General features: G+C 47.5%; 1 protein-coding gene across 1 annotated transcript; it reads left to right on the forward strand.

Annotated features, from left to right (window-relative positions):
* The first annotated feature begins 476 nt into the window (after positions 1-476).
* THBS2 (thrombospondin 2) lies at positions 477-71,431 on the forward strand. The gene is made up of 22 exons (XM_048487057.1): positions 477-773; positions 3,205-3,279; positions 5,060-5,616; positions 9,960-10,044; positions 17,998-18,194; positions 24,467-24,607; positions 25,958-26,054; positions 26,501-26,671; positions 28,415-28,591; positions 31,714-31,887; positions 32,455-32,582; positions 32,681-32,833; positions 34,340-34,558; positions 35,877-35,984; positions 40,129-40,288; positions 45,444-45,562; positions 48,622-48,856; positions 53,024-53,251; positions 54,840-55,111; positions 60,642-60,739; positions 64,599-64,738; positions 67,896-71,431. The coding sequence occupies exons 2-22, from the start codon at positions 3,210-3,212 to the stop codon at positions 67,901-67,903; spliced, it is 3,537 nt and encodes a 1,178-aa protein (XP_048343014.1). The 5' UTR covers positions 477-773; positions 3,205-3,209; the 3' UTR covers positions 67,904-71,431.
* Positions 71,432-144,179: the final 72,748 nt, after the last annotated feature.

Raw genomic sequence — 144,179 nt, forward strand, 5'->3', positions numbered from 1 at the left:
GGTAAGGAAATTAATCTCATCCTGGGAATGTTTAAGCCCATACAGTTAACTAACAGTGCCACCCTACTCCAAGTTTATTTGGGGAAAAGTTCTTCGGTTGGCACTGTAAATTGCGTTGCAGCTAATGCTTTCACTCCTGTGGAGTTTGATCGTCTGAATCGTCCTGCCAGGAGGAATTTAACCAATCATCTGACCCAGACGCAATGCAGAATGTGCGCTAAAATAGGCATTGGGCCAGCCTTTGTTTCTCATGTTGCTTCTTTCAAGTCGCACCCCCCCCCCCCCATTTCTTGCATGACAGACTCTAGGGGGGCTCTTCTCAGCTCTAGGCAAGTAAATTCCTTGAACGGTTTAGGATTGGGATATAAACGAGGTAAGAATTACCGGAGTGCTCCTGCCTCTGCCTGACTCCTCCCCTCTCTAAACGAGGACCTGACGCAGGGCGGGGGGGGGGGGGGTCTGGTTCAGGATGTGGCTGGATTTGGGATCGCTTTCTAGGTAGACGAGAGAAAATTGCCAGCTGAAAATTATGTCATCGCGGCCGAGGAGTGGATTCGGATGCGTTTCCTCTGCTGGCTGATTGACAACCCCTTGCATGGAAAAGGAGCCTATATAAAGCAGACGAGCGCACCGCTGGAAAGCCACTTAAAGAAATCCCAGCCAGAGGCAAAGAGGGGTTTTTCCACAAACCCACCGAGGACTGCCCTTGGAAGGCGCTTGGCTTTGCACGCGTCCTCAGCGACTTGAGCTTGGATTCCCTGGGGTACGCATAGGTAAGCCGCAAGTGACCGAGTGTCACAGGGGATGTTTGAGGCCAGGTAAGGGCCGGGATCTTGAACTCGCAGAAGGCTTGGGAGGAGAAGAGCGAAGGCAGCTGCTCCGGCAGTGAGGTTTGCTCCCAAAATCAGTGAGGTTTGCTCCCAAGTCAAAAGACAAAAGTCTGTCAGGAGATTTTTTTTGGGGGGGGGATCTGACTCTGATTCGCGATCCACTCACAGCGGAGGGGTGGTGGTATTGTTGTATTTTCCAGCTGGGGCATACAGAGAATCGATGCTTTGGCTAGAAAGCAATCCGCTGGGAAGTTTTCCTGCACAAACGCAGTTGAGCCCTGGAAGAGCATGAATGAATCCTGTGCCTGTGGTATCGAAGAAGTTAGTCTTTGGGGCAGGAACTTTTTGGTTCTGGACAGCACCATGCAAATTTGAAGGAGACCACTGTCGCTTCCAGAAGTCGCTTCACTGTAAAGGCTATTGTGTAAAAGAAGTTCCCTTTTTCCAAAGTATTTTAAAGGGTTTTCTGTGAGTTCAGGTTGTGGGCCAGTATCTTTCCTAATGGCTTGCAAGGCTACTTTGCTGCTCCAAAGTACTGATCACACACATTGCGCAACCCAGCTCAAATAAAACACCTTTAGATCCTTCAGAGGGTAAGCACTAAGCATGTGCCTGAATTTTTCAATAAACTGCAGGACAAAACTGTTCCAAACCTTGTCTTGTTCCTATCTGTAGTGCACCAAAGGAACAAATAAATGCACATTTTGGTAATGGGTTGGAGCCCATTCAGAGAACCTGGAGAGGTGGAGATCCAAGATTTGCCAGATGTCTTCACCATACATTAATGCCAAAGTCCCCAATATACAAAGAGAGAGAGCCAGCATGGTATAGTGGTTAACAGCAGTGGATTCTAACCTGGAAGACTGCGTTTAATTCCCCAATTGTCCACATGAAGCCTGCTGAGTGACTTTGGGCCAGTCATTATTCTCTCAGAACTCTCTCAACCCTCAACCATCTCTGAATGTCTCTTGCCATAAAAACTCTGCAGGGGTCTGATACATCATCTGTGACTTAACTGCACACACGTGCGTGTGCACGCACACACACATACGCACAATATACAAAGACTCTGTTGGGGAGACTGCTTTTGACTGGGTTACTGATTGTACAGCAAGAGTCTGCAAACATATGGCTTGTACAGGCTGTCGTTGTGCCTTCAAAATGTCCCTCTTCCCCCCAGTCCATGCATTCACAGAATCTTGGGAAAGTCCCTTGGTGAAACTATGTAAAAGTGCTTAGTCCCTCCTATGGAAATATTTACCTTCTTCAAGCAGTCTTGATTTTGATGTTATCTTTGGATACATGTGGTTAGTAATGATGAGGGATAAAGACTCAGAGGTCCGGTCCTACAAAGGCATGTCCTGTTGAGTTCCAGAAGACTTATTTCCTACTAAGCATATGTGCAACCTCAGAAATATGTCCCACTGAGGTCAGTTGCCCTCACTCCCAGAGAAGGGTGCATATGATTGCAGGCTTAAATACTAACTTTGGTTAGTGTGTGAGATTTTAAATTTTTATCACTAAAACAGAGAGAATTTACCAAGAAATGTGTACCCTTTTGGGCTGCCTTTTCCACTCCCACATCCTCACAAGAGCATGTCAGATGTGCCATCTGTTCCTCTGTATGTTTACTTAGAAGTAAGTTTCCGTGAGTACAGTGTGGCTTACTTCCAAGTACATAAGCATAGGATTGTAGTCTTAGATCCAGACAGAGATATAGGATCACTTCATCCTGATGTAAAAATAAAGAGAAGCAGACTGCTTTTTTATAGCACTGTGTGTGTGTGTGTGTGTGTGTGTGTGTGTGTGTGTGTGTGTGACAGACAGACAGACAGACAGACAGACAGACAGACAAAGACTGAAATAGTGAGTCTGAGATTTGCCTTTGTAGCATAAAATATAAGCTAAATTACATGTGAAACCCTGCTGGAAATACCATTATCTTTCAAGAATGTGGCTCTACAGCTAGCCAAAAGTGGATTTAAGAGATGCAATAACTAGCAGTCCTATATCTGAGTGCTTAGATGTCTCATGGAAAATTTCAAAGACAATTTTACATATGCAATGAATATTCCCATGTCTGTCTGTTTGTCTGTCTGTCTGTCTGCATTTCCAAGGAATGTTCTCATGACTGCCACCAAAATCCACTTAGGATCATGCATGCACACGATCACAGATGTAGAAGTAGGGGCAAAACTAAGGAAACAATAGCTGGATCAAAAAATTGCAAAAAATGTCCTCCTTGGCATCAAAGAACAATAAAGTTGATATTTTATTGGAGATGGCTTTCACTGTAAATTTATAATGGGTTTTGTTGATCTTTGAAAACAGACAAAGAAGACTCAGTAATGCGTACATCTTGGTTTATTCATAGGCATTATGGTACACAGGAGCTGGCTGTTGTGGCTATCAATTTTGCTGACATTTTGGATGTTGTCAGAGGCTCAAGGTAGGTCGTGAACAGTACAATGCCATACACAGTTTCTCCAGCCCATGCTCACTGAAATCCATAAGATTAGATGAGAGTAACTCTACAACTATAATCTGAACCAAATAATTTTTTCATTGAAATTACAGTAACAAATTAATCCTTTAAAAAGATAGACCGAGAAAAAGTAAAACCTGTTCTATAGAAAGGATATTCTTATGGTGTATTTTTTAAAAAGAAAATTGTATCTTGTTCATCTTCAAAAAAGCCCAGAACCAGAACAACTTGGGGATGCTGAGCTCTTCAGACTCTGATCCCATCAGGACTTGCTAAGCTTCAGCAATGCCTCAGTTTTGGGTTCTCATTAACAATTCGCTGCACCCACAGATTTCCAATTAAAACTTTATTCAGTTTCACTTATTTCTTCCATATGTTGGAAGCAACTAAGTCGCTTGCTGAATATGGTGTTTTGTGCTAAATAAACTGCAATTATCTATATGTCCATCCAGAGGCAGTATCAGATATAGGAATAAAGCTTCATACATGCTGCTGTTCTTTGTTATACCGCCAATCCAACTGGATGAAGCATCCCTCCATGGCAGAGCTCATAATATTGAATGTTGAATATCCAAGGCTTGGTCTCTGGTATCTCCAGTTATAGGATACTGGGCAACAGACCTAGGGAGCACCTTTGCCTAGGAGTCTAAACTGCTGCATTGGAATAGATTGTTTGGCTAGATGAACAGTTGGTCTTAATTGAAAGGGCTTGATTTAATTTGGTAATCTGTCCATGGCACTGGATAATTAAGAAACAGTCTCATGTCAATGATGGAGTTCCTGTGTCTTCTGGCAGTCATAGGCCATTGTCTCGAGTCTGCCATCATAAAGGCTGCTGCAGTGCTGATCCTACAAGCACATTTAGGTAATCTTGTACTTTTTAGGAGGACTCCATGCTGAAGCTCTCACCAACATCAGTGTCAATCAATGCCTTAAGCCTGCACAGATTGCAGCTGAAGTAGGTGCTCTTCACAGTAAGGCTCATTCCACACATGCAGAATAATGCACTTTCAAACTGCTTTCAGTGCTCTTTGAAGCTGTGCGGAATAGCAAAATCCACTTGTAAATAGTTGTGATAGTGGTTTGAAAATGCATTATTTTGCATGTGCGGAAGGGGCCTGAAATCAGGGCTTCTCATGATGCTGGCTGGGGCAGGACAAAATGGACTAGCACTTCAGTAGCTCCCATGCTCCCAGATTTGATTCCCCACTTCTCCACATGAGCGGCAGACATTAATCTGGTGAAGTGAGTTTGTTTCCCTACTCAAACACATGAAGCCTGCTGGGTGACCTTGGGCTAGTCACAGTTCTCTCAGACTTCTCTCAGCCCCACTTATCTCACAAGGTGTCTATTGAGGGGAGAGGAAGGGAAAGATTTTGTAAGCTGGTTTGAGACTCCTTGGTTGAAAAAAGCAGGGTATAAATCCAAACTCCTCTTCTTCTCTTCTCTATTTAGCCAGTGTGTTCAGTTGATTGTGTTGAATTCAGAGTTTAGATAAGAATCCTTAGGTTGGTCTAGGAAAAACTGGACTCTCAGCCTTCCATTTGAAGAAACGGAATATTAATAATTTAGCTCTTATGGCTTTTGTGAATGTAAAATAATAGCCATTAATCACTCTCTAACTTTGAAGAATAATTATAGCTAGTAATGATGAACTCTGTGCTACTGAGAGAAAGTGATTGAGCTCATGAATGCTGAACATTTCTCTGCTAATCTTGTTGCTACATGTTGATGGCTTCTGCAGATGGTGACAGAGAGGATGAGACCACTTTTGACTTACTGCAAATCAGCAATATAAACAGGAAGACAATTGGAGCAAAAGTGTTTCGGGGGAACATTTCCAGTGGTCCAGCATACCGTTTCATCCGGTTTGATCACATACCTCCTGTTAACGCAGATAAATCGGAACAGATTATTAAACTAATCCAGCAAAATGAGGGCTTCATCCTCACAGCCACCTTGAGGCAAGATAGGAGATCCAGAGGAACCCTCTTTAGTCTGGAAGGACCTGGTATCTCTCAACGACAGTTTGAGATTATTTCTAATGGGCGAGACAATACCCTGGAACTTTCCTACTGGGTAGATGGCTTCCTCAAGGTGTATCCTTTGGAAGATGTGGACCTAGCTGATTCCCACTGGAAGAATATCACAGTACAAATAACAGGAGAAAACTACAGTCTCTATGTTGGCTGTGACCTCATTGACAGCATAAACCTGGAGGAGCCTTTTTATGAATACATAAGAACAGGGGGAAATAGAATGTATGTGATAAAGGGATCTATCAGAGAAAACCACTTCCGGGTAGGTAACCTGAAAGAAATGTATCCTAAAATGAAATTTGACTGTCAACATAATCCCAAATGTGTTTACTTGGATATATGTGGAGGCTGAGTTCAATGAGGCTTTCTTCATGGTAAGTATGCTTACAGTGCAATCCTAAAGTGGGACTTATTCCCAACAAGTATGTTTAGGATTGCAGCCATGGTGTTATAAAAGTTTTGGTCAGAACTAGATGTGATGGACATAACAGGATGTTGCCCAAAACATCAGCCCATTTACAAATACCTGCCAATATCTGCTTTCCATAATTTGTAGTTAAGGAAATACCATCATGGGATGAGGAAATATGTGGTATACAATAACAAAATGTCACACATTCCTTTAACTACACATAATTATGGGGAGAAAGCTTGATACAGGATTACAGTTTTTGGCAGCAACCATACGACTCATTTCATGTCTAGTTCTGGCTTTAATGTCAGGTTAACCACATAGCATTCCTGGATTGTTTCTCCAAGGGCCATCAGTTTTTTGGCTATTTGCCTGTCCTCCAACTAGAGGACTCCTTCTGATGTTGATATGTATGTCCCTGCTTCAAATGCTGATTGTTAAAGGATTAACCACCTTAACTCCTGAAGTGTACTTTACCGCAATTGATTAGAACATCCTTCTTGAAACTGCTGGGTGATATACAGTGTATTTGGCAGAGATTCTTTAATTGTTCCCTGGTCATTAATGGTTGTTGTATAGCTATTGCAGTGAAGTATGGGGGTGAAAAACAGAATAAGGTTGCTTTCATCAGAGGGCGGGTCAGTTCACATGGTCTACATGAGGTAGTACTCAGCAGGTATTGACTTCTTCGATAGTTGTGTTCTTAAGCAGAAAGCCTACCTTAACTGTTATAAAACATTGAACCGATATGAACAATTTCTTCCTGGAATTGCCCTCTTTGGCCTTTCTCACTTCAATTTTAGTACTTCAGTATGTTTGTCTGAGTACCAGAAGCGTCTGGGCACTATCAAGTATGAAGTTCTTATGGCTGGCTCCCAGGTTTTCCTATGTGAGGGGAGTGCATTACAGTGTAATTCTAGGCAGAGTTACACCATTCGAAGCTCACTGACTTAGAATAGTGTAACTCTGCTTAGGATTGCTGTGTTGGTGCTTCATACCTTTTCTAAACTGCTTTTCTGTTTTTGTTTAAATTAAATCAACTACTCAGAAGTGGTAGATCAAACCTTTCCTTTTTTTGATTGTGGTATTTCATTATTTTAAAAGGGACATAAGACCAAATTAAACACTCATGTTTCCTGCACAGTGAATGGTGCACATATGTGTTTTGCACTCCTGAGTAGAAAAATGAAAGTCACACACTTGTGTGACGAAGGATTGAATGCTGGAATTAGGCCATGTGAAGGCAAGTTCATTTCTCACATTTTATTTCACATTCAAGAATGCCCAGTCACAATTTAGATACAGTGAGGGGGGGAGTTGGGGGGGGGGAGACTGCAATCTGGCCCTCTTGCTCCCTCCAGCTCCCTCCAGCTGTGTCCCTGAGTTCTATGCTTACTTTCATTTGTCAATGATTCTCATTGACTTATATGGAACAAAGAGAAAATGCTCAAAGAGGCAACACTGAGGAAGATAAAATCTGTCCCCACCCAATGCACTGGGCTAGCAGTGTTTCTATTTGCACTTCTTTATTTTCGCAAGTGCAGACAAATGGCTGCTCTTCTTCGATATAGTGGACTATAATTAAGAAAATAAGGCCACGGGAACTGTCTCTGTGTACTCCAGACTCTGACTTTCTCTTCATGCATGTGAAGATGTTTTTTAAAGACTGTGTACAGAGATACACTTAGGGATCCTTGAAAATACATAAGCTGCCCGTCATTTCTTCCTGCTCATTGCGATGTTGTACTGATTTCATCTGCATAATAATGTAAATTTTATCCTTCATCTAGCCTAATTAAATAGGGTATGACTCTATTGGCATAGCTGGCCATTAGAATGATGATGCACACAACATTTTGGTGAAGGCTAGGCTTGGTTAAACAGCATGGGCCCTCTACATTTTGTTTTATTGGGTTAGGGAAGCCAAGCTTACATGATATCATTGTTCATTTAAGGGTATAAGTGGGGGAGAGAAATCATATCTGCCACTGCTGGTTCCCCATTTCTCCCTTTTCTCTTCCCTGGATCTCTGCTTTTCCACCCTTCTCTGCTCCCCAGTCACTGCCTTTTTTACCCTCTCCATTCTCCCATGTGGTACCAGGGCGGCTGTCAAACTACAGATATGAGTTGGAGCTCTCTCAGAATTAGAGCTGATTCATAGACTACAGAGCCCAGTTCCCTGAGGAAAAAAAGGCTGCTTTGGAGACTAGACTCTTGTGACATCATATCCTTGCTGAGTTCCATCCTCACCCCCCCCCTCGTCTTCCCAGACTCCTTCCCCAAGTAGACAAGTATTTCTCAACCTGGAGTTGGCAATTCTGGAAGCCAGGGTTCCTACACAACCCTACAATGCCAGTGTTTTGTGAAATCAGTTAGCATCCTATGTTTTGGGTTTTTCTTATACCCTTCTCGGAAATAAAAAAAAAAAAGGTCTGGTGAATTTTCTGCAATTTACAGTTTTCTAAATATCATTGTAGGGAGCCCCATGGTACACAATGGTAAGCTGCAGTACTGCAGTCAAAGTTCTGCTCATGACATGAGTTTGATCCTGACAAAAGTCAGTTTCAGGTAGCTGGCTCATGGCTGACTCAGCCTTTCATCCTTATGAGGTCGGTAAAAGGAGTACCCAGCTTGCTGGTGGTAAAGTGTAGATGATTGGGGAAGGCAATAGCAAACCACCCTGCAAATATTGTCTGCCTAGTAAATGTTGTGATGTGGTATCACTCTATGAGCCAGTAATGATCTCGTGTTTGAACAAAGACCTACCTTTACTCTTAAACATCATAGGCCCTCAAATAGGTCTAAGGGGCTATTTTAGTATAAGATCAAACTTAAAGGATACTCTCTTACTTTCTACGAATCACAATACTTTTTTGTGTTTTTATCTTCTAAGATTCCAAATGAAACATTTCTATCTACTTGTACCTTTTATATTTCTAAACCTTTTCATAGGTGTCCATTATCTGCTGATCTAATGAGCTGGATGGACTCCTATATGGAGCTATTAAAATCTAATTTATTTTCACTCTCAGGCTCAGCTCACTGAATTTGCCACCTCCCCCCCCCCCTTTGACATTGTTCTGTCAGTAAACTCTAGGAATTATTTGTTGCATGCAAAAGTTATTTCTGTTGACTGCCCTAAATCTATAAGCAACAAGTTTCATAGAGTGATCTCATATTCCAGGGTTGTGATACATGGAGAAAAACAATTTCTACATCTTTTCTCAATGCCATAAATGAATTTATAATTGCTTCTTTACAGTGCAGTCCTGAGCATAGATACACCATTCTAAACTCATCTACATCAATATTCATAGAAGGATTTAAGTCTGTTTAGGGTTGAACTGATAGTCATTTTTCTCCTGTAAATAAAGGTCCCAAACATTTTATAGTGCAGTACTTTCCAAGTCTATTGAAATCAATACAGATTGGTGGAATTTTGTCTGACATCTTCCTTCCTTCCTTCCTTCCTTCCTTCCTTCCTTCCTTCCTTCCTTTAGTTTAATAATTTTGGTTTGTCTTTTCCATCTCAGTACACTTGGTGATGATGGAAAGTGCCATCAAGTCACAGCAGACCTATGGCGACCTTGTAGGATTTTCAGGGCAAGAGACATTCAGAGTTCTGAGTAAACTGTGACTGTTAGTCGATGCTCAGTTATTCATCTGAGAACAGCAACAGCTAATTTATGTTATAGGTTTGTAAGTCTCAAGCAAAGTTACACCATTCTATGTCCATTGACTTAAATAGATTTATAAAGGTATAATACTATTTAGGACTGCAATTTTACAGTAGCTATCTCCCCATAGGGAACCTCTGGGAGCTGTAATTCTGTGAGTGGGTCTAGGGATGTGTGTGAGAATTCTCACCATCTGTGTCAAATTACAATCCTATATTGACTACTGGTATAAAACTAATATGAATGTGAACTGTAGATGAACCCTGCCACTGCAGTAGAATTTAGAACTCTTGGTTATATGCCAAAAAGAAAGAAGTTGTTTGAATATTATTTTGCATGCTGAAAACCCCCCACTTTCTTTATTCATAAACCTGTTAGGTAAGTAATATTTATTACAGACATAATTATCGCTGCATTACTGCATTAACTTCAGTCAAAGTGGAAAAAATAGAACTCCCAACATCTGTTAATAGCCTGCCCTTAAATTGTACAACATTTTTATTATCTAATTTTCAGGGTCTCCTACAAAATATTCATCTAGTTGTTGAAACTTCAATAGAGGATATTTTATACAACAAAGGATGTCGGAGGGGGCAGTCAGGTAAGGAAAATTTTGTACTACTGTTAATCCTTGTGGTTTCTTCCACAGCGGTTAGAAAGTTTGATGAATTCAAAGAATAAGAAAAAATGTGATTAGCTTGTAAAGCATGTTGATCATTGTGAATGGTTAGAACAGGGATTTTAGCTTAGCTGGTAGTTTACAGAATTGGGAATAATCCACTTGAAACTTCTCCAGTTGGCCCTTTTGAGATGAATACAGCATGTGCGATAAACAGCTAGGCCACTCTTCTCCCACTTCAGTGGAATTTAAATGGGGGAAAACCCACTATGGTAGAAGTTATTTTTGCCAAATAATTTTTGCCCAAATACCAGGGAGTTGTTGTGTTGCTGGCGATGTGATGACATCATTTTCAGTGCCCGCTGAAAATGATGTTGTGGGCCTCCTTTTGCTGCCAGAAAGTTCCCACCAGCCAGATGATCAACACTGGGGATACAGACACTGAAGCAGGGAATTTTCCTGCTCCTGGTGGAGGCCTGGAAAGCCTATGGTGGATGGATATTGATCAGACAATGTCTGCATTCAAACATAGCAACAATGAGATTAAATGGATTTTATAGTGCGTGGATGTATTGATAAACATGTGCAATCCCTCAAAATGAGCTGGAATAAGAATAAAAACCCTTGAGAAAAATATTTAAAATAGTAAAGAGCTTTGTAAGTTAATAAATCATATTTTACAATGTACAACAGAATTTGCAAAGAGTGTGTGTGTTAGAGATGCCAACCTCCAGGTGGGACCTGGGGATCCCCCAGAATTACAGCTCATCGCCAGATTACAGAGATCAGTTTCCCTTGAGAAAATGGATACTTTAGAGGGTGGGCTTTATGGCACCTGATGTCCCTGTCCTTTATAGTCTCAAACCCCCAAAGGTCCAAGTGTTTCCGAATCTGGATCTGGAAACCCTCCCCCCCCCCTCATGCTAGTAACCAGAGGGAACCTGGCAACCCTAGTGCATGTTACAAATGCTCCAAACTAAAATTGAAAATTTAAAACAAATAGCAGTGAAAATAAAGTCTGAAAAGATTCAGCCTGCAAAAAATAGCCAAACCAAACAAAAGGATCCAATAGCTGTTGGCCTAATCTCAGAAGTACATACTTCACAATTTCAGGTATGGTTGCCAACCTTTAGGGGGCACCTGACGATTTCCCACTGTGACGGTCTCCAGACAACCACTCCTTGGGAGAAAATGGCCGCTTTGGAGGGTACAATCTACAGATATTATATTCTGATGAGAGCCCTCCCTTTCCCAAACCCCGCTCTACTCTCCAAATCTCCAACCCAAAGGTAGCAACCCTAAGTTCAGGGCATGAACACACACATTCTCAGTCATGATTGCACTGACTCCTTCCAATATGGAAAGCATGTGAAGAACCAAATACAAAATTCAAGCATCCACAGAACAAGTGCAGGCCTCACAGCTGTAGAGGTTGCCTGGGTTTCAAGTGCCAGTAAGAACTGTGGCCTAGACATGTCTAACATAGTTTGCTCTCAGCTTTAATAAGATTCTTAAAATGCTAAGGTCAAAGCATAATTAAGATTGGTGTGCACTTTCAGCACAAAAGCTTTTATGTTCCTACATAGCAAAAATACTTCATTTCATTGAGTCAAGATGACACTCAAGCATCTTTGACAAATTGCTCTGTTATTCTGTCTTGCAGTTTTAGGGTTTCCTGTCTGGAGGCCAAGATGGCCAAATTATTTAAATTTCTGAGTGCTGGAAATAATTGATTATAGATTTCAAGACATTGTTTGCTCAATAGCTGTCACTATGTTTAGACTGATGAGCTTCTTTAAAAGTAACCATACTTTCCATCCAAATAGTATGTGTTTGTTTTTTGTGTGTCTGATTATTTACAGATCTAATGTCTGGTTTTTGTTGCCATTTACTCTCTGCTTGCATGGTTTTAGAATTTTATTGCTGCCCCAAAATTACTCCTGATTTTATATTATTCATTATAGACTTGCTAAGTTTTGGGCTTTGGCCCTGAGGCTAAATTTTTGGGATTCAGTTTTATTGCCTCAGAGCAACAGTTGAAATAACTTCTGTGGATGTAAACTGGAGATTGAAACCAATAATCTGGCACTAGCTAACTACCTTTTATTTCTATCACATAATTAATTTGTCTCTTAAATGCTGTGAGAGTAGTAAATAGAGCTTTTTCAAGCCACAGAATTGTGATTGTGAATGCCAACTCGGGGTTGGGAAATTCCATGAAATTTTGGAGTGAAGTCTGGAAGGACACAAGTTGGGGAGGTGAAGGACGTCAAAAGGCCATAATGCCATAGCATTACTCTTAAGCATTCATTTTCTCTGGGAGAACTGATCTCTATAATCTAGAGGTCAGCTGTAACTCTAGGAGATCTCCAGGCCTTACCTGGAAGTTTGTGACCCTAATTTATTCATAGATGACATGTAGTACAATTAAGAACATAAGAATGAGTCTGCTGGATCAGACCAGAGTCCATCTAGTCCAGCACTCTGCTACTCACAGTGGCCCACCAGTTGCCTTTGGGAGCTCACACGCAGGATGTGAAAGCAATGGCCTTCTGTGGTTGTTGCTCCCGAGCACCTGGTCTGCTAAGGCATTTGCAACCTCAGATCAAGGAGGATCAAGATTGGTAGCCATAGATCAACTTCTCCTCCATAAATCTGTCCAAGCCCTTTTTAAAGCTATCCAGGTTAGTGGCCATCACCACCTCCTGTGGCAGCATATTCCAAACACCAATCACACATTGTGTGAAGAAATGTTTCCTTTTATTAGTTCTAATTCTTCCCCCCAACATTTTCAATGTATGCCCCCTGGTTTTAATATTGTGAGAGAGAAAAATTTCCATCTGTCACCATTTTCTACCCCATGCATAATTTTATAGACTTCAATCATATCCCCCCTCAATGATTCCTCTCCAAACTAAAGAGTCCCAAACATTGCAGCCTCTCATCATAAGGAAGGTGCTCCAATCCTCAATCATCCTCATTGCCCTTCTCTGCACTTTTTCTATCTCTTAGGTATCCTTTTTGAGATGTGGTGACCAAAATTGAACACAGTACTGCAAGTGCGGTCGCACCACCGCTTTATATAAGAGCATGACAATCTTTGCAGTTTTATTATCAATTCCTTTCTTAATCATCCCCAGCATAGAGTTTGCTTTTTTCACAGCTGCCATGCATTGAGTTGACATTCCCATGGAACTATCAACTAAGACACCCAAATCCCTTTCCTGGTCTGTGACTGATAGTACTGACCCCTGTAGCGTGTATGTGAAGTTTGGATTTTTTGCCCCTATGTGCATCACTTTACATTTTGCTACATTGAACTGCATTTGCCATTTCTTAGACCACTCACCTAATTTATAAAGGTCTGCTTGGAGCTCTTCGCAATCCTTTGTGGTTCTCACCACCCTACATAATTTGGTATCATCTGCAAACTTGGCCACCACGCTACCCACCCCTACTTCCAGGTCATTTATGAATAGGTTAAAGAGCACTGGTCCCAAAACGGATCCTTGGGGGACACCACTCCCTACATCTCTCCATTGTGAGAACTTCCCATGCACACCCACCCTTTGCTTCCTGTTTCTCAACCAGTTTTTAATCCATAGGGGGACTTCCCCTCTTATTCCTTGATTCCTGAGTTTTCTCAATAGTCTCTGGTGAGGAACTTTGTCAAAAGCTTTTTGGAACTCCAAGTAGACATTGTTCACTGGTTCCCCCTTATCATGCCTGTTGACACCCTCAAAGAATTCTAGTAAGTTTGTAAGGCAGGACTTGCCTCTGCAAAATCCATGCTGACTCTTCCTAGGCAGGTGTTGTTTTTCTACATGTTTTATAATTTTATTTTAATGATAGATTCTACTAATTAACCAGGAACAGATATCAAACTGACTGGCCTGTAATTTCCTGGGTCCCCCCTAGATCCTTTCTTAAAGATTGGTGTGACATTGGCCATCTTTCAGTCTTCCGGGATGGAGCCTGATTTCAGGGATAAGTTGCATAGTAAAGTGAGAAGATCAGCAATTTCATGCTTAAGCTCCTTAAGAATTCTTGGGTGAATGCAATCTGGGCCAGGGGATTTGGTAGCATTTAGTTTATCAGTGGCTGCCAAAACTTCTTCCTTGTCTACCGCTATCTTCACTAGTTCTTTGGATTCCTAAGAAGCTTGGTTCAGGTGCAGGAATTTTCCTCACCTCCTCCTGGGTGAACACAGATGCAAAGAATTCATTCAGCTTCTCTGCAATCTCCCTGTCATCCTTTAGCACACCTTTTGTTCCTTCGTCATCTAACAGGCCTACCGCTTCCCTAGCTGGCTTCCTACTTTTAATGTACTTGAAGAACTGTTCGTTGCTGGTCTTGATGTTCGCAGCCATGCGTTCCTCATAATCCTTTTTTGCCTCCCTTACAGCGAACTTGCTTTTCTTTTGACACCATTTGTGTTCCTTAATTCTTCTTGTTGTGTAGATGTACTACTTAGTGTTCTTAGTGTTCTGTAGATGTACTACTGTTAGTACTGCTTTCCAATCTGATATCACCAGGCTCTGTCCGATGACATCACTGGGACCTTGTCCATGAATTGAGGTTGGGGGAAGTCTCCTGCAGAGGGACTCTCTCTGGCTAGGATCCCCATTCCCCATTCCAAGGCTCCATTTGTTCAACAGGCTGGCAGGGGTGGCGGAGGAAGGGAAATTGGAAGGGCAAACTGGAAATCACATCAATACCTGGGGGAGCTTTACCATAGAATTTTGGGCAAATGCTAGAGCATTGCCTGCACACGTTGACATCCCTTCCAGTGGTACCAGAAGTGATATTGCAACTCTTGGGAAACAGGCCAATTACACAAAACATATTTCCTCAAACTGAGGCCAATTACGCACAACTTTCTAGTCTCTGCACAATACTTCTAGCATGAATTTAATTTTGCTTCACCACCAGAGTGAGGAGATTTTCCAGTAAGCACAGCTTTGTCTGAGACCTCTTCCCTCTGTACACGGTCAGCCTGCCTAGCTCCACCCTTCCCACTCTTCGCACTGCCGTCCATGACTTCCCCCTCCCCCCACCCCTTCCATGTTGCTGGCTCCTTCCTTCTTTAAACACTCATATCAATATATTAGCGTATTGATTTGGCTTTTGCATGGAAAAGCACAAGCAGCGTCTCCCCCACACTGCTTCTGCTCACACTGCTTCTGATCAGGAGGGCTTTTAAAAATGTTTTTAGACAACCCTCTTTTTAAAAACAAGCCTCTTTCCCATGGCAGCAGCAAGAGAGAGGCTAAGGGAGAGAGAGAGAGAGAGAGAGAGAGAGAGAGAGAGTGGAGGGGAAGGTGGGGGAAGAATATCTGCTGTATCTGGTTTAAGAGGGGTGGAGTTAAGAGAACCAGGAAACAGAGGTCTGTTGAGGCTAGCTGCAGGGGGACTGAACTGTCTCATTATGTGTAAGCAGAAAAACATGAGGAGACCACACTTCATCCCCACCACACAGCTAAAAGGCCTGATGTGAGTGTTCCTGAGTAATGGGCCTGAAATTGACAGCCACTCCAAATTTCATTTACAGCTCAATCCACAGTCTAAGGTGGCTGGGGATAGTGCCATTGCTGCAGTGCCCCATCAGAGGGGTTTCCAATGGCGCAAGGAAGCCACAGGCCTGGCTGCGAAGCCTGGATGGAAGTTGACCAACATGAGTTCCATGGTTGGTGTACCATCTCCCTGTGCTGGTATCCAATCAGACACCAACGGTGTTCTGCAGCAGCCCCAACCTTTGCTGTAAAACTTAGACCACTGGCTGCTGGCACCTTTGCGCCCCCCCCCTTATACCGGCAGAGATGCTCCTTGCAGTAGCAGAGGGGGCAAATGCATTGGTGCAGCCCCCGCGCTGACTCTACTAGTCAATTTCCCCCTGCCCCACATAGGGTTTTTCTTTTATTATTATTAGTAATGTTTCAAGATATTGATTTCTTTATGACTAGATTTTAAGATGACCTCTGCTATGTGATTCTGCCTATTGTGATAGTTCTTAAATAAAAATAATTTATAATCATGTACCTTTCTGTAAGTAAGTTACACAAAGGATGAAAAACATTCACATTTGGCTGTTTTAACTGGTCATATGGTTCCCTGAGAAATATAAATTTTACTGAAAAAATTTGACCTATGTTGGTCAGATCTGCTCCTCATGCCAGTATCAAATGTGAAAAAGAGAAGTTTCTGTCATGCAGAGTAGATAATTTTCCCCCCAAAATGTAAGGTATTCCCACTTCTATGAGTGTAGTCTGGTCCTAAGTGTATTTACTCATAAAATTCCACTATGTTTAATGGGGCTTGATCTCTCTTTGGGATTTGATACATAATGATCCCAGTGTGCCTGACCACAAGTTCTCTGTGGCTGCAAAACCTTTATGGCTAAATGGCACCAGCTTTATTATGGTGGCTGACTGCCCACAAAGGAGTCACTTTGTGCAACAAAACACTTCCAGTCCCAAACCATTGTCTGGAGAAGAGACAGATGGAAGCTGGCCATCTGTAGAATGGTAATAGGAGGTCACTTTCTACTTGCAGCATTGAGAATGCTCGAAGTATTACGCTGGAATGTCTATACTTGCCCTATTTTTAGAGATGATGGAGACTTTCCTGATTATTACAGTGTTGAATCTATGAGAGGGAAATGCTGGTCACCCATCTTTTTTCATCTTTCAGTAATTTGCTTTATGTCAAGAGAAACAATTACTATAATTTTTTCATACGTTCATAATGTATTTGAGATTCTATTCAGGTTTTCTTTTCTGCACTTGGTCTCATGGCAAAAACACTCTGCTAGTGGCAAGGAAATGACAGGTCTACATAGTTGTCTGCAGAGAACCGTCAGCTGATAGGATCACCCAGTTCAGAAGGAACCAGTGGTGAGGGTGAAATGGCATCCTAATTGTATTTTCTCCCCAGTTTTGGATGGCCATTGTTACCAGTTTCCACTCTTTGCTGCTGCCTTTGCATCATTTTTCTCCTTCTGTGTCTGATCCCAACTAGTCAGAGATCTTGTAGTGAATGAGATGATGTCACAATCAGATCTGGCTGTGAGACAAAATTATTGCAAGAGAAGAGAGCCAAAGACAACACCTTTGTTCTGAATGAGCACACATTTCCTTTGGAAGTAAAACAAGGATAGCACCAGTCTTCACACAGTAACTGATGAGGCAATCACATAAGTTACTACTTTAGTAAACAATGAGAGTCAGCGTACTTTGGTAATGAGAGTGTTGGGCTAGGACTTGGGAGACACGAACTCAAATCTCCTCTCAATCATAACGTTGACTGGGTGACCTTGGGCTAGTCATGCTCTTAGCCTATTGTATCTCATAGGATTGTTGTGAAAGTGAAATGAAGAAAGGGAGAACTGCGGAGAGAGGGAGTTGAATAGCTTTGTGTTTTGCTTCTTTGGTTGCTGATCCATGTCACACTTTGCTATGTTTTCAATATCAAAACCCTAAAACATTTCCTGAGTGTTCTTTTCCACAAAAATATCCCCTTCTGATTCAACTCTAGTTCTCATAGCCTACAGTTGTGTGATGTGAAATATTTCTAATGACTGAGAATTCATAGTTTGTTTTTTGAGAAAATAGTAGATTAAGAAACAATCCTTTCTTGTTTGTAGCACTGCATATCTTGGTGTTATATTAGCTTTCTAAACGATTGTTGTCTATTGCTTCAAATGAGGCTGTTTCAGAGCTGGAGTATAAACTGTGAAAAGGAATTACTATAATGGGAAGAGGCTTCATTCAATCTTTTACTTTTACTCTTGGATACAATTTGATCTGAAACATGTTCCAAAAGAGAGATAGTTAAAACCCACCTATTATGCCAATGCATAATTTGAATCCAGAGTTATTGTCAGACAAGAGCTGTGGCATATACATAACTGGTCTTTCTTTAAACTTTTCCTGTCAGCTGAAATGAACACCATCAATGAGAACACAGAAATCCTTCATCTTAACCCTTCCATCATGACCGAATATGTTGGTGAAAAGCCAGAGAAGAAGCCAGAGTTCTGTGATCGCTCTTGTGAGGAGCTTGGATCTATGTTTACTGAACTCACTGGACTGCGTATTGTTGTCAATGGTTTAACAGAAAATCTACAAAAAGTGGTAGGTGTGCCCAAAATATTCAGACACTTTTGCAGTAATCGCTTTTGAAAATTTGTAAAAGCCAGAATGATGAGCCACGAGTGCAGTCCCAAACCTTTTGTTTGGTTATAAACTCAATGGCCACCACCACATTTTGGAAATGACCTGAAACTTTTTGTGAAATGGTGGGATGATATATTATGTTATCCCCAGCATGGCTATGTTGCTGCCTCACATAATAGATTTTGAATGCCGATTGTCAATTACTTAAATTGTTATTATATTTTTAACACAGGATGGATTTCATTTAGAGTTTGTGCTTTATCTACAAATAGTTTTGAGTTTCCACCATGTTACTGTGGCTTTTCCTAATTTTCCAGAAATCCCATAGTAATTTATTCTGATTAGTCAAAGGAATGATGTAATGAAAGAGAGCAGAAATAGTTTTGCTGTGAGAGTGGTGCCTTACCATGGGTGATGGCCTTTTTTTTAAAGTCCAAAATGTGCATTCCATCATTTCAAAGGATGAACACAAACACTCAGGAGAAAAAGAGATGGTTAAGGGCAAAAAACAAAATATGTCATCCTTTCCCTCCCCCAGTGCTGAGACATTTGAAATTATGGGTTTAAGTTGGGGTAGTATGGTTGCGAGGGAAGTTACAGGATAGTAATAGATTGTAGGGGTTACAAGCCCAGTCCAGGTTCCTGTGGCATAATTACAACATCTGTTGTACTTGTTGAAGGCAAGAATAACTGTATTCTAGCAATTAGCAAAGGGATGGGAATACCCAGTTTACCAACAGCAACATTAGTTGCCAAGACTACATTATTGGTGCAGACAGAACTAGGGATCAATGCAAAGGCCCTCCATGGAAAATCATCATAGTATTTGTATGTTGTGTGTAATAACGAGGGATGTGAAATTTGCATTTTGAAATATTCAAAAGCACCCAATGATGCTATATTCAGAGTAGTTGTGAATAATTGTGAATCCCAATTTTATAGTTTTAGATATTTGGAATGATTTCAAATATTCCAAATATTCAGAGTCCTACTGACTCCTCTTGAAAGGAGGCTAGGCAGCTTGCAACAAGAGGGAAGTGAAACATGTTCCTCAAGCAACAGCTCCTGGTTTCTTGAGAAACAAAACTGAAACATTCCTCAAACAGCCAAGCATGAAGGGTGGTGTCCTCCTGATTGGTATTGTTATGGTTTTACTATGTTTTCATGTCAAGATGGTAGTATAGAATCATAGAGTTGGAAGAAACCACATGGGCCATCAAGGCCAACCCCCTGCCATACAGGAACACACAATCAAAGCATCAAGTGACTTGTCTTCTGCCTCATGATCCCATCCCTTGGGATCCCATATGGGTTTATGCAGCTGCCATTGTCACCTGGTGATTACAGATATACAACAGACCCAAGCATGGAATGCCACTAAGTGGCTCCACCTCCAAGACTTCTTAAGGGTTCCCACAAGCTGGAAAGACAAGTGTACAGGCACTGTATCCCTCCAAATGGATTTGCCCCAGTGCCCCAACTCCCAACCAAAACTGTGACAAATGCAGCCTGTGACAACTGAAACTCAAGGGAAGGAGGGTTGGAGAGCTAGTGGCAACTCAGGGCAAGTGGCAGGAGCAGCCTGTCCAAATGGGTAAAGGGGTGTGGGCCATGCTGTGAGTTCTGGGGTTGCCTGAGACTCTGCCTCTTTGGTTAGTGGAAAGCAGCATGATTGGTTGGGCTGCAAACAGCCACTGCCCCTTCTTGTCCTTGCTCTACTCTCCGGGTAAGTCAGGGGCCATTGCTTACCTCTCCACTGTCTCTCTTCTAGTGACACATGCTCAGGATACCTGAAGTGAATTTGCCTTTAAAAAGAACAAGTGGGAGAAGCCATTTGAGGCAAGTGTGGGGAGGTACAGGTTCTCTCACCAAAATGCCTCTTTCCCCCTAAATAGTTTAGATCCTTCCATATTTTGTACATAATACCCAAGTATTAAAAGATTTAAAACACAGCTAGTTCAGCACTCTTGAGATGATAATTCACTGCAACAAATGTCAGCAAAGCTATACCAATATGGTGATGTGAACCCTATTCAAGAAGTTGCAAAAGTGCTCTTCTCTGGACAGAGAGCATCCCAGTCCATGTGCTAGTGGGCTTGATCCCAGGACTTGGCACCTAGATTGGCTAAGGGCTATGGAGCATACATCGGGCAGTCTCTGAAAAGAAGAGCTGGGGTTTTTTTGGCTGGAGTTAACTTTGGTGTTTGTTAGCAGAACTATCTTTCCTGTGTGTCTTGCCATGAAGGATGACAGAGGGGAATGATGCTAAAGATAACAGCAGATTTGGGGTAGGGGAATCATGCAATTAGCAAAGACCAAATATACCAAGGACTGAAAGTACCTAGTTAGTAACTTTCCTTTGTGTATTTTGCTTTATGCATCTAGATCTACTTTTGTAGTACCCTAAGTGTGTGCCTTGTAGAAATAAAAGGATGAAAATGAGCCATTGATGAGCACCCTTTGAGTTCAGTCAGTCTACCAATTAGAAATCCATCTAATAGTAGCATTGTCTAGTTCACATTTCACTAGCTTACTTGCAAGAATATCATGGGCACCTTGTCAAAGGCCTTACTAAAATCAAGGTATGCTACGTCCACAGCATTCCCTTCATCTACCAAGTTTGTCACTCTATAAAAAAAGAGATAAGATTAGCTTGCCATGACTTTTTGAGAAACCCATGTTGATTTTCAATGATCACATTATTCACTTCTAAGTGCTTACAGACTCCTTAATGATCTGCTCTAGAATCTTTCCTGGTATTGATGTCAGGCTGACTGGGCAGTGGTTGTTTGGGTCCTCTTTTCCCCCTTTTTGAAGAGGGGAACAACATTAGCTCTCCTCCAGTCTGCTGGAACTTCTCTAGTTCTCCAGGAGTTCTCAAAGATTATAGCAAGTGGTTCTGAGATTACTTCTGCCAGTTCTTTTAATACCCTTGGATGTAGTTCATCAGGCCCTGGAGATTTGAATTCATTTAAAGTATTCAGGTATTCCTGTACTAACTCTTTGTTTATTCTGTTTGTTTATTCTGAATTTCCCCTACTGTTTGTTTATTCTGAATTTTCCCTACTGTATCTTCTGATCCATTTTCCCCCCAGTTGAGCAGTGTTTTTCTTTTGGGGGAAAAACTGAGGCAAAGAAGGTGTTGAGTCTTCTGCCTTTTCTCTGTCCCCTGTTAGAATTTCACAATCTTCTCCATGCAGTGACCCTATCATATACCTTTTCTTCCTTTTGTTATGGACATAACAAAAAAGCCCTTTTCATTGTTTTTAACATTTCTCACAAGTCCGAGTTCATTGTGAGCTTTAGCTTTTCTGACTTTCTCCCTACATGTCTTGGCTATTTGTTTGAATTCCTCTTTAGTAATTTTCCCCTTTTCCAATTCTTGTACATGTCCCTTTTATATCTTAGCTCACTTGAGAGTTCTTTAGATATCCATCCTGGTTTCTTTTCCCCATTTTTTCTCCTCATTGGAACCGTTTGAAATCGTGCCTTCAAGATCTCACTTTTAAGAAACTCCCATCCATCTTGTATTCCGTTCTCTTTTAGTATTCTTAACCATGGGATCACACCCAGTAGTTTCTTAAGTTTACTGAAATCAGTTTTCTTAAAGTCTAGAATGCGTGTCTGACTAGACTTGGCATCTCCTTTCCATTGTATAATGAACTCCAGGAGAACATGGCCACTCCCACCTAAAGACCCTACCACTTCCACCCCATTAATCAGGTTATCATTGTTGGTTAATAGTAGATCTAAAATAACCGATCCCCTTGTTGCCTCGTCTACCTTCTGGACCATGAAATTGTCTGCAAGGCAAGTGTTGGACCTGGTAGTCTTGGCAGAGTTTGACTCTCAGCAAAAATCTGGATAATTGAAATCTCCTATTACTACTATTTTTCTTCTTTGTAAAAGTTTGGTCAGCTGCTCCAGGAAGGCATCACCCAACTTTTCAGTCTGGCTTGGAGGTCTGTAATTGACCCCCATAATGAGATCACTGTTGTTTTTCTCCATCTTAATGTTTACCCAGATTCTCTCAACCTGGTTTCCAGGTTTTAAGTTATAGACCTGCTCACAGGTGTAATCATTCCTGACATATAGTGCTACTCCCCCGCCTTTCCTAGTTGATCTATTTCTTTGGAATATGTTGTACACCTCAATTATAACATTCCAGTTATGAGATTCATCTCACCAGGTTTCAGTGATGCCTATTATATCATATTTATTTTGCTGTATTAAGAATTCCAGTTTATCCTGTTTATTACCCATGCTTTGTGCGTTAGTGTGGAGACATCTAAGGCATTGGTTCATGCCCCATAGGTGCTTATTTAAGGTTTTATCCCCCTCACTGCTGGGTTTTTAAACTATTCGCTCAGTTTTCTCTATAACCTTCAGCCTATTCTCTCTAGTACTAGGTGAACTTCTTCCCACTTGAATATTGTCTCCCTCCCACACTTCACAGTTTAAAGCTCTCCTGATAAGGTTTGTCTCCTAGCAAAAATGCTCTTCCCTACACCCATGAGGTATAACCCATCCCTTGCCAGTAATCTCTCTTCATGAAACTACAGACCATGGTCCAAGAAGCCAAAATGTTCCTGGCGGCACCACCTGCAAAGCCAGTTATTCATCTCCACTATACTTCTTTCCTGCCTGGACCCATGTCCTTCAACTGGAAGTAGAGATGAAATGACAACCAGTGCATCCAGTTCTCAGCTTCCTTCCGAGAGCCTCAAAATCCTTTCTGATGTCCAGAATGCTATGTCTAGCAGTGTCATTTGTTCTGATGTGGATTAAAAGGAAGGGTTAATAGTCAGTGGGCTTGACAAGTTTTCTCAGCCTCTCTGTGACATCACGGACTTTTGCCCCAGGGAGACAGCACACTCCTCGATACATGTTGTCAGGCCTGCAAATTGCTGCTTCTGTCCCCTTTTACAGGCAGTCCCCTACCACCACCACATGTCTCCTCTGGGGTTTTGCATGTACAGAACTGCTTGTTTGCTCATCTTCTTCTTGTTCATTCCCAACACTCCAAGAAACCCAGTCAGGGGGCGCTGCGGTTCAGTTGCTGAGGACGAGCTGAAGGTCTCTCTTCTTCCAATCTTCTTTGTTCAAAGGGTTTGTAAACAGGGACCTTTGCAAACACAATCACAGCTCCAAACACTGTTGTCCAAACGAAGTTCAAAGTTTTATTGGCAAAAATTCCCATATAATATATTAAATCTTTAAACAGATAGCTAATACAAAATTAACACTCCAAGCCACAGAGACTTAGGAAAGAAGAAAAACAACAACTGGCTCTCAGTCAAAACACAGTAATTTCCTATGGCCTGGTATTGCTACCTGGCTATAATGAATGTTACTATGTGCACTTGCCACATCTTCTCAATTTGGGGGGATTGTCATAGGCTCTAGGAAAGAGTCAAGGGGACGAGGAAAACTTTTAAAAAGATGTCTTGCCTTTTTTGTGGTTTTTTTAAAAGTAGAAAATGGCTATTCCATTTGAAACTCTGCATTTTCTAATTTCTGAATATGAAGGATCCCGTTTTTCATGCTAGTGCACATCCATTGTAATAACTAATGTCATTGTGCTGTCTGACTCTCAGTATACAATTCATATACATATTATTATGTTATTTAGGAGTAAATGAATGTTCCTTGTTACTGTTTGACTCTTGATAGATTGTCTGCTTGTCTCTGTGCTGGGAGTCATGTCCATGCATATGAAAAAGAGTTGAAGTACTCCAATGTGGGTCTCCAGAGTGAGATCAACTTCCATTCTAAGACAGATGAGTGATGCTGGAAGGGAAGTCTTTTTGTTCTGGTAGAGTGCACTGAGATCTGTGTAACTTTGGCAAGCACTATCAGTAATACTAGCTGAAAAGTTTGGGTCTAGAGCAGGGGTAGGGAACCTGCGGCTCTCCAGATGTTCAGGAACTACAATTCCCATCAGCCCCTACCAGCATGGCCAATTGGCCATGCTGACAGAGGCTGATGGGAATTGTAGTTCCTGAACATCTGGAGAGCCACAGGTTCCCTACCCCTGGTCTAGAGGAATAGTCACTGAATACTTTGTTTCTTTTTGGCTAAAGCACTTGGTTGGGTAAAACAAGTACCGGTATCCTTACTGTGAATTTTAACTTTATAGTCAAAAGATAGAGTTTCACACTTGTTGTCTTGTGCACAATATAAAGGTCAGCTTGCCTCTACTGATGTGCTTTTCCCCTTTCGTTGTACAGTCGAAGGAGAATGAAATCATGTGGGAATTACTTGGCCCCAACAAAACACTCAGGAACCAGTCAGCTTGCTGGCAAGATGGGCGTGAATTTGCAAATAATGCACAGTGGGTTGTGGACAGCTGTACAAAGTGTAACTGCCAGGTGAGGCTTTACTATGTTTGTGAGCAGTTTAAATTCATAAATTCATACACACTGGTTTGGGTAAAGTAGCTTTTGAACTTCACATCAGCATCCAGTGTGGAATAAGGAGCACTAATTAGTTCTTTGAGAAAGTTTCCAATTGTTGAACATTGAGCCCAACAGCCCCTTCCACTGTGTGTGTATGTGTGTGGTGGTGGTAGTGAATCTATTTATGGGGTGTTGCTGGTATGCAGCCACTGTGACCTCCCCGGTGCTGAGACATTCAATGGATGCCATGTCAGTGTCCCAGGGCTGCTGCTGCAGCAAGGGTGGGTGGGGTACATGGCTAGGGGAAGAGCCAACATTAGTTGACTACCTCCCAGCCTTTGCCGGTTACGCAGACATAAAGGTGGTCTAAGTCTATTCAGCCCATTGAAGGCTTCTCTGTGGTGGGGAGGCTTTTTTACTGTTCAGTCCTCTCCATGCTGCCCAGAAAGCCTCCATGGGAGCCGCAGTGCTGTGCTGCATCAGTGCAGTGGCCTGCCACCACTGAGTTTGAGTGGAGCTGTCCGCCTGGTTACAAATATAAATTGTTATTCTGAATGCATTCATAAGTGTTATTCCACTGTATACAGTGGGATATTTCCAAATATACTTGCTTAGAATTGGGCTGGCCATCTGGAAGCCTTACTGTTTCAAATATTCATCATATGATAAATTATCAAAGGGAAGGAGAACTTTCACATGATTAGGTGATGATCATAAGCTGCTCTTGTAGATCTTTCAGGACAATCAGATTCAACAGACCTCAGATTGTTCTTTCCTGCACTTCTGCAGTTACCATGGCATGCTAACTGTGGCATGGTAATGAAATCCAGATAGCTTTCCACTATGTATGAACACAACTTCTGGGTAGAGTCTTCCATGTAATATATGGGCAATTCTGCTTGTGTCCTTTTCCTCCAGCATTCAACATCCTTCCTTCTTATTCTCAGCAGTTTGTTTCTTTCTTTCATAGTGGCATAACCTTAATGGTGCACTAATACAGTATGGGAGGGGAGGGCTCATTTGCTATCCCCTGCTGACTGAAGGCTCCTTCAGTAGTTACTTGTTGGACTGTGATTTTGCTGCCACACAGATGCCTCCCTCCCCGGAGTGGGTGTGGTCCAGCCAGTGGGTGTCTGGTAGGAGCTGGCCTTCTGGGCACCCCAACCATGGACACCAACCTTATCCAGTCTAACCACCTCATGCAGTCTAACAATTTGTGCAATGTGCAGGTTCTGGGGAGAATTTTAGACTAAAAGTGAAACAAGGGGTTCAGTTGACCTAATTTCTAAACAATAGCTGTATTTTTGTTTCCTTTGAATGTAGAACTCTAAGACAATATGCCATAAAATCACCTGCCCAGCAGTGCACTGTGTCAGCCCATTATTTGCAGATGGCGAGTGTTGTCCTGTCTGCTCTTACCGTAAGTATGATATATAAGATTGCATATATTGTTCACTCATGCATATATGAGGTTTCCTACAAGGGCAGCCTCAGCCTGTTGGTGGTACTCACCAGACTTCCTATGCTGGTGTTACTCACATTACCAGCTTATCTGTACAGGTACTGTTAATATATTACACTTATATTGTTCTGAGATGTTGGGAGGTTCTCAAAGTATAGTGTATGGAGGGAAAAGGGAAAGCAGCAGAAGAAAATGCTTGGACCTTTTGAAAGCAGAGTCTCTTATGGGTGGATTAACATTAACCTGTAGACTGATTCAAACTTGTTGTTTGGGTTCATGCCGCCTTCACACTAAAAGTTTCCATCCACAGTTTGGATCCCTGTATGGATCTGTATGTTATTAGGCTTTCTCATGCAAAAACCTAAAAAGGCAGAGTTAATCTCTTTTTATCTTCTGATCTGTAGCTGATGACAGTGAAGAGGGCTGGTCTCCCTGGTCAGAGTGGACAGAATGCTCTGTCACATGTGGTTCTGGAACCCAGCAGCGAGGAAGGTCATGTGATGTCACGAGCAACACTTGCCGAGGCCCGTCCATTCAAACCAGAATCTGTTCCCTTGGCAAATGTGACAATCGCAGTGAGTGCTATAACTTCCCCCATTTTCATTGCAGCTCATCCTTTGCTTCTTGTTAGAAACAAAATAAACTTTGGAACTCAGTTTTATATGAATCCTTTGCTGAGAACCTTTGTCAAGACAAGGAAAAAGTGACATATTAAATCAAATTAATTAACTAATTAACTGGTGCAGTGAGCATTTGCCATTGCATCCTGGAATTTATGAATTAAACCAATGTATGTGATCATTGTACTGATGCTTGATAGTTGTCTGTGCTGTATTACCTAAGCCCGTGGTGGCGAACCTTTGGCACTCCAGATGTTATGGACTACAATTCCCATCTGCCCCTTCCAACATGGCCAATTGGCCATGCTGGAAGGAGCTGATGGGAATTGTAGTCCATAACATCTGGAGTGCCAAAGGTTCGCCACCACTGACCTAAGCTAACTAAAGTAACTCGTTAACTTTTAGGGTTGCCAATCTCCAGGGGGGATCTAGCGATCTCCCAGAATTAAAACTGATCCTCAGAGGTCAGTTTCCCTTAAGAAGATGGCAGATTTGGAGGGTGAACTTTATTGCATCACGTCACTGCTGAGCTCTTTCCCTTCCCCTAACTCCACCATCCTAGGCTTCACTTCCAAATCTCCAGGAATTTCCCAGACTTAGAGACCCTATTAACTTTACCAGATGTTAATATTTTACATGAATTATTTTTCTACAACGAAAATAGATGTATCACATACAACTGGCAGGTGTCACAGATATTGCTCAGTGTGGTCCCACATGGGAGCTTGGGTGGGGGCGTTTAAAAGGCCTACTTAACTGAATTCAGCACATGAGAATGGCTAACAGAAGACTGCCTTCCCATAAGCTAACATGGCTCGAAGGTATCTGTTTGTATTAGCACCCCTCCAAAAGACCCAAAACACCAAATATATGGGTTAAAATGTGTTTTATGAATGGTCAGCATCAACAAACCCACTGACCTAATGTTTAGTGTGGGTTGCTGCTAACATCAGCCTAACATGGCTACCAGTGTTTTGGGTAAACCCATTCATTGCCTTTGTTTATTGTAGCTTGCACAGAAAGGACCAGACCTAATTATAATTAAATCACTACCCCCTTGAACAATATGGAACAAAGGGAAAAAAGCTCTTTCCATGCCATTTGAAAGGGGCCCAGAAATTCCTTCTTGACTCCTAAAAGGTAAAGAACCCTCAGGGTAGATGGGGCAGCTTGTGGCAAAAATCTGCAACATTTTATATAGCCCTTGTCAACTTCCCACTTCATTGGCTGGACTGCAGTAGATAAAAAGGTCAAGCTCAAGACCAATAAAAATCTTGTGTGTTTCTCCAAAAAGGGGGCTGCCATGAAAACTGCACCCCAGCACAATAAGCTGACAGAGAATATTATATTTTTATCCTACTTAGTCTCAAAAAAGAGAAAAACTGTAGCATGGATGGGAGAGAGAATGATTGATCCAATGTCACTATTAGTTTCGTGGCTTAGTGGGAGTTTGAATCCAAGTCCCCCAGGTCCTGGTCTTATTCTGATTCTTCAAGCCAGCTAGTGCTGACTGCAAATAGTGTCTGCAGAAATATTTATAAAAACAGCCTTTAGTCAGTGGTTACAGAATAAGATTTAACTTTGCGTGTGAATATAGTTCTTTGCATACCAATTAGGCCTCTAAAGGGAATTTCTATTCGAACTGTTGAGAATGTGAATGCAGGTACTTGAACTGTGATAATTTTTTTCCCTGGTCAGTACGTCAGGATGGTGGCTGGAGCCATTGGTCTCCTTGGTCTTCCTGTTCTGTAACCTGTGGAGTAGGCAATATAACTCGCATACGACTCTGCAACTCCCCAATCCCACAGATGGGTGGGAAAAACTGTAAAGGCAGTGGCCGGGAAACTAAAGACTGTGAAAGTGTTCCATGTCCAAGTAAGTTTATTGGTTTGAATGTCTAGGTTACAAGTGCTTTATCTTCTGATAGAGCAGTATCTTAGATGTTAACATGCATCAGATTAAGCAAATTTATCCTTACCCTGTTGCCTCAGAGTCAACATCTGGAGGTTCCTAGGACCAAAGTAGAATTGCCATGTTAGCCCTGCAATTGCCAACTATATATATATATATATATATATCTTTATATATCTTTTTATATATATCTTTTTATATATATATATATATATAAAGAGTGTATGTAACCTCAGCTTGTGGGTTCTGTGGGGCAGTACTTGGAATGAGTTGCAACAACAATTTTTAAACAACAAAATGGTTTACTTTTCTTTACAATTAACACTTTTAAAACATCAACATTTAACGTTACAATTCAAGGTCTTGTTCAGGTTGCATTTCAAGTCCTTCTATTTACAGTCTACTGATATTGCCAAGTCCAATTCTTCTTTGCTGGTGGTTGGTTTTGAAGACTTCAAAGGCTTGGTGAACGGGATTCAAGATGATGAAGGTTCCCAGAAAACTCTCACCATTTACATACACAAAAACCCTGAAACAATAACTTCTAACATTTAAAATATAGCAAAAAAAATAAACTCCCTTCCCACTAGTTCCCCACAACATTGCAGTTACCTTAAACAAGGTGTTAAGGGCTTAATAAAATCAATCAAGGCCCCAGCCTGGTAGCCTTGCTTCCTCCAACCTCATGAGTTCTGCAGCATTCTGCTTCTTTTCAGACTCCACCCCTTTCTGGGTCATCCCATTCTGACACAGGGGTTACATGTACACCAAATGACATTTATGCTAACAGAAGTTGCCAGCTGCAAGGACTTTATTAAGGCTTTAAAGAGACTGCAGTAATATTCTACTACATACATTTGTAAGAGACTGCAGTAATATTCTACTACATACATTTGTAATCCTAGACTACCTTTGTCCTGGTGTGCTACTTGTTCCTTTACAGAAGTCTTTGTTTCAGAGATTACTCTTGTGGTTTGGATTTAGCAACATGAGCATGACAGAGTTCTATGAGGAGAGACCCAATGCTTTCACCTTTACATAATTACAGAGGTAGCCCAAACAAGTGAAAATATTTCCAAAATATTTCAAGTTGAAGGGAGTGAAAAAGGAAATATTTCCATGCAAATTACACTATTTAGATTTTGTGTAGGCATTATGCATTCTAATGATGGGGTATTGATTGATTGGTTGATTGATTTTCATCATGCTCCCCCTACTGCAGCAGGCTCAGAGTGGTTCACAAACAGTATAGAAACAATAAAATACACAAAATACATATAATACATAAAATTATATTCAGCAATAATACACCAAAACATATATAATACATAAAGATGGTGCGTGGTCCAACAAAGGATGGAATGGCTGAGAAAATTCCCAACCCTACATCCTAAAACAAATTCAGTATAACTAAACAAGGGAAGGGAAGGACAGGGAGGCCAGCTACAGGGTAAGTCAGAAACATAGCCATTGCTGCCCTCAACTGTAGGCTGGTGGAACAGCTCTGTGTTGGAGGCCCTGAGAAACTGAGATAAGTCCTGCAGGCCCCTGGTCTCATTTGGCAGAGTGTTCCACAAGGCTATGGATAGGGTCAAGAAAGTCCTGGCTCTAGCTGAGGACAGCTGGACACTATTTGAGCTGGGGACCACCAGCAGGTTATTACTAGCAAAGTGTAACACTCTTTGGGGGACATATGGGGAGAGGAGTCCTGCAGGTATCCTAGTTCCAGACCATTTAGGACTTTAAATGTCAGAACTAATACCTTGAATTAGATTTGGCAATTCACCTGGAGCCAATGCAGTTGATGGAGCACAGGTGGAATATGCGTTCTTTACAGTGTCCTTGTGGGGACCCATGCAGCTGCATTTTGAACCAACTGCAGTTACCAAATCAGGCCTAAGGGCATTTGTGCATAGAATGAATTACAATAATCCAGTTTAGAGATGACCACTGCATGGGTCACTGTAGCTAAGTCAGGATGTGTCAGGTAGAGTGCCAGTCACCTGATCTGGCAAAAATGAAAAAATGCCAGCCTGGTAATATTTGTGACCAGAGACTTCATAGAAGGAGAGGCATTCAGGATTACACCTGAGCTCTTGACAGATGACTTAAGTGTAAATTGTACATTGTCAAGAGCCATGAGCTGGCATCCTAACCATGCATCCCCCTGGCCCAGCCACAGGTTCTCCGTCTTCGTTGGATTCAACTTCACCCAGCTCTGCTTCACCATAGCCCCTAAGCAACTGGCCAAATTATCTGGGGCAGTACCTGGCCAGCCACTCATCAGCAGATACAGCTGGGTGTCATCAGCATATTGGTGACAATCCAGCTCAAAACTCCAGACCATCTGGGCCAGAGGGTGCATATAGATGTTAAAGAGCAATGGGAAAAGGATTGGATTTTTTGAATTCAACATAACTTCAGCCATAAACTTTGAACATATTCCTGTCTTATCTTGCATGACCTGCTTGAAGTTAATTTCATAGGAAATATAACTTTTCACTTTAGTTAAAAATTTCCTCCTGGAAAGTCAGTCTAATTATTAGTACTTTGGATGATGGAGTCCAGTGGCCCCTTCAAGACTACCAGAATTCACTCCCACATAGGCTTTTGTGAGTTGTAGGAAGCTCTGACTCACAAAAACTTATGTGAGAATAAGGTGTTACAAGACTCCTGTTTCATTCCACTGCTGTTGGCCAACATAGCTATTCAATCTGATTTATCATTGTGGATGATGCTCTTTTCTAGTTCTGGAGAATGGCAAGAGCTATAGTCCACAATTCAGTCATTCTGCAATATCTAAATAAGTGCTCTGTGAATACCGGCCAAAACAGATATGTTAATATCTTCCAGTTGGAGTACATTCTGTTGAGCGTTTGCAAAGATTTCCAGCTCCTTGACAAGACAAGGAAAAAATGACATATTAAATCAAATTAACTAACTAACTAACTGGTGCAGTGAGCATTTGCCACTGCATCCAGGAATCTATTAATTAAATCAATGTATGTGATCATTGTACTGATGCTTGATCGTTGTCTGTGCTGTATTACCTAAGATAATTTATCATGTTGTCTGCCTTATTCCAGTCAATGGACGATGGGGCCCTTGGTCTCCATGGTCTACTTGCACAGTTACCTGTGCAGGAGGGATTCGAGAAAGGTCTCGCCTCTGCAACAGTCCACAGCCTCAGCATGGTGGAAAGGCATGTGTGGGAGATGTTATGCAATATGATATGTGCAACAAACAAGACTGTCCAGTAGGTGTGTATGGGAATGTACTGGATAGCTTGATGTAATTTATATAAATCTGTCCATACCTGTTCATGTGAAATCTGAGCCATACAGGTCTGCTAGGTTTCTTAACAGAGATCAACCAAGTTTTTAGGAGGGGCCATAGCAAAGTGATTGTACAGGATTTGCATGCAGAAGATCTCATGTTTATCCCATGGAATATCCAGTGAAAAGGTTGATGGGTATATTCTCTGCCTGAAACTATATAGAGCTGCTACTAGTAAGAGTAGGCAGCACTAGATTACATGGGTGAGTAATATAGTCCAATAGAAGACAGTTTCATATGCCATTGTTGCTGCACCTTCTTATCTGACCATGCTACATAATATATTTCATACCAAGTATACTTGTCATAATCGTCAGTATAGCCTGATTATAATAGCCTACAAACAAAAAGGGGGGAGATGTTTTATAAGTAGAATAGTCAGTTGTTTTTCTACCACTTCTTAAGAAATTATTTTTCCCTTTTTATACCTTCCTTCAAAAAAATTACATTAGTACAGACACCACTGATATTCTTTTGCACTCTTTGGGCAGATGGATGTTTGTCAAATCCTTGCTTTCCTGGAGCAGAGTGCAACAGTTATCCTGATGGTTCTTGGTCCTGTGGCCAATGTCCTGCTGGTTACCTTGGAAATGGAACATTCTGCGAGGACCTGGATGAGGTACACAAGGTTTCAGTTTGTGTAAAAGTGTGTCCTTGACCTCTCCCATTGTCATTGTTGGAGGTTTCCCACTGAGATTCTGTTTGTTTTCTTGGCAGTGTGTGGTAGTGCCAGACATTTGCTTTAAATTAAATCAGAACCACCGTTGCATAAACACAAATCCAGGATTCCATTGCTTGCCATGTCCTCCACGCTACAAAGGAACTCAGCCTTATGGGGTGGGCCTTGAAGCTGCCAAGAAAGAAAAGCAAGTGAGTATTGTTGAAAGAAGGCCCAGTGGCCCGTGACAAAATGGAAATTATGATTATCTGATTTAAAAGGTATGGTGCCCGGAGACAGTACTATGTCACCCCCCAAATCTGATAAAAATAAAATGGCCTTTCAATTTCTGTCTTCCTGTAGGTGTAGAAGTCCATTCAGCATGATCATAGAGCATATAGAGTAAGATGCATTTCAACTATGCTTGACAAACAATGCAGTCTTAACCACAGTCACACCCATCTAAGTCCATTAAAGTCAATGAGCTCAGAAGGGTAGTAATTTTGTTTAGGATTGCCCTAAGGTTGCCAACTCTAGCTTGGGAAATTTCTGAACCTTTTTTTTGAGGGAGGCGGGGGGGGTTGGCGGAGGAAAAGTTTGAAAGGAGAGATGCTCAGGAGGGAAGTGATTCCATAAAGTCCCTCTGAAGCTGCCATTTTGTCCAGGGCAACTGATCTTTGTAGTCTGGAAATAAATTGTAATTCTGGGAAAAGTTCAGAGTGCACCTGGCAGCTGTCAATTGTCCTGAAAGTATTTTGTGTTGCTTGAAAGATTATCCTATTGCCAAATACATTCAAATTGAAAAGCTATAGGATACATCTCAATTGAGAGCGGCCCCTCACCCATACAGATGATATCTGTTGTGTTTAGTAACTCAACTGTTTTATTGACATGGTAGGTAACATGAACAGGAAGCTTCTCTAGCTTCTGGTAAGCTACCTGGTATGCAACATTGGGAAACTCAATTTTTATTCAGACAGTTATTTATTTACATCTATGTCTCCACTCACTTGCTGTAAGTGTTTAAACATCTTCTGAGTGACATTTGATAGATATACTATCAAATGTCATTCAGAAGATGTTTAAACACAGCAAGTGAGTGGAGACATAGATGTAAATAAATAACTGTCTGAATAAAAATGAAAATTCATCTTGCAAATTTGATTTGACAGAAGTATATCTGTCAAACCAAATTTGCAAGATGAATTTTCATTTCTGAAAAGCAGCCACACAGAAGCTTATAAAATCAAGGCATAGTAGCACTCAATAACATTTAAAGTGTTTGGATGTATGCCCTGCCTTTCTCTCCTGTGAGGAGTTTGAAAGGGGCTTACAAACTCCTTCCCTTCCTCTCCCCACAACAGTTACCTTGTGAGATAGATGGGGCTAAGAGAGTTCCAAAGAACTGTGACCAGCTCAAGATCACCCTGCAGGCTTCTTGTGTAGGACTGAGGAAACAAATCCAGTTCATCAGATAAGAGTCAGCCACTCATGTGTAGGAGTGGGGAATCAATCCCAGTTCTCCAGATTATAGTCCACCGCTCTTAACCACTAAACCACGCTGAATCTCATGTTTGCTTCATCATTGCAGCCTTCTCTACACTTTATATCGAGTCCTACACTGAAATTTACTTAGCGTCATTTAGCTTTGGGACTTTTTAAAACATACCCTTGATTCTTATTGAATCTCAGTGTGAATCTGTGATCTGCTTTTTCAGGTATGTGAACCTGCAAACCCTTGCAAAGACAAGACACACAACTGCCACAGATCTGCAGAGTGTATCTACCTGGGACATTTCAGTGATCCCATGTACAAATGTGAATGTCTAACAGGCTATGCTGGTGACGGATTCATCTGTGGTGAAGATTCTGACCTTGATGGATGGCCCAATAATAACCTGGTCTGTGCTGCCAATGCTACTTATCACTGCAGAAAGGTATATAAGAAGAGATCATGGAAAAGTCATTAATGACAATGAATGATAGTGAAAGAAGTCAGTTGCTGACTGCCAAGGCAAATGAACTATTTGCTTAATTTTCATTTATTGACAGAATGATGCATGAAATATTTAACTTTTACTCTCTTATCCTCTTGTGATAAATTCCTAAAACACTGGTAGCAATGTAATCTTGGCCTACAAAATCTGTATCACTTTTAACGTTCTCTTGGAGACCATCAAACAGAATTGAATGTATAATTGTGAGAAAATATCTGGTACCAATTGTAGTAAGAATTGTAGTAGTAGTAGTGAATCCCGTTTTGTTTTGCTGCTACAAACTAAAATGGTTACCTATCTGAAATTACCAAAATTCACTTCAGAATGCAGATTTTCTGAAATTCATCCTATGTGAAATTCATCATATGTGCCTCAGTATATCAGATATGTACTATTAGTTGTCACCATACTATATTGGTAATTTAGGTCAACCTTTTTAAAAAGTAAACTAATCAACCTTATCAACAAGTGCCTACTATTCCAAAGATGACTCCTTTCTCATATCAAGATCCAGAGCCCTCTTATTTTTCTTAGAAAGCTAGATATTCCTCATTTCAAAATGTTTTGTTCCCAATTATTAATTCTACAGAGGGTTTCCATACAATAAATTAAACTTCAGGGTCTAAGAGACATGTGTGTAATCTGAAAATAGGATGTAATTTAATAAGACTATAGGGAGGAACTAGGAATAAATATCTCTGCTCATGAACAGGAAGAAGAACTAGACTTTTGTGGAGTGTAAAATTCAAGCACTGAAGTATTTTGGTCTTGGCTGATGTCTGCTTGCTAGTTAGTTAATATGGCCAACTCAGCATTTACAGTTCATATCCCCCCCCCCCCAAAAAAAATCAGGGCATACTTCATTTGACTCAAGAAGCAATATGCAAGGCATGCTTTTTACGAAGAACTTAACATGCTGAATCCATTTAGAAGAGGCTCTTCCCAAAATCCCCGTCCATTATTTTTTGTAATACATATGTGGGTTTAATAGAGGTTAAATGTCTAACAAAATAGTCAGGTGATTACCAACATTACATATCATGCCAGTGTTAGCAATATCATCTAATCCAACCAAAGATTGCCTCCCATTACCAACTGAAACTGGACAAAAATTGATTAGATATGCAACTGAATGTTTGGTCTCTAGATAGAACTTCAGAGTGATTTTTGAACTTTTAGACTCTCTTGTGGGGCATGCAGGTCTTTAACTGATGTTTGAAACTCTTATAAATGGAAGGCTGCTGTTTTACTTCTACAGGATAACTGTCCTCTTCTGCCAAATTCTGGACAAGAAGACTTTGATAAAGATAAAAAAGGTGATGCCTGTGATGAGGATGATGACAATGATGGTGTAGAGGATGATAAAGTAAGCTATTTTCCTTCAGTATGAGTCACTTCAGAAAACACGCACACATATGGACAGTATCTTGAAGATGCCAGTACTTATGCAGTCACCAGGCCCCGATATCAGCTGAAGCTGCAGCACTGAAGAATTACCCACCACCTCAAAAAAAGACCAACCCCCAAAAACCAACCAAACCCTGTTCTATCTTTCCTGCATTTTCCAATTGAAAATGTGCCCCTTTCCCATGTACTTTAATTCTAGATGGGGGAAAAAAGGCACTCACAGTCTGCCTCTTTTATTGATCAAAGTTTAAAACATCGGGAGATAGGGAACTTTTTAAATCAGGGAGACCATAGGGATGAGGAAGAATTAAACTGAATGCTTGATACCTGATCCATATAAATCCTCTTTATCTGCCTTTAAGGAGAATGAAGATATTGTGTATTTTTTAATACACACAACCACACATTAGCTGGACAGCTCAAGTAACTACACTTTTACAGTGGGCACTGAGTTTTATATTCTTGCCATGTAGTGTCAATGGAATTTCACTAATTACAGTGAACACATTTATAATTTGTATGAATGATCATTAAAAGAAATACATGGATTTAATTATGTTTAATGCATGTACAGCTGAATATATGATACAAACCTGACCTTTATCTGGTACTGGCCCTGATTTCAATTGTATTGCCTATTTTTTACAAACACATGTACACACCTGCATGTGGGATGTACAAGTGTCCATTGTTTAATGTGAACTGGTCTAAAGTATGGAACACTGCATGGGTCAGGGTTGGTTTTAGGTCTGTTTTAAGGGAATGCAAAATAACCTGTTTGTCCAAGGAAAGCTTAATTCTGATGAGGTGAAGATGATCTATCATATTCATCCAGGATGTGCTGAGTGTGCCTTATTGAGTGTTAGATATTATTACTAGTATCAGAATGGTAGCCATTTGGTAATCACAGTGGGAACATCATTCTGTAATCTATTTCATGTACAGAAGAGGAAAATTTAGTGTAACAATTGGCAACCCACAAGGACTTGTGGGAGGTAACTTATTTCTGTCTCCCCCACTATTCCCGCTTTCCTGAAAATCCCTTAACCTCTCTTCTTTTCCTGTTTCTTTCTCTCCTAGGGTTGCCAACTGCCAGATGGGGCCTAGAGATCTCCTATCTACAGAGATCAGTTTCCCCTTAGGATTGCCAGTTCCAGGTTGGGAAATTCCTGGTGTTTTGAGGGTGGAGTCTTGGGAGAACAAGGTTTGGGGAGGGAAGTGACCTCAGCAAGGTATAATGCCATAAAATCCACCCTTCAATGCAGTCATTTTCTCTACAGAATCTGATCTCTGTCATATGGAGAACAGTTATAATTCTGGGTGATTTCCAGGCACTACCTGGAGATTAGCAACCCTAGTTCCCCAGGACAAAATCGCCGCTATGCAGGGTGGAGTCTATAGCATTATAGGCCTCTGTGGCCCCTCCCTTCCCTAAACCCTTCCCTCCCCAGGCTCTAGCCCCCCCGCCTGAAATCTCCAGATATTTCCTAATCTGGTGTTCACAACCCTATCTCCTTCCCACCCAACATCCAACCTACATTTATTTGTCCCTTTGTCCTTTTCCTAGGAAAACTGTGGCTCAGTTGTGTGGTGACAGTTACTGGGCTAGACCTACTTGTAGCGTAGGGAATCCTCAAGGGTGGCATATCATTTTCCCCTGCATCCCCCTCCCCACACTATTTCCTCTACCTGCCCTCCAAGCAACCCCCATAATCTCTACCCTTTCCCTCTCTCAGTCTCACCTTGTCAACCATTCACCAACCTACCATTTAACAGCCTCCAATCTTCAGCTATATTTATTATTTATTTTCTTCATTCATAGCCCATCTGTAAAATAGCTTACATTATTCTCCTTTTTATCCATACAACAACCCTGTGATGTAGGTTAGGCCAAAAATATGATTAGCCCCAAATCACCCAGTGAGCATTTACAGGGAGATGTTGCTTTGAGCATGGGTCTCTTCGAACCTACTCTAAAGTTCTAACTTCAGCATCATTCTGGCTTTCATAGGGTGGCTGCCATTGGTCAATAGTAAGTGGCCAGGACTAGTGAAGTCATGAAAGTTGGGTGGTAGGAAATCACCCAGAGGTTGCTTCCAAATAGAGGTGTGTATTCAGATATGCTGAACCCTCCCCCCTGAAAAGGAACCACGTGACTGGAGCCCAAAAAAGCCAAACCTGGCTTTTCAGGATTCTCCTAGGCTTCAATAGAGGTCAAATGTGCATCTGTTTGCAGTCAGATCACAACTGACCTATGGTGACCACATGGGGTTTTCAAGGCAAGAGATGTTCAGATGTGGTTTGCCATTTCCTGCCTCCGTGTGGACTGGATGAGTTCTGAGGGAACTGTGACTAGCCCAAGGTCACCCAGTAGATTTCCTGAGGAAGAGTGGGGAATTGAACACAGTTCTCCAGATTAGAGTCCACTGCCCTTATCTACTACACCATGCTGACTCAGAATGGCAAAATAACTCAGTTGAAACCTATGGGAAATCTGTGTGGGACTCTGGAGGGATGTTTTTTTAAGGAAGGGGTACTAAATCTACAGCTTAGCAGCAGTTGACACTCCTTTGAAGAACTCCTCGGTTTGGTAAAACTGGATCGGGGGTCCAATTTTATGGGCCTCAATTTTTCCTTCATTTGGGGGCCCATAATATTGGTCCCCTAACCTACATTTCACAAAAATGTGGGAGTTCTTGTAGGGAGAGTTGCCAGCAGCTATGCATTAAATTTGGTGCTTCTCCTTAAAAAAAATAGCCCCTCAGAACCTCACAAAGATTCCCCTTAGATTAAAATTGATCGATATCAGTCCCAAGTATTGCACAGAGGAATATTTGCCAGGAGCAGCAGTGGCATAGTGGTTAAGAGCAAGTGCATTCTAATCTGGAGGAACCAGGTTTGATTTCCTGCTCTGCCACTTGAGCTGTGGAGGCTGTGGAGGGGAATTCAGATTAGCCTGTGCACTCCCACACATTCCAGCTGGATGACCTTGAGCTAGCCACAGCTTTTCAGAGCTCTCTCAGCCCCACCCACCTCACAGGGTGTTTGTTGTGAGGGGGGAAGGGTAAGAAGATTGTAAGCCCCTTTGAGTCTCCTACCGGAGAGAAAGGGGGGGGATATAAATCCAAACTCCTCCTTGCAGGGCTCTGGGGGGCTGTTTTTTTAAAGGTAAAAGCACCCAAAGAGGGTGTCCTCATCTATCCTCTGTTGTTTCCAATCGATGAAAAATTAGTCTCAATAAAATTGGACTTTCCCAGCAAACTTGAGTGTTCTTCTAAAGAGTAATTTGCAGCTACATTGCAAATTTGATGCTTCTATTTTCAAAAAATTGCCCCCCTTCAGAGCCCCATGAAGATTTTGCATAGGGCATAGTAGAGCCAAAAGTTTCTGGATAACCAAAAAGCCAGAAATAAGCCCATATCCATATGGGGATTTGGGTATTTCTGGATTTTCAGAAAACTTTGGGTTTATTAAACCCAAATCCAAAAAAATGCCAAAATAAAATGGTGCACACCCCGACTTCCAGTCCTATGGTTGCCAGTCTCCAGTTGGGACCCTGCCATTGGGCTCAACATTGGAGGGCCGGAGAGCTGCAGTCCTGCCCCCAAACCCGAGGTGGAGGCTGACTAAGGTCAGGTCCACCCTTGGAATGCCCACAGCTACCCATGGGCACCCACTCCAGAGGTGAGTCCACTCCCCTCTGGATTGGGCTCTAAGTCTCTCTCTCTCTTTCTCCCTCCTGCCACCCTTTTTCTTACTCTCTCTCTTTAATGCCTGTCACTTTCTCATTCTTTCTGCCCCCCCCCTCCAATTACATCACTCTTTCTCTCTCTAAGGGGTAACTGACAAACCTGTCTGTTGTAATCAAGTGATCTCACAAACCCTCCATTTTAAAAAAGATTTCCCATTTTTCTGCAAATCTGGAGCCTTTTCCATGTTTTCAGAAAGATCTGTCTTGCACATTCACACCTCCAGTCACCTGATTTAAGTTTATTCTGGTTTGGCTGACTTCACTGTCAGAATATAGGAATATAAAATAGCTTTTGAACTCTAGTTGTATACTTTTTATCCACTCTTTTATTCAATCTTGTTCTTCTTTTTAGGACAATTGTCCTCTTCTTTTCAATCCCCGTCAATTTGATTATGACAAGGATGAAGTTGGTGACCGCTGTGATAACTGCCCTTATGTGCATAATCCTGCTCAGATTGACACCGACAATAACGGAGAGGGAGATGCATGTGCAGTGGACATTGATGGAGATGGTACATTTATTCATTCTCCCATATCTTGCATTTATTCAGAATTGCAACAGGTTCAGAATAAACTTTGTTTTTCCATTCAGAATAACTGCTCGTGCCATCAAATATACCACATTATAGCCCAACATCCTTATGCACCTGTTTGAAAAAGACCACAGTTTGAAACTTAGATATTTCAGAATCTCATTTTTCAACATGTTCATTCCAGGTTTTTAATTTATGTGCCTAAATAACACATTGCCCAGTCCTAAGACTTACTTAGGACAGACCTGGCCACTGAACCGACACAAGTAATATTATAATGCTTTATAATATTGGTGTGCTTGTTCACAACACAAATGATGACATTGCTTTTACATGCTTATTGGGTCATTCACATAGGGCCTGATTTAGCTTTATATTCCAGTTTAAGTTCACATTAGTGTGCATCCCATTCTAAGCAATGCCTTGTAAATAGTGAGAAACTTCTCACAGACCATTACTGACATAACTATATATGGAGATTTCATCCATGTGTATTAAATCATTGCAAGATATTGTCACAATCAAGCCAAAACTGTGCATTTTTAAATCCCATTAATTTCAATTGAAGAGTAAAGCATGTGCTTAAATCATTTTCAATGAGACTTAAAAGGATTTCGTTAAGCTTTTCTATACCCTTTCTTTTTATTACGCCAAGTTTCTGAAGACTATTTCTGGCTTTATAATCATTCCAACAATTTTTTACATTCGTTTTTATTTACTTAAGAATGCACATCCTGCTTTTCTGTGTAAACCTATGGTGGTTAGAAAAGAGAGAACCATAGCGCCAACTGCAGAACACGATTAAAGTAATTAAATCATCTCAATGGAAAATGTACAAAGCTCAGTCCAATTAAAACCCATAAAACTAACCAACTGCCAGAGTCCCCTGAAAAGGAAATGTTTAAGAGTAGCATTGTAGAGAAGGTTATAAAAGCTACAGACTTGGGTTCTGCTGTATCTTTCACAGCAACTTATTCTATCAAGTTTGGGGCTGTACAGAAAAGACCTCATATCAGCTTCCCCACAGAGATGTAGCTAGGAAAAATGGAGCCTGGGGCAAAATCTAAGTTTTCTGCCCCCCCCGCCCCCACTTGGGTGGTTGCCCTCTCTCACAACGACCAAACAATATACTAGCAGCAAAGCCCATTGCTGGGGAGATGCAATGGGCCCTAGAAAAGGGTGGAAGAAGCAGGATCCCCCAGCAATGGGCTTTAGTGGGGCTGTAGCAGCCCCCCACCCAAACCTTGCTGAAGGTGTGACCCTTACCTGGGTGTGCATCTGCGACTTGGGGATGTGAGAGGTTGAAGAATATGGATTGTGGTAGGAAGGAAGATAAGGACAGGTGGAGGGTAGAGAGGAGAGGGATGGGAGCAGGGTGGCAAAGTGAGGGCTAGAATGAAAGAGGATGGAACAGAGTGGCTTGGGTGGTGGGAGGGTTGAAAGGGCAGGCTTGGGGTGGCAGATTGGGTGAGACTGGAATTGGAGGCTTCAGGTGGGGGAGGTAAGAAAGGTGAGGGTTCTAGTGTGGCATGGTGGCAGGGTGAGGCAGGGGGTGGGTGGAAATGTAAGGCTTAGGGTGATGGGGTAGAAGGTGTGGCTAGGGGTGGGGGATGGTTGTAGGAGAGCATGAGGGTGGGTAGGGTTAGCAGGTTAGTGTTGGGGTGGGGCAGGGTGGCAAGGTGAGGGTTGGGGTGAGGAAGGGTTTAAAAATGAGGCTTTGGGTGGTGGGAGGGTTGGAAGGTGTGGCTAAGGGTTGGGTGGTGGGAGGGTTGGAAGGTGTGGCTAAAAATGAGGCTTTGGGTGGTGGGAGGGTTGGTAAGTAAGTATGAAAGTGGGGAGGGTTGGCAGGTTAGTATTTGGGTGAGGGAGAGTGGCAAAGTGAGGGCTGAGGGTGGGAGTGTTGGCAAGGGGAACGTTGGGGCGGGGGAACGTTAGAAAGTAAGGCTTGGGGTGGGAAGGATTAGAAGGTCTGACTAGGGGTGGGGGAAAGGTGAAAAGATTACGATTGGGTAGGGTGGAAAGTGGTTGGGAGGTTAGGAGGTAAGTATGAGGGTTGGGAGGGTTGGGAGCTAGTATTGGGGTTTGGGAGGGAGGCAAAGTGAGGGTAGAGGTGCGGGAAGGTTAGAAAAAGAGACTTGGGTGGGGAAGGGTGGGAAGTTGTAGGTTAGGGTGGGATAGTAGGGCCTGGGCTTCCTTGCAGAAGTGGGGGAAGGCAGGGGAGGGCCCATGGAGCTGCTCTGCAGGCCCAGGATTCCTTGTGGGGGCTGGGGAGGCAAGGGAGGGTCTGCAGAGCTGCTCCACGGGTCCAGGCTTCCTTGCGGGGGTGGGAGGGGTGAGTGAGCCTGAGAGGGCTTGGTGGGGAGGGGGGCAATGGTGGGTGAGCCTGAGAGGGCTTGGTGGGGATGGGGCCTTTTAGAGCCCTGGAGCAGCAGCGGCAAGGCACTGTTGCCCTGGGGCAGGGGTGTGGCTGTGAGGGGGGGCAATTCCCCCCACATGACTGAATGGCAGCCGCCTGGGGTGTTTGTTCCCAGGTCATCCCATGGAAGCTCCGCTTCTGCTTCCCCATGAATAGAGTGACTTGAAGGTAGACTTTTTCAGGCAGTCAGAGAGAACACTCCTGAGAAGCTTTCCTCAGAAGCAAATCCCATTTTATTCAGCAGGGTTTAAATATGGGAAAGCATTCTTAGGATTGCAGCCATAATGACCAAAGGCTTATAGTGGGAGAGGTTTTCTATTAAACTATCAGATTCATTCCTTTGAAGAATCTTATAAGGAATGAAAGGATAATTAGGTTGAATCTTAGGTAATGACTTGCCTAAAGTATGCCTAGATGGTGTGCCAGCCCAATGAAATATCTTCACCAAACCTATTTGCCAAAAACCTTTGGGGAGGGAAGGAAAAATTATCCTGGGCTCTAGAGTAATAAAGATCCCAAATTAATCTTCTGACTGTATGGGAGGGGGGTGTCAGTGAACAATATATTTAGGGCTATTAAACTGGCAAAACTGGCCTGAACAGTAGCTGAGTTCTGAAAAATCTACCAACCCAAACATCTTTGGTGTTTCTTGGAATACCTCAGGGTTTGTGGTTTGGGTGCAGATTGGAAACAGAAACATCAATATCCCTTGAAAGGATGTTGCTGCTGCATGCCCTGGCAGCTTAATCGCAGTTTTTCACACTGGGAAGAAATTAACTGTTAAGTCCTGGTTTTGATTCAGTAAACATTTAAAATGTTGCCTGTGTCTGTCAGCTGAATCGCTAAAACCGTGGAATGGTTCTTTTAGTATGAAATTTTCATGAACACACTCAGAGGACTTTGTTTGCATGCACTTCTTAGAAATCTATATCCCTTCATTAAAAATTAGCCAAGTAAACCCACAGGCAGTAAAACACATACAGAAATTTTAAAGATAACTGTTATAATAATGGATATATTTTGTCTGGGTGAAATCACAAGCATCATTAAAAATACCATAAATCTCAGTTCAAGAAACACAGTCCATTTCATATATACAGACACATTTACTTACTTACTTACTTACTTACTTACTTACTTACTTACTTACTTACTTACTTACTTACTTACTTACTTACTTACTTACTTACTTACTTACTTACTTACTTACTTACTTACTGTGCATTCCAGAGAGGAGAGCTCAAGCCACATTGGAAGTGGCAGGAGCCTTACACTGATGTCCATGCCCGCTGGTCTACGTAAAGTGGCATGAATGCTGGCATCGAGCCACTTTCTGCACTGAGCTGCTACATGACTGCACAGTGGACAAACCTGGAAGCTGGCCTCTGCCGCTGTGGGCCTCCACTGCAAATGCCTATGCTGGCATCATGGGGGCATTTCAGGGGTATTCCTAGAGGTGGAGCAAAGTTAGTCAGCTCCCAGTGTACTTTCAGGCTCGGATTGCCCCCTCCCAGCAGTGAAGATTTACACCTCCTAAAAGTGTGATGTAACTAACTCTATGCTATGGGCTTTTCCTGGGGGAGTAAAAAAAGTCCCTTCTTTCTCAATGTCCCTGCTGCCAGTTGCCTCTTTGGAGGCAGCACAGTGGCTCTGTCCCCAGCCACCCCTCTATTTCCCCCCCTCCCAAATTGGGCTGTTCTTGTCCACCTTTCTCACTGAGACTCAGGGTATCTTACAGAGTGATAAAACAATGCAGTAAGGATCAGTACATTTTATACAGTAACCAAGGCATTAAACTGTATTACACAATTAGAGAACAATGAAATAAAACCAGTATAATACATCAAATTGGGAAAAGGATGCTTTGATTTCCTCTTAAAATCTTATAAGATGGTCTGTAGCACTGTCTGTTAAACGTTCCTCCCATGCTATGAGAGCCATTACAAAAACACCTTCTTCTGGTCAACATTTTTTGCCAAATAAAGCAGACTTGTAGTTTGACATATCCAAGATTTTCGGTACTCAAACTGCATAAGACTTTGGAATGTATAGCCATGACCTTGAATTAATCCTGAACTTGGACAGATACACAGTGGGGCTGTCCTAAAACAGGCTAGTTACCTTTGCACCATTGTCAGATAATGTGTCACATGAAGTTTTTGTATGATTGAGAGTTAGCCAGAATATAACCACTGACAAAGTTGGCAGGAAAATAACTCTCTGATGTGTCATCCAAAAAGCAGTTTAACCAGCATGGAAACAAATGACAGACCTCATATTTGGTTGTGTATCCATGTTTAATTGGATGGCAGTTTATGGGGATACGGCAAGACAAATGCGCTCTATTTAACAAGCAGAGAACTGTGCAGTAGTTATATAAGGGCATGACATTCACAGAGCTACTGTAAAACTGCTATTTCATTCTATACTACTCATGCAGGTAGAGCTGTCAATACAAATATTTGAAATTGAAAAGCTAAACATCCATTCTTAAGACATGATGACTGACAAATGAGAGTTTAGGACAGTGAGCAAACAGAATCTACAGTGGGAAATATGGCTATTACATTCTTTCCTCTTATGATCTCAGAACAGAATAATTATCTCAAAAAGGGGGTGAATCATGGATGACACTTTGCTAATTTCTTATAAATGTTGCACCATAAAAGTGGGATCTAAACTTATGGTGTTATTGATATTGCTTTCTCATCCTGGTAGATGTTTTCAATGAACGAGATAATTGCCCGTATGTCTACAACACAGACCAGACAGATACAGATGGGGATGGAGTTGGCGATCATTGTGATAACTGTCCTCTAGTGCACAATCCTGATCAGGTAAATTAAAAATCCATTTCTGTATGTGAATGAAAGGATTCAACACACCCTGTAGAGATGGGATAAATTACTGTGCAGTTCACTCTCCGAGCTATGCTTTTGGGTGTTTCAACAATCCTGTCTCCCCCACCTCCTTTTCAAGGCCTCAAGGGTAATTAGGGAGAAAAGGAGGTGGAATGAAAATCTGAAGGATGTTTTGTGTTGCTCTCATGAACGCTTTTCTGTGTATTGAGTAAAAACCATTTCAAGATATAGGAAAGTGAGAGAAAATAACAACTTCTGCTAACGTTCAGGTTGTTGTTGGGTTTCCACATGCATATTTATCATGAATTAATTTCCGCATGAAGATCTGCATGTATGAAACAGCCCTAGACAGAGATTCCATATTGTCTTGCACTAATATTCCGGTAAGCACAATACCTTGCATTAAGTGAAACATGTATAATATTTATTCATGTGCACATCTTCCATTTATCACAAGGCCAGCATGAGTGCTGGTCTTGTTTGGGTGTGAGTTTTCTTTCTTACAGCCCTGTTTTGAGCTTAACAGCACACTCCGAAGAGGCAGGGAATCCTCCTCTGGAGGTGGCACAGGTTTATGTGGTAGATTTGCCCTCTCTGGGGCATTTATGCTGGCAGAGGGGCAAACCAACCAGTGCCCAGCCGCAGCGAGGCTCTGGGATTCCCAGCTGTAGCGCCCAAATCCCCACCAGCATGACCGCACTCCCCAGAGCTACGTCAGCATTCCAGGGTGTTTGGGAGGCAGTCTTAGTAAGCCTCCCCATATGCCTGTGGGGCTACAGGTGGAGATATTCTGCAATTTTCGTGACATATCTCTATTCTCCCCTATGGGGGAGTTTCAGGTAGGATTTTAAAAAACATTTCTGGACTTCCCCCTCTTTGGGGAAGTCCTTTGGAGTAGGCAGAGTGGCACTCAAGCAGCACTGTCCCCGCCCACCAGCTCTGGATTGAGCTGTAAATGTTTCAACTGTTATTTACAAAGACAAAATAAGGGATTTTGCTATTTTGCAAGCACAGTTGAAAATATAAATAAATGCAGAAATGTAACAACAAAGCTTTCACTGCCCACGTCCCTCACTAAGGAAGTGTGGCACCTCCTTGCTGGGTCACCATTGCAACACGGGCTAAACATTCTGTTGCTTGAGGCAGAAAATCCAACTGGCTGCTTTGTGCTGATCAAATACCCTAATAAATGAAATAATTGACCATTTGAAGCCATTGACTGGTACTCTGTTGAGGTGAAATTCCAAAGACAAGCTTCCTCACCCTGTCTAATGGTAAGACCCTGTCAGGGCAAAAGAGAAACATCTTTTATAGTTCCCTAGAAAATGAGATCTTTCTGGAAATCTCACCATAGCACTGATTTCCACAGAATTGCTCTTAAAAACTTCTCACCAGGCTAGTTTTGATGTGGAGGAGCACATGACTTCTGAATATGGGTGCAACAATTCATCGGTGTGCCTGAATGTTTGGGAGAGTTGTGTATGTGGAGTTTTTGTTGTTGTTTGGCCAACCAGGCAATTTAAAATTCATGACATAAGTCCTAGACCACAATGGGCTTTTCAGACTTGGATTAGTTCTGTGCTGTCCTTAGTCTGAATTCTGTTCTGGAAGGGAAACAGTCCATGGGACTAATATTCTTCTGCTTGGAAACCCAGTTGCCCCATTCTGATAAACGTAGGTATGAACAGGAAAGTGCTTGATCTGTAAAAGTCAGCCTTCAAGTCTGCAAAGCTCCAGTACTAAATGTTTGCCTTTGATTTGGGTGAATAGCTTGGAATTTCTAATAGTGCAAAGTTATTGCTGCCAGCTTTTCAGAGCTTATAGAAGAAAGGGAATGTTGCTGAGGTCAGTAGCAGCCACTCATATCTAAAGAATGTTGCATGGGAAGGACAAGTTTCTTTGAAGAAGTCCAGCTTTTCTCAGTCTCATCTATAAAATTTTTCAAAGGGGCCTCAGGCTAAAATCAAGAACGTTTGAAGCCAAAGGATTTCTGCATTGGTGCTGTGTTTCTAAAATCTATTGCAGCAATTTTCCCTCATGGATTGTTGTGATAAAAATTGTGTCGAATATCCACACAGGACATACAATACTACCTCTTTACCAAAGAACTAGATCTGAGCTAGCTATGCAGCTTTTGGAATGTCGACATTTCGTTGGAGCTGATTTTATTAATTAAATGTTTTAAACTATCAGCCTTAACACCCTTTCCCAAAATCCACAAACTAAACAAAAGCAAGCCAATGATCCAGTTTTTGACCTTAACCAGCCTCTGTTGCACTTAGTAAGTTAAGCAAAGATAACTGTAAACCTTGCTTTGTCAAATATCAGTTCACACATTTAAACTAGAGGACACATGAAACAGGCTTATACAGAGTCATATCTTTGGTCCATATAGCTTTGGTCCATATTCCAGTTAGAGTAGACAGTCTTCTTCTGCAGAGAATCCCACCATGTACAATTTGGGATGCTTAAATATGAGATGCTGACAACTGAACCTAGGGCCTTCTGCATGCAAGTAAATGTTGTACCACAGAGCCTTGTCCAAGGATTCAGCATAGAATGCTAATCTAAATATTCCTTCTTATTGGAATCAAAGAGAGTCACAGCAATGACTCGTGTAGAAATTAAACTGATGGTCAAGTCTGCTGCATCTCTGCATTGGGAGTGATTAGTTTATTTAATACTGTGTGAAGCAGCGATATGGAAGAATTTCTCAAGTCTTTCACTAAGCATTGCAGCCTATGTGCACTGCAAGTAGCCTTTATTCTTCTTTACTTCCCATTAGCACTGGCAGATGAAACTATATTTTGAGATCAGATCTAGAAGATCCAAACCAGAAAACTGAAGCAACAGCCAGGATGCAAAATGTAATTTAGGATTTTTAAAACAGAAATAAGCATTCAACATACTATTTCTGATGTTAAGAATTTCTGCACCAAACATTGCCACCCAACTCCTGGCTCTACAGTTGTATATTTATTATTTAGGATAAGGTGTTAACAAGATTCTAAAGCTAGCACTTTTCTCCTTTTTAGACTGATATTGATAATGACTTGGTTGGTGACCAATGTGACAACAATGAGGACATAGATGAAGATGGTCACCAGAACAACAAAGACAACTGTCCTTACATTTCCAATGCCAATCAGGCTGATCATGACAAGGATGGTAAAGGGGATGCTTGTGATCCTGATGATGACAATGACGGGGTCCCAGATGACCGAGACAACTGCCGCTTGACATTCAATCCTGACCAGAAGGATTCAGATGGTAAGAATATTTCACAACCACCAAACCCAACCTTCTTTTTCGTATGCATTGACGCTCCGGCAGCCCATGGAGGTAATTATTTAGTGAGGTCTCCTAAAAAAGACTTAACGGTGAATAGGATAAAGAAGGTTCTGTGAATACAAGCAAACACCTGAATTAGAAATCCAATCTGATTTTGACCTATACCATAGAGGAGACTGTTTGGATGCTGATTTGCCTTTAGTGTTGGATCTAGTTTTGAAACTGTTTTAAGTGATAGGGACTTCCAATATGTACTCTCAGGTGAAGCCTCGGGTTCTCCCAGATTTACAGTTGAGCTCAAGACTGTAAATGTCAGTTCCTCTGGAGGAAGTGGCAGGTTAAGAGGGCAGACATGTATGGCATCACACTTCCACTGAGCTCTCTCATCTCCCCAAATACTAGGGATCACTCCAAATCAGCAGGAATTTCTAAAGCCACAGATGACATTCCTATTCCTTGAAAGAAGGGTAAAATAATAATATAAAAAATAAACATTAAAACTAGGACATTATGGACTAGAGCAGGCATTAAGAACCATCTTTGAGATAGCAGGCCTCCATAGAGATAGAAAACATGGTGGGTAGGACAACTGCTTTGTGTCTGGAAGAAAAGGCAGCCTTGTCTGCAGTCAGCGCCAGAAGGAGCATTGACAACATATGTGTTAGATAATTAAAACCTTATTTGGACAAAGAAATTACTACTTTGATGCTAACAGAATAAAACTGGGGAAATCTACTTTTCCCCTTAAGTGATGTGTAAGTATTAGGAGAAACACATTCTGGAGCATGCACTTGGTCTGAATTTGCAGTTCAGCTTGGTTGCTTGCCAATCAGTGAGTGGAATGAGGAGCCATTTTCTCCCAGAAATGAACTGCCGAGGTGTCTCACTGTTTCATTCTTGTTATTTTTTCTTTTTTTGAGCTATTGCATAAGAAAGTCCTTAAAATTAAATTGTGTAATAAGGAAATATCCATCTGAAACATATAGATGAAAAAAGAAATTAATGTAAACTCTTGATAATAGGACATGTGAGAATTATTCGGCCATGTGGAACTGGCTGTTTTGGTAATCTTATTCTCTTTTTAGTCCTTAGCATTGCTAGTATAAGGGAGCCATGTCGGTATGGTTTGGTTGCACACTGTTGTGGTCTGTGTATAAATAGTGGGGCCCTGTGATTTTTCTCTCACTGTTGTTTCTTAGCTGGAAGGAAGTGTGGGAATCAGTTGGAAAAGACTCATTTAGCTGGCCCGCCCCACAAGCTCACACTCCTACTCTTCTAGGAAAGCAAAAAGCCTTGGAAAAACTGAGAATGTGCATGTGGTATTCTTGTGAAAATACAGTGAGCTTGCAGAAATCATTATTATAAAATTTCAGTTCTATTCTTTGATATTGAACATTCATATTACATTCATATTTGACATAACATTCACATTACACTTGTGACATTCAAATCATTTCACAGACAGCATTTTGTAATCTGTAGGGTTGCTAACCTTCAGGTGGGGCCTGGAGAGCTCCTGTAATTGCAGAGCCAGCACAGTGCAGTAGTTATGATCAGGTGGGCTCTAATCTGGAGAACTGGGTTTGATTCCCCACTCGTCCACATGAGTGGCGGACTCTTATCTGGTGAACCAGGTTTGTTTACCTCCACATGAAGCCTGCTGGGTGACCTTGGCCTAGTCACAGTTCTCTCAGAACTCTCTCAGCCCCACTTATCTCAGAAGGTGCCTGTTGTGGGGAGAGGAAAGGAAAGGAGTTTGTAAGCTACCTTGAGGCTCCCTGTGATTGAGAAAAACAGGGTATAAATCCAAATTCTTCAGTTGATCTCCAAACTACAGAGATAACTTCCCCTGGGGAAAATGGCAGCTTTGGAAGTGGACTCTGTCTGTGGCCTCTCATCCCTGCTCAGTTCCCGCCTCTTTTGAAACTCTGCCATCCCCAGGTTGCATCCCTAATCTCCAGGAACTTCCCTGCCTAGTTTGTCCCATAAAGTATCAATCATGTATTGGAGAAATGGGAAGTTAAAGGAGACCGACTTGCTTAAGGCCACCAAGTGAAGGGGTGGCCCAGGACAAATGGACAGCTTATTCTCGTGCCAGATTGATGCAGCAGCTCCCTACATAAGACCTACAGTTCTTCAGCCTAAGCAGTTTCAAATACAACATTCAGAACTGCAGTATTTAAACCATTTCTTGCATTACTTTCAACACATAGAACATTTATTTAACAAGGTTTTGTTGGTTGCAGTCTCTGTGCACCGGGAGCTGTGCCACAGATAACACATTAATCAATGGAAGTTACAACCACATTCCATGGTTCAGACAAGTGGTTATTTTCATCCCATAGTTTATTGTTGCTATTTTCCTGCAAGGTAAAAAAATTTCCACCATAAATGAAGAATGTGTACTCAAAAGCTATGATTTACCATAATGTCTTCTTGCTGTAGTGACAAAAATACATATCCACAGTCTTAAGTATTTCATGAAAAAATGTTGCTGAAGATATCTGATGACACAGATGTAATTTGTAATTTAAAAATTCCAAAGTTCCTCTTTTATACAAAGCTCTGTAGCACTCATGGCTTGATATCAGGCCTTATTAGGATATGAAGGGCAGTATAATCAGTTGTTTTTTTCAGCAGTTCTGTTCATGTGTAGTTGAGATATTGCAGAAATGGCTTTTCAGATATTTCATGTCACATTCAACTTAAATATATACAAGGAATGCAGCAGTCACCCTGGGACAAATAAAATGAAAAAATTCTGCATTCAGATGCAAAATGAAAGATAATGAAGTATACGTACAGTTTAGCTGTTATAATTCAGTACAGAATGCAACCTTAATTATGAGGTCTTTCCAGATGAATGTGGTTCATAGTGTGAAAATACCTCCAGACTGGAGTAGCCTTCTTTTCAAGATTTTGTCACATTGGAAAACTGTTATGGTAGATTCCACTAAGCGTCTCTGGCCTACGTTTTGCAATGTTTGTGTGTACTGGAAGATTGTAGTAAGGGCTGGTTCATACTGTTATTCAGTGGTAGATTCCGCATGGGCCAAAAACAGCAGTGTGAAAACTGTGTAAAAGGGTTTACACTGTTTTCACACTGTTTTCACATTGCTGTTTTTGGCCCATGAGGAATCCACCAGTGCTTGTGGTGTGGTTACAGTATACAGGAGCCTCCCCATACTTTGGATTAAAACATATTTTCTTTAATCTGGCACTCATTCTGGAAGTTGTAGCTATTTATTAAGGAAGCCTTAAAATACTTCTAATTGACCAGTGTGTCTTCATCTCTTGGTGGTATGCCCTGATACATTTCAGTTGTACTCCTTTAGGCTTCTGCAAAATGACTCTCATATGCATTTACTTCTCTGGAAAGGAACCAGTTATCACTAGCATGACTTCATTGCAGTTTCTTCAGAGGGTAGTATGGCTGCTGAATTAGGGTTGCCAGATGCCAACTGAGGGTGGGGGAACCTTACCTCCATTGGCCACTGTTGCTCCAGTTAGCAGCAATAGGGAGAAGGGGAGAGGGAAATTCATCGCTGCTGATGTTTTGATGTCCCTTCCAGGTGAAGTAGCTGCCCCCTCATGATGCTTTAAGAACTGACTAAATGTCTATGGTATTTTCAATAGAGTCTGGGGATTCTTAGAGGATGAAAACAGGGGTAGGGATACATTGCCACTGACGTTTTGATGTCATTTTCAAGTGATCAGATCTCTATGGGATTTTCCATGGAGTGTTGGGAATTCCTGTAGCATTGTGGGAGGGATCGGTCATATCAATTCTGGTTCTTCATCTGGAGGTGACAGCAATGCATCAGCATTCAGCAATGCTTTTCCCTCCCAGCCTCTGCCCCCAACCAGTTCCCAAGAAGCATGGATGTGAGCCTAACATCCCTATGCTGAATTTACAGTATTTATTTTGTCAGTTCTGACTAGGCATGTACAGACATCATTCTAGTCTATCTGGGTCCAGTGTCTAGGTTTTTCAGTGTAAACCGCAAGGTCCAGATGCAGCACTAGATATACACTGTATGTTTGCATAATTCTTTTGGAGACTGATACTCCTTCCTATAGAGAAGAAAAGTTGTGAAGATAGTCTTAAATAATATTATCTGTGTTTATTTTTAACTTGTATCATAGGTGATGGCAGAGGTGATATCTGCAAAGATGATTTTGACAATGACAGAGTCCCTGATATTCATGATGTGTGTCCTGAAAATGATGCCATTAGTGAGACTGATTTCAGAAAGTTCCAAATGGTGCCCCTGGATCCTAAAGGAACAGCTCAGATTGATCCAAATTGGGTTATTCGTCATCAGGGCAAAGAACTTGTACAGACTGCTAACTCAGATCCTGGCATAGCTGTAGGTGAGTACTTGTTGAGTGCACAAGCCAAGGTGAGGTCAGGAGGCAGCACGGAGAAACTGAAGCACAAGCTGGATGGGAGTCAAGCAAGCATGAACCAGAGCACAACAATGTCAGTGGCACAGGCAAAAAGAAGAGATGTTGCTACCACATGGCAGCTCTTCTCCTGGCCTCTTTTAAACCAGATGCTTACCTGGCAGCCAAAGATGCTGTGCACCTGATTCATGCATCAGACTGGCTCCTGTAAGCATCCTCCATCGCTGAGGTCTGGCCATTGTTGAGCAGCCAAACAAACTCTGTGTCTTCTCTCATGTTATTCACTGCTCAGCTTTCTCCTGCACTGCTGTGCTCACCAGGCTCAGGAGAAGTGGGGGAAGGGCATGGTGCCCTGAGACTTCAGTGGAGGGCAGGGTGTAAATGGAACAAATAGATGGAACAAATAAAGAAATAAAATGCCAGTCTGGGGTCCCTTGCATCTGGTCTGGAGGTGGGGGCTGAGAGGCTTCTGTGCTTGAACCTGACTGGGGTTCTAAGTCTGGTCCCGCATGGACTGTCTTGTCTTCCTCTGGTACCTGTGCTGATGGATGACAGGGAATGATGCCAGTGTCTAATTCCTCATCTGAGGAGCTCTCAGGGTCCCCTAGCACAGCGAAACCTAGCTGGACAATGACAGTACTATAACAAGATGAAATCATAAGCAGAATCTGGAAATTGTACTGGATCTAATAATATATGGAAGAAGTATAAGTATTTCAGCAAGTTCATTCATTCAACTGAACCACACAGTAAAGCTTGCCATGGACTGTACCACTTCAGGAGGCACAAGTTTGAATACTCACTATGGAGAAAATTCCCTGCATGTGGGAAAACAGCAAATTGTACAGAAGGCTAGACTGGGCTGAAGAATCTTCTTGATATGCTAATGTTTCAGGGGAAAGTAGCATAGAAATCAGACAGACAGACAGAAATTTTTGTGGCAGAGTATTCAAACTTATAACTGGAGGCACCTGCAGCCTAAACTAAAACAATCCAGGAAAATCTTTTATTGTGCTTGACAAAAAGCCACAGCAGCTTTGAAAAAGCCCTAAACAACTCATATTTTTACAGGAAAAGTAATGTTGTTCTAGCATATGGTAGACAACATAATCTGTTCGTAGCCTGCGGACTTTTAAGCAACTATCCTAGAGTTATTGCTTCTGTTTTCATTGTAACAACCACACTGATTTATTTTTTCATAGAGCTGAACTGTAAAATGTGAAGGCACTTCACTTAAAATTCTGTGTAAGCACGGATGAATATGTTTCCTAAACAAATTTAATTTATTCAGCAAGAGAAGGGGCATAATGTCAAGTCACAGCCAAATGAAAGGTACTTAATATCTTACCCTGGGAAGTGGGTAGTATTAAGTATAATGATAAAAAGTAATAACAGGTGCTTAAAACCAAGTAGACCATTTTGAAAGCTGAACAAAAATAAGGACATTTTATTATCAGGTTGTTGAAGTGCCTTTCCAGTGAAGAAGTCACCAGAATGTCAAGAACGGTATAACTTCTGAGAGACTGAACTTGTACCATTTTTCATTTTGCTCCAGGTTATGATGAGTTTAGTTCTGTTGACTTCAGTGGGACATTCTACGTTAACACAGATCGGGATGATGATTATGCTGGGTTTGTCTTTGGCTATCAGTCCAGCAGCCGATTCTATGTGCTGATGTGGAAACAAGTTACTCAGACTTATTGGGAGGACAAACCCACCAGAGCTTATGGTTACTCAGGAGTATCACTTAAAGTAGTAAACTCTACAACTGGTGTTGGAGAACATCTGAGAAATGCCCTTTGGCATACTGGAAACACTCCTGGACAGGTATGAGATTATCAATGAAGTCTAACTGTGGACTGCCTACATTACCCTCCCCCCAATCTTTCTGAACTGGGAATTATAATATAATCTAATGATTAAAAGTAAATTTGTGGCATTGTTTGAAAGGTCTGATTTACTCAACCCACAGTGCATGTGTCTGATGATTCAGACTTTGATTGCTGCAGTGGATACAATGTTAGAAATAACTCTAGAAGATCCAGCCTTCAGGCTCTGATGCGTATTGGCCAGTTCCACACAACACAAATAAAACATTCTTGCAGACATTTTAAAAAGAACTGTTTGAGCTTTTTTCTTCCACAGTGTCTATTTTTCAAGACATGGAAGATACTAGCCAATTTTAAGATTTTTTTAATCAGTTGTTGCAATAAATCATGCATAGAAATATTAAGAGCATCCCTGGTGGGTCAGACCCATAGTCCATCTAGTTCAGCATCTTGTTTTGCAAAGTTGACAACAGGATGCCCCTGGATGGCCTGCAAGGGGGAGAAAGAAACCAAAATCTTCAGGTGAGGTCTAGATGTCTCCTGGAATTACAGTTGATCTCAAGACTGCAGGGATCAGTTCTCTTGAAGAAAAGATTATATGATATTATATCCACTGAGGTCTTTCCCCATCCCAAACCCTGCTGTCACCAGATGCCATCGCAAAATTGCCATGAATTGCAAGCCATAAATTGGCAATCCTACTTTTATTTAGATATATTGCCTCTGAACATGAGGTATCATTTAATCATTAATAGTCATCAATGTATTTCTGTAATCCCTTTTTATATCCAGTAAACTAGTGGCTATCACTATATACTGTGACAGTGAATTCCACAAGTTAATATGGTTTGTTTGAAGAAGTTTTTCTTTTGTCTGACCTAAATTCACTGCCTATAAATTTCATTGCCCGTCCAATATGTAGCATAATGGGGGAGGGGACCCCCATCTATATCTACTGTTAACACCCTTATGAATAGTTTATACATCTCTGTCACATTCTCCTACAGTCATCTTTTCTTCTTACTAGCGTTGTCCCACTAATGAAGGGTCCGCTGCTTGGATTTTTAAATGCCACTTCTCTCAACTGAGTGCGTTGTCTAGCCTTACCTTGCAGTAAAGGAACTCCAATATTATGATCATTTTGGCTGCTATTTCCTGCACTACAATATTATTTTTTGAGATACAGAAACCAGAATGGTACACAGTATTTGAAATCTGGACGCACTCTAGGCAGTGGTGGGATTCAAAAATTTTAGTAACAGGTTCTGATGGTGGTGGGATTCAAACAGTGAATAGTGCCAATGGGGCTGGGCGGGGCACGATGGGGCATGGCCAGGCATTCCAGGGGCGGGGCATTCCTGGGCGGGGCTGTGGCAAGGACGCAGGGCGCACGCACCCCAGGTGCAGTTCCCCTTCACCCCACATCTAGATTCAAATAATGACTGTTTAAAATATTTTAAAAAATATACCGAAAGGTAGTGTATTATTTCTTTTTTATATAATTATATTGATTGATTTTAAATAATATAAGTAAGGAAAGAAACCAAAAACTGTTTACAATTGTTAACATATTACAAACATATTTAATTGTCTATCTCTCTCAACCCCCCCAACTAAAACATCCTATATTGCCTCCCTCCTTCCCATATTTCCCTCCCTCCCTACTTTCTACTTCCCCTTCAGATTCCTATTACTTTATCTATTCCACTTGAAAGAAAGCTAACAGAGGCCCCTTCCGCACACACAAAATAATGCATTTTCAAACCACTTTCACAACTGTTTGCAAGTGGATTTTGCTATTCCACACAGCTTCAAAGAGCACTGAAAGCAGTTTGAAAATGCATTGTTCTGCATGTGCGGAATGAGCTAGAGGGAGAGATCCAAAATCCTTAATCTAAAAGAGTAGCTTAAACTCCTCTCTTTCCAATATAAATTTCAAGGGGAAAAAAAGAAATTGAAAAATCTTTACCTATAATATTTCCCAACCTTTCTACCAAAAAAAGTAGAATTACTATATATTGTATTATTTCATACAGTTCATACACATGTGGGGAGGTGCCATGGGGGGCAGGGGGCCCTAGGGGGCGATTTTGTCATCCCCCACTTGACGAGATTTGTTGTACCCAGGGACAGAGATTACCCCCTTGTCCCTAGTGGAGTTAATCATTAATAACCGGTTCCCCGAACTGAGAAAATTTTAGTAACCGGTTCTACCAAATAGGTGCAAATCAGTGGTATTCCTGCCTAGGGACAGGGGGTACCCTATGTCCCTGGGCGCCCCCCATTTGGTCACGTGGGGGGCGCCAACATTTCAGGGTCGTTTGTGTGTTTTTTTAATTTTTAAAGTGTTTTTTCACGTTCCGGCCTGCAGGGGGCGCATTTTTAGGGCTAGTGGCACCAAAATTTCAGGGCATCATTCAGAGACTGTCCTGATGATACCACCCAAATTTGGTGATGTTTGGTTCAGGGGAAGCAAAGTTATGGACCCCAAAAGGGGGTGCCCCATCCCCATTGTTTTCAATGGGAGCTAACCTGAGATGGGGGCTACCCATTTGAGGGACCATAACTTTGGTCCCCCTGAACATAACTTCACCAAAATTTGGTGGCATCATAATAATAGTTAAAAGATGATACCCTGAAAATTTGGTGTCACTAGCTTTAAAAATACACCCCTTCCAGGCACCCCAAGAAATTTGCCCAAGATTCTTTGTTTTGCAGTGACTTTGCTCCATTGTAGCCAATGGGGAATTTCTGAGTGTGTAGGCAGGCTGCACATTTTTTAAGATAGAGGCGCCAGACTTTCAGGGTGGCTCCAGGAGGGCCTCCTGGTAATAGCATCCAGGTTTGGAGACCTTTGCTTCTGGGGGTTCAATTTTATGGGCCCCCAAAAGGCTTATTTTTCCCCCGCTCCTGCACATGAAAGCCTGTGGGCTGAGTTCTCTCAGAACTCTCTCAACTCCCCCCCCCCCACTCCAGAAGCAAAGCTCACCAAGCTTGGATGCTATTACTCAAGGCCTCTTGGAGCCACCTTGAAAGTCTGGTGCCTCTATCTTAAAAAATGTGCAGCCTGCCTCAGAAATTCCTCATTAGCTACAATGGAGCAAAGTCACTGCAAAACAAAGAATCTTGGGAAAATTTCTTGGGGTGCCTGGAAGGGATGTATTTTTAAAGCTAGTGACACCAAATTTTCAGGGTATCATCTGTTAACTATTCTTATGATGCCACCCAAGTTTGGTGAAGTTATGTTCAGGGGGACCAAAGTTATGGTCCCTCAAATGGGTAGCCCCCATCTCCTGTTAGCTCCCATTGAAAACAATGGGGATGGGGGCATTCCATGTGGGCGTCCATAACTTTGCTTCCCCTGAACCAAACATCGTCAAACTCGGGTGGTATCATCAGGGCAGTCTCTGAATGATGCCCTGAAATCATAAGAACATAAGAACATAAGAACAAGCCAGCTGGATCAGACCAAAGTCCGTCTAGTCCAGCTCTCTGCTACTCGCAGTGGCCCACCAGTTGCCTTTGGGAGCTCACACGTAGGATGTGAACACAATGGCCTTCTGCGGCTGTTGCTCCCGATCACCTGGTCTGTTAAGGCATTTGCAATCTCAGATCAAGGAGGATCAAGATTGGTAGCCATAAATTGACTTCTCCTCCATAAATCTGTCCAAGCCCCTTTTAAAGCTATCCAGGTTAGTGGCCATCACCACCTCCTGTGGCAGCATATTCCAAACACCAATCACACGTTGCGTGAAGAAGTGTTTCCTTTTATTAGTCCTAATTCTTCCCCCCAGCATTTTCAATGAATGCCCCCTGGCTCTAGTATTGTGAGAAAAAGAGAAAATTTTCTCTCTGTCGACATTTTCTACCCCATGCATAATTTTATAGACTTCAATCATATCCCCCCTCAGCCGCCTCCTCTCCAAACTAAAGAGTCCCAAACGCTCCTCATAAGGAAGGTGCTCCAGTCCCTCAATCATCCTTGTTGCCCTTCTCTGCACTTTTTCTATCTCCTCAATATCCTTTTTGAGATGCGGCGACCAGAACTGGACACAGTACTCCAAGTGCGGTCGCACCACTGCTTTATATAAGGGCATGACAATCTTTGCAGTTTTATTATCAATTCCTTTTCTAATGATCCCCAGCATAGAGTTTGCCTTTTTTACAGCTGCCATGCATTGAGTTGACATTCCCATGGAACTATCAACTAAGATGCCTAAATCCCTTTCCTGGTCTGTGACTGATAGCACTGACCCCTGTAGCGTGTACGTGAAGTTTGGATTTTTTGCCCCTATGTGCATCACTTTACATTTTGCTACATTGAACTGCATTTGCCATTTCTGAGCCCACTCACCTAATTTATCAAGGTCCGCTTGGAGCTCTTCGCAATCCTTTGTGGTTCTCACCACCCTACATAATTTGGTATCATCTGCAAACTTGGCCACCACGCTACCCACCCCTACTTCCAGGTCATTTATGAATAGGTTAAAGAGCACTGGTCCCAAAATGGATACTGGGGGGACACCACTCCCGACATCTCTCCATTGGTGCCACTAGCTTTAAAAATGCACTCCCTGCAGGCCGAAAAAACACCAAAAATACCCTCCAAAAACCCAAATACCTTGCATTTGCATTTGTTCATATTTGGGCAGGACATAATCGGACAATTTTTGTCCGAATGTGCCCAAATTTGCCCAGATTCCAGCCGAATCTGGTATTTGTTTCATCTGAATCTCCAACCCTCAAAAGTGATGCTGTTTCAGGGTGGGGAAGAATCCACCCCCAAACAGCATCACTTTCAATTTTGTTTTAACCGGGGACCCCTGATTCTTCCTTTAAGGTAGATTTAAAAGAAGAATCTGAGCTCCCTAGTTTAAACACCATTGAAAGTGATGCTGTTTGGGGGTGGATTCCACTGGAGGTGTTTTGTGAGAGATGATGCTGATATTTGTTTGATAAATGTTTTGCTGGGGGTGATTTGTGAGAGATTTCATGCTTAATACCCACTTGCACTGGCTTGTTGTTTCTCAGGCTAACAACCTATCTCATAGGGTTGTTGTGATTAGGAAATTAGCAAAAGAGTTGGTGGGGAGAGAGCCATGTATGTTTTGATGGGAGTGGCAGGTGTTTTGTGAGCTGGTACAAAAAATCATTGTTTGGTCATGGTGGAGGAGGGTGGCCGCCCATACTCCGGGCGGGGGGGGGGCACCAAACTCAGGTTTTGTCCCCGGGCGCCAGTTTACCCAGATACGCCCCTGGTGCGAATAGGCTGCATCCCGCCTCTGACTATAGATCTATACAAGGGCATTACTACTTGTGTTTTCACTCTCTTTTATCATAACAGCATGGATTTTCATTGCTTCTTGCCACCCACTGATTAGACATTCTCATCAAGCTGTCTGCTTCAACCCCAAGATCTCATCCTTGGTCAGCTACTGCCAGTTCAAACCCTGTCAGTATATATTAAAATGATATTTTACACAAAAGGTTTCTCTTTTTAATTTGAAATGTTTTAAACCCTATCTCAGGTGCGTACTCTGTGGCATGACCCTAAGAATATTGGATGGAAAGATTATACTGCCTACAGGTGGCATTTAATCCACAGGCCTAAAACAGGATTAATAAAGTAAGATATTCCTTGTAATAGCTGGTATTACTTTTACATCTGATCATAAAATGAGTGGTTTGTAAGTAAATTCTAGTGCTGTCACTTGGGTCATTACAATCTGTCTGCTTGTTGCTAGTTGATTTGAGACAATCCTGAACAACTGTGCTTTTCCCTTCAGATGTGTTCAGTTTTCTTTGAATACTTTAGAGAAACAAATCCATAATTAGATAAAAAGAATATTTCAAACTCTTAGAAAAGGTTTTATTTTGTTCTGGAATAACCCAAACTTGAGAGAGAGAGAAAGAGAGAGAGAGCAGAAACAGCATGTGACATACCCCTTCCTGAACTTTAGACTGTAAGTCCATTAAATATGTTTTTTAATGTTTACCCATGTTTAAAAAATGGAAATAAAAAGCCCCTGAATCTGTTATTCCAATGGGGGGCTGGGGGTTGGAATAACATAGCGAAGTGAAAAAGGAAATTTAAAGAGATTTTTTCTTCTTTGTGCTCTTTGAATTTGATTTTTAATTAATTAAAATGAAGGCATCTCTAAATACTATAACTCCTCACACTTGTGACACTACCTCTGCGCAATCCTGTTTGAAATAAAATCACAGCCATTTGTGCAATAATTCACAGAAGTTATTTCAATAAAATAAAATAAAACGCTTATTTACACAATATTTCCCTTTTTATAAGTTTAATGCAATGGCAACATTCCCTTTCCAATGTGATGTTGTAAAAATGGGCCAGGCACAGGAACTGCTAACAGACCTAGACACAAATCCTCACTAAAATAACAGTTTATCCCAAGGATCACTGATCTGTTGCCTGAAATATTCCTATTACGTTAATGTGGGAATATTGTCAACAAATTCCAGAGTAGTTATATTTGTTGCATCTCATTACCAAAAAGAGTGCTTGTCAAGAGACGAATTTATTAATTAAAGTACAAGCATGCATAGGCAGTAATTTACTCTGTTGTTTGTTGCCTATAAGAGATTTCATGCCATAATAAACAAGACATAGTGCAATCTGGGGGTGGGGGGTGGGGCAGCTGTGCCATGGCCAGGGATGGCATAGACATGGCACAGCCATACTACCTTGTAAGAGGTTGTTATGCTATGGCCAGTAAGCTGACAACAATGCTCCCCATTTTTCTCCCCCTTCTATGCAGAAAAATGAGCTGAAATGACTCAGGAAGTTGACTAATGTCAGTGCCACCCCTAGCAATACCTCCTTCAGTGCAGGCGGAAGCTTCTGCACTGAAGGGGCACTGCAGCCATGGCTGCACTGGCACCCAGGGGTCACACTACCATCCAGCTCGACAACACCAGCATAAGTACCCCAACACAGATGTAAATGCTGCTAATGCTTCTGTAAGGTCAGGATCATGCCACCTCCAGAGCCCTTTGGGCTCTCCCCTTTAGAATTGCGCTGTCTTTCCCAATATGTGTTTGCTAGATGTGAATCCAATCCTCATGAATCAATTCTGTGCCCACTATATACATTACACAGACAAGGTGACTCTGATCCAATGAATATTAGTTATGCTTCTTCCTTGTTGAGTTTAATGCACCTTTAATTCCGTCACAGTTAATTTGTCCTGTTGTTTTCATTGGTCATTAAGCATGGCTAACTTTCCTTCGTTTGGAGTCATACGCTACTCTGTTACCATTCAACTGCATTGTGCCAAGAGCAGTATTGCTATGAGTTTCTCCCACATTAAATCAGGTCTGCTTTGATTGTTTTATGTTTTCTCATGCTCCAGCATCTAGCCACTACTACTTGAGAAGGAGCAGAGACAAAGCACTGTTGTATAAAACCCTGAGTAATTCAACAAACCACAGTGGTTCTATTCTGGTCTTAATGAAATGTCTATGCTGTTTTTAATTGCTTTTGAATGCTACATGAGGTAATGAATGTGTAATTTGGCTTCAATTGAGTATATATACCTCACAACATCATAAATCTGTCTCCTGAGAATACAAAGACTTACATGAAATTGCTACTTTCTCTTCTGAAAAGGGACTGAAGTTTCACTGGTTAAGACGAAGATGTGAAAACTAGAGGGAACAGTTGCTATGGAGTTTAATTGTTTTATTGCCTCTTGCTTTTATGGGCCTGGGCCAACAGCAACCTGAAGCCTAAATCTCCTTTGCATACCAGAAATTCCATCATATCTTGGCATGAGAAGTTTTACAGTCATGATGACCTAATTTTTCCCCACAGTTTTCACTTTTTAAAATTTTTGTTACATTTGGCCTGATAAAGAGTTGTGGGAAACTTGAAGGCTTTCACACTGTTATGTGGCATTTGGTTGGTTCTAATAAAATATATTATAGGGATTATATTCTTAATTTTTTTTAGTTTAATTGAAAAACCCAGCTACTAACAGTTCAATCCTACACAGAGCCTAGGCCTATGGGCTTAAACCAGAGTAACTCTGCATAGAGTTACTATGACTATCTAAATTTATTTTTAAAAGGTTTCTTCAAAACATACTTCAGTGATATACCTATCCCTTTCAGCTGAAGTACATGGTAGCATCTGTTGCTAGAAATCAGTTGATGTGCTATGATGCTGTACCACTGCAGTCTGACATGCTTTCTGTAATTTGTGTGTATGGCCCTTCCTCACTATTTTGTACCTTTGAGTGTGAAAAAAGAAAATTAGCCCAATGTTACATACTTTCGTAGCATTACAAAAGATGAGTTAGTGTTAAATTATATGTTTAGATCTTTCATCTAATATGTGATTTCTTATAGATTTACAAGTTGCACGAGCATCAAATACATAGGCCAATTACACTCAGCCGGGTATGCCCTGCCCTTGGCCTGTTCTGCTGCAAAAGTCATGCCAGAGTGCTTTTGCTTTCCACGGAGAAAGCGAGAAGCACAGGTGGGGTAAGAGGAAGTGTGTTGGGACAAGAAATCTTGTCCCAACAAACTTCCTCTCTTGGCACACTGCAGGAAGCCCAATGTTCAGGAAGCCCAATTTGCTTCCACTCACAGGGCATGCCAGGGAAGAAGCACATTAGCACAAGATTGCGTGCCTGAGGTGCTCCAGCCAGTGGTGTATCTACAGAAAATGAAGTCCAGAGCAAGAACTAATTTTGCGCTGCCCCGTCCACAAATACCCAGCACCCATCTTGCTGGGGGTGGGGGGAGGCTGGGAGGGCTTGCTGGAGATGGGGGGAAGCTGAGAGAGCTTGTGGGGGCGGAGGCAAAGAGGACTTGCTTAGAAGGGCGGAGCGCGGGGCTCTCCAGGCAGTCGGGGTTGTGGGCAGAGAGCAGGGGCCTGGCAGGGGACGGGGTAAGCCAAGCCTTACCTCCTTCCTCGTTTGCTCGCTTTCTCGCCACCTACTGCCAAGCCAGGCCAGGCTGTGCTTAGTGCCCCAAGCCAAGGAGAGCTGCCAGGGGAAGGAGGAGGACTGTGGGGGCAATTTTCTGCCCACCCACGTGACCAAATGGTGGGTGCCTGGGGAATATGATACCATATCTCCCTGTGGCCACTCCACTCCTGACTCTAGCTGCCAGCATGCAGAAGGTGCCCTGTGGATGATGATCTTTCACAATATCAATCTACCCTACCAGGTTAAGCTTGCACTAAAAAAGAACTAGGAATTTTTTTTTCATGCTATGTTTTTAGAATTACGTATGGAGCATTATTAGTAGGGGAGAAGGCTAACTGTGGCAGCTGGCCAGTTGGTTAGCGTCAAGAGAATTTGTAGGGTGGACTAGGTGCTAGAAATCATGTTCCTTGGCAACATGCTTGGGACAGTGAAACTACATTCCTTAGGCTCTCCTTAAAGCTAGAAAGATGAAATGTCATTACAAGTACCATGCTTGACTTGCATTGTATCCTTTTTTCACAGGGTATTAGTATATGAAGGGAAACAGATAATGGCAGATTCTGGGCCAATCTATGACACAACCTATGCTGGTGGACGGTTAGGTCTTTTTGTCTTTTCTCAAGAAATGGTATATTTCTCTGACCTCAAGTATGAATGTAGAGGTAAGCTGATGCATAGGATTATATGTGATCTTCAAAGAGAATATGGAAAATTCTTTCACATGAAATCTATGTGACCTGCAGAGGAATAAGGCAATGGATATGGAAATAGGCTAGTTTAAAAAAATTACATTCAGTTCACTGATGCTGCATAATTGAGTGTTTCCACCTATATATGTGAATTGAGGTTAAGGAAAAGCATAGTGACGGGCCACTGAATGATGTGAACATTCCGACTGAGGTACTGGACTTGAGATGTCTCATTCCCACTTCTGCAAAATATGAGGACCACACCAGTGGGATCACTTAGTAAAATATAACAAATATATTTTTCCCTATGGTCCCATCATATTTACTTTTCCGCTTTGGCTCTTTCACAGTTGCAAATCATTGCTTGATCTTGTGGTCATCAAGTAATGAACGTACGTGTGCTAATCAGCCCTCAGAGTCATTGGCCAATTATGCACAAAGTGTCTGCAGCGTGATGGGGGTGAATGTTCATTGTGACAAGATTTCTTGTACAGACCTATTTCCCTGAGCCCTGCTTTCATTTTCCAGTGTAGTATAGTGGTTAAAGCAGGTGGATTCTAATCTGGAGAACTGGGTTTGATTCCCCTCTCCTCCACATGAGTGGCAGAAGCTTATCTGGTGAACCAGATGTGTTTCTACACTCCTACATTCCTGCTGGGTGACTTTGGGCTAATCACAGTTCTTCAGAACACTCTCAGCCCCACCTACCTCACAAGGTGTCTGTTTTGGGGGGAGAGGAAAGGAAAGGAGTTCATAAGCCACCTTCAGTCTCCTTTCAGGAGAGAAAGGTGGGGTATAAATCCAAAACTCTTTTCTTCTTCTTCTTCTGTGGCAGCAACACCACTTCTAGCACAACTTTTAATGTGCATTACCGCCAGATTTGCCACTGAGCACAGCTTTGTCCTAGACATTTTCTTTCCACCCATGGCTAGCCTTCCCACTCCCTCGCATTGCTGTCCATGCCTTCCCTCTTGCCCCCCTTCATGTTGCCGGCTCTTTCCTACTTTTCTAAATGCTCATATCCCCTTTGAGGATGGGGCGGTATAAAAGTTTAAAAAATAAATAAATAAATAACAACAACAACCGAGAGTTTACTTTTGCAAGAAACAGTACTATCAGGGCCTGTTTTTGAGTTTACCCCACCTCCCCCATTCTGCTTCTGCCCTCCTTGATGATCTAGAGGGCTTTTTAAAATTTTATTGCAAATCAGCCTCTACTAAAACAAGCCTCTCTCTTCTCTTGTGGCAGGAAGGAAGGGAGGGAGTGTATGGGGGGGAAGGGAGGGAGAGAGAACATCAGCACTAGTCTTGAGACTATTGGGTGTGATGAGATCTGTGCCTTTAAGGCTAAGTTGATGGATGGAGTTAAGAGAACCAGGAGAAGCAGAGGCATGGTAGAGTTTAACAGACAAACTGCGCTGCAGGCTGTTGGCTGCCTCATATGTAAACAGAAAAACATGAGGAGACCCCATTATAAGTCCACTGTGCAATGAAGAGCCCTGAGGTAAGCTTTCCATGTATAATTGGCCATTAACTTTATCCCTAATACTATTATCAGTTCCATTTAATTCCTTTGAACTTGTCCAAATCATTTCATATCTGAAGGAGAGTAACACTTATTTACTCCATTTAATTCCTTTGAACTTGTCCAAATCATTTCATATCTGAAGGAGAGTAACACTTCTGAATATTCATATTTAGGATTGGAGTGTTTAGTGAGGGGACTGAAGCAGTCATATATGCCCCAGCCTTAACACAGCTGAATTAGCCATGTTTTCTGACAGTAGTCAATCTGATTTGCAGAATGATGTTGTGGCGCTCCAACTCACCTGTCTCGTTGGGTGAGGCCTGGTCCGACCCTCCCTGCTGTGCTCAAGCTGTGTGGGACTCAGGTTCATCCCTGGTCTTTGGGGTGCAGATAGAACTGTTAAGCCTCTTAAGCCACAGGTTGAAGCAAGAGCGGGGAGATCTGCCTCTGCTGCTGTTTCCTCCTCACCTCTCTTCTCCTACTCCCCTTCTGCCTTTCCTCCTTTACCTTACTTCACCTTATTCCTCCCTCTTGGTCTTCTCTCAGTTTTCCACAGTACTCTTTTCCCTCCTCCTCCTCCTCCTCCTCCTCCTCCTCCTCCTCCTCCTCCTCCACCTCATCATTTGTCATGTTCATCCTTTCTTCCTCCATTGTTTTTCTCTCTCTCTTCTCCCGATCTCACCTTTGTACCTCGAGCCCAGAATCTTTCTCCCTTTTATAACTTGCACCTTCCAAGCCTCTCCTCCCCAGCCCCCTCCACCAATCCGTGCTCCTGTCCTAAGCCATCCCTCTGGCCCATCCTGGTCCGGGGCAGGCTCCCTGTGGCCTGGGTCTGCCTCCCACCTCCCTTAAGTGGCTCTGCCTGACTCCCTTTAGGGTCTGGAGGCTCACTTCTGGGACCCTGAGCCCTGCTTCTGAATCCAGATTGTCTTGTTTGACAAAGGAGGTCTACAGTGTAACGCTAAGTGTTTTCTCAAATTTGTTGGAACATAAAAAGGAGCAAGAGGAAAATGCTGTGTGGGTGATGGACTGGGGAGACAAATTGTATTGTAACCAAATCCAAATCCAAATCCAAAAACCTTTATTAGGCATAAAAGTATTGTAACCATTAAGTTTATTTATCCTTCAGCAAGTCATTTGGCTAGCTTTGTTAGTCTGTTGCAGCAAAATTAAACAGGAATCCCTGCATGAATCTGATAAAATGACCTCTGAATCATGCAAGCTTATGCTGGAATAAAACATGCTCATCTTTAAAGTGCCACTGGACTGCTGCTTAATTCTTCAGTAAGATTTCTTATCTCAACCTGTGGTTTATGATTATTATAAGGACAAAATTAAATAACCCCCCATTGGCCACCCTGAGTTTTTTGATTGAAAGGCAGGATGCAAATGTGGTAAGAATTCATTGGTTTATATCAGTTTTATTATGATTTTTATTGTATACTCTTGCTGTGTCCTAATAGCTTATGGTTTTCATTAGCCTCTTTGAGTCTCATTTATGGCCTGAATGAATAAATATGCCAGACCTTTTTGTGTTCAGTGTTTACTGTACTGCTCTCCAAATATGTCTGCCAGACTAACCAATCGCTTTGCTTTTTTGCAGATGTCTGAGCTACGGCCATTGCATAACCAGCAAAGTACTGTAGATGCTATTCAACCTAGACACCTCTGTACATCCTGGTACTTCAGCCCCCTCACTCTCTTTCATCTCTCCTTTTGGCTTACTCCCCTGATTTTCTACTTCTGTGCTGCCAGGAGAGATACCTCCAGTCCTATAACAAGTGCCTTTGAAGAGCTTGAACTGGCAGGGCCTAAATGTGAGCATTGAATCCACCACTGAAGCAAAAGCAGATTGATGTGTCGAATGAAAATATGGCAGATACATTATTCATTGTTAACAGAATGGTGTTTACATTTAAAGCACTTAATGTATTTGAAGTACTTAAATACTTAATGTATTTATATAAATATGGAATAAATGGAGGGAGGTCTTGCATCAATTAAAGAAGGAAGAGCAGCTTCTTAAGACGTCCACATTACTATCTCAGTTCAGGGATGGGCCCTGGTGACATAAAGCCTAGAAATGAATTTCAGCCAAGTTAGAAAGGACCAAATCCTACCCTCATGAAGTAACAAGCCATTGGAAAATACGGCACAGCCAAACAAGAAGGTGGTTTATTATCTCCTTAACATGTTAATGATTTTTGAGATGTATCATGTGCCTGAAGATTTTAGAATAGAGCTCCCTCTTGTAAAAACAAACACTAATACAACATTTGATGTTGTTTTGCTTTAATAAGAGGTATTGCATGGCTTTTGTTTTTGAATTTCAACAGTACAGCTAGACATCCTGAAGGAATCTTTCGGTTCTGTTCTATGACAGTGAATTTGCAATTATTTTTGTGGAGGCATACACATAAGAATGTTATTTCAGAAAAGTTCATCCAATAATTCACATTTTATTGAATGAATCCTCCCACTATACTTCATGGAAATGACTCCAGTATTCATTCACTAATCCTGCAAGGGGCCATAAAATGACGCAAACATGAAAAATCTTTTTAAGTATATGTTCACACAAAATTGTTCCACTTGCTTCACGAATGAAACAATACTGAATGAAATCTTGCCAGCATCACATAATCAACATTCTCTGCAACTGTTCTATTGATATTAATAGGACTGTTCTGGAGTCAACAAAATGGGTTGTGCATGCATTCCACTTGTCCAATTTACACTTTTCCAATTTTAATCTACATTCCCTTTTATATTTCAGATCCACAACCAGTATTTCACTTTATACCATGTAATCTGCCAATAATGACTATATGGAACAGTATCTAGAGCTTGGCCACTGTGTTTTTTAACATCCTGAAATATTACACATGTATTCAATGCAATCTTAAGCAATGAGATGAACTAAACATTACTGTTTTAAAGAGTTGGGTTCAGGTTTCTTTGGAATGGTGTTAGGGATGGGAAGGGAAAGAGAAGGGCTCCTGCCTCTCCTTGAAGTCATGTTCCTAGGCAGGAACCATACCAGGAGGTATTTCCCCAGATTTGGTGCTCCATGTACACAGATACTCCACAGCAAAAATAGAAAATTTATCTATCTCACTGTTTTTTCAGAGCATGAAACAGTCATTGGGCAAGGGGAGGTGCCTTCCCTACTCTCGCAGTCCCATTCCAAGCATTTGAGCTCTCCCTTTATTAAAGAAGCTGTTCCCCACAGCTAACATTTAGTTTGTCCCAAAGTTATGCCCTGCTAAGAAGTAAGACAGCAATGGGTTTAGAAGGTGGTACTTTGTTTAAGATTACTCTGCCCTTGGGCAAGTGGCAAACTCACCTTTCAGAGTGTGGAAGTATTTTTTTCTTGGGGAAAAAAAGAATTACTATGAACTTCTTTTGCATTAGCAATAAAAACATTTCTGTGAGTACGACGGTTCTGAAGAACTGTTTGTGTGCATAGAAAGTTCAGAGGGCCCATTTCCCTAATTCTGCTGCAACAAGCACTTTGATTCCTTGATCTGGGTTTTTGTGAAGGTGCCAATGCTACCATTACCAAAATCTGGTAACATATTACGGTTCTAGTTATAAGGACATCAGTGCTATTTATTGTTATAATGTGCAGCTATGTTTGCCAGTAATTTATTTGTGAAGTCTACCGGAGAGCACATTAAAAATAAAAACACCTCAAAGAACATAGCAATGGAATGCAGTAATGGTACAACTTGTAAGTATGAATGTATTTGATTATATGTGTGATTATAAGTTTAAATAATTTTAAGATACCGGTACCCTGAATTGTCAAATATTTGTAACCAATTGAAACCCTGTAATTAGAACCGTAATATATACCAATGGCCTTTTGGGGGAGAGTGTTGTTTGTTTTTTGTATTTTTATGTATGTCTGCTGTATATAAAAAAGTTAAAGGAAACTGTGCTGAAGATATGTCAGCCTTTATTCTATCCAGACCATACAGTTATTCAATTACATGATAATATGCCAATGTTTAACATTTCTCATTTTAATTTGAATGAGCTTTGCCCATGAGCTGATGTAGTTTTATTCTTGGATGAGGTTTTCAAGAAAAGAACAATCACCTTGATTCTGAGCCTTGTGCATATGGCAACACCCTTTGACCCTGATCCTACAGAATGTAAGCTTGGCTTGTACATACACAGCTAGGCTTGTACATATACAGTTGTGTAAAAAAAAGAAGCTGGAACCGACTGTTCAGCAATGCAGGAGAGGACTACATTGAGCTGCTAGGTTGGAATCTAGTTCTGCTTTGTTTTTCACTGTACTGTGCATATGCAACCCTGACTGATCTATTGGATTGGGAGATTGTATGCAAGATTTCCCATCCCGCCAAGGCTATATACATGAAAGGCTGTCGCAGGATTAGGAGACTAGAACATATGTGCATGTAGGCAACATATTCCCAAGCAAAGAGATGCATGCCCAGAGTTGTGCTTGTCACACAATTGGAGTGAACAAAGCAACCTATGGGGATGGAGGCTCCCAGCATGCAAGTATAAGAACTACTATAACCTGCAGCATCTCTGTGACAACCTCTCACTTTGTTTGGGGACATGATTAGCCTATTCAGTTCAGCTGTTTTGAAACAAACTTTTACACAAAGTTTCATGCTATATACCTTGTAAAGAATCATCCGTTTCTGACTTTATTGCACATTCTTAGTTTTGCCATGTTAACATTTTAAGAGTCCTCTTTATGAGATGTGTTTTTTTGCAATTTATATTTTTAAATATTTTAAAAATGTAACCCAAGACTCTAGAGAGATGAATTGAGGGGGTTTCATTTCTGTAATGACTATGTTTCCTTTGAATAAAAAGACAAGACAAGTGTTGGGACTAAGATGTTAATAATTAGATTATATTATGTTTGCCTATACTATGTAAATTATTTATGATTTTTCTTTTGTGCAAGAGTGTGTGTATGTGTGTGTGAGAGAGACCAACGAAAACTTACATTTTGTTTTGCCAAAGACTGTAAATAACTATTTATTTGTCTGCAAGGACAGAATTTTTCCCATTTAATGTCCCTCATTTATTCAAATTCTCCTTTTTATACATTTAATAATAGACAATAAACCATAAAAAGTTTTATTGAAAGTGTTTTCTTTTGTATAGTTTAATTTTTTAATTAACAAAGAACCCCAAAATGACCTTCTTCTCAAACATCTCCTTAACTGAAAGCAAATTTCCTTTCTGTGATCTTATTAAATAGCCAGCATTGCCAGGAATGGAACTCAGCTTCTCATTGTATGCTTTTAGTTGACCTTGCTGCTCTGTTTTTTTTATTTTCTTCTTTTCCCACCTTATTTTTAGTAGACGCTTTTAATTTTTATAAGATTTATACACTAGTAACCTGTTAGAATTGTTCTAAATCACTGATTTTATTGTTCCCTCTTTTCAAGCTATTCTGATATCTTTTATGGACTATTATGTAATCTTTAAAATAGTAATCGAATACCATTATATAGAAATGTCTGATAAGAATGGGGTGTACATCATGGAAATAATCTCGTGAAATTCCTGTTCATTTTAATGGGGCTTTTGCAGGAGATGTTCATTGTGAACTGTAAGTTGTTGTGTTCCTGTAACTGAGAGATTCACACTTGTTTCTTGCTGTCATCAGTGTTGTGTATGGATCTTTCTGCAATGAAACGGGGACAGCTTCTTTGAATGGACCCATAAGATGACCATTTGCTCCTCGGAACTCTTCTAAATAGAGCAAACATGCAGAAATTAGAACAGATGAAAGGATTTATTTAGCCAGATTCCATGGTCCAAGAAGTATAATATAAGTACTATAAGTACTACATTTCTCCCTTTGTAGATTTCACATTGCATTTTTAACCACCACAGGATTATTGAAACAGTTAAGAAAATTCCCCAGCTATGTTATTAGAACTTTATAAGCTCAATCTTACATATTAATATTGCACAGCAAAATAGCTGGAAATTCTCCCTTCTTGGCCAAACACAAAATGCTAGCTAAGGACGATTCCCCACTCACGATTAGATGCGTGCTCGTCAAGCCAAATATCGAGGTTTCCAGCAGAACTCTCCACTGCAGCAGTGCCGAAAACACTTTCATCCCGTTTCCGGCGCCCCCCCTCCCAGCATGTGTTTTTTTAGAACGTGGAAGAAAGTGGACCTTTTGAAAAAACACATGGTCAATCTGGAGTGGTGGGGAAGTTGGGGGGGGGGGGGAATCCAGATTCGAACTACCCGCCCTTGCGAGTGATGTGGAGCATTCCATCCAATCAGGACGCAGTGGGCTGTGCACGATGTGCATGCAGCCCCCTTTTTTAATTTAGTGGACCAGAGATCCACATGGATACGAAGCTACATAGGGCGGGTTTTGACTGATTGACTGAATAGAAGGCAATACAAAGCTGTGCTCCCCGTTGTACCCGCGTGGATCCAAGTACATGGAGGTGCATGGAAACAGGTCTTTGCTTTAATCGCCCGTTTCTTTGTCTCCGCATAGAGTTGTTCTGCGCACCCCAGCACAACGCAGCATTCCCACCCCAGCACAACGCAGCAGCCAATCAGGATAGCCCCTGAGCGGATTGTGCATTTGATCCACCGACAGTGGGGACTCCTGCATGGCTGCGGCATTTTTGGGAACAAGGGGGCAGAAGCTGCAGTGGGGACCATGAAACCATGCTCAAAAGGTCCCGAATCTAACCAAACCAGTTTGAATCTACTTTCATTTTTGAAGTGGGGAATCCACCATAGTCAACACAAAAAAGCAACATATAGCACTTTTTGAGCATCAGATCAAGAATTATCTTTCCTGATTGAGTAAGAAGAGTTGAGGCAAAATGAGAATAAGCTGGATACCACCCAGGCTTTCATTCCCTTTGTCTTCCTCCGAGCAGCAGTGGAACAGGCAATGAGCAGACTGGTTTAGTGGGTTTGCCCACTATAATTTGCCTGTGCTGCCATAGAGCTGATCTTTCTGGAATCTTGATTTCTGATTCTGCTATGGACCCAATCCTGACACAACTCAACAGTACTACATCATAACTGATCCTTGATCAACCAACCCAATGATATATATTTAGTTATGGTTCAACACATTTATGCTGCACTCCACTTTTCCTCCAAAGAGCTCAGCTGGCTTATGTATGACTCCCAGATGACGATCTATACAGACATGGGCAGATCTGCCTAATTAAAGTAATAAAAAGTGATGTAATCTGATTTTATGTTTGTTGTAAATTCCCCTAAACTATTGGGACAGTCAAGATGTGAATGTTAAAGTAGAAAATTAAAAGTGGTTTCAGATTATTTTTTGGGATGTGTCCATTTCCTAAGTGCTTGGCAGTCAGTGTAATGTCATGGTTTTCTCTTAAGACTCTCTCTAACACTCCTGGGTATTTTGTAATTTAGCTCTTCATACATGCTGTTTGTGGTATCTGGTAGGGTTGCCCACATCCAGGAGATCTCTTGGATCTCAGAACTCCATTCCCTGGGAGAAAATGGCTGCTTTGGAAGGGGGACTCTATAGTATTCTACGCACTGAGCTCCTTCCCCTCCCCAGGTCCTCCCCCCAAATGTCCATGGATTTCCTAACCCAGAGTTGGCAACCCTAGTACTTTACTTTTTATTTAGTTAAAGCATTTTTATGCTGGCTTCCCATCAGATTGGGGTTCCCAAAATGGTGCACATGAAACATTAGAACAATTAATAGCAATATTAAAATGATACAACAATTTAATAAAACACATGTAAAACAACACTAGAGCAGGGAGAAGGAACAATAACCATTATTGGGAGTATGCAAAACAAAACAAAGAAGTCGTCACTCACGTGTAGAAGACATTGATGGAGGGAAACGGAGAAATCTCCTTGGGGAGGGAGGGCCAAAGCTTTGAAACCATGACCAAGAAAGTCCTTTTTCAGGTCACATCACATGGTGGGGGCAACTGAAACATGGCCTTCAAAGATGGCTGGAGTAAATGGGTAGGTTGACATGGGAGAAGGTATCCTTTGAGGTGTTGAACCATAACTTTGAATTAAGCTTGGCAGCAATGTGGAAGCCAGTGTAGGTGGAACAAGATTGGAGTAATATGATTCCTACAACCCACTACAGTCAACACTCTGGATGCTGCATTTTGTACCTGTTGCAGCTTCCAGACTATCTTTAAGGGCAGCTCTATAAGCATTTTTAAAATATAAAACACAGCATTAAGGGCAGCTCTATAAGCATTGCTGCAGATGGTGAGACCTTTCTTCGCTCAAATATTTATTTATTTATTTATTTATTGTTTCGATTTATAAACCGCCCCAACAACGACGGGCTGGAAAAGGAATGGGCCGCAGCCCAGTTTATTAATATATAATAATCAATAACATGATCAAACTTCAACTATGTACAAAATGAAGCTGGGCTGCAAACGGGTTGCACATCAACATCCCAATCTCCATTGGGACATGTCGGGAAGGGAAGCCCCAGAGATATCACTCTGGCTTCCACCCTTCCCGCCTTTTATTTTTTATTTATTTTGAGTTTTTTATACCGCCCTACCCCCGAAGGGCTCTGGGCGGTGAACAACAGTTTAAAACATACAATCAAATCGATTTAAAATAGATACAGCGTTTAAACATATAAAACATATAAAACAGCGTCAGCAACAAAATCCAATTTTAAAAACCTCCGCAAAGGAGGGGGGAGGGGTCCCATAGATGGTGGAGGGACCCTAAAACAAGAACTAGAGTAGAAGGGGGGAGGGAGGGGGGCACACATCAGCGGCCGGACACTCCTTTGCTGAGGAGACGGGCACCGGCTAAACCCATGGCCGCCTACCGGCCCGCCCTCCTCTCCTTGCTTGCTGGGGTGTCGGGCACCGGCTTAAGCTTCCATGGCGCTTAATTTCGGCACCGACCCAACCCCACTCCCTGGGGTATTAGTCGGGGCGGCGGCACCGGCCTGCCCGACCTGCCTGCCCGCCCCACCCCCGGCCCTTCCACAGGGCACAAGCCTGGGAGAACCTGCCGGAAGGCTCATTTTCTCCCCAGATGTGCGACTCCCGTTGTCAAACCCGCCACGAGCTGCCCCTCTCGCAGCTCCCCGCCCAAGCTTCTCAAGCCTGAGCCTGTCTGGTCCTCACCAATCGGAGGAGGGTGTAGCGCACTGATTGCAGCCAAAGGTCCAAGCCTCCCACCGGGACAGGTGGACTCTATCTGGCTCGATCAGATCTTTGTTGTCCTGAGAAATCTTCTGCATGGTCCGGGCCACCACTCCCGAGGGAGAGCACCACCTTGGCAGCCCACCTTTGTTTGACCTTCCGGGCGGCCCTGTACCAATCGCGACGCAGGGGTCCATCAGCCCCCCTCCAGTGCACCCGCTGGAGGAGATCTGACTCCACACCAAAGTCATGCCGGGCCGGGTGTAGCTTCGGGCCAGGCTCCGAAGTGGCGTGGTGGCCACCACCCATCTCCCAGTTCAAAAGGCCCGACCTGGCTGGGAGGTCCTCCTCCCAGGTGGAGCGACTAAAATGTCCGGTGTGGCCAATGGTGGAAAATGTATTCGATAAGCTTGCATTCAAGCTCATCCCATAGCTTATGTTCCCTTGCCCCAAATCCAGGTGATTCTCCACGTGGAGCCGCGAGTCCGAGATGCCGGGGGCAGGTCACCGCCATCACCCGGCAAGACCCGGCGCCATCGTGGACCCAGAGCACCATGGCCTCCCTCCTGATGCGGTTTTGGAATGCGGCAAGCCATTGCATAGACCATGTCTCCGAGGACAAGACCAGGTGCTGCCGCTGCAGCACTGTACCTGGAAAGCCGGGTCCCTGGTGGGGCCACCAGCTCCCCCGGCCTGAAAGTCCCATGATGCGCCAGGTGGAAAGCAGCTGTAAAGAGCAGGCGCTCATAGCGTGAAGCGCACACCTGCTGCAACTCCCCCGTGACTGCTCGGAGAGCACCTCCCTGGTGATGGGGGCACCTTAGAAATCCCTATGGCTGGGGCCCGAGCGCCTTCCAGCCAGCCACCAGCCGGGCGGACGCGACAAATGTTTTTAGTTGAGCATCGAGGAAGCCAGGGATCACCTGCAATAAAATGCAATCCCGTCCAGCTGCACCCTCATACGGGATCATGGGTGCATGCCCCGCCCATGGAGGTAAACTAGGTACTTTCAAGTAGGAGGCCTGTATCCACCCCACTGCGGACCCGACCGCCTCTGTCGTCGCGGCGTAGCTCTGGAAGTTAAGCGCACGGCTCTGTCGTACTCGTTCACCACCGCATGTGGCGGTGCCAACGAATCTCAAAACACCTGTGATGACGGGTTACGCTGCCAAGGTTCCACAGGGGCCAGCTGGCACTGTATCGCCCGTAAGCTGAACAGCTTCTGCCTCCAGGGGCCAGGCGTCTGATCACGATCCCCTGCTGGCGCAGATAAGGCATGCGGCAATCTCATTCTGCAAACCTGGAACGAAAGCAGCTTTAAAGGGAGATGTTATACTTCAAGCAGGTAAGAACAAGATTTGCACACCAGTGACGCATGACCCGATGGCAGATTTGCTAGAATTGCCTGTTCACCACACACATGCATGACGGGCCTGGTTGTCGGCATCCAGAAGAGCACCCTCTTACCGGAGAATAGCCAACAGTTGTGCCAGATGTGCACCGGGCCACCAAAATGGGGAAACAGTTCAAGGAAGGTTAGAGTCCCTACTTGCCAATTCCCAGTGCGTGCCAAGATGCAGGCCAGAGGCCCTGTGCTCCAGTGACCCTGGAAGTATACACGAAACCCCTGAAGGCGATCCAGGAAATGCACCTGGGTAAGCTCCAGGCCAGGTTCCTACAGACGTCTGCCACAAGGAAATGCCATTAAAGCCCTGGAGAAATATGTTTGCCAAACCTTAAGGTCCTCTTTCAGTCCCTTTGTAAATCCCTAGCACGTAATCGATGGTCGGGGGACTGCTTGTACAGACAAAGACCCCGCCAGCCGGCGAGACAAAATGCCCTGCCTGGTGCCACCACCCTGCAGGCAAAATTAAGAGTGACCCAGTAAGGACTGGACCAGTGGCGCACCACTGCATTTTCGCAGGGGCATGATGCGACTGGATTAGGTTGGCTAGATGAGCAGCTTTGTCTCTGGGGGAGTGAGGATGTGCCATGGACCGTGTCCAGCTGTATGCCTAAGTAGCTGAGGGTTGGCGAAAGGGCCCTCCATCTTATTGGGAGCCAAAGGGACCCCTTTCGGCTGCCAGCATTTTGAAAGGCCCCTCAGTGCCACCTCCTCGCGACTCCCCCCGGTGCCCTGCCTGCCCGATAAACAGAAATCATCCAAGTAGTGTGTCACCAACCCGGAGGTGGCACCCTCTGCCTGAAAGCCCATTCGAGAAAAGTGCTGAAGGCCTCCGGAAGATGCAGCACAGGCTATGGAGCATCCACGTGGGCATTGCCCAGCTTGTCCACGATGCCAGAGCCCGCTTGAAAGTGGGATGCCCAACAGCTCAAAAATCTAGGGGAGAAATGGGCGGGAGCCCGGAAGGCGGACTGGATATCGCATGTTGCGCCAGTAATGCACCCGGGCCAGCTTTGCCTGATAAGGCTGATGGCCTCGCTCTAGGAAGTGGCATACCGCACTGTATACATACCCCAGGGCTCTATGAAATCGCTTAACTGGAGTAAGCCCGGGGGGGGATGGGGAGAGGTGTTGTATCAGAGGCCCGAAAACTCCCGGGGCCTTCTTAGGCACCACGCCAATGGGGAGACCCTCAGGTTGGGGAGTGGGAGGCTGGCTGTAGGGACCCGGCAATCTCGACCAGCCCTCAGGCTTCGCTTATCTAGCTTGTCTGCCACCAAGTCTGGGTGAGCCAGGACCGATTTTTAGTTGTTAGCCTGATAGGCCTTCCTGCACTCCTGGTATGGGATTCTGAAACCCGTTGCCGAAAGCCATCCCCAAAAGTGCTGCAGCTGCACACTCTTGTCAGGGTAATGCTGCAGCCAGTCTAACAGCACCCCCAGCCGGACGGGTGTGGGGGGCAAGAGTCTGCAGCAAGCCTGAAGTTTCAATGCTTTTAGCAGGGGGAGGCAGCAGCGCCGCGCTGGCCGCCGGCATCCCCTTCTGAAAGGGCCTGGCCCAGGGAGACTCAGGAAACCTGCCGAAAGGGAGGGCGGCCGACTGGCTTTGTGCAGCCCACCCTGCTGTGGTTTCCAGAACAATTGGAGCAAACATGATCATACTTGCATTTTGGTCGCTGGCAAGCACTTCTATTAAATTCCCAGCAAGTCCCTTTCGCCACCCCCCGTCCCAGGTAGCTTCTGGGAGGCCTCTCGGTGGCGGAGGGCTCCGATGCTCCTTTCATGGACAGCTGGACCACGACCATCCATGTTTGGTCGTGGATGAGGTCCCAGCGAAAGCGGCTCTTATGGGAAGCGTTCTTGCGGATAGCCTCGTCATAGGCTATGGCCACGGGTTCGCCGGCCAAGGACCGGGCCCGCAGCATGTGTGCCATATGGGCCATCAAGTGCCAAGCACGCAGGGGGTAAGCAGCCGCTATCAGGGCCAGGTATTCAGTAAAGCCCTGCAAACAGTTGTTAAAGGTCCGCTCCGCCACTGCCTGATCCTTCCGTTTCTTATCGGCCTTGCCCCTGGACAAGCCCTGCTCCCCCTCCCGCCGCAGGCATCTGAATACGTCCACGTAATACCCGCCGAGAGCCCGCTCCCGGAGCTTCCTGGGGAGGTGGGACCCGGGAGGGTTCCCGTTGTCATCGGGGGCCGCGCCAGTAGATGACACCTCCAACCCCCGAAGGCGCCTGCGTTTTGCTAGCCGGGGGGGGAGAGCAGGCACCTTCTCCCTTTGAAACCAGAACTCCCCGCTAGCTTGCATTTCATCATCCTCAGTTGACTCACCCGATGAAGAGGAGCTGGGCGACCGCCTGGAAGACCGGGAGTGTCGCGACGACCACTTCTTCCTCCAGCCCTCCCACTTGGAGGGGCCCACGGACACATCCACTGACATGGACGCGCTCACCGGAGGAGACAGCTGGAGTTCTTCTGCTGTGCCCCAGGGATCACTTCCCCGGATGAAGAAGGCTGCGCCGCCGAACCCGCCGACCTGCCCCTGCCTATAGGGGATAAGCCCAAGGCCACGGTGGCAGCCGCCTGCGTGGCCGCACCGATCCGCCCGACCACGGGGCCCTCCCCCACTGCCCCGGGCCCCGTCTGGGCATGCACCCTGTTAAGGAGGGCCCGGGCCCTGCCTGAAGGTGGCAGGTCCTCCTGGGAGGGCTCCTTGCTCTTCGCCCTTGTGGTGAAGCTGAGACCTGGCCAACAGCCAAGAGTGAAAATAGGGGAGAAGTGGTGGAGAGGAAAGGAACGAAGAGAAAGTAAGCACAGGTGAAGTCAGACCAAGAGGGAGAAGCTGAAAAGAGGTAAGGAGTAGACCAAGCAAGAGGGAGAATGGCCAAGACCAGGCTCCTTCCAGGCCTTACGCTCGACTCAGTTCTGCACACCACGCCTTTCTGAGTCTCGCCGCCGGGAAGGGCGAGGTCTGGGTGAGGCGTTCTTATATACCCTGGCTCCTCCCGCCTTTACCGGCCGGGAGCCAATCAATGCACCCCGTTTCTGCAGCATGCCGCCAAGCCATGCTTGCAACTTATTTTTGCTCCTTGGCTCACCCCGGCAGCAATGGCTGCCCCCAGTTTTTCGGTTGCAGCTTTTTAAAAAAATATAAAACACAGCATTAACACTCTGCACTGTAAACATGCAGTTTGGAATGTGACATGAAAAATGCACAGGGACCCAGCTCCACTGCTTACTAGTACTGGTAAAACTGATGCGAATACATTTGAACAAGATAGAGTCTTTGTTTTTCAGCCTTTTCTTCAGTGTGGACTTCTGATAGAGGAAATCAGGGTATGGATGTGTCTGTTAGGATATCTGTTTACATTATTCTCGGTATTTTAAACATCAGCTTTCATTGTTTTCTTCTCCTTAATTTTATCATCACAACAATTCTATGAAGTAAGTTAGGCTGATTTATTTATTTATTTGCATTTATTCTCCACCCTTTACCACAGACTCAGAGCAGGTTACAATAAAAATTACAGAACAGTAAAATCACAACAATAAAAATCCAGCAACTGTAAAATCACAATAAAATCCCATCCTAAAAACCCAAACACTGGCCCTTTCCGCACGGGCCAAATACGGCGCCCTGGGGACGTCAAAAACGCCGTCCCCAGGGAGCTGTTCGCACAGGGGGCGCAGCTACTTTGCAGTCGCGCCACCCTCGCTCTGCCTGAGTGGTGCGAAGCCGCCCTTTTCCTACCTCACTTCCTGAGCGAGGTTTACGGAAAACAGCGGCTTCGAACCGCTGCTGTGTGAACGGCAGCGGCTCGAAGGCACCCTCCCTCCCCCCTTTGCACTGTCCACCTACCGTTTCTGTGGCTGTCCAGTGTGTTGCTGAGGTCTGGGGACACGCCCCCTGCCCTGCGACGCTGGAGCAGTCACGCAGGGCAGGGGGGCGTGTCCCCAGGCCTCGGTGACATGCCGGACGGCCACAGAAACAGCAGGTCGACTGGGCAACGGTGCTCCACGGCGCCGTCTTCCCGGCTGTTTCTGGGACCGTTCATGCGAACGGTCCCAGGGGGGTTGGGTTGGCGTCGTATACAAGCCCGCCCCACCCCAAGCTTCTTAATGAGGCCTCCAGCTCACAGGCTCGGCCTCTCCATAAAGATGTGTTCCTCTGCCAACACCCGCCAGGGTTGCAACAATTTTTTAACAAAACAACTGAACAACTCCGAACTTTGAAAATAGTGGTAGGGATGGGTGGGCCGATTTCATCTCGGCCAAACAAAGAAGCTAAAATCAGGTGCATGCTGCCTTTTAAGGTGACCACACTCCGTGTTATGCTTCCCGCCGGCTCTACCACAAGACCGGGGGGGTTCTGCCTGCAACGCTCCTGCGTCCTGCACGCTTGCTTGCACTGTGGCCATGGGATTTGCAGTCCTTCCTTCCCCCTGCCGCAATTACGGCCCCCGGTAAATCTGGTGCCGAGATTTCTTAAACTTACAAACAGGACTGTCTAATCAGCTCTTAAATTTTGGCTTTGAGATCCTCTCTGCACCTCAAATGTATAGCGGGTTGCAGGCAGGATAAAGTAACACTTTTTGCTGTTTGAATGCATCTGTGCAGGCTGCAAATGGAGCCCATGGAAACAATGCAGGTTGCTGATGTGCCTTCACATGGAGGCGAATCTATTTTTTTGTTTACTTCCCACTGAGGCGTAGTTACACAGGCATATACAAATGAACCACCGCAGCCATGGTGACATCTCACGATATGCTGACGTCTCACGATATGACCATCTGCACCTGTGTGGCTATGCAGATATAAGCCTTTTTAAAAAAGGAAAATGGAGGTGCTTGTGCCTCCTGCCCAACCATTCACTCATGAGTGGCTGCAACCCAGGTTTCTTAAAAGACTTGCGAATAGTGCGATTCTTTAAAAAACGGTTTGGAGGAAATAACACAGGGCAGACTCGTTTTAGGGATAGGATCTGAATGAAGTCCCCCCCCCCTTTTTCTCAGGGTTAGGCCACATACTTGATGGCTTCTACCACATACTTCAGTGTGGTAACTATTGAACATGTAAATTGTAGATGAGAATCAACATTCTGGCACTGACAACTTATTTTACATTTAGCACATTGTCAATGTAGAAATAATTTATGTGGTAATTTTTTTTTCAGTGCTTCCTGATTGTGACAACTCACATTCACAGATACCATTTGTTACAGTTTCCAGCTCTATGTGGATTTACTACCATTGGAGCTCCTATTTGCTGTGATATCATCAGTGCCTGCCCTATGGATTTGGTATGCTGAGAATTTGACAACCTTTCTTACACTGTTTCTAAATTAAGTCTCCTGTTTTATAAAAAAAAACATAGCTTGGCCTTCAGGTGCTCACCTATATTTCCCATTGTCTACATATTCCATGACCACTATGTCTTCCCTAGAATGATCAAACAGATTACATTTTAGAGAGGAATCTAGACATATTATGGCAGAATTCCCACTTCTCTTTTGCAAGCAGGCAATTCACTATGATGAACAGACATCACCCTATCTGCATTCCTAGTGAATCTTCTACACCAGTGGTGCATGGGGGGGGGGGGCACACAAAATTATGTAATGGGTTTGCCAATGTGGGGGTATAGTTTTAGAGAAATGTGTTGCCAAGGGGTACATGAATGAAAAAAGGTTGGGAACCACTGATCAAGCTGGTAATGTGCCAAATAGTATCAAGAGTCACTTGGATACTCAACCAAAGCAACATTTATATACAGTGCTAAAATAATCATTAATTAATTAATGTGTTATTTGACTAGAGGCTATTTCTTATAATTGTAATTTTACATTATTAAGTCTGACCCCAAATTCTTAGAACATGAAGGAGCTGGAACAATTTGTTCTGACATGATGTTATTAAGTCATTAAGAATTTTTTCTGTTCTATATTTGTAATTGTTCCTGTTCATGCTTTGGCCTCTTCAAATATAATTCTAATAGGAACTTCTAATGCAACACCTCAAAGAATCATAGTCTGAAAGAATAATACTATAGACAGTCATCTTTCTTGGCATGCAGAACTTATTGCTATTGGAAGGGCTTGACAAATTGGTTACTGTATAAATGTTTGGCTCATGTAATTTTGGAGGTAAAGCAAGTATTAATCCCAATTACATAGCTTGAGATTGGAGCATACTAACTTACTTCATTTTAATGGTTTTAAAGCTCACTGGGGACCCCCAAATCAAGCTTCAAGTATTTCTTGATAAAACTTTGGAGATCATCAAGATGCAATTACAGAAGACAAAAGCCAGCTTGGAGCACCTTGCCTTTTCTTGGCTAATGGACAACTATTCTCTGTAATACATTCTTAAACACTAATGTTATGAGAGTTTTGTGACAGGAATTTTTTTCATGACATCTGTTTTTATTTCACTGTGTGAAAGTTTACAGTACAAACAAATGGAGAGGGGTAGGCCAAATTGACATGTAGAATGAGACAATCTTCATCATACTTTCACCCTGAGATATGAGTTTTGTCCAGGAAATCATACAAAAAAGGAAGGGGAAAAAGAATTGCTGATAATTTCTCTTGCTCTTTGCAGTGTGCAAAGGAGTTAATTTTATCTCCTTCACTATTTCAGCACCCTTGTGGCATAAGTTTTTATTTTAATTGTCATGTGGAGAATTGAGGCTACTAAATTGCATTCTTCAGAAAATGTCTGCCACGTTCTAAAAATGAAAATGTACAATTCTGCTTAATTGACTCTCCTTACAGAACTGTGATATATTATTGCAATGTAAAGTGCATTGCAATAATATATCACAGTTCTGTAAGGAGAGTCAATTAAGCAGAATTGTACATTTTCATTTTTAGAACGTGGCAGACATTTTCTGAAGAATGCAATTTAGTAGCCTCAATTCTCCACATGACAATTAAAATAAAAACTTATGCCACAAGGGTGCTGAAATAGTGAAGGAGATTATTTTAATGAGCCCAGACAATTGGATCTGCAGGGGCCAATCAGACCCCTGTTGGGCCAGTGACTCACGTGGCTCCATCAGCTTTCTGAAAAGATGAGGCTGCCCTTGAAAAGGATTCAGAAACTTCAATTGGTACAGAATGCCCCAGTCAGCATACTCTGCAGTGGGCCATAAAGACCATATCGTTGTAGATTTGGGCCATCAGCACTGGCTCCAAATCTGTTTCTAGGCACAATGAAAGGTGCTGTCATTTAAAGCCCTGTATGGATTGGCACCAGCATGCCTGATGGACGTCCAACAGTTGTTTGAACCAGCCTGACCAACCAGTTATCTTCTTAAGCCCTACTTCAGCTATCCCTGCCTGAAATATCAGGTGGGAGCAATCCAGGAGAGGGCTCTCTCCATTGTGGCATCAAATCTCTTAAACTCTCTCCCAAGAGAGACTCACCTGTCCTTTTTTGTTGCTGTTTTCTGACAGCTATCTATGAAAAAAACCCTGTAATTTAAAAGAGGTGAAAATGACCTTTGTATAAATCAGGGCACCCAAACGTTATACCCATGGATGCCATGGCACTTACTGACACCTTCAGTGGGGCCCACCAAATGTTTTCAGAAAGCTGATGGAGCCACGTGAGTCACTGGCCCAACAGGGGTCTGATTGGCCCCTGCAGATCCAATTGTCTGGGCTCATTAAAATAACACTTTCAGCAGTAGCTGCTATCAAAGTGTTGAGTTTATTATTTCCCACTCCTCTTTCCCAGTATATTTTTTTAAAACTATCCTTTTTCTCTCCTGCACTTGGGCATCCTCTTTGTGTGTGGTTCCAACTCCAGCAGTTGCAGTTTTGTAGCTGAGCTCATCACACTGTGGATCTTTTCACACAAATCACCTAACACATTTGCAAAACATTTCAATTCCCCCTTTACCCTGATGTTAGTCCATAGACACCCCCTCAGAATGATTCATGACTGCCATTAATTGTCCCTCCCTCCATTCTTTGAGTTATGTGTCCAATCAACACTTCAAAGCTTCTTGCTGTGATTCTCATGGCTTGTTTAATCAGTATTTTGAAGATTCTACACCCAAACATAAAAACCCAGAAATTATTAAATAAACAGAAATGATTAAAATAAACAGGCAAGGGGGGGGGGGGAACAGAGAGAGCTCAGAAAATGGTGCAGAGAAGAAAGTTTGGGGAGAGCACAGAGTGGAAAACATAGTAAATTGATCGCACAGAAACTGAAGGTGTTTTGAAAACATTTCAACTAAAGAATCATTTTGAAAGGGGATTCATTAAAATGTTTTGAGACTAGAAATAAATTATTTGGGGGGCATAAGGGGGGAAAACAATGCAGTACTCCATGGAGGAAACATTTTATTTCCTATCTCAAAACCAGAATAATGGACTTTGCAATCAGATATTCTTAGCAATATTAATAAAAACTTATCTTGGCAAGGGGGGATTGAAGAGCTGCTGCAACCTTATCAGCCAGATCTGGAAAGAGGAATGATGATAAGTGTGAAACAAACGATCCTTATGTGTGCCAAGTTTCACTCTCCTGAAGACAGCAGGGTTTTTTGCTTGGGGGGGAGGGGGGTCAGGGTGCTCAGCAGCTCTGATGACAGAGGAGACCATTCCTAGAGGCAGAGTCTAACACTCCGAGAGCATCCATCCACGACATTGTGATGTCCTTGTCTCATACACCAGCTGTGCATCAGAGTTTCAAAATATCTCCAAGTTCACAACTCTAAATATGGCAGATTCTGCTGCATTTTTTATAAATGTGAGAATGTTAAAAACAAGACATTCTGGTAGTTGTATACATTATTTGCAGCCAGAAGTACCTCTGCTGAGCATATACGGCAAGGGTAGCTTTAATGAGAAATACGTGCTTTTCTATGGTAAGGAGATGGCTACTCTGTCCTCGCATAAGGATTATAAATTATAAATATGTTGATGCTTTATGAAATGAGTTGAAATCTGCCACTCATAAGCCATCCTCATATGGATTCCACTAACACCATTCAACAAGGAAATACTAACTTGATCATTAATTTATTTTTGAAAAATGCAGCTTCTCAGTCAAAAGTCTCCCAAGGCTGCTTCCATTCTTTTCATAGTAGGAAGCCAATTTACCTTGTGCAAACTTGAGCAGAACATTGTGTAAATCTGTTAAGTAACCAGGGTAATATGGACCTTTATAGGCATTTGGGTCCTCTCACAATGGTTCATAATATTTGTGTGTGTCTGCGTAATAGTACAACACTAAACAAATAATATATAGATGTGTTGTATTTCTCCCATTAACAAGCTGGTACCTATTTTTAAATCATCCACACACAGTAAGATTAAAAATAAGGTAGAAGCAAAAGAAATAGCATGTTGACAGAAAGGGGGAAGCATTGTATAAAAGGAGCAGGCCTACTGGCTTTACATTTCCCTGTCACATATTTTCAAGTTATCCTTTGCAGGTGACCCCTTGTCCTCTGTGACAAATTTCAGAATTGCTGACTGGGGCTCAGGTCCACAGGAAGAAATAAAGGCTCACCAGAGAAGCAGAGTTGCCTGTTACGCTCCTACAGCCATCTACCATCCAGGCTTCAGACATGATGTTTTAGTTAGATAGCTCGCTTATTTAAAAAAAACAGTGGCTTGCTACTCTCTTCCCGTCACCTACCATCTGGGCCTCAGACATGGTGTTTTAGTTACATGGCTCGCCTCAGAAGAACAGTGGCCTTATAGGCTCTTACAACCACCTAACATCTGGGTTTCAGACATGGTATTTTAATTACATGCTGCAATCACTTTAGTTCTGTTGTGCAGCAGCAAAACAGAGTTTCCTTCTCTCTTCAGTACTCCAAAAGCACAGTGTATTTCAAAAGCAAACCCACAAGAACTGACGTGACTGTAGTGTGTAACTAAAAGCAGTACATATTACATTAGCAGCAAATATGACCACCAAGGAACATTCCTGAACAATTGTAGAAAAGCAAGCAGCCATTTGTGCCAATGTTTTTGTAAGAGCAAAAGCAAATGCATACCTTTCATACATGAATTACATATGCATGTACACATACATACAACACTCTATATCCCAGCTCTGCCCCAAAGTTCACAAAAAGCAATTCCCAGTTAGCAAAACTTCAGCTATCAAAATGTATTATTTCCTGTTCACACTTTGAAAACACAGGATTAGTTATATTATCAGGTGATACCCAGAGGTGGGATCCAACCAGTTCGTACCACTTCTCTAGAAGTGGTTACTAATTTTTTCTGAGTGCTGAGAAGGGTTTACTAAAGCAACCTCCCTGCCCAATAGGGACTGGAGGTGCGTGTGTGCGGCAGTGCCACTGTTTGAATCCCACCACCATCGGAACCTGTTATTAAAATTTTTGGATCCCATCACTGGTGATACCTGATGTAACATTTCATTCTGGAATTAGGGTTAGCTCCAGGAAGGTGATACCAGTTTCTAGAACTGTATTAGAGATGGGCAAACACACTTCAGGATAGAATTAGAAATGGGACTGATAAGCAGAACAATTTTGCCTTTCCCAATATCAGCCAAGATATCAGTTACGGTCCTCACTGCCTTTTCTGTACTCAGTTTCTTCCTATCCTATTGTCAATTCTGTCTTGGTATGTTCTTAACCCCAAAAGAAAAACAAAGAGGGGCCACACTGTTGATTAACAGGAAAAATGTAATGCCATAGCAAACACTGAATATACTGTGCATAATTACTGCATTTCTTGCAAAAACAATATTCAGGAATTAATAGGGTTCAAAAATTACAATGCCCAGAAAATAACATTCACATTGAAACATTATTCAAAGACAACAACAGCCAAGGAATAACAGCAAAGATAACAATAACTAGTAATTAGGTAGGTTAGGGATGACAGGAATCTTGATTTAGTCCTGTTTTGGAAGTATCTTCTTGAATATACAAGGATCCTCTGAAGATGCCAGCCACAGATGCAGGCGAAACGTCAGGAGAGAATGCTGCTAGAACACGGCCATACAGCCCGGAAACCACACAGCACCCAATATCTTTAATGTTTGTGTCACTTAATGTTAGGATAGTGCCAGCAACTCCTGTTGCCCTTTTCCACTCTATAAGTTGGCAGGGTAAAAATCACAAAATCATGATTGTTGTGATAGCATCATGTCATTTCTGGGGTGGGGGGGGGGGAGGAATCTGAAAGTGATATCATGCCTCTCTAGGAATCATCAGAAACTCTATGGTAAAACTATACAATTTCCAGTGCTTCCTAGAGAGGCAGCATACCACTTCCAGGTTTTCTCTGGACTTGATATAATGCTGCTGTGCTGTCACCCTCTCCACTCATGTCCCTGTTGCCCCAGACTGCCACTTGTTGTAGTCAATATCTTCATAAGAGTTCAGAACAACATTTTTGTTTAATTGTTATTTGTATAATTTACTATTCCTGAGTCGTTATCTTAGAATAATATTTCAATTTGAATATTATTTCCCAGTCATTGCAACTTTTGAACTGTATTTATTTGTTATTAATGTAATAATAATATATTCTCAGAGTTTGCTATGCCAGTGCATTTTTTCTGTTGGTCTGTTCCTAGGCTTTTTTTTTTACTGCTGCCCCTGTGTTGTGGAACTATCTTTTGGGGTTTGCCGAGAAGACTGGAGCTTCATGGCTTTCCACAGGACTGGCAAGGACATTCTGTTTAAATGGGCCTCCTTTTGAAGGACTCTGAGTCCAAAGTTTTCTTTTGTTTCTTTCAATTCATATTGCTTTGCAGTTTGGGGAATCTTTTGGCATTATTGTTTTAATTTGTATGTGCTTGTACTTGTGGTCATGTTTTAGAAGTCACTTGGGGCCGAACAGGAAAGGCAGGATGTAAATTCATTTCTTCCCATGCCTAGTTCTGAGTCTCAGAAAAAAAATGGGAAAGCTTGTGGTACTCCAGATAGCATACTCAGAAGCATCATGAGGATTCATAAACCTGTCTTCAATTCCCTTTATGCATCCCACATGCACTTCCAATTCCCGCTTACTTGGCTGTTGCTTCAGTAAGTGGTAGCAGCTGTCATGACAGCCAGGGAGAGAGCAGGTGAAAAGAGCAAAGTCTTTCTCCTAGCCTCCCTTACCTTGCTTTTCTTTTATTCCTCTGACACCATGCCAGACACTTCCATATACGTCCTGGAAAATGTACTTCCCTAGAATGTCTGACATTAATGCTGAAGTCTGGCGATAGGGAGGGTTTTGTCTCTGTGTGCATGCATGTGTGAGCAGGTTAGGAGTTTTGGGAATGCTCAAGGACTTTCTGTTGGAAACACAGGTTGGTGCAGTGACCAAGAGTTGTGTTTTGGTAATTCACTGCACTACATTGGGCTGCCCTTGAAGACAACCAAGAAACTGCAGCTGATCCAGAATACAGCAGTGTGACTATGGTTAGGGACTAACCAATGGAAGCATATCTGGCCCATTTTGAAACAGCTACATTGGCTGCCAGTGTTTCGAACTTCAGTTCAAGGTTCATGGTTATGACCTTTAAAGCTGTCCACAGTGAGATGCCCACATATCTGAAGTAGTCTTCTCCTAGTAGTTACAGTGTGCCACCACCTATGGTCTTCAGGCTGCCACATGCTTGATGTTCTTCCACTTAGGGGGGGCCCTTCTGACACTGATCAGAGCCCGAGCCTTTTCCATTGCAGCTCCTGATCTGTGGAACTTGTTGCCCTACCCTTCATACCCTGCTTTACTGGAATATGGATTTCACATGATTTTCCTGCAATATGCACTGGCAGATGCCAACTCTCATATTTGTGTGTGTGTGTGTGTGTGTGTGTGTGTGTGTGTGTGTGTGTGTGTGTGTGTGTGTGTGTGTGTGTGTGTGTGTGTGTGTGTGTGTGTGTGTGTGTGTGTGTGTGTGTGTGTGTGTGTGTGTGTGTGTGTGTGTGCGTGTAGCAGAAGTCCAAACCAAAAACAGACCAAGTGCAGAAATGCCTGCTGGCAGAATTAAAACATGGATTGAGTTATTCCAGATAACTAAGGCTGGAAGTCTCATGGACTGTATCTTGATTACCACACCCACCAAAGAAGTTCGCTAACACAAAGAACCTGGAGAACTCCCTGATACCAGACTTTACATTTTCTCTACTTTTAGAAACAATCTCCTTGATAATAGATCCTTGCCTGAAGACATGTGCCTCAGCCAAATCTGAATACCTGGACAGAGACTTTTAGAAGACAATCTGCTCAAAGCCATTCAAGGCTTCACTGATACAATCAAGAAACAATTGGCTCTACTGTCCCAACATTTAGAAGACTATAGATGAGCTAATTAGCTCAACCGAGAAATCCCAGCATGGAAACCTGGGAAATCCAGGAATAGAAACTTACTTGCTACAGGAATAGAAACTTACTTGCTACTAGCTCCCACCCCAAACTATGCTAAGCGCAGCCCAAGTTCCACGTTCTCAATGCTGGCTCTACAAGCTGGCTCTACAAGCTCTCCAGGCTCTCAATGCTAGCTCTTCAGGCTGGCTCTCCAGGCTGGTTCCAGCTGCTGCTGGCTTCAGCTGCTGCTGCCCCCCGCTCTCCATGCTGGCATAGGAATCCTTGCCTTCTTCAAGATTTCTTCAGCTGAACTTAGGTAACATATAGTCCCCATTGCTCCCCCTCCCAATCTATCATCCAAACCTATTTTTTCTCCCTGCTTATATCACTTAGGGACTGTGTGTATGCTTCTCTATGTCTCCCTGTATGAATGTTTGCACCAAAAACTTATTAAAAATATTTAAATTTAATTTGGTCTCTTCGTATTCTCTGTAGAACGTTTCAAAAGCTGTTTCTGGTATAGCTGTCTAAAAGATCCCACCTAGCCTGCCTGTCGCACTAACAAGCCAAGCTATATTCGCCATTGCTACTTTAAAAGGTTCTCATACTGGTAAGCTAGGTAACAAACTGGCCATTCAAAACCTAGTAACATGCATGCTGATTAATTAGATAGTCACTGGGGAACAATATAATGTGATTTGATGTAGTTATTTTTGTAGTTTTTAAATAAAATATTAAAAGTACAGAAAGATGTCATTGTTCCCTACATTGTTGAGGTAGTTGTCTGAGTTTCATCATCGGTTATAAGAATCTGTGTTGTATTAGCCATGATACAGCTAAAGCTTCCAATTCAGTGGACAAGATCCGCAACTGCTTAATGTTCCATGCTACACCTAGGGTGGGCCATGCAATAGCTATAAATCTTTCTCCTTCGGTTAGGTATGTGTTCTTTGGATCATATCCCAGAGAGGGGTCCACCTTCCTTCTTGTTCTCCACTTAATCTGTCTCTGCCAAGCCCCTTTGGGCTGTTCTTTTGGATAAAAAGTCATTCCTCCAGGGCCAATAGTTCCTAGGGTACATGTTCCCTTCCAATAAGGGGGAAGTATTTTTAGTGCTACCCTACCGCAGATCCAATAAATCCCCTGTGGGAGAGCGAACAGGTATAATCTTAAGCTATATTTGATTTGCATATGGACCATATTAAAGGGAGTTACCACACTTTCAAAGAGTGAAACTGCGCCCACATAATTTTCCATTCCCCTATCACAGGTGAAGTCAGGATCTTGTTCAAGCCAGGGGTTATCTTGACACACACATCTTGTCTGGGAAAATACCAAGGTTCTGTCACAGGAGGGATAATCACCCAAGTTTTCCCCTGCTGGTGGCGTTGGTTCAGGAGGAGGAGGTGGGGTAATCACTACTTGCCATTCAGAAGTAATTATCTCTGGTGATTCTTTTTCACCAGAATCAAACATTTTAGACTTTATTTTCCCTTCTCTTGTTTGGCCCTGGTTACGCCCATCGTTCTGCTTATCTGGCTCCCACTGCAAGCATAATGGAGCCTTTGGCCAACCCCAAGGGCGCGTCAATGTAATTTCATTCAGGCCTTCAAACCTCTTCTGGGTGTGACCTGGGATTTTGCTAGCATCGGTAGCTCCTGTGCAATAGGTGTTGTTCTATGCCTCCAAAGTGAGAGCAGCCAACGGTGGTATAGGCCACCCTTGGTTTCCTGTTGCGGGACCGTGGGTGCACGACCAGTATTCAGACACACTGGGAGCCCTACTCAGGTTCTGGGATAACTGGTGGAACTGGTTGTGATCCCATCCCGCCTTGACCATAGGAAGCAACAACAACATTAAGAGGCTCTCTTTGACCCCCAATTTCTCTTTCTCCAGCATTTTCTTCGGTATTTTTAACTGCAGGCTCAGAGGCCTTACCTTCGCTAGCTGCAGACACTGGATAGGACAGATGACTGCATGAGCAGTGTTGCCGATGCCAGAATTCTTGGTTAAGAGACTGTCTAAAAGTACACGACCAATTATAACTGAGTTTAAGGTGCCTCTTGTACTGCCACACTCGAACGTTCTCCTCGCCTGGTCGTTGTTGGTAGTAGGCTATCAGGACCAGTGGCTGAGGTCCCTCATAAAAAGGTTTTTGCCTGGATACTAACACTTTACCCCACCTGTGCCCCGCAGTTCTGTATTCCCATCTTTCCCATTCCCAGTGCTCACACAGGGGACCGACTGCTTGCAGCCCTGGCCCCCTTTCAAATATAAGTGGTTTTTCAAAGTGATCTGCAAAATGTTTATATCGTTGGGTGCTAGACCACTCGATGCGGTCTTCACTAAACCAAACGGGATATGCTTGCATTAGGGGAGTGGCTGTTACCATGTGGTTTGCACTGGTTACAAAACGTGCCTGGCCAGACCTTTTCTCTACATTCGCATCCGTTTTACGCTAGAACAGTAACCTTTAAGTCCAAGTTTATAAACACCCCTACAAAATGTTTCAACTGGTTTTCACGCGTCTACCTAGAATCGTCTTCTTCTCAGCAATGTGGTCGGGGTCTGTTCGAAGCAGCAAAAGCAATATACAGTTCGGGAAACAGGCTGTAGCGGAGCTGGCTTGGTCCGAGTATGGTGAGTTCACCCTCTTTCCTCTGTTTGTCTTTGGCAGTCAGAGGGACTCTAGTCTCCGCCGTTTGACAGGAGCCCAGTCACCAAGCCGAAAATAGCACATCCAGGGGTCTGGTGCAGCAGCCCTTGTTTCCTGTTAGTAGACAGAATGAAGAAGAGTGCCAGCACATGTTCGACACCAGCCCAGCATTGTGATATCGTTATTACCCTTTGCACTCAAACGGGTTTTTGTTTTTTTCTTTTGTTTCTTTTGTTGTCTCTTCATATTAGATCTGTCTACACATGATCTGTCTACACATTAGATCTGTCTACACATATGTTTACATTTAGACTCTTAGCCAATTGTACAGCACGTTTTAAAGCGAATAATTCTGCAGTTTGGGCGTAATAGGAAGGGGGAAGCCTTTCTAACTCCTACATCAATTGACCGCCCTCACTAGAGAAGTACTACTGCTGCAACTATGTGTTTCTCCCTAGCAACCACGAATAGGTGCAATGGTTTGCATACATCTGGCAATATCAGGGCAGGAGCATTCAGGAGGGCTCAGGAGAACATTCTTGTTTCTCATTGTAATCTATTTGGCTGCTCGTTTCCTATTTGTGCTGTGAGCGGTGTGGTGTAGAGTGCGAAATCAGGAAGCCAAGCCAAGTATAATAATTGACAGTGCCTCTCAATTGCCGCTTTATCTGGGGAAGGGGCAGCTTTTAAATCCCTTGCACTCTCTCAGGGTCTATTAATTTCTTTCCTCCTTTTAAAAAGTGTCTTATGTACTTCACTTGGAATTAGCAAAATTGAATCTGCTTTTCTTCGTAGACTTTTATCAGCTAAAAAATTAAGTAGTCGAATAGAGGAAGTCTTCTGCCACTCAACAGGAAATCATCTACATATTGCACTAAAGCAGTGCTGGGGGTAGGAACTCATTCATGCAACGCTTGGGCTATTATTCCTAAAAAATGGTGGGGGGTTTATAATAGCTCTGAGGCAAGACATTCTATTCTATTCTAGTCGGCTAATTAACCCTGTTGAGGGGTGGGGCTACTAATTAACCCTGTAGAGGGGTGGGGCCACTGAAAGGCAAACAATGGTTTGGCCGTTGGGTTCAAGGAAACATTCCACAAAGGAAAGCGGAGGTCAAATCTTTACTATTGCCGTATAAATAACATGGTCCCCAAAACTGGAATTGAGCAACTAAGGAGGCTCTTAGGATAACAATGTTTTATACCTGGGGCTAACTCATCCTGGGATAATCCTGGGATAATCCTGGGTAATCCTGGGATTACCTAGGAACCGGGTACCGCTTAACTGTGTCTTCACAGGGGTAACACCAATCAATCCCAGGAGCTACCTAAACTCAGGGGTTGATCATTACTCTCTGTTAACATTCACAAGCGGGCTACACGTTCCCCATTTTTTGTTCTGTGAATATCTTGCCGCTTGCTGACATCTATAAGAATACATGCATACAAATAGGACCGTCCCTATTTGTCTGCACAGCAAGGGGTGCTAAAATAGGGACTTCCAAGGGGTGCTAAAATAGGGGTGCTGCACAGCAAGGGGTGCTAAAATAGGGACTTCCAAGGGAATCCCTCCCACTCCCACTACCCTATTCCTACCCCCGGTTTGTACCATGTGGGGGACTTTTCCAGATAAAGTGGTTTTTGGGAAGTAGGGCCACGGTACAGGAATTCCTGACCCCCTAATCTTCCTCTTTTAACTGCATGGCTTGGAGGACACCGCAGATAGTGTAAAGAGTTTGGAAATGGAAATTGATTCCCTGGCTAAGGTGACGTTTCAGCATGGGATTGCTCTGGATTTCCTTCTGAGTTCTAGGGGGGCTTATGTTTCTGGCTTAACACCACCTGTTGTCACTATATTAACATGTCAGGGGAGATTGAAACAAATGTCCACAAGTTACATGAGATTGCTAATACTATACATAACACTTATTCGAAGGATACTGGATGGTGGGACTGGCTTACTAGTTGGCTTCCCAATTTTGGGTGGTTAAAAGGTTTGGTGGTAGGATTGGTGTTTATGCTGGGATTAGGGATAATGATTTGTTGTTGCATCCAATGTCTGCCCTTGCTAGGCCATTGTATCCCTGCTCGTACTCAGGTCTCCACTGAACTGGCCATGGCCATAAGAGTGGAAGGACTTCCAGGGGAAAGGCGAAGTGAGGACTCCTATACCTCCTTGTTTACAGAGGAGTCGGCTGTGTATGAAGTGTTAACTGAGGAAGATGAATACGAGAATTTGCGAAAGTGAAACCTCACCAAATATATTATAAAAAGAAAATGGGGGAATTGTTATGAAAAAAAATCCATAGTTGTGAGGTATTCAGAATTGATTAAGGGGAATTTTAAGTATAAAAGCACATTTATGGGGCTCTGCATGTTTCACAGTTGTTTATTAAAACGGATGTCAAATGCTTGGCTGAAAAGCAGAAGTAACGCTTGGTTAGCAGAACGCTTAATGGTAAGGAGAAGTGCAAAGTATGTGGGAGGCACTCACATGAACCTGAAGGTGTAAGATACTGGAAAAACTATTGCTTAAAATTGTACCCGTGTTCAGTGTACTGGAACATAAGTTGCTTAAATGCCATTGCCTAATTAACGGCAGCTAACAGCAAAACAAGTTTAGGGGATTTTTGGGGTGGGATGATAAGAATTATGATGTTGCCTTATTAGGAAGATTGTGAGGCTTGGGTCAGCCTAGAGGACCATGTGGTGCTTTGGGATTGGCTCAAGAGCCAGAGAGGATGCTTTAAATTGAGCTGCACTGCGATGCAGACTTCAGAGTGACACACCCTTGGGCGTGGTTGCTCTCCACCTCTATAGACGTGCTGAATAAATTGCTTACTGCTGACTGCTGGATTTGTGAGCATTATTTGGGAATATCTGAAAAATATTCTTTAACACTCTTCACCTTGAGATCTGAGGTTCTACTATGCCACTTGTTTGAAAAGCATCTGAAAATCAACCTCTCCTTTTCATGCTGTTAAGCACTGAAATAGTTTTTGTTAGGTTTTAAATCTTACTGCAGCCTCATCAGTTTTTTATGCTTGACTTGAGATGATGGAAATGCAGATTTGGTACAGCTGAATTTTAAAAATACAACCCAAGGAATATTTTTCAATAGAGAATATATTTTCCCTTGGAAATACTGTTAAAATTTAGATTAAGGAACATTTTAAAATTGCCAATCATATTTTTTTAAAAAAAATCACAGCTGTGCTTTTCCTTCTGTCAGAATTTTTTTTGGGGAGGGGGGAGTACTTGAATTATTCCTGGAGTCTGAAATACCTTGCCAAGCCATTGGCGGGGGGTGGGGGGATTCTGCTGAGTGATTATAAAACAAAATTTTCCAGTATTGGATATCATAGGTCTGATCGTGCAAAGTCTTCCATATGTCAAACACACATTACAGTCTGTTGGAATCTTATGTGGAACTTTTTACAAGTTATTCAAGGTATGCAGAGCACAGTCATCTGAAAATGTATCAGTATGAAATGCCAAACAGGAACTTAGAAAATACACCTTGAGTGGTAAGATACATGTATTCATACCCCATTTTTTCTCAAGACAGTCACTGGGTGGCTTTGTGCATAATCATAGGAATCAGTCACTAAAGTAGGATTGCAAAGCCATGGCATACAACCCCCAGATTTAAGAAGAAGAAGACGAAGAGTTTGGATTTATATCCCCCCTTTCTCTCCTGCAGGAGACTCAAAGGGGCTTACAATCTTCTTTCCCTTCCCCCCTCACAACAAACACCCTGTGAGGTAGGTGGGGCTGAGAGAGCTCCGAGAAGCTGTGACTAGCCCAAGGTCACCCAGCTGGCGTGTGTGGGAGTGTACAGGCTAATCTGAATTCCCCAGATAAGCCTCCACAGCTCAGGCAGCAGAGCTGGGAATCAAACCCGGTTCCTCCAGATTAGATACACGAGCTCTTAACCTCCTACGCCACTGCTGCTAAGGGGCAAAGGTCAAGCCCCACAACAGCTCATATTGTCTTTTTTTGTATTTATAGCTGCAACATTCTATGTGGGGAATTGGCTGTGGGACCCAGCCCTGCTGTGAAAACTGGCATAGCAGTGACCCTCAAGTTAGAAAAGACAAGCTGAGAAGCTGATGTGAAAAAAAGGCTGTTGATATTCTATTAGGCAGGAGCTAAAAGACTGAGTAGTCTTCAAACAATCCTGGGATAAGCAAATTTATCTCATTCTTCTCCTTTGTTGGGAGTTCGGTCTGCATTACATTCCAGCTCTCTTTAATTCCAGTTTAATTAAGGGACTTTCTACAATTAATTCCATATTTGGAGCATATATAATTTCCTGCATTTTTTCAGATCCTTTGCATTCCCCCCTTTATTGTATTAACACACATGTGCACAGCAATAAAACACTACCAGAAAAAGGTTGTCCTCCTATGACAGTTTGTAAGATTGCAACAGGAGTATATTTTGCTCCCTGATTTGCTGACATGTATATGAGCTTGGATCCAGCGCAGCATTTCTGTGGATGAAGAAATTTCCAGTTGTGGAAGATGACTTTGCCACCTCTTCTTTCTACTGTAGCTTGAAATGCCCCTCTTCAAATGCCGTTCTTCCAGGAAAGCGGGGGGGGGGGGGGGGTTGGTTCCAATCTTAAGCCATGTGCTCCTCCGTAATGGTAAAATACTGAATTAAAAAAATCTTAATGAAATCACACATCTAATAACATAATGATTTTCATTGTTTTATTATGCCTGCATGTACAAAAGAAAAGAAAAGAGATGAATGAATGAATGAATGAATGAATGAATGAATGAATGAATGAATGAATTGAAGGAACTAATAGTTATTGTATAGCAATTTCCACTGCTCTGCCTCATTAGTTTAACGAAGGCAGTTCTTTTTAATTGAAGCAATGCAAAGATCTGTCGTTCTGAAATACCCCTGTGATTTCAAACTGGCTGGGCACCTTTTTATGTTCGAGTTCAATGGCTGTTTCATATAACAATTGTAGACACAGGTCTCCAGAATGGGAGCTGTTCATGTTTTTCATACACACTAGTTCATGGTAAGTCAAACAAAGGTACTGCCTTATTTGGGGGCGGGGAGGGAGAAGAGGGAATCATGTTTCTGTATTAAAGCAGCTTTAATAATCCATTTTGTGTGGAGAGGTAAAAAATATTTTGTTTGGAATTCTGTTGTAATGTTTTATAGCTAATATATCTAATTAGCATAATTAGAGAAGCTGCTTCTTGGAGAAGTGTTCCAATATTTCATGCTTTGGCTCTAGTTTTTTGTATTTCTGGCAGAACAGAGCCTACTTAAAAGGCATTTTCCAGCAGCCTTGTGGAATATTTCAGTACTGGGCCATAATCTAGTACAAGGGTCCCCAATATAGTGCCGATGGGTGCCATGATGCCTGCTGGCTCTGTTCTGTTCCCCAAGCAAACTAAAATCAGGTGCCTTGCAGTTGGCCAGAACGGAGTGTAAGACCCAGACAAATAAGTCACGGTTCAAAAATGGTTTAATAATATTGACAGTTTAGGACTTTGACTTCCATGAAGTATAACTAAATAAACAATACTTGCAATGCTGGAAACAATTGAGATTATCTGACGAGCTCGCAGGTTCCAATCCTCCCTTAACTCTTCGAAGGAAGTCTGTTCTGCGCGCTTCTTCTTTTGAGTTCTCCTGGTGTCCCTAACTGGCCCTTGCAATTCTGTTGAATCTTGCTTGCTCACACACCATTGATCTTTAACAACTTAAAAGTCTGAGATATTGCTGTCTCCAGCCTTCCCTAGACACCTAAACTAAAAAGGCTGTAAAACAGGAACTTCTAAGAAGAATGCTTTAGTGCACAGGTGTCAAACTCATGGCCGTCCAGATGTTGTGGACTACAGTTCCCATCATCCCCTGCCAGCAGGATGCTGGCAAGGGATGATGGGAAGTGTAGTCCATAACATCTGGAGGGCTGTGAATTTGACACCTATGCTTTAGTGCTTTGTCTCTAGAGGGCTTCTTAAAGGGACAGGGTCTAACTAAGTTTCCCTCCCAGTACTGCACAAAAGGCAACTAAACCCATTCTAACTAAGGGTATAGCTGAGGCTTAAATAAGGAAAATACTGAGAGTGTCTCTGGGGGCATGACACTCCTCGTCTAAAACTTCTTATGCAAGTTTTACCTCCATTAAGTATCTAACACTAGTATATAATATCAACTACTCTAACTATCAAACTTGATTGCAGAGTTTATAATCCATTCTGGTAATGCTGTTAATAGTAGATAACACTCCTCTTCATGTAAAGTTTCTCTGTGTATTTGTTCTACTGATGGAAATCCCTTCATCAGCAGAGAATTACCATGGGATCCACATCTATGTATGCTGTCTTAAGTTCTGTAGTAGAAGAACATAAATAAATGTAATAAAAATGCAGTTTTCAGTGGCTGTTGCCATTTCAAATGTAAGGAAGAGGTGAACATGGGATCCTAGCAGTTATACTCTTTTCCACTGAAAGGTGACAGTAGAATTGTATATTCATCTGCCAAATGCTAGTCCTTCTTTATTTTAGAATGCTCTGCTTGAGTCCTAGTCCTTACCTAGTTCTGTCTCCAAGGCACTAGGACCCAAACAGAGCATTCTAGAATACAGAAGGGCAAGTATCTGGCTGATGAATATACAATCCTACTGTCATCTTTCAGTGGAAAAGAGCATAGTGAAGTGGTTCCTCAGAGGAGCTTAAAATATCTGGGTCGACAGCTCATGGCTCCCATATGATGGAGCCTATGATTTGTTTCCCTCCCCTTGCTACCTCTCTCACAATTGCCAGTTCCAGGCAGTTTCTCAGTGTAACAAGGAGTGCTGGGCTACAGCTATACAATTAACCACATGAAAATGGAGAAAGGAAAGAATCAGTTTCTAAAGATAACTTCAGCTTTTACTGGAAAATTCCTTTCCTAAGGTAGGAAAAATGAAACATAAAATGGATCATTTCACAGCTAGTGCTTAAACATCTTTGTGAACAGATTTATTTTTTACTCATCTTGTCACCTTTCAGCTATGAAACTTCTACCACAAACATCCCTGTCAAAAATCCTGAATTTGCCACAAAGGATCCCAAAAGTATGTAGAACCTTGGAGAAAGGGGTTATGTGCCAAAATACTGGTTGTTTTAGCTTCAAAAGCCTTGCTTGCATGTGGTCAGGGCTGGGGGAGGAGACTTTCCTAATGAGCATGGAGTGGAATACATACGGCAGAACTTAAATTAATAGGTTTTTAGTTTCACTGTGGGACAGTGAAGAAAAAACATGGAACAACTTGAACAGACATAAAACATATTCTCTCTTTCTTACTTGCTCTCTCTCCCCTGTGGGTCCCTTAGGATGTGGTTGGATAGATGGATAGACACATAAGCAGAGAAATCTTCAGTAATAATTCAAAGGAGGGAAAAAGCAAAAGGAAAGTATGTTATGTAAGAGAAATATAATTCCCTTCTAAATAATGAGCCGGACAGCATTACTATGCAAATTTGATAGATTCGACAGCATATTACATTTAATTTTAAGGAAAGGGGAAAGCAAAATTGGTGGTCTAGGGGGTGGCACATTGTCTACATAAAAACAAGAGTTGATTAAAAAAAGGGAAACTAAGGAAGAATTTTGAAGCTTCTGTTATAAATGGAGAATATCATTTACATACCACAGCTATGTTTCCAATTAAGCTGTTTTCTGCTTATATGTAGTTTTTACTAGCTTTTTACTAGCTGAAAGAAGCTCAGTTTTAATCATTTTACTTTCCAGATAAATCATAACCATCTTAAAAATAGGTATAATATTGGATTAAGACTTTCTGTCAGACCATCTAAACAACAGGTCCCCTTTGGTCATTTCAAGACTTGAGTCTTAAATTGGCTTTGTTTAAAATAATTCCTAATTGACATAACACCTACATTGGCTGTGATGTACATTCAGTTTTCCCTGAATTTCCTGGTGGCTTGGATCACACAAATAGAAGGAATTGATATAAGTGGATTTTTCCTGCTGAGGTCCCCATGAAGCCAATCCTGAAAGTTAGTGCGATGCTTGAGACTAATGCACCATATGTCAGTGGGGCTGCAGCAAGGAAGACTAAGGTGTGAGCGAATCTTTCATTAGTAGAGTGCTCAAGGCACATATCTTGTTTGAGTGCTGCTAAAAAATGATACACAGGGAGCCTCTATCTTTGCAGAACTAATATGAGTCCTTTACTGGAAGGAACTCCATTCTAAACAGGATAGAGACAGGAGTCTAACCTAACTAGCTAGGATGGTCAATGATGCAGGAGGCATGTCCTGACCTCATGGTGCCAAGATGGAGAAAAGTATGGAGGGAAGGGTTCAACTGGAAAAAAGGAAGCTTCCTTGAGGGTGCTTATTTACATATCAAAAGGATAGCATCAGGAGAGTGGAAAGGAAGGATGTTACTTGGAGAAAATTGCCAATTTCGAAAGTGGGCTCTGGCATTATAAGCCATTGAAATCCATTCCCTTCTCAAACCTCACCCTACTTAGGCTCTGCCCCCCAAATCTCCAGGTATTCCCCAATCTGGAGCTGGCACCCCAACTTGGTAACTATACAATCTATGCATTGTTCTTAAATGATGAAGGGCATATGTAGATATTCTTACATGTGTTTACCTTCCAAGCAAGTGGGTACTCTCTTGGATCAAAACACCACTCATTTATAATCATTTTCCTTTTGTAACACAAAATCCCATCACTTTTGGTACACTTAATAAGCTACAGCATTTTGGAACCTGGTACCACCACATAACCCACATAATAATTCTAAAATTCAGTCAGTACTGACAGTATCTTACACTTATTAATTTCTCAGATTTCAGTTTTCTACCCCACTTTGCAGTTTTCTCATCTCAAAATGTTACAGGGATTGTCAATATTTATATTGCTGTGATTCTGTCAGGTTTTCCGTTACTCTTTCATTAAGCTTTTAATTGGATATATAATTGGTTGCTTCTTTGTTGCTATTCTTTGTAGTATTGTCTATTGCTTTTATTGCCAATGTAAACTGCCTCATGACTATTTTATTGAGAGAGTGGACTATAAGTATTTATTTGGGGGGAAAACCCAGATAAAACGTTACCAGTCCTGCCTGTCACTGGATAAACTGAGCACGTCCGTTCTTGATGAAGAGCACATGTTTTGGCTTTTGTATCTGAGCAACAAAGTTGTTTGAGGATGGATCCTGAGATATACTTCAGACTAGCCATGCTTTGCATCCCAGCACGAATTCTGGAAAGTGGCAGTTTTTTCCCCTTGCAATGTTCCATCATTCCTAAACTATACATCATATTAAATGTTAGCATCAGTTAGATTTTTAAAAGCATCAATTGTTTCAAAAGGTTTGGGCCATGACAGAAATGAATACTTTAAGTGATTTAAACCAGCTTCAGTTAAGATTACAAGGCACTCAAGGCAAAATAGAATGCAAATAATGAGTAAATCTGGATAAACATGCCATGCTGTAGATACTTGAGGTGGATGACATTTGAATGAAATATCCTGAAATAATATTCTTGAAAAATTGGCCATAGACTTGTTTTCAAACTCTGAACGCAGTAAAATAGACTTTACTGAATATTCATTTCAGAGACTTCAATCCACCAAGTCTGTATGTTCCCTACACCTTACCCCAGAACAGTTGATGTCAACAGCTTCTGCAATGAATTAGATGGAATTTAAAATATGATCTTTAAAATTAGAATTTGAGTTGTACGTCTAAGCAACCAGAAAACTTGCAAAACTTGTAGGCTAGTCTGCAGTCCACTCCAAAGGAGTCCACTCCAAAAGTGCCTTTCAGCACTGCCACCTTTATTGGAGCAGAATCACCTCACCCTTTCTTCTTGGAACAGATGTAGTGTAACAAATGGATACTGGTATATATTAGAGGTGTACACTTTCCATGTTTGTTTCTCCTGTTCTATTCAAAGAGAAAAGTCAAAGGGAATGGAGCTGGGGGAAACAGTCATTGAGGTGTTCCCTAAGTTAGTCAGTATGTGAGGTCACAAGCCCGAAACACTGCAAAATGGCCCTTTCTGTGCAACAGAGATAAGACATCCTGAGGACAGGAAAAAAGACATCGTGGGGAGGAAATCCACGCAATTTTCCCCCCAAGACAACCTCAGGAGGTTTTATTTTTGCTCAGGACATCTTATTTGAAAGTAGCTAAAATGTGGACTTTCCCCCACAATTCATCTTAAAGACATCTCCTGCTTGGCTATGCAAACGCAAACAGGCAGAAGACTTATTTTTCCTGCCTTTTACCCCACCCCACCCCACCCTGGCTAGAGCACTTGTTTTAATTTTTGCAGGAGCTTGCGCCCACCATTTTCTACCATTGAGAGTCCATGCTGCTGCCTTTTGCTGCTTGTCTGTTTCCCAAAGAGATTTCCTCTGCTTGCAACTCAAGGTATTTCCTTGTTAAACATTTATGAATAAAGTTTGTTTGATGATCTTGGAGGACAGGTCTACCCAATTAATGGGTGGTAATTCTCAATGGCTGCAAAAGATCATTACTTTTGATTTATTACTGTTATTTTATTTAGATAGAATGAGCTGGGATATTTTCCTCTGCACCTGGTTTCAGAGGCGTACCAGCCTAGGGACACGGGAATACCCTTTCAGTCACATGGGGGTGCCTCTGGCCATGACTGAACAGCCAGTGTCAGCACCCCCTGCCCTGGCCCCCCACTCCCCTCCCCTCCCCCGGGCTCCTGACTGCTGCTCTCCCCAGAGCCTGGGGAGAGAGCACTTGCTGGCCTCCAGGATGGCCAGAGGCAGAGCTTGGGGACATGGCCGGGGCTTGAGCATGGCCACACACCCCAAGCCCCCTGCCCCCCCAGGCTCCCTGGAGTCCGGGTGCTGCTCTCCCCAGAACCAATCTCTAAAGTTTTTCCAAGGCATGTAATCCTCCATCTTCCAATGCCAGAAAGAGTAAACCTTTGCTTGGGTGCAGTGCCTACACAATTCAGATTGAAAAGAATCTCAATGTCCCTGCTTTTCTCTTGTTGAACTGAAAAAATGTATCTTAGACTTACTATTTGGTTTCTTGTACTGACTGCCAGAAACATCCCCAGGGCCTCTACCAAGAATTAAGCCTGAGTATTGAGACACCTTAATTAACATTAATTAATTATATAACATTATATGAGGCAAGTCCTCTATGTTCTCCACACCCACATGAGCCACTTTGTGCATGATGTGAAACCCATCTCTTATTTTGCTATGCATAAAACTGTCACAGGCCAGTAATAACGTTAATTTCTTAAAGCACACAAAGGACATACATCATTGTTCAGTTTGTTTCAGTTTTCATTATCATTTCAGATATTCAGTGTTTGCTCCCTTCATTTTTCATAATTTAGTCTTTTTATGCTACAGTTGTTATCCTGCATTCCATTTACACTGTGGGTCAGATTCATGCTGGACCAGGGCCAAAGCTGTTAGTCTAGACTCTAGACCAAAAGTCAGGACCGGGTAAAATTGAATGTTAGTTTTATTTTCACGTATATATATTTCTGGTAAGCAGAGTGCTCAAAAGCTATTGCATGCAACAAAGCTTATCTAATCTCTGTGCATGCCAGGAATAAAATTATTTGGAGCCTTTTTATCTGTTCAATTAATATACTTGATTTATTTTAGGAACTCCATTTCTGGATAGGATAGAGTAAATACAGTTTTGTAATCCAGTTGAACTAATTAGAATGGCAGGAGAAACAAGATCTGGGTCCTGGCCTCATGGTTGCAAGCTGGAGAAGCGAGTGTGTATATGATTAGAAATATGAAAAAGGAGAAAGGAAGTTTCTTATCAAAGGGATAGTGTGAGAGTAGTAGAGAAATAATGTCTGGTGGCTTGACCCCTCTGCCTCTCTAGTCAAATCCCCCTCTGAAGTCTGAGGTTATGAGACAGCACAAAGACCTTCATTTCAAACATGCTTCAGGGGGTGGCGGGGGGATAGGCCCTATTCTTTTGGAAGTCCATAAAATTCCACCCCTGAAGTAAAGTCCATCAAACCTGGATGCTCATACTAGGAGTGTCTCCTGAAGCTGCCCTTGGTGCCTCTACCTTCAAAAAATGTGCACCCTGCTTACACACATCCAGAAATATTCCATTGGTGACAATGGAACGAAATCAGTTCAAATGGAGAATCTGGGGAAATTTCATGGAGTGCCTGTCAAGGATGCATTTTTAAGCTAGGGGCACCAGACTTTCAGGATGAGACCAGGAAGATTTGGTGAAGTTTATTTCAGGGGGTCCAATTTTACAGACCCTCAAAGGGGTGTCTTCCATTAGCCTCCATCAGAAACAATGAGAGATGGGGGCACTCCCTTTGGGGTTCCATAAAATTGTGCCCCCTGAACCAAACTTTACCAAGCCTGGGTGGTCTCATCAAGAGAACCTCCTAAAGATATCTGGCAAGTTTGGTACTGCTATCCTAAAAAATGCACCTCCTACAGGCTGAAAACCCTAAAAGCAGGAAAAATATTTGCTTTTACAGAATCAGATATTTGGCTTTTTCAGCTTCAATAATTTTATAGCTGAATAAAGCCAAAGCTGAATGTTACTGATTTTTTTTGGTAAAGCTCAAGCCTACCAGGATCCACAAACATAGCTTATAAATTATGGTAAACTTCAAGGGCTTTGCCCCATATGCAGCAAAGCAAAACTACAATTTTGTACTTCTGTTCTTCATCAGCTCTGGTAACTGCAAGGTATAGTTTCAGCTTTTGTTTCCATCTCCTTAAATTTTCTCATAAATTTCCCACAAAAGATAAGTCTGATGAAGTCTAAAAATGCTTCATAGCTCTGTAAGGAATACAACCAAAAGCTTTGTATTTGAAATTGGAGACCCAAATAAGATCCAGGGTCAATTTTTGACACCATGTATTATCCACTGTGTTATAGTACTCACTCAGGATCTGTTTCTCAGATCCATTCAACAGAGAGAGGCTGGTCCAAAACAACAACTTTTTATTTACACTACGAGCAGCTCTTATAACCATCAGCTTTATCTAACACACAAGAACTAGGAACTGAAATCCACCCAATGGGACCAAACAAAATCACACAGTTGGAGTTGTGCCAAGTGTGATGTATACTCATAACAAAATAAAGTTGGAAGAGACTACAAGGGCCATGAAGTCCAACCCATTGCCATGCAGGAAGACACAGTCTCTAAGCACTCCCAACAGATGGCCATCCAGTCTCTGTTAAAAAAACCTCCGAAGAAGAAGACCCCATCACACTCCGAGGGAGTTTATTCCACTGTCAAACAGCTCCAGTTAACTGGAATCTCTTTTCTTGCACCTTGAACCCATTACTCCTTGTTCTAGTCTCTGGAGCAGCAGAAAACAAGCTTGTTCCATCTTCAACGTGACATCCCTTCAAAAATTTAAACATGGCTGTCATGTCACCCTTAACCTTCTCTTCTCCAGAGTAAACATACCTATCTCCCTAAGCTGCTCCTTATAGGGCATGGAATGAGATCTTCTTGAATTGGACTGATCAGAACTGGACAAACTATTCCAAATGAGGTCTGACCAATGCAGAATAGAGTGGTGCTATTACATCCCTTGATCTAGACACTATACTGCTATTAATGCAGCCCAGAATTGCATTGGCTTTCTTAGCTACCACATCCCACTGTTGACTCATGTTCAGCTTTTCATCTACTAAGACTCCGAGATCCCTTTCAATGTACTGTTGTCAAGCCACGTGTCCCCCATCTTTTATCTGTCTATTTCATTTTTTCTGCCCAAGTGAAGTATCTTATATTTCTCCCTGTTGAAATTCATTTTGTTAGTTTTGGCCCTAAGCTGACCTGAGCAAACCCTAACAAAAGCTGACACATTTATCCAGAGCCACAATTCTCAGCCCAATGGAAGAAATCTTTATACTGTTGGTTGTTCAATCCTCCCATCCAGTGGACTTTCATGGATTCTGATTGACTGACAATCACTTGAGAAGAACAGTTTGGAGAGGTGAGGAAGGTCAGCAGAGATGTGATGCCATAGAGTTTACCTTCTGATCTGCCAGTTACTCCAACAGAACTTCTCTATGTAGTCTGAAGATCAGTTGTAATTTTGGGAGAACTCCAGGCCTTACCTGGAGGTTGTTAACCATGGTATATCTAAAAAGCTGACTGGGAACCTGAATTGCAGCAGGTGGAAGGACTGACTAGAAGAATTGTCCTGGCTGAAGTGAGTCTTGTGAACTAGCTGTTGGAGTTAATGTGAACAACTCAAGGAGAAGCTCTATAATTCCATGGTGTACAGTTAATTACACATTTTGGTGTTGACTGAAGATGGGATGTCCTAGTGGTAATATGGTCCTGGTCCCATAAACTGATACCTCTACTGCACATCTCTGATATACTGTCATCCCCTGCCACCACGCTATATGCCATCTCTTATGAGACAGAATATGGAGTTGACCAAATTATGCTGAAGGACAAAAACATTTGGTCAAGTCCTTAGAGCAGAAACTTTTCAGAATGGGAGCCTGTTTCTGATTTTGGTCCTAAACGTGAGGTATATTAGTACTGTTTAATGTCCAGTAAAATTTGTTACGTATTTGGGTCTGTGTGGGTGGTTTTGCTGTTACCATACATGACTTTCTCACAATTTATAATTGCTTGTCATCAGACTATTATCTTTATGGTTCTGAAGGGTCTTGGACTTCATTTTGACAAGGGATTATCAATGACATAGCTGGAATGTCATGTAAATGAGGCCTCATTTGCAGACTTAAAGAAAAACATGTTTCCTGACAGATTTTTTTTAAAGCTGCCTAGCTTTGTAAATTAAAATTGGACTGTTGGAAAAGTTATGAGTAAGAGGTTTTTAAATAAAGATTATTATGAATTTTAGGAATATTTGGGTAAAGTGAATGATTTCTGGCTTAGCAATGCAGATTGACCAGATTTCCCAGGCAGGAAGCTGGAATGCTTTTAGATACACTCTGCCCTTCTTTAATTTCTTATTGCCTTGCTGAAACTAGAAAATTTCCATAAATTTTCCATAAAATAAAGTGAATTCCATCATCTGGAATTAGCTGTTTCTTGCGTCACCCTGTAGCATACAGGGGGCTCCCATATTTGCACTAAAGATTGAAGTGTTATGCTTGCGCCTTGCAGGCAAGTCCACTGTACACAAATGTTCATCAGATATTGAACTGAACGGGAAACACAGACACTTGTACCTGAGGCCCAGTGTCACAAATTCTAACGTTTTAAACAATTAGAAGTAGATAAAGTATTATTAGTCCTGACAGCAGTAAACAAGACATAATGTACATTAACATGTGTTAAGAAATAGCCACATTAGCTGCGTGTACTTCTCATTTTCATTTAAATTATGATCATGTGATGGATGTTTGATTTAACTGAGAAGACAAGTGCTCTTGTGTGTACAACTCTACATGCTGATGAACTCTGTCATATTTTGGTAACATCTACTCATCCTCTGATGCTGCTACCAATTCCAAAATTAGAGTTCTTTATAAGAAAAAAAAACATTTTTCTGCAAACCTGTGGGTTCCCATAGATCTACAGCACCTAAATCATAGCTGTGGCCGGACCTATTGTATGGGCTTCCCTATCTGCATGGTAGACAGATTTTTGCTGTTAAATATAGGATGAAGTCATGGCAATTTGCTCCTTCAGCCCTTAAACAATAGATGTGTCTGCTTTTTATTAGCCTCATCTATAAGAGATTCATGGATAAAAGGCTAGAATATATCCTTGTTTTGTTAGATTTTTCCTACTCTGTACTAGTTTTTTTCCTTGCCTCAAAATATTAACACATCTAATGAAGTTATGATACTTTTATTTCTCAGACAACGTGTCCCATATTTAAGACTAGAACCAGATGGGTGCAACCTTAAACCAAACATTCCTATTGTCTAACCTTTGGAAAGTTTAGCTCTTAATCCTGAATTCAAGCACTGAGTCACAATCTTGTAACCTTCTTTATTTGTCGTTTGCAATTTGCATTGTATGTCAACGTGCTAAGCACTGTTTTGGCATCTATACTGGAGCTGAACATTATGATAGAAGGTGCTTTTATTTAACATAGCACAAGAGTAGGATTTCCAAATGGCCGTTAAAAATTGGCTTGACAGGTATCCTTTTTCCTGAGTGGCCACATGAGAGAGAAGGAAAGCTGTTCCCCCTCCAATTTGTTTGGTCTTTCTGTCCATAGTCTTCTGTCTTCATTAAACATGGTGCTGGGGAATGCATGAAAGTTCATTCACATTACCCCACTCACTGTGCTGATTTTTAGTACATTCTATAGACTACAGTACTAGTTTATGTCTGTCTTTGCCACTCGAAGCAGAGCTGCACCATTCTAACAGCCAAACTTAGACCGTTTCTGCACAGCCAATTACAGCATTGTGCCGTCGGTGTTATTGGCAATGCTGCAGCAATGTACAGGTCACATAGGCACTCTGTAGACAGGTAGTGCATCGGATGAACCCCGGTGTTTTGCAAGCAGTGCTTTGGAAATTGTGTTCTTTTAAAATCCAGTTGTGGCTGCGCAGCAACGTTGCCACGTTGCTCAGACATCACTGATGTTCGGAGCCAGTATTGGCTATAGTCCAGGCTCTGATTGGCTCCTCCCCATCTTCCTGTCATTTCTCCGTGCCACTGTAGGCCACCCCTGGCTGTCCGGCCAGAGACCGTGGCGTACAGGTACACTCTACAGAGGTGAGCCATGGATCCAAGAGAGCTAGTCGAGCAGGCAGTGATTGCAGGTATACAGCTGTGGGGTGAAACACAGATGGCGTCCAACACTTATGTGACTGACAGTGGCCGGCTGTTGGAACGGCTGTTGGGGTGGCTGTGGCTGCCACCAGCTGAACTGGCAATCAGCAGCTGCTCCCGGTCTGTGGTCTGGAGGCCCCCCAAGCACACAATACAATGCTGGTTCACCCTTGCATGTGCCCAGGTTACTGTGGCCTATGCTCCTGGAGGGGTCTCCCTCCTCATCATGACTGCCATCAGTGTGGGCCACCATTGAGGGCTTCCTTCCAGATGTGACCTATGCCTTGGAGTTCATGAAGAACAGGAGAGACTAATCCCTACAACAAATTCCTATATACATTATCTGCTCTAGTCCATGGGTGGAAACTCTTCCCTGTGATATACTTCAACTGATCCATCCACATATTACCATTCAGTTGATTGGGTGAGATTAATGAAAATTGGTCCTATTCTAGGCCAGGATAGTGAAGTGCATGTTTGTGTACCATAGAGAAAACTCTTATGGCCATTTAGTTTTTAAATCTGAAACAGTATGTAGAAAAATCAAAGACAAACACAACTGTCTTTTATAAGCTAATTAAAATTATTTGAAGCTGACTGAAATTTAGCAAGAATTTTACGATATCTGGTGTGGATTTTATCAAGCAGAACTGTTTGTATGTGTGTGCGTATTTTAAATACTCCAGATAGTGAGATGACTGGAAGATGTCAGCACATCATTTGGTAAATTTAAAAATAACAGATCCTTTGACTCCTTGATGCTTCATGAGAAGTCACTGTTTACACAAACAATAATCTAGTCAAACTATTAGTATTAAATTGCAATTCAAACATGGTGTAACCCGAGTGATTGTCTGGGAATGGGGAAGGAATTTGGATTTATGGTAATTAAAAAGAATAAATACCAGAAGTTTGTAAGGTTTGCATTGTCCATCAACAACCATGATTCCTTGCCTGAGAAAGAAACCAAAATGCCTATTTTATTATCCAGTGACAACTGACTGAACATTGTAATCATAATTGACATTTATTGTTATTATGTAGTATCACATTAAATTTTTAATTGTAAGAGGGCAGGGATTGAAGTCCTCAGAAAGTGGCTTCTGATGCGTAGAAACCTTGATGTGTTGTTTTATCTTTCAGAAGTCCCTGTTGGCTAGAGAATAGTGTAGCATATCCAGAGGAACCCATCATAGTGGATAAAGCTGTGTAGGGAGTAGAATTGTCCCTCCTTTATTTTTTCTCATGAAAGCCATTAGAGATCAGGAATGTGCAAGGACTTCAGAAGGTCTGCTAATGTCTAAAGTCTAAGCAGCGCAGTTCTCCAAGTCTCCATTCTCTCCCCATCTGCTGCTGACTTTACCAATCTCTATAGTATTGGTGCCTGATGATAAGGGCTCCCCTCCCAGAAGTGCATGTCCAAATCCTGATGCTTGCCCTGGCTTTGAGCTTATTGTGAAATGAAAGAAAGAGTGGCATTTTTTCTTCATTTGGGTCACATTCTATTAGAAACTTGTGGCATGCTCATGCTTTTGTGCCAGTTCAGACTAATGCATAACATAACTTCCAAGAGGATTGTGCCCTTGGTGATCAGAGAGGACTGGCAAACAGATTTTATTAAAATTAAATTAGCCTTTCGTGATTATCTGTCATTTAGTTCCAGCTTAAAATTTATAGCTGCCCTGCAGCTAAATCTCAGGATATTTAAGTTGTTTGGAAACCAATTTATTGTGTCTCAGGCAGTTGAGTATAGATTTTTTTTTTCACAAAGAGGGTTGTTGTTGGTATATAGATGAAACAAAATTTCTGGTCAAATATGTAAAAACTAACAAAACAAGAGGCAATAGAACAAATAATATGGGTGGTGGTGCTATGACAATTTAGGAAATGCTTCATTTCACAAGCACTCATTTTGACAAGTCAAATGTGTGGTGAGGCTGAAACATTCTGAATATCCTGAAACTTATACAACAAAGGTTATTTAAGGTAGCAGGTGCAGTTCTCTGCTGCATTAATCAAATTGTCTGAAATTGACTATGGGACTACCAAATTGAGCCTAATTGTGTGGAATATTGGAACTTTTAAGTTAGTTTATAATTCTCTTCACAAAACAGACTAATTGTAGTGACGTTGTTAGTCATGCCCTAACACTGAAACGGCTGGACGGATACCCCCAAATTTTCACATGACGTTCCTCCCTGTTGCAGGCAGGTAATTGGACCTTCAAATCGCTGAAAGTCCATACCTCAGCCAGGTAAAACGTCTTTTTCCTGGCGCACCAGGCCATGAAGCTGGCTCTGTTTAACTTTCACCCTTAGAATGTTCGTGCGGCATGTCTGTGGCCTGAGGGCTTGGTATGCCCTTAGAATGTTTGCGCAGATGGCCAGAGATGAGCAGTGAAAACAGTAAATAGGTAATACTGGTAGGTAATACGAGTGGAAGTGAAACACATACACACTTTGCCGTGTGAAACGTCAGGTGGGGTTCCCCCCCCCACACACATGCATGTAACTTTCACTCTGTGCCTCACCCACTGTGCCTCACACATACTCTCATACACATCTAGCTCATCCTCACACCCCTCACTCTGCCCTCCCTCACATCCAACCACCACTTACCCACTCCCTCACCCATATTTGCCACAGCTCTCTTTTACTAAAAGCGAGCTGGAGTTTGCCTTTTTCTTCTAAGAAAATCTGCGGGGTGGGGGCGAACCAACACTACTGGCTCTGCTTCTTTTGCACATGGCCCTTTAAGAACCCAGGGAGCTGGCCTTGATCTGAATGCCTCATCACCCTGCCTCTGTTGCCTGATTGGGATAGCCTGCTTGCCCCCGTACTGCCTTACCCAAGCCAGGACTGTGCATGTCAACCAGCCTCATGGACAGCGGATTTGCACTCTGGACAGTTCCATTGTGGAATGGAAAGGGTTACCTTATACTAAAAAAAAAGACACCACCATATAACAATGTGAATTGAAAAGGGAAAGAGGGATTCCATTTGACCACCCCAAAAGGCTATGCTGCGGATCATTGGACCTGCATGGACATCTGTGTGGGTTGCGGACTGTGATGAGAAGGACAATTGCCACAGCAACGTGTGGCCAGGCACTGCTAGTTACTAAATAACGCAGGAGTTTGGTGTACACTTTACAAGAGGTATTAGGATGAAACTGTGAGAATAGAAGAAGAATTCTCTGTTCAGGAAGACCAATGCTTTAGCCTGATTCTCATTAGTTTTTAATATCATGAAATCAATTAGTGCTGTTGAATTCCGTGTAAATAAGGCACTTGAGAACCAAACTTCTCAAATTCAAAATATAACATCATATACACAAAGCAATTCAGATTTAGAGTCATTTGTTACACTCATGGACTTCCCGCCAAAACATACCTGTCACAATTTGCTCCACTTACTCGAAGTTTAATAACTGAAAAGAGATTACTATCCCAAGTACATAAGTTTCTTTTATAGTCATCATAATAATCTTATTTTTTCCTATAACTTATCTGTAGCTTCTCTCTTCTCCTCTATTCTTAAATATATTTTCAAGATAGTTTGCTAAGTGTGTCCATTCATCCTTAAAATTCGGATAATATTCTCCCATTAATAATTTTCATTAATGTTGCCATTTGGGAAAACTCAGCTTTTTAACATGCCAGTTGATAATTTTCATGATTTCCATTTTCATGCCCAAATAGTTCTAACAGCTGATGATAAATACCAGAAGTCTTCACCAACTGTTTTCTCCATCTTCTTGTTGATTAAACCCAACAAATACAATTCAGGTTTAAATTGTATTTTCAGTTTATTTATTTTTTTAATTTCATTGTGCACACTTTGCCAGAATGTTTTTGCTTTTTTACACAACTACCACATGTGATACAAATTTCCCTTTTCTTTCTTACATTTCCAACATTTATCCAAAAGTTCCTTATTCATTTTTGACAATTTCTGTGGGATCATGAACAATCTATAATACATTTTATAGAATTTTTTTCTAAGATTGTAACTAACTGTCAACTTTTGTTCTTTTTTTCCAGATGTTTTCCCAATGTTCTAACAGTACATTATAACCTAAATTCAGTGGCCATTTTATTATGAATTCTTTAATGGTCTCTGTTTATGTATCTATGGTCAACAGCAGGTCATAGATTTTACAAATAAGGTGATCTTCACTTTTCACTTTGGTAAAACATAGTTTGCGGGGGACGCTTCGCACAGGTGGCACTGCGAATAAGATGCAGCACCGCTCTTTCCCTCCCCAAACAATATATTCCAACCTCGCTCAGAGAGCGAGGTTTTTAGAATACGCCAGCTTCCTCCCATTGCCGAGCGAATGGCAGCAGGTGGAAGTCGGCGTATTCCCTGTGCCGGCCCCAAACGCCTTCCTACCTTGTCCGGGCTTCCGGCACTCTGAGGAGGCCAGGGGACATGCCTCCTGGCCTTTGTCACTGCAGTCATCGCGCTGGCCATGGGGGCATGTCCCCTGGCCTCCTCAGAGCAACGGATGCCCAGACAAAGTAGGAAGGCGTTTGGGGGGCTGTGCGGAGCCTGCTCTGCCAGCTGCACAGCCTGTGGGGCTGTTTGTGTGAACAGCTCAGGGCTGGCATCAGCATTAATCATGCCGATGCAGCCCCGCAAAGCTGGCTGTGCAGAAACAGCCAAAGAAAATGGGGTTGCCTTGGTTTCAGCTGAAAATACTCATACTCACACTTGTTAATTTAAAATGTATGACAAAGCCAGGCATATTCCAGAATAGATAGACTGCATTTGATTTGAGTACAGTTTTCAGAGGCCACCTAAGAAAAAAACACACCCATAGAGTCATATTTCAGTAAAAAGATTGACTTATAACAGCTCTGTTTACATAACTGTAAACAAAGTCATTGCCAAGTGACTTTAATTATACTTCTCTTAGGCAAGTGATCTTTGTATTGGTTAGCTTCGATAAGCCACATTTTATGTTTTTCTTTTTAAGTCTCTTGAATCTGCAAAAACGTTCATGAATGAAAATATCATGTGAGTTATATGATTGTAAGAATCTTAGGTGTTTTTGTAAAATCAAAATGGGATTTGGGTGTTAAAATATCTATTCTTTGGGAAGAATTAAAGTGCAGTTTTCCTTTTGATTAGAGATATAAGATTGGATACTTTGTCTTCAAGAATATATATATGAAGCAGGCAATGACAAATCATCTCTGAATGTCTCTTGCCTTGAAAATACCCCAGGGGTCACAGTATATATGTATATATGTATACATGTATACATGTATACATACATACATACATACATATACACACACATATACACATATATACATAATACATAATACATAATACATACATACATACATACATACATACATACATACATACATACATACATACATACATACATACATACATGCCTTCAAGTCACATCTGACTTACGGCGACCCCGGGGGGATTTTCAAGGCAAGAGACATTCAGAGATGATTTGTCATTGCCTGCCTCCCCAGAATGACCCTGGTATTCTTTGGAGGTCTCATATCCAAATGCTAGCCAGGGTTGACCCTGCTTAGCTTCTAGGATCTGATAAGATTAGACTAGCCTGTGCTATCTAGGTTAGGGCAGCCCAGTAATAATCAGATTCATAACATTTGGTTGGGTGGATAAACTGGCACAGTGACACTCACACTGGGATGAAAAAAATTGTGAATTGTGGGATCAGAAGAGAATTGAGAGGAAATAAGTGTTTTCTTTGCAAAATCTTATTTGGATCATATATGCCTTGTGGCTACTAACAGTTATTAAAGTTTCTTTAATAGCAGTATATCAATATTAATATGAAAAACTGTAAAAATGAATTTGCTTGGTCTTCTCTATTTTTTAATGAATGCATGTGGGACACACTATGCTGAGCATATGATTTCCTACTGCCCATAATGTAACACAGCTATTATGGACAGTGTTTTGATCACTACACTAATCTAATTGTGGCTGAAGTATGCCATAACAACTAATTGAACCATTGTGTTACATTGTTTTTGAAGAACTAGAAAGCAGTGATCTCAATTAGGGGGGAAAGCAGCATAGTTTTAAGTTTCATTATAATGGGATAAAGAAGAAGAAAGCACCCTGTCCTATGTATGTCTAAATGGAGAATATGTCCAAGTCAGGGGTCCCTAACTTTTTTCAATCTGTGGCTGCCATGGATGGTGGAGCCAACCACAGAAAGTTAGGGAGAAATATTCTCTAGCAAACACACAAAATAAGTATACATATTGAGTAGTTAAGGAACCTTTACCTGACAGTATCTTTCTTCATTTTGCAGGCATATAAACAACATATTCAAAAGAAAAAGTGGGGAAATGCTGCTTCTTCAGGCCATTCCTTTACAAGAGTCTTTCTCTCATGAGCTCAGCCATTTTTAACCTGCACTATTATATGACAGTTGGTGCTGAAGGATTGGGAATAGCTCCTTGCACATATGGACAGCATGGTAGATTCTGGCCAGATTTTGATAGGAACAGAAATGATTTTTGAAAAGTGAACATAATTTGATAAAGTGATATTATCAATGAAGTATATTATCAATTGCCACTTGAATTATAAAAAATACATTAAAACTGAGAAGATCTGATGACTTTCAACAGAAGTTCCAGTTAGGGGCATTGCACATTTTAGCTGCACAGCCAAATAAAGTTTGGTGGCGATGGAAAGTGCCATCAAGTCACTGACTTATGGGGCCCCAGTGGAGTGTTCAAGGCAAGAGACATTCAGAGGTGGTTTGCCACTGCCTGAGTCCACATTAGCTGAGAGAGTTCTGAGAGAACTGTGACTGGCCCATGGTAGGCTTCATGTGGAGGAGTGGGGAATCAAACCCAGTTGTCTACATTAGAATCCACTGCTCTTAACCACTGCACCATGCTAGCAATTGTGTTTAATCAGATTCAAATACCAGTATGTTTTCAGAATATCACTCCTCTACACAGGTGAAATATTTTACCTGAAGCCACTGTCTGCATTATACTATAAACATCAAAAATACATAAAGCTCCACCTGACCCATTTTCTTAAAAAACCTTGATGGCCGCTAGAAAAGGAGCTGACAGGTGCCACTGTGTCCATCAATGCCATGTTATGTACTCCTGGTCTAGATGGACAGATATATAATGTAACCAAAGATTTACTTGCCATTGTAATTTCATAGAGCACTTAATAGTCTAACAGTATATTATCCAAAATTAACCTTCGTAAGCCACCTTCCTGTAAGTTCCTGTAGGGTAGAAGGGTCACTAATGCATGTTTTAAATAATAGATAAAACTCTTTATATCTTTTTTCCAGACAATCTTTATAACTCATTTAGTACCAAATAGACTTCTATTAAAAAGCCCTTTAAGGATCCATATCACTGTTTTACAGGTAGGGGTGTTTAGTTCAAGGGCTATGAAACTAGGGCTGTTTCTGCACTGGCAGAAAACAGCACCCTAGGGATGGTAAAAACACAGTCCTTGGGGTGCTGTTCACACAGCAGCCACTGCTGCATAGCAGCAGCGCCATGCTCACCCCCCTCAAGCAGCGTGAAAATGCTGCTTTCAAAACTCGCTAAATGAGCGAGTTTATTTTGAAAAGCAGCATCTTCCACCCGCTGCCATGCAAATGGTAGCAGGTGGAAGGCGACATTTTCCCCATGCCGCTTTTCCCCTCCTCTTACCTCCTCTGCCATAGCTATAGAGAGGCTAGGGGACACACCTCCTGGCCTCCATCCCTGGAGGCGTCGCCATGGCTACAGGGGCATGTCCCCTGGCCTCTCTACAGCTTTGGCAGCCATGAGGAAGTAAGGGGGGGAAGTGGTGTGCCCCATGCAATGGTGGCCCTGCGGGCCTCTGGGGCACCAGGGTTGTTTGCAGAACAGCATGCGAACAGCCCCAGGGGGTGCACTGATTGTAACTACGTCGGTGCAGCCCCACTCGCTCGTCTGTGCAGAAACATCCTTAGTGTAAGGTTAACATTAACCCACTCAAGGTTAACATTTAACACTACTTGACCGCAGATTAACCAAAGATGTGTTGAGATATACATAAATAAAGTAGTCAAGTAGTAAGCTTCATGTCCTTTTTTGGATATCACCATTGCAGAATAAAGTTAAACTAAAAACTGAACTAAAAGTGATGGCACTTAGGGGTTCATCCCATACCCTGGGGACTGTTTTTGCAGGGGCAAGGGGATGGGGTTAGGGTTTAGCCATGGACATTGCTAACAAGCAAAACAAGCCAAAAAGTCTAGTGATAGTACACTCTGAAGGATTAGATTTTACTGTCACTGTTATTTGCAGAATGATCACAAATCATACAGCCATAAACAAAAGACTTTTAAAAAATGCTGGGTAGGTTTCAGGTCACTGTGAAGAAGGTCATACAAGGACTATTAGTGGAACCAGACTGCCTTTGCACATGCTATTGCAAATATTCCATACATAGTATTCCAAGACAATCAGGACTTTACTTTGCAATAGAACTCTCTTATGACTTTGAGCAAGATCAAAATTGGTTTGGAGGAAATCCCATGGAGTCTTCAACAGTCCTAAGTAAAGCCAGACAATAGACTATCCAATTGACTATGCAGTAGACTGAAGTTGGGGATGTAGGATGGGTTGAAAAGGGAGGACCACAAGGAGACAGAGAGAACTGGAGTTTAGGGGAGAGACAAGAATAATGCTATGAGCAGAAAGGATGGAAGTTTCCCCATTTTATTGCATTTTTATTTGATGCCTTATGGATCAAATAGTAGGCTAGAAATCAAAACAATCAATTGGTGTACATCAGCCTCACCCCTTGGCATTATCCCAGAACTGGATATACAAGGAATCATTTGTAGTTTCTGACTTCATTTTTAAAGAATGCTGTGATCTTTTCACTTGCATAGCTATAGTACATCCACCAGGATATTGCATGAACACAAAAACTAATGATTTAGAAGAATGTCCTTGTCTGTAACTAATCTATGTTTGTTGATACAAGCAGCAGCAGCAGGGTTCCTGAAGTTTCCTCACAACAAGGCAACAGATTAAATGGATTGGAAAGCCCTTGAAAATGGTGCTTTTTATTATGTTCCTCAAGGATGACAGAGAAGGAAAATATTCTAATGATGGGGAACAGAGGGTGAATACAGTTCACAGGCTCTTCAAATCTTTGAAAAACACTATTTTCTTACCAGATCAATTAACTGGTTCTCAGTTCCCCCCCCCCCCCATGCTGCACTACTATCTTATCTCAAATTTGATCCAGCCAGGGGTTTGTTTTTTTGTAACCTGAAACCTTGTTTGTCAAGATCATAGCTGAGATGATGAGCTTTTCCAGATTTCATCCATCAGTAAATTGCTGATAATCACAATGCAAATATATGCTTCTTTAAAAATGTTTTCTCAACACAGCATCCCTTAATAACAAATATAGCTTTAAGTTTCCTGGTGGTCATTTATATGCATTTTACTATGTGTGGTTTTTGAAAAAAAATGTATCTGTGGTTTTTGAAAAAAAATGTATCACAGTAAACTGCAAGTTATCTGATACAACCCTATACTGTATTATTCTCATGATTTTAAAGTTCTAGGTTTTAAGATTTTATGGCATTGTACTTTTTACAGTTTTTATTGGAACCCCCCCACCCCCACCCCAAAAATGTAAAGGCAAAGATGTGTGATTAAGATAAATAAAAAGGGGAAGATCTATCTCATTAACATTGGCAACATTGGAGAATGTTCAGCAAATGCAATTCAGAAAGGACCAAAAAATAGGGAGTTACCCCTTCTATTTCACAGGTATATTTGGAAAACATGTGTCTAAATAGACATGTCTTGCCTGGTGACTGAGACCTAGTTCACACATGCAGAGCAACTAAAGAGGCAGAATGCTGATGTGGTACAATGAACCACATTGTTTCAATTTTCAGATGAAGGATTAGGTGGATTACAGAGGGAATAGAGTTATATTTTGGCATACCGCCCTTCATTTAAAACTTTCTGCAAATATAACTACCACTGTGGACCAGGAGAAGGGATAAAAACTTTTCTCCCTGCTGATAGTTTCAGAGGGTAGCCATGTTGGACTGCTGTAGAACAGCTAGATTCAAATCCAGTAGCACTTTAGAGACCCACAATATTTTCAAGATATGAGCTTTCAAGAATCAAAATCTCTGACAAAGGGAACTTTGACTCTTGAAAGCTCATACCATGAAAATCTTGTTGGTCTCTAATGACCTACTGGACTCAAACCCAGCTTTTCTCCTTGGTGTGTCAGTTTGCAAACCCAGTGTTTAAGAAGGGAGTAGGAAACAGGGAGGCAAGAAATTACTCCTGGCCCTCTCCAAAGCCTCCCGACTCGAGCGCAGCATTTTCTGGCTGGGTGCGTCTCTGCGCCTCCCCCCGCCGCCCCGGTCTGGCTTTGACCAGCAGTTTCCCAAAACCCTTTCTTAGAGTAGACTTTCTGCATCTCTCTGTGTTCCACCCTCCCTTTCCATAGCTATTCTCGTCCCAAAGTTGTCTGTTAAACCTACTCAGGGTTTATATCTTTATTTCCTATGAGAAGTGCTGCTCCGTTCTTCATTGCATGGGGGGGGGAGTGGGTGTTATGAGGCTGCTTATGCATCCTGTAATGGGCCAGCCCTAGATATTTGCTTGTGACCTCCAAAAACTGTCACTGTCTTTATCCATTAGGGCCAGGGCAGGATCTGCTTTCATTCCTGTTTTGTCCCAGACTCCTCCTCCCTTCTATTTGCTTCTGCTTCTAGCAAACAACTTTCTTTTTTTTCCCTCCTTGGAGAAGCTTTCTTGAGACCTTTTTTTGTTCCTGTGAAGTTATCCCAGTGAACTTCCTTTCTTTGTGTGAGGACTGCTGTTAAACGTAGAAAACTGGAGATAAGAGCAATAGAAATAAAGAGGAGGCGGTTTACTTTCCACTGGAAGAATGTTATTAGAAAAATACAGGAGGAGAAAAAGGGAATGAGAAGCTTGTAAAGCCATTATTGAAGACATGAAGTATTTTTAATTACTGTGTTGTGATTCATACATATAAGAGCACATAAAGTGGAAGATATTAGGTGCTGGGAAAGAAAATATTTTGGGATGTCCATTTCACATTGCTAATGGTTGATTTAGTTAAAGGAAAAGAGACTAAGTTCAGAGCAGTGATGTGGGACAGAAAATTTTGCAAAACTAAATTTTCCAATGCTATATTTTTCTATGGAAAATTTTCCACTCCACTTATGTAAATAGAGCTGGTTTACCTACAGATGTCGGAGGGTTCTGCTGCAAATCAGTTATGTTACATGGGCTAAATATGCAGTATGAAGCATGGACAAACCCCAGTTTTATACATGTTCTAGGCTTGTATGTGGTGTATTTGTCTTTTTTGGCTAATGTTATTGAAATGTGAATTGCAAACATTCCAGAAAATTTTCCAATGCACATTGTCCCAGAAAACCACATCACTAACTCAGGGAGCTTAATGTTGATATGTGCTTATTCTGGTCAGCAGGTAAAATTGATGGGAGGTGAACTATGGATGGGGTGGAAATATGGTGGTTGAACTGAAGTATGGTAGGTTCTACTGTGTGATGGTGAGATGGGTTCTGGTATATGCAGCCCACTGGGTTTGGAGGCACAGTCTGTTGTGCTTGCTTTTCCTAGCAATTGTAGACAATATTGGACCAACAGACCTTACAGACCTATCGAAGAGATGGAAAAAGTGCAGAGAAGGGCAACGAGGATGATTGAAGTATTGGAGCACCTTCCTTATGAGGAGAGGCTGCAGCGTTTGGGACTCTTTAGTTTGGAGAGGAGATGTCTGAGGGGGGATATGATTGAAGTCTATAAAATTATGCATGGGGTAGAAAATGTTGACAGAGAGAAATTTTTCTCTTTCTCACAATACTAGAACCAGGGGGAATCTATATTGAAACACTGGGGGGGGGGGGGAGAGAATTAGGACTAATAAAAGGAAACACTTCTTCACACAACGTGTGATTGGTGTTTGGAATATGCTGCCACAGGAGGTGGTGATGGCCACTAACCTGGATAGTTTTAAAAAGGGCTTGGACAGATTTATGGAGGAGAAGTCGATTTATGGCTACCAATCTTGATCTTCCTTGATCTTGGGGGGGGGGGGGTGGGGGGGGGGGGGGGTGTGGGGGGGGGGGGGTGGGGGGGGGGGGGGGTGGGGGGGGGGGGGGGTGGGGGGGGGGGGGGGTGGGGGGGGGGGGGGGTGGGGGGGGGGGGGGGTGGGGGGGGGGGGGGGTGGGGGGGGGGGGGGGTGGGGGGGGGGGGGGGTGGGGGGGGGGGGGGGTGGGGGGGGGGGGGGGTGGGGGGGGGGGGGGGTGGGGGGGGGGGGGGGTGGGGGGGGGGGGGGGTGGGGGGGGGGGGGGGTGGGGGGGGGGGGGGGTGGGGGGGGGGGGGGGTGGGGGGGGGGGGGGGTGGGGGGGGGGGGGGGTGGGGGGGGGGGGGGGTGGGGGGGGGGGGGGGTGGGGGGGGGGGGGGGTGGGGGGGGGGGGGGGTGGGGGGGGGGGGGGGTGGGGGGGGGGGGGGGTGGGGGGGGGGGGGGGTGGGGGGGGGGGGGGGTGGGGGGGGGGGGGGGTGGGGGGGGGGGGGGGTGGGGGGGGGGGGGGGTGGGGGGGGGGGGGGGTGGGGGGGGGGGGGGGTGGGGGGGGGGGGGGGTGGGGGGGGGGGGGGGTGGGGGGGGGGGGGGGTGGGGGGGGGGGGGGGTGGGGGGGGGGGGGGGTGGGGGGGGGGGGGGGTGGGGGGGGGGGGGGGTGGGGGGGGGGGGGGGTGGGGGGGGGGGGGGGTGGGGGGGGGGGGGGGTGGGGGGGGGGGGGGGTGGGGGGGGGGGGGGGTGGGGGGGGGGGGGGGTGGGGGGGGGGGGGGGTGGGGGGGGGGGGGGGTGGGGGGGGGGGGGGGTGGGGGGGGGGGGGGGTGGGGGGGGGGGGGGGTGGGGGGGGGGGGGGGTGGGGGGGGGGGGGGGTGGGGGGGGGGGGGGGTGGGGGGGGGGGGGGGTGGGGGGGGGGGGGGGTGGGGGGGGGGGGGGGTGGGGGGGGGGGGGGGTGGGGGGGGGGGGGGGTGGGGGGGGGGGGGGGTGGGGGGGGGGGGGGGTGGGGGGGGGGGGGGGTGGGGGGGGGGGGGGGTGGGGGGGGGGGGGGGTGGGGGGGGGGGGGGGTGGGGGGGGGGGGGGGTGGGGGGGGGGGGGGGTGGGGGGGGGGGGGGGTGGGGGGGGGGGGGGGTGGGGGGGGGGGGGGGTGGGGGGGGGGGGGGGTGGGGGGGGGGGGGGGTGGGGGGGGGGGGGGGTGGGGGGGGGGGGGGGTGGGGGGGGGGGGGGGTGGGGGGGGGGGGGGGTGGGGGGGGGGGGGGGTGGGGGGGGGGGGGGGTGGGGGGGGGGGGGGGTGGGGGGGGGGGGGGGTGGGGGGGGGGGGGGGTGGGGGGGGGGGGGGGTGGGGGGGGGGGGGGGTGGGGGGGGGGGGGGGTGGGGGGGGGGGGGGGTGGGGGGGGGGGGGGGTGGGGGGGGGGGGGGGTGGGGGGGGGGGGGGGTGGGGGGGGGGGGGGGTGGGGGGGGGGGGGGGTGGGGGGGGGGGGGGGTGGGGGGGGGGGGGGGTGGGGGGGGGGGGGGGTGGGGGGGGGGGGGGGTGGGGGGGGGGGGGGGTGGGGGGGGGGGGGGGTGGGGGGGGGGGGGGGTGGGGGGGGGGGGGGGTGGGGGGGGGGGGGGGTGGGGGGGGGGGGGGGTGGGGGGGGGGGGGGGTGGGGGGGGGGGGGGGTGGGGGGGGGGGGGGGTGGGGGGGGGGGGGGGTGGGGGGGGGGGGGGGTGGGGGGGGGGGGGGGTGGGGGGGGGGGGGGGTGGGGGGGGGGGGGGGTGGGGGGGGGGGGGGGTGGGGGGGGGGGGGGGTGGGGGGGGGGGGGGGTGGGGGGGGGGGGGGGTGGGGGGGGGGGGGGGTGGGGGGGGGGGGGGGTGGGGGGGGGGGGGGGTGGGGGGGGGGGGGGGTGGGGGGGGGGGGGGGTGGGGGGGGGGGGGGGTGGGGGGGGGGGGGGGTGGGGGGGGGGGGGGGTGGGGGGGGGGGGGGGTGGGGGGGGGGGGGGGTGGGGGGGGGGGGGGGTGGGGGGGGGGGGGGGTGGGGGGGGGGGGGGGTGGGGGGGGGGGGGGGTGGGGGGGGGGGGGGGTGGGGGGGGGGGGGGGTGGGGGGGGGGGGGGGTGGGGGGGGGGGGGGGTGGGGGGGGGGGGGGGTGGGGGGGGGGGGGGGTGGGGGGGGGGGGGGGTGGGGGGGGGGGGGGGTGGGGGGGGGGGGGGGTGGGGGGGGGGGGGGGTGGGGGGGGGGGGGGGTGGGGGGGGGGGGGGGTGGGGGGGGGGGGGGGTGGGGGGGGGGGGGGGTGGGGGGGGGGGGGGGTGGGGGGGGGGGGGGGTGGGGGGGGGGGGGGGTGGGGGGGGGGGGGGGTGGGGGGGGGGGGGGGTGGGGGGGGGGGGGGGTGGGGGGGGGGGGGGGTGGGGGGGGGGGGGGGTGGGGGGGGGGGGGGGTGGGGGGGGGGGGGGGTGGGGGGGGGGGGGGGTGGGGGGGGGGGGGGGTGGGGGGGGGGGGGGGTGGGGGGGGGGGGGGGTGGGGGGGGGGGGGGGTGGGGGGGGGGGGGGGTGGGGGGGGGGGGGGGTGGGGGGGGGGGGGGGTGGGGGGGGGGGGGGGTGGGGGGGGGGGGGGGTGGGGGGGGGGGGGGGTGGGGGGGGGGGGGGGTGGGGGGGGGGGGGGGTGGGGGGGGGGGGGGGTGGGGGGGGGGGGGGGTGGGGGGGGGGGGGGGTGGGGGGGGGGGGGGGTGGGGGGGGGGGGGGGTGGGGGGGGGGGGGGGTGGGGGGGGGGGGGGGTGGGGGGGGGGGGGGGTGGGGGGGGGGGGGGGTGGGGGGGGGGGGGGGTGGGGGGGGGGGGGGGTGGGGGGGGGGGGGGGTGGGGGGGGGGGGGGGTGGGGGGGGGGGGGGGTGGGGGGGGGGGGGGGTGGGGGGGGGGGGGGGTGGGGGGGGGGGGGGGTGGGGGGGGGGGGGGGTGGGGGGGGGGGGGGGTGGGGGGGGGGGGGGGTGGGGGGGGGGGGGGGTGGGGGGGGGGGGGGGTGGGGGGGGGGGGGGGTGGGGGGGGGGGGGGGTGGGGGGGGGGGGGGGTGGGGGGGGGGGGGGGTGGGGGGGGGGGGGGGTGGGGGGGGGGGGGGGTGGGGGGGGGGGGGGGTGGGGGGGGGGGGGGGTGGGGGGGGGGGGGGGTGGGGGGGGGGGGGGGTGGGGGGGGGGGGGGGTGGGGGGGGGGGGGGGTGGGGGGGGGGGGGGGTGGGGGGGGGGGGGGGTGGGGGGGGGGGGGGGTGGGGGGGGGGGGGGGTGGGGGGGGGGGGGGGTGGGGGGGGGGGGGGGTGGGGGGGGGGGGGGGTGGGGGGGGGGGGGGGTGGGGGGGGGGGGGGGTGGGGGGGGGGGGGGGTGGGGGGGGGGGGGGGTGGGGGGGGGGGGGGGTGGGGGGGGGGGGGGGTGGGGGGGGGGGGGGGTGGGGGGGGGGGGGGGTGGGGGGGGGGGGGGGTGGGGGGGGGGGGGGGTGGGGGGGGGGGGGGGTGGGGGGGGGGGGGGGTGGGGGGGGGGGGGGGTGGGGGGGGGGGGGGGTGGGGGGGGGGGGGGGTGGGGGGGGGGGGGGGTGGGGGGGGGGGGGGGTGGGGGGGGGGGGGGGTGGGGGGGGGGGGGGGTGGGGGGGGGGGGGGGTGGGGGGGGGGGGGGGTGGGGGGGGGGGGGGGTGGGGGGGGGGGGGGGTGGGGGGGGGGGGGGGTGGGGGGGGGGGGGGGTGGGGGGGGGGGGGGGTGGGGGGGGGGGGGGGTGGGGGGGGGGGGGGGTGGGGGGGGGGGGGGGTGGGGGGGGGGGGGGGTGGGGGGGGGGGGGGGTGGGGGGGGGGGGGGGTGGGGGGGGGGGGGGGTGGGGGGGGGGGGGGGTGGGGGGGGGGGGGGGTGGGGGGGGGGGGGGGTGGGGGGGGGGGGGGGTGGGGGGGGGGGGGGGTGGGGGGGGGGGGGGGTGGGGGGGGGGGGGGGTGGGGGGGGGGGGGGGTGGGGGGGGGGGGGGGTGGGGGGGGGGGGGGGTGGGGGGGGGGGGGGGTGGGGGGGGGGGGGGGTGGGGGGGGGGGGGGGTGGGGGGGGGGGGGGGTGGGGGGGGGGGGGGGTGGGGGGGGGGGGGGGTGGGGGGGGGGGGGGGTGGGGGGGGGGGGGGGTGGGGGGGGGGGGGGGTGGGGGGGGGGGGGGGTGGGGGGGGGGGGGGGTGGGGGGGGGGGGGGGTGGGGGGGGGGGGGGGTGGGGGGGGGGGGGGGTGGGGGGGGGGGGGGGTGGGGGGGGGGGGGGGTGGGGGGGGGGGGGGGTGGGGGGGGGGGGGGGTGGGGGGGGGGGGGGGTGGGGGGGGGGGGGGGTGGGGGGGGGGGGGGGTGGGGGGGGGGGGGGGTGGGGGGGGGGGGGGGTGGGGGGGGGGGGGGGTGGGGGGGGGGGGGGGTGGGGGGGGGGGGGGGTGGGGGGGGGGGGGGGTGGGGGGGGGGGGGGGTGGGGGGGGGGGGGGGTGGGGGGGGGGGGGGGTGGGGGGGGGGGGGGGTGGGGGGGGGGGGGGGTGGGGGGGGGGGGGGGTGGGGGGGGGGGGGGGTGGGGGGGGGGGGGGGTGGGGGGGGGGGGGGGTGGGGGGGGGGGGGGGTGGGGGGGGGGGGGGGTGGGGGGGGGGGGGGGTGGGGGGGGGGGGGGGTGGGGGGGGGGGGGGGTGGGGGGGGGGGGGGGTGGGGGGGGGGGGGGGTGGGGGGGGGGGGGGGTGGGGGGGGGGGGGGGTGGGGGGGGGGGGGGGTGGGGGGGGGGGGGGGTGGGGGGGGGGGGGGGTGGGGGGGGGGGGGGGTGGGGGGGGGGGGGGGTGGGGGGGGGGGGGGGTGGGGGGGGGGGGGGGTGGGGGGGGGGGGGGGTGGGGGGGGGGGGGGGTGGGGGGGGGGGGGGGTGGGGGGGGGGGGGGGTGGGGGGGGGGGGGGGTGGGGGGGGGGGGGGGTGGGGGGGGGGGGGGGTGGGGGGGGGGGGGGGTGGGGGGGGGGGGGGGTGGGGGGGGGGGGGGGTGGGGGGGGGGGGGGGTGGGGGGGGGGGGGGGTGGGGGGGGGGGGGGGTGGGGGGGGGGGGGGGTGGGGGGGGGGGGGGGTGGGGGGGGGGGGGGGTGGGGGGGGGGGGGGGTGGGGGGGGGGGGGGGTGGGGGGGGGGGGGGGTGGGGGGGGGGGGGGGTGGGGGGGGGGGGGGGTGGGGGGGGGGGGGGGTGGGGGGGGGGGGGGGTGGGGGGGGGGGGGGGTGGGGGGGGGGGGGGGTGGGGGGGGGGGGGGGTGGGGGGGGGGGGGGGTGGGGGGGGGGGGGGGTGGGGGGGGGGGGGGGTGGGGGGGGGGGGGGGTGGGGGGGGGGGGGGGTGGGGGGGGGGGGGGGTGGGGGGGGGGGGGGGTGGGGGGGGGGGGGGGTGGGGGGGGGGGGGGGTGGGGGGGGGGGGGGGTGGGGGGGGGGGGGGGTGGGGGGGGGGGGGGGTGGGGGGGGGGGGGGGTGGGGGGGGGGGGGGGTGGGGGGGGGGGGGGGTGGGGGGGGGGGGGGGTGGGGGGGGGGGGGGGTGGGGGGGGGGGGGGGTGGGGGGGGGGGGGGGTGGGGGGGGGGGGGGGTGGGGGGGGGGGGGGGTGGGGGGGGGGGGGGGTGGGGGGGGGGGGGGGTGGGGGGGGGGGGGGGTGGGGGGGGGGGGGGGTGGGGGGGGGGGGGGGTGGGGGGGGGGGGGGGTGGGGGGGGGGGGGGGTGGGGGGGGGGGGGGGTGGGGGGGGGGGGGGGTGGGGGGGGGGGGGGGTGGGGGGGGGGGGGGGTGGGGGGGGGGGGGGGTGGGGGGGGGGGGGGGTGGGGGGGGGGGGGGGTGGGGGGGGGGGGGGGTGGGGGGGGGGGGGGGTGGGGGGGGGGGGGGGTGGGGGGGGGGGGGGGTGGGGGGGGGGGGGGGTGGGGGGGGGGGGGGGTGGGGGGGGGGGGGGGTGGGGGGGGGGGGGGGTGGGGGGGGGGGGGGGTGGGGGGGGGGGGGGGTGGGGGGGGGGGGGGGTGGGGGGGGGGGGGGGTGGGGGGGGGGGGGGGTGGGGGGGGGGGGGGGTGGGGGGGGGGGGGGGTGGGGGGGGGGGGGGGTGGGGGGGGGGGGGGGTGGGGGGGGGGGGGGGTGGGGGGGGGGGGGGGTGGGGGGGGGGGGGGGTGGGGGGGGGGGGGGGTGGGGGGGGGGGGGGGTGGGGGGGGGGGGGGGTGGGGGGGGGGGGGGGTGGGGGGGGGGGGGGGTGGGGGGGGGGGGGGGTGGGGGGGGGGGGGGGTGGGGGGGGGGGGGGGTGGGGGGGGGGGGGGGTGGGGGGGGGGGGGGGTGGGGGGGGGGGGGGGTGGGGGGGGGGGGGGGTGGGGGGGGGGGGGGGTGGGGGGGGGGGGGGGTGGGGGGGGGGGGGGGTGGGGGGGGGGGGGGGTGGGGGGGGGGGGGGGTGGGGGGGGGGGGGGGTGGGGGGGGGGGGGGGTGGGGGGGGGGGGGGGTGGGGGGGGGGGGGGGTGGGGGGGGGGGGGGGTGGGGGGGGGGGGGGGTGGGGGGGGGGGGGGGTGGGGGGGGGGGGGGGTGGGGGGGGGGGGGGGTGGGGGGGGGGGGGGGTGGGGGGGGGGGGGGGTGGGGGGGGGGGGGGGTGGGGGGGGGGGGGGGTGGGGGGGGGGGGGGGTGGGGGGGGGGGGGGGTGGGGGGGGGGGGGGGTGGGGGGGGGGGGGGGTGGGGGGGGGGGGGGGTGGGGGGGGGGGGGGGTGGGGGGGGGGGGGGGTGGGGGGGGGGGGGGGTGGGGGGGGGGGGGGGTGGGGGGGGGGGGGGGTGGGGGGGGGGGGGGGTGGGGGGGGGGGGGGGTGGGGGGGGGGGGGGGTGGGGGGGGGGGGGGGTGGGGGGGGGGGGGGGTGGGGGGGGGGGGGGGTGGGGGGGGGGGGGGGTGGGGGGGGGGGGGGGTGGGGGGGGGGGGGGGTGGGGGGGGGGGGGGGTGGGGGGGGGGGGGGGTGGGGGGGGGGGGGGGTGGGGGGGGGGGGGGGTGGGGGGGGGGGGGGGTGGGGGGGGGGGGGGGTGGGGGGGGGGGGGGGTGGGGGGGGGGGGGGGTGGGGGGGGGGGGGGGTGGGGGGGGGGGGGGGTGGGGGGGGGGGGGGGTGGGGGGGGGGGGGGGTGGGGGGGGGGGGGGGTGGGGGGGGGGGGGGGTGGGGGGGGGGGGGGGTGGGGGGGGGGGGGGGTGGGGGGGGGGGGGGGTGGGGGGGGGGGGGGGTGGGGGGGGGGGGGGGTGGGGGGGGGGGGGGGTGGGGGGGGGGGGGGGTGGGGGGGGGGGGGGGTGGGGGGGGGGGGGGGTGGGGGGGGGGGGGGGTGGGGGGGGGGGGGGGTGGGGGGGGGGGGGGGTGGGGGGGGGGGGGGGTGGGGGGGGGGGGGGGTGGGGGGGGGGGGGGGTGGGGGGGGGGGGGGGTGGGGGGGGGGGGGGGTGGGGGGGGGGGGGGGTGGGGGGGGGGGGGGGTGGGGGGGGGGGGGGGTGGGGGGGGGGGGGGGTGGGGGGGGGGGGGGGTGGGGGGGGGGGGGGGTGGGGGGGGGGGGGGGTGGGGGGGGGGGGGGGTGGGGGGGGGGGGGGGTGGGGGGGGGGGGGGGTGGGGGGGGGGGGGGGTGGGGGGGGGGGGGGGTGGGGGGGGGGGGGGGTGGGGGGGGGGGGGGGTGGGGGGGGGGGGGGGTGGGGGGGGGGGGGGGTGGGGGGGGGGGGGGGTGGGGGGGGGGGGGGGTGGGGGGGGGGGGGGGTGGGGGGGGGGGGGGGTGGGGGGGGGGGGGGGTGGGGGGGGGGGGGGGTGGGGGGGGGGGGGGGTGGGGGGGGGGGGGGGTGGGGGGGGGGGGGGGTGGGGGGGGGGGGGGGTGGGGGGGGGGGGGGGTGGGGGGGGGGGGGGGTGGGGGGGGGGGGGGGTGGGGGGGGGGGGGGGTGGGGGGGGGGGGGGGTGGGGGGGGGGGGGGGTGGGGGGGGGGGGGGGTGGGGGGGGGGGGGGGTGGGGGGGGGGGGGGGTGGGGGGGGGGGGGGGTGGGGGGGGGGGGGGGTGGGGGGGGGGGGGGGTGGGGGGGGGGGGGGGTGGGGGGGGGGGGGGGTGGGGGGGGGGGGGGGTGGGGGGGGGGGGGGGTGGGGGGGGGGGGGGGTGGGGGGGGGGGGGGGTGGGGGGGGGGGGGGGTGGGGGGGGGGGGGGGTGGGGGGGGGGGGGGGTGGGGGGGGGGGGGGGTGGGGGGGGGGGGGGGTGGGGGGGGGGGGGGGTGGGGGGGGGGGGGGGTGGGGGGGGGGGGGGGTGGGGGGGGGGGGGGGTGGGGGGGGGGGGGGGTGGGGGGGGGGGGGGGTGGGGGGGGGGGGGGGTGGGGGGGGGGGGGGGTGGGGGGGGGGGGGGGTGGGGGGGGGGGGGGGTGGGGGGGGGGGGGGGTGGGGGGGGGGGGGGGTGGGGGGGGGGGGGGGTGGGGGGGGGGGGGGGTGGGGGGGGGGGGGGGTGGGGGGGGGGGGGGGTGGGGGGGGGGGGGGGTGGGGGGGGGGGGGGGTGGGGGGGGGGGGGGGTGGGGGGGGGGGGGGGTGGGGGGGGGGGGGGGTGGGGGGGGGGGGGGGTGGGGGGGGGGGGGGGTGGGGGGGGGGGGGGGTGGGGGGGGGGGGGGGTGGGGGGGGGGGGGGGTGGGGGGGGGGGGGGGTGGGGGGGGGGGGGGGTGGGGGGGGGGGGGGGTGGGGGGGGGGGGGGGTGGGGGGGGGGGGGGGTGGGGGGGGGGGGGGGTGGGGGGGGGGGGGGGTGGGGGGGGGGGGGGGTGGGGGGGGGGGGGGGTGGGGGGGGGGGGGGGTGGGGGGGGGGGGGGGTGGGGGGGGGGGGGGGTGGGGGGGGGGGGGGGTGGGGGGGGGGGGGGGTGGGGGGGGGGGGGGGTGGGGGGGGGGGGGGGTGGGGGGGGGGGGGGGTGGGGGGGGGGGGGGGTGGGGGGGGGGGGGGGTGGGGGGGGGGGGGGGTGGGGGGGGGGGGGGGTGGGGGGGGGGGGGGGTGGGGGGGGGGGGGGGTGGGGGGGGGGGGGGGTGGGGGGGGGGGGGGGTGGGGGGGGGGGGGGGTGGGGGGGGGGGGGGGTGGGGGGGGGGGGGGGTGGGGGGGGGGGGGGGTGGGGGGGGGGGGGGGTGGGGGGGGGGGGGGGTGGGGGGGGGGGGGGGTGGGGGGGGGGGGGGGTGGGGGGGGGGGGGGGTGGGGGGGGGGGGGGGTGGGGGGGGGGGGGGGTGGGGGGGGGGGGGGGTGGGGGGGGGGGGGGGTGGGGGGGGGGGGGGGTGGGGGGGGGGGGGGGTGGGGGGGGGGGGGGGTGGGGGGGGGGGGGGGTGGGGGGGGGGGGGGGTGGGGGGGGGGGGGGGTGGGGGGGGGGGGGGGTGGGGGGGGGGGGGGGTGGGGGGGGGGGGGGGTGGGGGGGGGGGGGGGTGGGGGGGGGGGGGGGTGGGGGGGGGGGGGGGTGGGGGGGGGGGGGGGTGGGGGGGGGGGGGGGTGGGGGGGGGGGGGGGTGGGGGGGGGGGGGGGTGGGGGGGGGGGGGGGTGGGGGGGGGGGGGGGTGGGGGGGGGGGGGGGTGGGGGGGGGGGGGGGTGGGGGGGGGGGGGGGTGGGGGGGGGGGGGGGTGGGGGGGGGGGGGGGTGGGGGGGGGGGGGGGTGGGGGGGGGGGGGGGTGGGGGGGGGGGGGGGTGGGGGGGGGGGGGGGTGGGGGGGGGGGGGGGTGGGGGGGGGGGGGGGTGGGGGGGGGGGGGGGTGGGGGGGGGGGGGGGTGGGGGGGGGGGGGGGTGGGGGGGGGGGGGGGTGGGGGGGGGGGGGGGTGGGGGGGGGGGGGGGTGGGGGGGGGGGGGGGTGGGGGGGGGGGGGGGTGGGGGGGGGGGGGGGTGGGGGGGGGGGGGGGTGGGGGGGGGGGGGGGTGGGGGGGGGGGGGGGTGGGGGGGGGGGGGGGTGGGGGGGGGGGGGGGTGGGGGGGGGGGGGGGTGGGGGGGGGGGGGGGTGGGGGGGGGGGGGGGTGGGGGGGGGGGGGGGTGGGGGGGGGGGGGGGTGGGGGGGGGGGGGGGTGGGGGGGGGGGGGGGTGGGGGGGGGGGGGGGTGGGGGGGGGGGGGGGTGGGGGGGGGGGGGGGTGGGGGGGGGGGGGGGTGGGGGGGGGGGGGGGTGGGGGGGGGGGGGGGTGGGGGGGGGGGGGGGTGGGGGGGGGGGGGGGTGGGGGGGGGGGGGGGTGGGGGGGGGGGGGGGTGGGGGGGGGGGGGGGTGGGGGGGGGGGGGGGTGGGGGGGGGGGGGGGTGGGGGGGGGGGGGGGTGGGGGGGGGGGGGGGTGGGGGGGGGGGGGGGTGGGGGGGGGGGGGGGTGGGGGGGGGGGGGGGTGGGGGGGGGGGGGGGTGGGGGGGGGGGGGGGTGGGGGGGGGGGGGGGTGGGGGGGGGGGGGGGTGGGGGGGGGGGGGGGTGGGGGGGGGGGGGGGTGGGGGGGGGGGGGGGTGGGGGGGGGGGGGGGTGGGGGGGGGGGGGGGTGGGGGGGGGGGGGGGTGGGGGGGGGGGGGGGTGGGGGGGGGGGGGGGTGGGGGGGGGGGGGGGTGGGGGGGGGGGGGGGTGGGGGGGGGGGGGGGTGGGGGGGGGGGGGGGTGGGGGGGGGGGGGGGTGGGGGGGGGGGGGGGTGGGGGGGGGGGGGGGTGGGGGGGGGGGGGGGTGGGGGGGGGGGGGGGTGGGGGGGGGGGGGGGTGGGGGGGGGGGGGGGTGGGGGGGGGGGGGGGTGGGGGGGGGGGGGGGTGGGGGGGGGGGGGGGTGGGGGGGGGGGGGGGTGGGGGGGGGGGGGGGTGGGGGGGGGGGGGGGTGGGGGGGGGGGGGGGTGGGGGGGGGGGGGGGTGGGGGGGGGGGGGGGTGGGGGGGGGGGGGGGTGGGGGGGGGGGGGGGTGGGGGGGGGGGGGGGTGGGGGGGGGGGGGGGTGGGGGGGGGGGGGGGTGGGGGGGGGGGGGGGTGGGGGGGGGGGGGGGTGGGGGGGGGGGGGGGTGGGGGGGGGGGGGGGTGGGGGGGGGGGGGGGTGGGGGGGGGGGGGGGTGGGGGGGGGGGGGGGTGGGGGGGGGGGGGGGTGGGGGGGGGGGGGGGTGGGGGGGGGGGGGGGTGGGGGGGGGGGGGGGTGGGGGGGGGGGGGGGTGGGGGGGGGGGGGGGTGGGGGGGGGGGGGGGTGGGGGGGGGGGGGGGTGGGGGGGGGGGGGGGTGGGGGGGGGGGGGGGTGGGGGGGGGGGGGGGTGGGGGGGGGGGGGGGTGGGGGGGGGGGGGGGTGGGGGGGGGGGGGGGTGGGGGGGGGGGGGGGTGGGGGGGGGGGGGGGTGGGGGGGGGGGGGGGTGGGGGGGGGGGGGGGTGGGGGGGGGGGGGGGTGGGGGGGGGGGGGGGTGGGGGGGGGGGGGGGTGGGGGGGGGGGGGGGTGGGGGGGGGGGGGGGTGGGGGGGGGGGGGGGTGGGGGGGGGGGGGGGTGGGGGGGGGGGGGGGTGGGGGGGGGGGGGGGTGGGGGGGGGGGGGGGTGGGGGGGGGGGGGGGTGGGGGGGGGGGGGGGTGGGGGGGGGGGGGGGTGGGGGGGGGGGGGGGTGGGGGGGGGGGGGGGTGGGGGGGGGGGGGGGTGGGGGGGGGGGGGGGTGGGGGGGGGGGGGGGTGGGGGGGGGGGGGGGTGGGGGGGGGGGGGGGTGGGGGGGGGGGGGGGTGGGGGGGGGGGGGGGTGGGGGGGGGGGGGGGTGGGGGGGGGGGGGGGTGGGGGGGGGGGGGGGTGGGGGGGGGGGGGGGTGGGGGGGGGGGGGGGTGGGGGGGGGGGGGGGTGGGGGGGGGGGGGGGTGGGGGGGGGGGGGGGTGGGGGGGGGGGGGGGTGGGGGGGGGGGGGGGTGGGGGGGGGGGGGGGTGGGGGGGGGGGGGGGTGGGGGGGGGGGGGGGTGGGGGGGGGGGGGGGTGGGGGGGGGGGGGGGTGGGGGGGGGGGGGGGTGGGGGGGGGGGGGGGTGGGGGGGGGGGGGGGTGGGGGGGGGGGGGGGTGGGGGGGGGGGGGGGTGGGGGGGGGGGGGGGTGGGGGGGGGGGGGGGTGGGGGGGGGGGGGGGTGGGGGGGGGGGGGGGTGGGGGGGGGGGGGGGTGGGGGGGGGGGGGGGTGGGGGGGGGGGGGGGTGGGGGGGGGGGGGGGTGGGGGGGGGGGGGGGTGGGGGGGGGGGGGGGTGGGGGGGGGGGGGGGTGGGGGGGGGGGGGGGTGGGGGGGGGGGGGGGTGGGGGGGGGGGGGGGTGGGGGGGGGGGGGGGTGGGGGGGGGGGGGGGTGGGGGGGGGGGGGGGTGGGGGGGGGGGGGGGTGGGGGGGGGGGGGGGTGGGGGGGGGGGGGGGTGGGGGGGGGGGGGGGTGGGGGGGGGGGGGGGTGGGGGGGGGGGGGGGTGGGGGGGGGGGGGGGTGGGGGGGGGGGGGGGTGGGGGGGGGGGGGGGTGGGGGGGGGGGGGGGTGGGGGGGGGGGGGGGTGGGGGGGGGGGGGGGTGGGGGGGGGGGGGGGTGGGGGGGGGGGGGGGTGGGGGGGGGGGGGGGTGGGGGGGGGGGGGGGTGGGGGGGGGGGGGGGTGGGGGGGGGGGGGGGTGGGGGGGGGGGGGGGTGGGGGGGGGGGGGGGTGGGGGGGGGGGGGGGTGGGGGGGGGGGGGGGTGGGGGGGGGGGGGGGTGGGGGGGGGGGGGGGTGGGGGGGGGGGGGGGTGGGGGGGGGGGGGGGTGGGGGGGGGGGGGGGTGGGGGGGGGGGGGGGTGGGGGGGGGGGGGGGTGGGGGGGGGGGGGGGTGGGGGGGGGGGGGGGTGGGGGGGGGGGGGGGTGGGGGGGGGGGGGGGTGGGGGGGGGGGGGGGTGGGGGGGGGGGGGGGTGGGGGGGGGGGGGGGTGGGGGGGGGGGGGGGTGGGGGGGGGGGGGGGTGGGGGGGGGGGGGGGTGGGGGGGGGGGGGGGTGGGGGGGGGGGGGGGTGGGGGGGGGGGGGGGTGGGGGGGGGGGGGGGTGGGGGGGGGGGGGGGTGGGGGGGGGGGGGGGTGGGGGGGGGGGGGGGTGGGGGGGGGGGGGGGTGGGGGGGGGGGGGGGTGGGGGGGGGGGGGGGTGGGGGGGGGGGGGGGTGGGGGGGGGGGGGGGTGGGGGGGGGGGGGGGTGGGGGGGGGGGGGGGTGGGGGGGGGGGGGGGTGGGGGGGGGGGGGGGTGGGGGGGGGGGGGGGTGGGGGGGGGGGGGGGTGGGGGGGGGGGGGGGTGGGGGGGGGGGGGGGTGGGGGGGGGGGGGGGTGGGGGGGGGGGGGGGTGGGGGGGGGGGGGGGTGGGGGGGGGGGGGGGTGGGGGGGGGGGGGGGTGGGGGGGGGGGGGGGTGGGGGGGGGGGGGGGTGGGGGGGGGGGGGGGTGGGGGGGGGGGGGGGTGGGGGGGGGGGGGGGTGGGGGGGGGGGGGGGTGGGGGGGGGGGGGGGTGGGGGGGGGGGGGGGTGGGGGGGGGGGGGGGTGGGGGGGGGGGGGGGTGGGGGGGGGGGGGGGTGGGGGGGGGGGGGGGTGGGGGGGGGGGGGGGTGGGGGGGGGGGGGGGTGGGGGGGGGGGGGGGTGGGGGGGGGGGGGGGTGGGGGGGGGGGGGGGTGGGGGGGGGGGGGGGTGGGGGGGGGGGGGGGTGGGGGGGGGGGGGGGTGGGGGGGGGGGGGGGTGGGGGGGGGGGGGGGTGGGGGGGGGGGGGGGTGGGGGGGGGGGGGGGTGGGGGGGGGGGGGGGTGGGGGGGGGGGGGGGTGGGGGGGGGGGGGGGTGGGGGGGGGGGGGGGTGGGGGGGGGGGGGGGTGGGGGGGGGGGGGGGTGGGGGGGGGGGGGGGTGGGGGGGGGGGGGGGTGGGGGGGGGGGGGGGTGGGGGGGGGGGGGGGTGGGGGGGGGGGGGGGTGGGGGGGGGGGGGGGTGGGGGGGGGGGGGGGTGGGGGGGGGGGGGGGTGGGGGGGGGGGGGGGTGGGGGGGGGGGGGGGTGGGGGGGGGGGGGGGTGGGGGGGGGGGGGGGTGGGGGGGGGGGGGGGTGGGGGGGGGGGGGGGTGGGGGGGGGGGGGGGTGGGGGGGGGGGGGGGTGGGGGGGGGGGGGGGTGGGGGGGGGGGGGGGTGGGGGGGGGGGGGGGTGGGGGGGGGGGGGGGTGGGGGGGGGGGGGGGTGGGGGGGGGGGGGGGTGGGGGGGGGGGGGGGTGGGGGGGGGGGGGGGTGGGGGGGGGGGGGGGTGGGGGGGGGGGGGGGTGGGGGGGGGGGGGGGTGGGGGGGGGGGGGGGTGGGGGGGGGGGGGGGTGGGGGGGGGGGGGGGTGGGGGGGGGGGGGGGTGGGGGGGGGGGGGGGTGGGGGGGGGGGGGGGTGGGGGGGGGGGGGGGTGGGGGGGGGGGGGGGTGGGGGGGGGGGGGGGTGGGGGGGGGGGGGGGTGGGGGGGGGGGGGGGTGGGGGGGGGGGGGGGTGGGGGGGGGGGGGGGTGGGGGGGGGGGGGGGTGGGGGGGGGGGGGGGTGGGGGGGGGGGGGGGTGGGGGGGGGGGGGGGTGGGGGGGGGGGGGGGTGGGGGGGGGGGGGGGTGGGGGGGGGGGGGGGTGGGGGGGGGGGGGGGTGGGGGGGGGGGGGGGTGGGGGGGGGGGGGGGTGGGGGGGGGGGGGGGTGGGGGGGGGGGGGGGTGGGGGGGGGGGGGGGTGGGGGGGGGGGGGGGTGGGGGGGGGGGGGGGTGGGGGGGGGGGGGGGTGGGGGGGGGGGGGGGTGGGGGGGGGGGGGGGTGGGGGGGGGGGGGGGTGGGGGGGGGGGGGGGTGGGGGGGGGGGGGGGTGGGGGGGGGGGGGGGTGGGGGGGGGGGGGGGTGGGGGGGGGGGGGGGTGGGGGGGGGGGGGGGTGGGGGGGGGGGGGGGTGGGGGGGGGGGGGGGTGGGGGGGGGGGGGGGTGGGGGGGGGGGGGGGTGGGGGGGGGGGGGGGTGGGGGGGGGGGGGGGTGGGGGGGGGGGGGGGTGGGGGGGGGGGGGGGTGGGGGGGGGGGGGGGTGGGGGGGGGGGGGGGTGGGGGGGGGGGGGGGGGGGGGGGGGGGGGGGGGGGAGGGGGGGGGGGTGGGGGGGGGGGGGGGTGGGGGTGTGGGGGGGGTGGGGGGGGGGGGCCATGCTGGCAGGGGCTGATGGGAATTGTAGTCCATAACATCTGGAGTGCCAAAGGTTCGCCACCACTGATTTAGTTCATTTGATACCCTTTCCACACGAGCCAATAAACCCAGATTGGGGATGGGGAAAAAACTGGGGTTTTTTGTGGGGGGGGGAAACTTCGCATGGATCCTGCCCCTAAAGTGAGGCTGCCCCATGTTAAGTTCCCTGAATTTTTTTAAAGAATTACACTATCCACAGTTCTTTTGTTTTAACCCAGGTTGCAGCGGCTTGTGAGCAAACAGCTGGCCGGGAAGTGCTTTCATTGGCCGCACTTCCATTTGTTTGTAAAGGTATCGCCTCTCAGCTGCATAGCCATGCAGGGTCACAGGGACATCAGCATGGCTTGGGAAGGGGGGGGGGGCTTGGTCCAAGAGTGTGTGACTGGCTTAAAGTTACCAGAAAATTTCTATGGCAGTGTAAGGATTAATTTGAACTTTGGTCTCCCAGACCATAGTCCAGCACTCTAACCACTACACTATGTTGGCTCTCCAGTCAATCCTTATTTGTTGGCTCAGAGTGGACTCTTTCATCTAAGTAGCTAAGAAAGATATTAAATTCTACCAGGCACTGATCCTATGACTTTGTAACTCTTCCAACCTCCTGTTCTTGGCAGGACCAATTTATTAAGTTGCTAAAATTATAAAGCTGCAATAAGGTACTAGGCAGAAATTTAATTTTGTTCAGGTGGTTCAGTCTGTTTCATTCTAGTTTTGGCAAAAACTTCCTATGAAAGCAGAGCATCTGAAGTTCATAACCCTTGATAATTCCCATTAGTCTAGTAATGATATTAAGAGGAAGACTACCAAGTAGCCAATTTTAAGTTAACTGATGTTGAAAGTTCTCCAGCACAGCAAATACCAAATGGAAAAAGGAAAAAATAATAATTGCTACATCTTCACTAAATACTACTGGAAAGAAAAGAATGAAGGAAAAAAACCCAAACTACACAAATGTTAGTTATAATAAAAATGCTCCGTGGATGGCTAATAAAAAATTCTTGCAGTATGTATAGAGGTAGAAGTGATTTTGTATATAAACACATTGAAAGCCATATAGTGTGTATGCACTTGAATTCATTCATAAAAATGGATGGGAAGATATCTCTGAACACTTGTCAATTTAATGTATGAAAGTTGCCAAGGGTAACAAATACTTGTGGTAAGCCTTTGCCCCCAGAGAAGCTCTTACTATTCTCTTTATTAAGCATCAGTTGTCCCTATACTTAGTATGGGTTTAGTTCCTTTTGTATAGTGTTCTAAGGGAGGGAACTGTAGTTAGACCCTGTCCTTTTAAGAAACCCCCTAGAGGCAATGGCCTTGCAGTCTTCCTTTCATTACCCAGTAGCAGGGACGTAGGTATAGATTTTTTATGGGGTGGGTTTGAGGGAGGATCCACGCACCACCCACCCCTACCTCATTCTCCCTTCCCTAACCCCAAGCCCCACCACTGGCCTCATTGCTTATAAAAGCAGCTCTTCGAGGCCAGGGACGACAGACTCCCCAACCCCTCCCCCACCCACTGACTGGGCTCCCAGCTGGCAGTCCCTTCTATCCTCCCCTCCAGGCAGAGGCGTAGCTAGGGAAAATGGACCCCGGTGCAAAATCTGAGTTTTACGGAGGCCCTTTTCCATGGGCGGCCGCTGTGATGCTGGAATTCACCCCCAAACAGCACCATTTTCAATGATGTTTAAACTAGGGAGCCCAGATTCTTCTTTTAAATCCACCTATAAGGGAGAATCTGGGGTCCCCAGTTAAAACAACATTGAAAGTGATGCTGTTTGGGGGTGGATTCCAGCATTTCTATAACACCTTAAATTAATGCTCTATACTTGATACACATTAGACATCTTAGACATAAGAGCAGAGGTGTAGCTGGGCCAAACTGTGCCGGGTGCACAGTCTATATTTTCTGCCCCCATGGCCCCCCACGGCGCCCCCCCCCACGGTGCCTCCCACAGCACCCCCCACGGCGTCCCCCTTCCCCCCTTTTCACATTTACCTTAGTTCTTTTCCTTTTCCTAGAACTTTTTCAGGCTGAAAAAAGGCCTGTTCACAGTACAGGCTAAAAACAGCCTGAGGAACTATACAGTTCAATTAGGGCCCACTTGTATGATGCTGGCTGGGCTAGGCCCACTTACATGGTAGGGAAACCTTGATCCCAAGTTTCTCCTTCTCGACTCCTAGTATCCCTATTCCCATCCTATTTCCTATTTTCCTCCTCCTCCTGGCAACCCACGTATTCTCTCTCCCTTCCCTACCTCATTCTCTCCTTGTTGTTCACCAACATACCATACCTTTCACCAACATACCTTGTATTTATTATTTATTTCATTTATACCCTACCTTTCTCCACAGTGGGACCAAAGCAGCTTACATTATTCTCCTCTCCTCCTTTTTAAACCTCACAACAACGCTGTAAGATAGGTTATGTTGAAAGTATGTGAGTAACCTCAAATTACTCTATGAGCTTGCACAGAAAGATGGGTATTTGAACCTGGGAATTCTGGATCCTACTGTGAAAAATCAACCACTGCCCCACACTGGATTCCACAGGGCAAGCAGCTTGGCCTAGCTGAGTCATGTAAATTGAGTGGTATCGTCACCCAGAGATTGCTGCTATGCCTTGGGTTGCCAACCTCCAGGTGAGACCTGGAGATCTTCCAGAATTACAGAAGATCTACTGATGACAGTGTTCTGTCATCCTGGAGAAAATGGGTGCTTTGGAGGGTGAAAAATATCAAATGATAGGAGGTATAGTAGAATACAAGCCAATAAATAAACTCAATCCTACTACACCCAGCACACAGAGGACATTGAATGGATATAACGTTTCTTTATAGTGCAATTAAAATAAACATGTGCTCAGACTTATTTCCAAGTTTACAGAAACAAAAAGGTAACACAGTAATACAATAAACAGCAGATGACATACATAAACAAATGAACAAAATAGATATATGTGCAAAGCCCAACAATATCATGTTCTCTTTTTTATATATATAATTTTTATTGTATAGTCTGAATCTACATTACATTTTAGTATAATTATTCACATTTTCCCAAACCATACATTTCCCCCTCTTATCCCTCCCCCTAAAGATTATGTCTTGACGGTTTTTCAACTAAACAGCAGTAAGTTCATTCTTGTAAACATTAAATCGTTATTTAATTCTCCCATATTTCTTCTTTGACTCCGGCTTCTCACATCCAATCCATATATATTGTCCATATCTTCAAAGTTTCTCTGTTTTTCTTGCCACAGTTTATTCCGTGATATTATGTCGAATGTGTCCAATTGCACTTGTTCCCAAATATATTCTAACCATTTCTGGATTGTCCATTTTTTCTTATCTTTCGAACCAAGTGCTATTATTGCATGTACCGCTCTTATCATTATTTTATACATTTGTCTAGGTTTTTTATCAACCCTTCCATCCTCAATTACACTTGTAAACATTAAATCGTTATTTAATTCTATATTAACCTTCACCATTTTCTCTACATACAGCAGTACCTTTTCCCAAAAACTTTTCACTTCTTTGCATTCAATCCACATATGGCTGTAATATGCATCCTGGTCACCCCAGTGCCAACATTTTGGGCTTAGTCCCCGAGTCATATAAGCTAATTGTTTTGGAGTTCTATACTATTTTAATGTCACTTTTCTTTCCAACTCCTCATATTTTTCAATTTTTATAGTATGCATACTTTCCAATAATGTTTCTATTTTTTCACTATCTAGGGCGCTCTCCTTCTTCCATTTTTGCTTCAACACTCTCATCATGAATTCTATCATGTTTTATTTAAAAGCCCCCCAAATTTCCCTTGGCTTCTTCATTATGCATTCTCCTTTTATTCTTGAAACCTTTATCATTTCTCATATACCTCTCGATACCAACCAATTCACTTTAACTCCTAGCTCTATAAAATTTTGTAATGGCATAATTTCCCCTCTTTCCTTAATCAAATTTGCCACAATTTGAATTCCTTGACTTTTCAAAGTTTTTATTACTTGTGTCCCTTCTTTTCCAGCCACACTTGCCAATGGTGCCGCGTTCAGAATGCCAGGCATCCATTTTTCCTTTCATTTTTCCCATATATCCAATATCAACTTTCTTGGTGCTCATATTAAGTTATTGTCTTTTTTCATTACATTGGTAAATATCCCATATTTACCAATTCCTCCATGTTCGTTGCATTGGTAAATATCCCATATTTACCAATTCCTCCATGTTCTTTGTTGCTAACAAGCACTCAGCCAAGAATCAGAATGATATTCAAAAGTTCAATAGTATTGTGTTCTCTCAGGTTTTTTTTAGTAGTAGTAGTAAAGCCTTTATTGGCATTGTAAATTACAGTAAAACATTTATCAATAAAAAACAAATAGAATGCATCAAATATATACACATACAAGTAGTTCCCATGAATTCTGTTTGTAATTCCAGCTCTTATCAGTAAAAAGCCCAAATGTAACCACCAAAAGCTACAATCCATAAGTGCTTACTATTTTACAGTTCAGATAAAAAGTTACACCTGATAATGAGACTGCAACATCTTTCTATAAGTCCTTTGCACTTGCTTGGGTTTGGATATCAGGGGTCCTGGGATGGTTTCTAACAGAACTGTTTCCCGACATATTGAGAAGTGGACTGATTATAAAGTGTTATAGATTTCCAAATCTAACATGCTAGTTAGGAAAAAATAAACAGTGAGCTGAAACATAAATCTTCAGTTCATAAGCTCAATTAGTAAACACAAAATATCAGTAGCCATTATATAATGTAGCCAGCAGTATTGATATATTAGTACTAACAATTTAATGCTTAATATCCATCTAAGTTTACATCTATAACTTTTAGGAGAAGGTTTGCTACATTCTCACACACAGAGGGATCAAGGTTGTCCAAAATTAGAGGAATCTTGAGGGCATCAGTTAGTTGGTTATATAAAAGTAGTGTAATAGTGGATTGGGTCATTCTAACTTTGGCAAATCGTGCACTATGAAACAGGGTGTGCTCAAGTGTATCAATTTGGCCCGCACTGCATGGACATAGTCTCCTTTGTTTGTCTATATGTTGGTATCTGCCATTGAGGAGCATAGAGGGCATTAAGTTAAATTGGGCCAGCGTTATAGCTCTTCTTTGTTTTGGGTTTATAAGCCAGAAGAGGTAGTTGGCTATATGACCACATTCAAGAGGGATGAGCAGGTTTAAAGGAGAACATGTTTTCCTCGCAGCAGCTATCATGTTGCGGTACCCGTGTTCTAACAGCTTGGTTTTCAGGCAACTGTAGGCCTCAGATAGAGTAAGAGAGTATAATGACTCTAGTGGTGCTAATTTTCTCTTCCACCAACGTTATCCATCTGGGTGTCATCGAATCAGAGCGCATCAGGTGGAGTAGACTAGAATGATCTTGTAGATAATGAATACGCAGCCAGTATTTAATGGTTTTCAGCCAAGCCATTGTAACATGGGATATTTGCCCCAGTTCTAAGTATAGGGCTGCATATGGAGTACAATTGGGTAGGCCCATGATTTTGTAAAAGAAACGGCCCCCTCCCCCTGCCTTTTATTACTGAAATCCAGCCTGGAATCTGTGGTTGCTATCAACAGCTACTAAGGAAATCTGTTTATTAAAGCTACAGGTGCTTCTTTTATCTTTTGAGGTTTCTTAACACGCCCCTGCCCTCAATTTTTTTTAAGATTTCAGATTTTTCTGCAAACCTGGGGCATTTTTTCAGGTTTGTAGAAAGATCTGTCTTTCCCATTCAGACCAGGGTTGCCAGATCCCCCTTGGCAACTGGTGGGAATGAGGTTGGAGAGGAAACTTGCCAGGTGTCGAGAAATGATGGAGCCAACACAAAGATGTCACTTCCAGAAATGACATCATCACACTGGTCACATTGAGGGAGGTGCTATGGTATTTGGATAAAAACTCTAAGTTAGAAATTGTTTTTACCAGAGTTTTGCCCAATGACCACAATATCTCCCCTGACATCAGCAATGTGATGACATCACTTCCAGAAGTAATGTCATCATGTTGATTGGGCAATGACCTCATTTTAAGCCTGGTAAGACCCCTGGACAGCCCCAGAGGAGGGGCCCAAATCAGGATATCTCCCTCCCCAGTCAGGCATTCCTACTTCAGAACTCCAATCACCTGATTTAAGTATCCACAAATTTGGCCAAATTCACTATCAGAATATAAGATTATTGTGTATAATGTGAAGCTGGGGATCCTTAATATTATCTTCACTTAATATTATTTAATAATAATTTTACCAATGAAGAAAACAAGAGATTGAAACAATGTATAATGGATATATTCCACTGTAATGTGCCAGATTATGGACAAATCAGCTCTATCAGGGAAATCCAGCAACTACGAACGTCATGAGTAAGCTAGGGACAGGTGCTGAGGTGGCAAACCAGAAGAAGGGAGGACAATCTTGGCTCAAACAAAAGTATACCATGCCAATACAGAACTGGCAGGAACATACTTTGAGATCTGTATCAAGGCAATGCATGCCATGGATGAAAATGTACTAAATCATTAGTTAAACTCTGTAGAAAACCCTGGAATGAAAGCATTAGTTTATAGGAATGTTTCTAAGAAAAAAAAAGGGGGGGCGGACTATGAAGCCAAAATGTCATATGGATTTTGTTTATAGTTCAATAATAATTCACATGTATGTTTTATAGTATGAGCAGTAAAGCCTGAAGTGGCATTTCTTGAAATTCTGGTACCTATTTTCCCCTAAAAGAACAGAATCTAAATATTTGGTTAGTGGTGCAATGCAGTGGTTAAACTATTTTTTGTAATAAAAAAACGCCCTGTATTCTGCAAAAATTATACTTTACTTCCTTCTTGTTATTGTTGGCTCCAGAAATAAGAACAGAAAACCAAGTAGTCTTTGAATAAAAACAAAAAGTGCTGGTGCCAAATGTTGGATGGGTCCTGTCAAAATATGTATCTCTGGAGGGAGCTGCAGGAATCTCAGCCCACTTGGCAGCTACTGTTTGTGGCTTAGTCCTCCAGTGTTAAAAAGCAAATCAGAGATGTGAGAAGGAGACTGTGATTCTTTTCATTGGAACTGAAATGAATTGGCTCCATCAAGTAGGCTTTCCAAATGGCAAGCTTTTCAACCTTTTCCAAGCAATCCCTTTCCTTTTTTTTCTTGTTTCATGGCACCGTACCATGAAGTCTGGATAGCAGTTTAGGTACTTCTATTGACTCCTAAGGAACCTCTTTTTCAGTTAATATGAGCCTAGATAGCTTTTTAATATGAGCCTAGATAGCTGTTTTTCCGATGTAATGGACTTAGGAAATACAATGGCATGGCAATGTCTTGGTATCAGTACAACTGATAAAATCATGTTATAAT

This window comes from Sphaerodactylus townsendi, linkage group LG01, assembly GCF_021028975.2.
Source record: "Sphaerodactylus townsendi isolate TG3544 linkage group LG01, MPM_Stown_v2.3, whole genome shotgun sequence".
Lineage (NCBI taxonomy): Eukaryota > Metazoa > Chordata > Lepidosauria > Squamata > Sphaerodactylidae > Sphaerodactylus > Sphaerodactylus townsendi.

Coding starts and splice junctions, on each gene's coding strand:
- THBS2 (XM_048487057.1), top strand. CDS start 3,210: ATGGTACACAGGAGCTGGCTGTTGTGGCTATCAATTTTGCTGACATTT. Junction 34,559..35,876: donor CTACTTATCACTGCAGAAAG/GTATATAAGAAG, acceptor TTACTTCTACAG/GATAACTGTCCTCTTCTGCC. Junction 60,740..64,598: donor CCTAAAACAGGATTAATAAA/GTAAGATATTCC, acceptor CTTTTTTCACAG/GGTATTAGTATATGAAGGGA.